The sequence below is a fragment of the Nesoenas mayeri genome (assembly GCF_963082525.1).
Source record: "Nesoenas mayeri genome assembly, chromosome: 2".
Classification (NCBI taxonomy): domain Eukaryota; kingdom Metazoa; phylum Chordata; class Aves; order Columbiformes; family Columbidae; genus Nesoenas; species Nesoenas mayeri.
In genome coordinates, this window is record NC_137543.1 from 76,771,740 (window position 1) to 76,915,918 (window position 144,179).

A 144,179-nucleotide genomic window follows, 5' to 3' on the forward strand; every position below is an offset into this window, starting at 1 on the left:
TAATTACACTTGCTGGGGATGGCAGCTTAAAGAGTAATGTAAACAAACACAGTGATGCAGTAATTCCCCTCAGGACAGGCCGTGTGCAATTCTGCAATAAACAAAGTCAGCTGAGAGCCTCTTGGCCAAAATGTCATTAGTGACATTAAGAAAATGCCACTGCTTGCTGATTTATGCAAAGTCCATGGACTAGAGCAAATGTTGCCTGTAAATTTTAAGACCACCAAAAAATACAGTTTCATACAGATTTTGCTAGTATTTTTGTCATTCTCATGCTTCAATCTAAAACAAACAAACAAAAAATTCGTAGTTTCCTACTTGATTCAACCACTGAAGTGAGAACATGATTATTTACACTGGAACAACAGACTTCACACTACAAGACTGCTAGAAGATTTTTAATTGACACCTTTTTTTTTATTTAATTCCAGGTCCCTCTACAGGGGATATCTAGTTACACAAATCTTACTGCATTCACTCACAGTTCACGTGCATACTCTTTGTCACGTTTTTCTCCCTGCCCTTAGAATCCTAAACGATTCAGACCAACAGCACTCTCCAAGTAATTTATACAAGAAATATACAATTCTTTCTTATTTGTGCCATTGAGGGCTGCAGCACTGGCAGAGCTGCAATACTCAACCTACTTTCTAAAAGGCTAGGTGAGATTTTTATTGCTTAATTTTGTGTGGCCGCAGTGCAGTAGCTATAGCTGAGTCAGGTGTAGGATCCACCTAATGCTGTTGGTGGAGAGCAGAGTCACACTTAGTCTCCACTGCTCTTGCAAGACTCTACTGACCATAGACGGAGCCCACACAACTGTCTCAGATGTAGATATAGGTGTCTTATGCCATTGCAGACACAGCAGAGCATCTCATCTCCCTCCCAGCTGCTGCACCAGGAGGGTACAAGGACACTGTGGGTCCTGTGTCATATCTGACTACATCTCATCTCATGTGAAAATCCCAAGCTTCATGCCGCACAGATGTAGGAAACTCATTGCCATTTAGGTCACTGACTTGCTCCTATCACAGTGTAAAACTTTTTAACACAGACACAGCCCATGCCGTTTGCTTCCCTAAAGTTAAACAAAAAGTATCCCAGCCACTTCTGCTCTGTTGATTTTATCAATCATGTACAGCAACAAAGCAGTCTAGAAAGATTTTTCACATCTATTGCTGGAGCAGGTTTGTGTGTGCTGTATAGCAATAGCAGAAATGCTGCAGATGCCTTCCCCTCACTAAAACAGGCAAATTTGCCATCAGAGAAAATAGAACCTCAAAGCAAATTCCCAAGTCTTTAAATTCCAGCTGTAGCCCTGAGTCCCAGCCCAGTTTAGCAGGTTTAACTAGCTCACATACAGCACCACGCTGCTTCAGTGCTGGCGTAATTCATCTCTGCATCTCCTGGTTCTGTGTGGCAAAGGCACAGGCAAGCCAAGTGAGACCGCAGGCTCCTACATTTGCAAGACTTTGCCACAGGAGGGGCAGCAACTCTTTTAGTGGTGCCAAATTGTTCAAGGTTTTCTGTATCTCTTTTCGAAATACCTTTGGCTCCCAATCTAATGTCATTTTTACTCAACATTTATTGTATTTCTTTGTGACTTCGTGTCATGGCTTATTCCTTTCTGATCAATGTCCAGATGATTCAGCTCTTCCCAGATTTCTTTACTTGCCTTTAAATTGACCACTGGTTGTCTGATCACACTCCTCACAGAGTTAACCACAGCAGAGACTTTGTGGAACCCCTCTGAAGGCCATTCAACCTTTGCACCCAAGTTTCCTTTCTAAAAAACCAAACAAACCAAAAAGGAACAGAGTAGGAGAAAAAAAACAGTGGATTCTTAACCTTATACTGGAACAGTGGGATCATGCACTCAAACCCAAAGCTTGAAAACACTTCACCAAACTGAAACTCACTGCTCCAGTTCTTGGAAGGTTTTCCCCCATCAGGCACTAGAGCTGCTTCCTCTTCTGACACAGGCATCCACTTACAATACTAACTGATACTGGAAGATTATCTTCTGGCTGGAGAAGAAAGAACCGTTCCCTGCTTGGAACTTTACAAAAGTAAATTGTTTTATTCTCACCTATAAACCAGACCTGAAATGGGGATGGTCAAACAGCTTTTGAAGACTAGCACCAGCAGCCCACATTTATATCAAGTGTTGGCTTCATCTTATCTGTTCCTGGATCATTTTGCTTTACATCACAAAATTTGGAACGACTGAACATGCTTGCAAAATCTGCGACTATGTTACTAGTTGCTACAGCTTTTCCTTATTTTCCAAAAAAAAAAAAACAACACCAAAACCTTTTTATTCACATCCTACAATTTTAAGCAGAGAAACTGCTCTTATCTTCTTTTTCAGTTTTCTTTGAATGTCATTTTCCCATGCTTCTGTTAGGAATAGAGCATAGTTAAATAAATTTGTCTGTGGTTAATATAGGCAGAAGTCATATAATTGAGATGGGAGTTTCAAATCAAATCTGCTGCTCAATTTCTTTCAATTATGTTTCATTAAAATTATCCCATGTCTTTGGCAACCATTATATCAGGTTTATATGTCAAGAGAAGAAGGCAGTTTCAAGTGACAATTTTCTACCACGGCAAAACCAAAACACTTCTGTAAATACATTACCAAGCATCTACATCTATTCATCAGATGTAATTTTCTTTATGTCACTTGTGAATAAATAAATGCATTCTTCCCTAATAATACTCTTAGATTCACCACTTAGTTTGTGCACACTTTTTTTTCCTGTAATTTTAATGGATAATCAATAGCCCTCTACATCTTTGTATTCAAAGAGAACCTAGTTTTGGGACACAGACAAGAATTACACACTGCTTAACTCTGGTCTAATAATATTTGAATCATTTAGAGGAGTAGCCATCTTGACCAAAAAAACCCCAAGCAAATCTGTTGCAGTTGTAGTGCGAGGAGTCTCTTTCCAGAGATCTCAAAGTCATCAGAACCTGTGTAATTAGCAACATTGATAATTGTTTTTTTCATGCTACTTACACTTTTATAAAAAACATCTTAAGAGCTCTCCTTAACCTGTTAAAAAATTTACAGGCAATAAGATTGCATGCATGCAAAATGAGTGTTCATTCTATTTTTTTTCCCTCTGGTTTTATTGTCTGAGTCCCATTTCTTCTAAACCTTGTGATTTTCTAATTTCATTTACTGCTATAGTAAATTTTCTCTTTTAATTACTTTCTCTCTACATGGCACAAAGACATTACTAAAAGCTCAATCCAGAGAAGCTTTTCAAGCTATTCTAAGAAAAAAAACCCTGAAGATGATCAAAAATCCAGTGAAGCTGGTGAAAAACCTCCTTCCCCATGTCCTTTGGAATATATGCCAAATGAGGCAGACATAGGTGCTGCACTTTTGGGTCAGACTTCTCCCCAAAAAGGAAAGCAACAGTCACCTGGCTCCAGCTTTTGCTCCTTGCACAAAGGACTGGAGAACAGATGGAACACCTCAGCCTCTCACTCAAGACAATGCAAACAATGAACTCAACACATTCATACATGAACGTATGCGAGTGCTTATATGCCAGCCCTGTTCTTAGAGACTCTCACTGTAGGAAAATGAGAAAATAAACTACTTAACTTGTGCAAGTAATTTCAGCTGGAGCCGATTATCCATCTGCTAATACAGTACAGCCTGGAAGCTTTGCCGATGACAGATTAAGGTCAAACAAATGATCATTCCTACGAGATACACTCCTTTTCCTAAACATGTTTTTATTTCACTATGTTGTGAAATGCTGATCAAAGAGCCTATAATAATATTATATCAGTATAAATTTCCTGTAGTGAAGTTGCAGCAATCTTCTAGAGTAACACTGGGGTCCAGACAAGCTAGACTATGTTTAAAATAGAGATTCTGGTCTAAAGAAATTACAGACCAAAAAGGAAAAATACAGGAAAAATTGCAGAAAGAAAGTGCTGTTATTTCATATTCTGGGGGCAGAACTAAAGCAGAGGGCTTATGGGAATGCAGAATATTTGGTGTGCAGACAATTAAATAACAATGGCAAATTTAAAGCCTGCATCCAGTGACAGGGTGAGGCTGAAATGCTTCCATTTTATGCTTAAAAATGTTTTCCCCAAATTTCAACTTGTGCTGACTTTTTACTGCAGAAGCGCTTTTCCTGAAAGGTTTTTAAAGATCAGCTTGAGACAGCTTTACAGATCCCAACCTGCACAGTTGTGCACACATACACGAACACATGCAACTAAAGGCAAGGTCTTAGTATGAAAAGTGTTAAGCAAACTGAGTTATAGGGGCTGCTACTTCTGCAGCTCAAATATAAGATATCAGAGACAGAGAGCTAATTAATAGTACTTAATTTTATGACTGGAAGGTTACACAAAGGTAATTCAGGCATGTATCAGATTCAGACACAGTGTAGAGTAAGTGCTAAATAGGTAAGCCTCATTCACTCAGGCACATTGCTCAAGCTTTTTAAATCTTTGCACAAGCTGTCTTGTCTTTTACCATTGCTCTGACTACCAGAAAATGCCCTTTACTCAAAGCCAGAAACAGAATGTGTAAATTTAGGATGATAACACTGACCTTTTCTTTTTTTCGTGTAGAGTACTTTAATACCTACTGATGAGAAGTGCTGCCTGGGAGCTGGGTACTGTTATGTAAACTGAGTATCCTCACGCCAGTAATCCACAGATGTCTCACAAATTCTTGTGTAACTGACTGGCAGAGGCGGCGCGTACATTGCCTCCTCTCCAAGAAGCTGCTTTGCAGGGAGGATAAGAGCTTGTTTAGCCTGACCCACAGTAGCTGAGCTCTGGTGATGCCTCATCGGTGCCACTCACAGCACAGGTAGGAAAAAGAGTAGCATGTCACTGCTTAATTAGGGACCACAGTGTAAGGCCAGGCCTGTGAGGAATCATGATTAAAAATGTCTTGAGCTACACTTTTGAAGCAGGGGTGGGAGGCTGGTAAAAACAGGAGTTTGCTGAAAGTGAAGGCAGTCTGGCAGAAATTCAGATTTTTTTTAACATAGTTCAGAAATTTTTAGTGCCCATCTCTCCTTAACTTTTATATTTCCTGGTAAAGAAGGAGGAAAAAACCTAATAATTTGAGAAGTGAAGTAAAGCCTGGCTTTTTAAAGAGATGATTCTCTGTGAAACAAGCATTGTCACATGCTAAAAAAGCTTTTTCAAAGAAGCCGAAGCACAAAAAGACAAGGGTCAGAAGTCCCCACTAATTTAGAGCACACTGCTGGAGGTGCCTAGGATCTGAATTTTGTCAGTGCATAGAAAGCAAAAAATTTAAATGTATTTAGAAACTTAACTCACATGCCTAATTACCTTTATCTTTCCCTTAAGAATTCTACAGGGTGCTCTCTCACTTGAGCATAGATATGTTTCAGCTGTAGCAGTGAACAATCGGTATTTTTGAAAACCAGATCAAGGACTCGAAAAGAAGGCACCAAGACCCTCTGAAAACCAGGAACACATAGCTAGTGATCGCTAGTCAGCTTGCTTCAAAGGACTGAAAGACACCACTGGGAAAAAGAAGTAATCAAAATATTTATGGAAAGTCAGCTTTCAAAGAGAACACCAGAGTTTTTTCAACATGTCAGAACAGCACACTTGTCCTTTCTTTTTTTCCCTTGAAAGTAGCAAACCAAGTTGAGGTAAAAACAAAACAATCAACAAACAACCAAAAAAACAACAAAAAAACCCCACCAACAACAATGAACACACATAACAGCAACATTCCTAAAACCTAAGGAATTTTGCCTGAGCATTTAAAACTTGATGAATTTTTAAGTGACAGAACATGGTTCCTTATATTGGGAAATTGTTGAGCTGCCTTAATTACATCAGGACCCAAGGAGCTGAGTCTCTGTTATGGAAGGCTTGATATTATTGATCACAGGCTGCAGAAACTTCTCTCTTAAAGTCCATCACAGATCTATAGCTAATGAAACCTGTACCCCGTAATGAAAGAAATCACTTTGTTATGTCCTTCAGCCACACATGAAAAGCTTGCAATACTGGAACTGAAACTAAGGGTAGATGCAGACAAGTAGCCAAGAACTTGTAGATGCAGACAAGTAGCCAAGAACTTGTTGGGTTATAGACACTGGACTACCTATTGTTTCTGAAAGTTTATTCTGCCTACATAGCAGAATAATGGGGCAATATAATGTGGGAGTGCCCATTGTACTATTAAACCCATAAATATATATTCCTAACTAGACCTGTCAGTGAGGTGTACTGAGAAACCACTGATTCCTAAATGCTAAATTTCAAATTATGCAGAGTTTTTATTAATTAATAAAAAGCTTGTGAAGTCATTGAGATACTATCACACTGTAACTCTCAGCAAGCACTGGGAAAGTGGGATCTGTATTCCAAACCGCAGCAGGGTTTCCTCAGACAGGCCATGAATTTGTAGACTACTCCCAATTTGTGTATCATTTTGTAGGAAATGCATCACAGTGGATTCACAGATTTCAGGGACCGGCACACTCAAGCTTTCAAAGATCCTATACTCAGCAACATAAATGACCAGATTATCTTCAAAGCATCAGGTATTTAAAATAGCAACTGAGGAAGTTGGTTTCACAGGACTTCCTGTTCTTCACAGGGAGTTTTCCCACTAATATGTAGCTTGTTCTCAGAAGTTATTCCCAGTAGACCTCAAAGCTTTCCAAAGCTCATTAACATGTCTTTCACCATTACTCGTCACTAAAACCTTTGCTGGAACTCTCCAGCTGTGTTGGCAACCTCCCTGGACACGTGGATCTGGGAGATAACCCCTATGTCAGAGTCTCCAGCCCATCGTGCACCACAGCACAATGCAAAATCCCACAGCAGTGCTGGCAGTTTTGTTATAGCTGGAATGGGTTTCCCCGTCTCAGTAACCTTATTCGAAGATATTTACATTTACAACAAAAATTAGCAACAGTCATTCTTTTTAAATTACATTGTATCCTATTATTCCCGAAACGACATTTTCAGCAGAGTTTGCAATCAAACACAGCTCAGTATACAAGCCCCTGCTGGTAAATCTCATTGCTAGGTGATAAGCAAGATGTGATTTTTATAACCCAATCAACAAAAAAACGCAATCAGCTTGCTAGCAAGTTCTCAGTTCTCTCTTACTATTTTGTAAATAAAATTCCTCCTGGAAAATTCTAGGGAATTTCTAGGTTTATTTTTCCTGTTTGCATTCTGAAATGGCATTTTTTCCAGGTCAATTAGTTCACATTGAGCCCTTCTACCAATTACGCTTCATTATGTTGTTTGCAATGCTAATACACTAATATAGTCAAATAATATGCTGTGTTCACAATTAAGGTGAAGCATGTGCCTTTCCTGGACTGCCAAAATACTGTCTCCAGGCTTCCAATGGGAGAGTTATCTGTCTCAGCAGCAGCTCCCAGCTTGTGTTCCCCCTTATCACTTGGCCATATGTGGAGCAGAACATGATCAGGATGCTCAGTGCCTCCAGGCAGGACCCGCCACCTCCAGGCAATAACCAGAAAGGAGATACCTGACTTGTTTCTTGCTCCTCTGCCAGGGAAAGAGAAATATGTAGCACAAGGAGGGGTCAGATCACATGAATGTAGAGCTAAGACAAAGGAAGGGCCTGTATTCTTCCACTGCTGATTACTAGATTAGGCAGCATAACTGTATTCTGTGTCATGTCTACTGAAAATGGAATAACCTCTTCTTTGGTCACATGCCTTAATGTGAGGGAGAGGATTAAAAGAGCCGATCAGTCCCAAACACTCAAGTTTTACAGTTGAAAGCCCCAGCATTTAAGAGCCCTACAAAACCCATGCATTCATGCGATGCATTTGGAGTCCCGTGGGGTCAGCACTTCATTAACAAATTACCCATTAGCAAAGAGAACACACCAGTCATGCTGCTCCTGGTGTGCATCACCACCTGCCACTGCACTCTGGACTCCCTGTCAAACAGGACTGCATGGATGTGGAAAAGAATCAAGTGCAAGCCCTCTTCTAGAGAGCTACATGATCTGGCCCTGTCCCTTCCCTACTACTGTCCTCTGGGAAAGCAGGATGCTCTTTCTTCCCTCTCTCTTAATCAGGAAAGTGCATGTTTTCATCTTTTCTACAACCACCCATGGAGTTATTTTTGTTTCCTTTTGTGCAAGACCCTTCATCAGTGTGACACAGACCATAGTGAAGGAAACTAAACGAATCTAAATCCAGCTTAACTTTAAGGGCAACCAAGTTATTTAAAGAAAAATTCATCGAAAGATCTTGGCACTACACAAGTGCAAATAAAGAGAAGAGGATAATTTAAATGCAAATATATACTGCTGAACATAAGACAAAATTCCAAAACCTAAAGAGATTCAAGATATCTTTGAGTATGACCTAACATTGCCCTAATCATTAAAGCAAGAACCTTTAACTTGGTTATAACACTTTTGGCATATAAATAAGTGTTCAGATTTCAAGGATTCCTGAAAATGTACAGTCATTTTGATTTTATAGGTTTCAAAAGTCTGCTATTTATGACACTAATTTAGCTGTTGAAGTCCAACCATAGATTTTAAATTGGAAGACATTGACTTTGACCTCTTTATTTCAGTTTCACCAACTGAAAAGCAGAGATAATATTTACCTATCTCGGTGGCTTCCAGTTATTAATTGCTGCTTCTGAAGCAGTTTGACTGTAGAAATTTCATCCCTCCATGCTGCCTTCTTACAGAAGAAGTTAAAGACTTTCTTGTTGCTCAATATGCAAGAAGCAATCAAAAGGAAATTACACTAGACTCATAAGATGTTTCCAAAGAAAATACCACCACACAGAAGCATTTATTTCCTTCACTGAATCAGTGACAGACTTTATTTGGAGTTGTAAAGAAAATTCAGGCAATGACAACAGTGCAGGAAGGAGATGCTGCGCTGCCCATTTGGTATTACTTGTTAAATAGCTCTGTATAGAGAGTCAGAAGAACCCTCGATATATGCTCTCTATGGCATAATGTGCTTTGAACAGTGACAGCTCTTCATTTTTATACACTAGACACATACAGAAGAGTATGGATAGTAACACAACCGAAACCAATGGAAGTGCACAGAATTTACCACAAAAGTGTAGTCAATGTTATTTACTGACTTACCCTTTTAACTGCTTCTGTAGCAAGTCAGTGGAAATATGCTTTCTTAAGTGGAAGAATTCTGATAAAAGGAGGTACAACAGAGTGACTAAGATATTTAAAATTGCTTAAATAAAGATCATATGGGAGGTATGGTTTCTAAAGAGGTATTTTTTCACAGATAATCTGCTTTCATTTGTGTATCTTCTGGGATAAGTCCCATGATGGTTGTGATTTGAGAAAACTGTGTTATGAAAACACCAAGAAACAAGGGAATCATTGGGTGAAATGAGTATCTATTTATTTTAACATAACAGTACAACCATTTAAATTATTTCAGGAAAACATTAATAATATCCTTGAAGAGCATTGCATTTCTGCAGAGAGAAAAATGAGTATGATCCTGTTAGAGACAAGAAAACCTAAGAGATAATGTGCACAATATGAAAATAATAAGAGCCCCACAGTTATTCTATGAGTTTCTAAAAGGGTTCCAAACCACACATATATCTATCAGGGTACTAATTCTCTAAACTGCTTTAATACATGCACAAAGACCTTCCAAAATATTTAAACATACTTGTTTTTCAATACAAGCCTCTAGTTAATCGTATGATTGCATATTCTGGTGAAACATCAGTTAACACCGGAAAGACCAATTGTTTCAGGAAAAGGTGGAAGAGGAAAAACCAGAATTTCTTTGATCATGATTCATTGCATATACAAGGAATCACATTTCCAGATATAGAGTGTTATTATTTTGATACTGTATGAAGAAACAAATGCAAACTTTGCAATCTCATACTTAAGCAACAAAGTAGTCTTATATCCATATGGCCTTGCTGGAGACCTCTTTGTCTCTCAGTGTCCTGGTTTATTTTTAAGAATGTAGAAGAAACAGTCAGAAGAAAATCCCTTATACTGAATACAATACAATAACTGTGTTTTTCATAAAGTGTCATTTATAATATTTGTTGGCCAGCATTCATTATGTTCTGAAAAGAGAAACAGATCCAAGATGACCACTCATAGCCCTCGATGAAGCTACACCATACGTATTCAGGTGGATTTATCTAACAGTCTCATTGAGGAGCCATAGCTTATTCCCCATCTGCCTGGCTATACAGATTTGGACTATTTAAACTATGAGTCATTTAAAGTATTTGAGTAGTGCCAAAGTAAGACATCTATGTGTTTGAATTATATTATACAATGCTCTGCTGCATTCGAATAGTGTCTAATTCAATTTCAGCACTTATAAAATGAGCACAATATTTACCTTTACAGCATGAGATGAGATGCTTTGCTGAAACATGCCACTCAATGCAAGTTATACTCTAAAGCACTCCAAATTCTGACAGGAAGGTGGACAATAAAATGGGGTGGTATTTAAGAATAAATTGTGGCAGCAAAACTTCTTCCCCTTAATTTACTTTGTGAAATTATTTCTGTTTCTGCGTTCATGTCAATGTTTCTACAGCACTGGATTGCATTAGATAGCAGTGTCCAATCCCTAGTTTGAATTAGACAAAACTGAAACAGAAAGAGGATTAAAAACATAATATTTCAGAAATAGAAACTGGGTCACATAAGGGCTTTCTCTGGGGTTTGCCAGAAAAAATAGAATTAGGATGAATTCAGCACTGACTTCTCTACATTTTACTGATGCGGGGCAACGGTAAGGATAGATAGACACGTATCTGTGGCACTTCCATGGCGTGAAGTCAAACACAGGTGTAGTTTCACCTCTATAAAACTGTGATGTTCTTAGGTCCCAAGCATTCCAGGAGAAGAAACATGTACCATTATTGTTGCTCAGGAGCAAAACCTTAGGGATGGAAAAGCTTGAAACACTCACAGTCATGCAGGAAACCTGTAGAAGGGGAGTGAACTGATCTTAAAGTTTCAGAAGTGTAACAGTAGACATGCTACACATTTTCATCCTGTGGAATAGTGTCAGCAGGCTTATTCATATCACAATCAGCCCAACCTATTTTTGGTTGCATAATTTGACAATAAAGAATGTCAAATGTGAAGCAAATGTATGGTTTATTCCTTGTATGTGGAAAGAAATTCCTTTGGGGAGGAGCAAAAGATTTTGTTGTAAAGATAAAATTACTTATTTATTTTAGATACTCAGCTAAGTGACATGCTTTCACACATGTATGTGGGAAGTCCTCTGCTACACTAGAGTTCAAAAATAAAATAACACTTCTCAAGTAAGTTCTCATGCACACTAATCCAGTTTCCAAAAAAAATAATTATAATTGTGTAATGGGATATGTATAGGATTCTTTTCCCTAATAATTTTTATACATATATTATTTTCTAGTATTGTGTTATTTTGGTAAAAGATATCAAAATGCAGGAAAACAAAATTAAACTTATCATTTGAAAAACATTTTGCTTTCCTACTCTCTGTCTTCATCAGCTTTCATCCAACGAAAAAGACAGCCATGGAAATTTCAAACAACAAAGGTTTCCACATTGTTATGTGCATGCATAGCATTTTAAGAAATACTATGCAGAATAAAAAGAAAAAAGGAGTATTTTAATCTGGAGATTTCCATAATCCACTCTTCAGACATGTCAAAGTCTCAAGGATCTTCACCATCAACACAGTCCACAGTAGCATATATTTGAAAAGAGCAGCTCTGTGGGAACTCAAGCTCTACTCATCTCTCCTTCACTTGCATTTGCTCCTCCACTGTCAGCCTTCTACCCACCACCTTCAAAAATATGAAACCAACACATAAAAGCACAACAGCAGCACATTTTATGTGCTTACCAATGCTACAACCGTTGTTCTTCACAGTCCTGAGGAAATAATTCAAAAAGATTTAATTAAGTGGCTTCCAAACTCCCTCCAATGAAGCTGAGCCCCACCAGCCAGTGCAGAGGAGGTAGGTTCTCACCTTCTAGGTTCTCCTCGCTGTCAGGGAACTGCCATGCCTGCTCAGGACTGGCACAATTTATCCTGAGAAACCTACTTGCTACTAACCACTGCTGTCCTCGGGGAGCTCAGCATTGGCAAGGCTTGCAAGGTTTGACTGCAAGCTAAGTTACGGTGCCTTGAGGAAACAATGTTTTTCTAGAATAGGCCATGCTTTTGATTTCAAGTAGAGACAAAATACAGATTAATGTTAAAAGCACAACACCAATTGTTTTCGTTCATAGCTGGTAAATGAAATTACAGGAACTAGTATCGAATTTTTACAGTTATGTTCATTCACTGTATTAACTGCACAGAGACACCAATGGGTTGGTATCATGGATATTTTAAACAACATTTAATCTGACTGAGCATCAGCCAGAAAATACCAGCAACTGAGAAATTACTAACATTTAGCAAGGTGTTTGCTAATATTTCTTATTCTCTGTCCCCACTCTCATCATTCAGCTCAAGTCTTTGGTTTCTAGGAAACATTGCTGCTTCCACCCATAGCTCCTTAGCAGATGTTACCTCCCAGATCAAGCAGGATTTCACAGCAAATCTTACCCAGATTTTAGGAAAACTGAGGCTCCAACTCTGCTGCTTCCAAAGGGCTTTGTAAGTGGGGTGGTTTTAGTAAGTTCTGCTGAACCTGTTCATTTGGAAATGCTCTCCCCACCTACCCCTGCAAATCAGGTAAACAGGAAAACAAATGCTGTCTCTCTTTGGTTCTTTCTAATTGACAGGAACCATTCCCTAAGTGATCTCTTCAACTTAATTCTTAAACTTTACCTTGAATGTCTTCTTTGCCCTTGCCTCCCCAACATTAACACTCAAGTACAGTACATTGCCTGATGTCTTTTGCCTAGCTTAATTACGCTTCTGTGCCTCACATCAGCTAGCCTGTTTATACCCTGCTACAGCCCTAGCAAAGAATTAAAAAAAAAAAGGCAAAATAAATATGGGGTTGGATTTATTAGCCTACCAGCCCTGCCAAGAACTCAGCAACTGCAGGGACCAATTTGCCTACATCCATGCCTAAATATTGTACGAGGCTAACTTCAAGCAGCCAGTTTTATCGCAGTGACCAGTCTGCTTTGAGAATAAACGTAAGGCTTGGAGGCGCTAATAATGAAAGCACAAATTGCTATCAGTCTGTCTCCAAAAATCAAAATGATGCTGTCAGGAAAAAGCAATATCCCACCTCTTTTAGTGCCTTGTTTCCCTCAGTACCCACGTTTCCTCCACAGAGAGCCCCGTGGCACCTGTTGTGACCTGCAGCATGGACTAGGTTCATGTTGCAGTGATGCTGGCTTAGGTCATGCCACCAAACCCATTCCCCATGTTTGCCTTTCAGAGTCTTCAGCTCCTCTCTCATCTGTGAAGATGAGCAGATTGCTCAAGGGAGGCTTCCTTATGCTCTGAATACTTCCTTCGGTGGCTCTGGTGGAAGCGTCAAAGAGGGATCCAGTGCCCACAAAAAACATCTTCTATGCATCTCAAAAAAAGAGCTTTTATAAGTCATTCAAGAGAGAAAGAAGTGAGACAGCTCTTTTGTTCAACAGTGTGATATTTCTGTTTGTACTGCTAGGTAACAATACACTGTCTCATCTTTTCATCTGCTCCTGGCACAAACATACAAAGCAATGGATGAGGAACCAAATGGCTGCAAAAAACCCTATCTCACATGAAACCAAGAATTTATAAAACCCTTTAAATCACTGAAACAGCTTGAGTTGCCAGTTTGTGGGAATATACCAGGAAGGTGCATAAACAGTGTCAAAACCTCACCAACAGAAGCTAACTAGGCCTCACATTCTCATCTAATAGATTTTTAGAGTCAGACAAACTGAGGATGAGAACCCCGGAATTTCAAAAGTGGGGGCATAGATATCAGATGCATAAAAATAAAACATTAACAGGCTTCTAGTTAATCAGAAATTTCAGATACCTAAACAATGTAAGTATTTTTAAATTTTATTTAATTAAAGAGATGAATGCTTTTGTTCTGACTAGTTTTCATTACAAGAACACTGGCAATAACTTTCAGTGTGTTGCGAATATTTGCCTTAGGTTAAATTATTGAATGTGGAAGAACACATAACACTCACTGAATCTTCATACTTATTTTACTACTGCATGTGAATCTCATTAAATCTCAGTCTCAAAATTGTTTATAAATGAAATGTCTTACAAACTTTGACAAGGCAAATTGGAGGTACCTGATGCTATTGTCATTCTAGAAATTGATTTCTTCAAGGGAAGCTCTGTCTGCATAGGGCCGGGTGGGACCTGCTCTGGATATTTTACTTTCCTGCCTTGCTAATTCTCAGTAATAAATTTTGATGAGATAATGATAATGACTAATAATTCTGGGCTATTTGCTTTAAGATTATAACCTTTATTTCTTTGCTTTTGTTACAAAATTTATAAATACCAGTATTTAACTTAAATGAAGTTAACTGATATCTTTTCTAGATTAAAAGTTTGAGGCCATCCTCTTAAAAATGCCATGAAAATGGCTTTTTATGATAATTAGAAGGCATCCATAGACCTATTCTATGGCATTTCTTCATGTTGATTTGATTTGCACAATGAAGCACAAATTACAAGAAACGCTATTTGCCACGTACAAGCTGTGTCACTGAAAGAACTGAGAAACCAGGTATAATCTATTTTAAATCTATAACCATGCTCAAGCAGACTAGCCCTGGTGGGAGCCTCTGTGCTGACAAGATAAATGGCTGCAGTGTCATCTTAGGGAACCATGTAACAGTTTATGTCTGATTAACTGCACCTTTCTGTGATAGCTTGTTGTCAAGCTGCATGGAGATTAAATAATTTGAACTACCACCTCAACAGCAGTAGTAGAAGTGAAAAATTCAATGTCAAAAACACAGTGTATTTTCTGTACCAGGCTGACAACTTGCTATGAAAGCTCAAGCCATATAACACTGTTCTTTGAGAGAAAGAATGAAAGTGTCAAGCTTAGCAGAGAGAAAACAGCTTTTGTCTCTGAGGTCCCTGTAGAACCACTACAGCTGTGGTAGCGAACAGATTCATTTTTTCTCCATTAATAAGCCAATAAGGTAAACTCTGAACAGAGGATAAAAATATTATTATTTTCAGTATAAAACTTGTTTTTGTTGTTGTTGTTATATAGAATAACTGCTGTTTCACTCTGGTTAGACTTAGGGTTTTTCAAGTTTGGGGTGTTTATTATTTTTTTCCTTGTTTTGTTTGGTTTTTGGTTTTGCTTTTACTATTCAGAGTTACTGTTGCCTGCATCTTTACTAACATATTTCATATAAATCAACAACAACAAAAAAAGAATCTGGCAAATAAAGTAAATCTTTATTCTTGTGGTAGAAACAAAGCAAGTGTATTTGATTAATCCGCTCTTAGAGATGAGCTGAATCTTCACCCCAAAAGATTTTTGTTCCTCTCCGATTAGAATTAGTTTTATTTTCCTGCTTTGCAAAGTTACTGGAGTCAAATGTCTTCCTGAGCTTTTATGGTGAGTTCAGGCTGACAACATGCAAATACTCCCTGCCAGCTGCAGGGTCTGAAGAAAAAAATGGAGTTCTTCCAAAACACAGGTGGTACTCCAGGAAATATTAACATTCTGTTGAGTAGATCAGTGGCCACACTAACTAAGCAGGAAACAAAAAGTTAAATTAGTGGAGCCCTTAAAATTTGTGACTGCAAATACTTAAAAAATGGATAGGCAAAAAGAGTAAAAAGTTAATCCTACAGAGCTGTCATGCTGCAGGTAAAGCCAACTTGGAACTGTTTGATTTGGGAGCATACACATACAGCAGCATCAGAGTAAGGGCTTTTCTTTACTCAAAGAAATAAGTGGAGACTGGTAACATCGGCATGAATGTGGCTGGTAATGTACTTCAGCAGTGATCTCAGAGGTGTCTGAAGGTGAGAGAAGTTTAATCTCCTTTCTTCCCAGTTTAGCTTCTTCACAGAAGCAGCCAATCAGGGAGCTATTTATTACTAATTCTGATTACAGATATCCTTCTGCTAGGCGCTGGGCTAACCCTGCTAGTTAGAGATCAGCAAGAAGCCACCGAGCTTTGTACCACCAGTGACGTCTGAAAGACTGTAAACACCTACTACTCAGACTCCTTTATTCACAGTCACATTTTACTTTCCATTCATACCTTCTTTCAGTGAAAAAGTGTGCATCATACTCTACCTCTCCTTATGCAAAAACACCAGCTTGTTTCTCTCCCATCAGGCAGACAGGTGCTCAGACCCTGGACCTGCTGAAGCATAATGTATATATGAGGTTTGCTTCAAAGTGCTGTTGAAGAAAGCAAATATCCCATTTTGTCGGACAAAAGGCTTTCCCCCACCATTTCCCTGACAGAGAACAGTGCTAATCCATAGCATCTGGAAAGGCAAAAGATTTCAGAAGGACTGTGACAAAGCAAGAACTCGATGTATACGTGCGTTATTCCTTTCAACCTAATATCCAAATGTCTTTGATAAAAACTACATGCTTGACATCTCTACTGTCAGGGCTGAGTTATGTGATTTAATGAATAATTTGCTTTAAACTAAGCTATCCTTCAAAGCATTCAAATTCTGTATAGTATTTTTCCTTAGTTTCAATATTACATAATTATACATATACACAGGCTAATTGTATTCCTGGAAAAGTTTCACATACATCGCTGTAATCACGGTTTTCAGGACCGTGCATATTGTGCTAAAGGACCCAGTGGCAGCCTCTGCCCCACCTGTCCCGGGTACCGCCGGCCCTGCTCCCGCTGCCTCTCCCACCGGCCGGTGGGCTTGCAGTGAGTGATCCCTTCACACGGAAGCGCAACCGCCGCCGAGATACCAAGGAAGCCGCTTGACTGAGGGGCACGGCGGCTTCGCAGGCCCGGTGGAGGAGTCTGGAGGTTCTCTGGAAATTCAGGTTTCCCACCTGTCAGCTGCAATTTAGCTGCGCAGCGCGCAAGGAGCAGCCGCGGCTGCTGCCCGCTCCCCCCGCAAAGCGCTTTTACACCGTGCCCCTGATGTCAGCGCGCTAAGCCGGAGCCCCAATCTTCTCAAAGAGATGCTGAGCGGATTACAGGCCAGGAGTTTGCGAACTGCCTCTTCCCCCCAGATCTGCCCTCCTTGCCTGCAGCCTGTGCCCGCTTACCTCCGCCGCTCTGCTGGGCCGGCGGCGCTAAGCAGACTCGGACCAGCCCCCGGGGAATTCCCGAGCGACAGCATGCCCCGGCCCGGGGGCGGCCGCCCGCCGGGCTGCTGCAGGGCGACCCACGGGAGGGGTCTGAAACTTGCGTGAGTGGGGCAGAGGGATCCCCTGCCCGCCTCAGGTTTGCACAGGGAAGAGCCGCAACTCCCGGCGGGGCAGCGCTCGGTGGGCGGGTAGGGGCTGCTGGGCGCGCCGGCCGCCGTGAGCGCCCCCCCGGGCAGCACCCCGCGGGCGGCGGGCGAGGGCGGCCCGGAGGAGCCGCTGGCCGCGGCGCCGGGCGCCGCTCGGTGCGGAGGGGAGCTCCCGCGTCCCGGCCCCGGGGCCACCATGGTGCTGCTCTCGGGGGACGGGGAGCAGCTGGCCGGGGAGCGGGTCTGCCCCGCGCCGGCGGCGGCGAACGAGCTGCCCAGCACCGAAGCGGAGGGCAGCCCCGAGCAGGGGGCGGCGGGAGCTACCGCCGAGGGGCTGGACGAAGAAGAGGACGAGGAGGATGAGGAGGAAGAGGACTGCGAGGAGTACGAGGATTTCTCCGAGCTGCCCGACACCTTCAGCATCGCCTCGGACGACTCCTTCTACCCGCCGCGGGCGCTGGAGGACGACGAGGAGGACCGCTGGTCCCTGGAGCAAGAGGATCGCGACAGCCCCGAGGCGCTCACCCTCTTCCGAGCCTGCTGCACCAACAACACCATCGTACTCAAGGCGCTCATCCGCCAAGGCCCCGAGGAGGAGGAGGTGCGGGAGACCGACCGCAACCGCCGGGTGAGCATCCCGTAGAGTGACCCTCCCCACCCCCGGGCCCTCCCCCGTGGAGCAGAGCCGGGCGGGAGCGTGGGGCCAGGCGTGGGTTGGGTGACACTGCTTTATTTATGGTTTTTTTTTTTAGTTCCCCCCAAAATGTAAGCTTGCTTCCAATTCCTAGAATGCCAAGCAGCTCTTGGGGTATTCCTGTGATAAAATCAGACTTTTTGGAGTTCTCCTGGTATTTGTTTTGCTGCTGGTGAACTACGTTGAGGGCTTGTGTCAGTGCAAGGTTTGTGGTTCAGTTTTTGCGTGTTACTTAGTTAATTGAAGGGACAGAAGTGGACTTGACTAAATGAGAAGGTGAAAACTTGGAAAAGATTTTCCAGGTAACATGTAACTGAGACATCTAAGCAACAATATGGAAGATTAGCAACAGCAACTCCTGTCACTAGTGTTACTACAATTTATGTTTAAGGAATTTTTACTTGTAGTTTGCATAAACAGTCTCAGAAAAATTTTCTATGACTAGTCTATGACTGGAATGTTTTGAAAGAAGGCTTAAGTCATTTTAATTGAGCAAGCAACTTCTGTATTCTGGCAAAATAAGGAGTCTTTGCATCGAAAATAACACAATGATTTTGGTTTGAGGCTGTTTAGACAGGGGCTTTTTTGTTTCTCAGATGTATGTACTTGTAGGAATTTTCCTACAAAATTTCTTTACCTCCCCACTAAAGGATTGTTTTTAATACAGATTTTCTAGTGATCTGATTTGCAGTCAGCTTCTGCAAAAAGATACATATAGAAAAAGTTGTATTAACACATCTGAGGGGACAGCAACCTATAGCATGGGGGTGCGAATGAGCAGCAGAGGGTAGAGATTTTTTTAAATCAACTTTTCTGCCCGGGCCAACATATGGTGTAGTTATAGTCTGTAACATGTGAGATCCAAATGTATATTACAGGAGCTTTTGAAGATGCTACAGATCCATCTATCCTGTATCTGAGGTCTGAACCTGAGCTGGAGCCTGAACCCAGGCCTGGCATTGTGTGAACACTCACCTCTGCTGATGCCCATTGATTCAGTGTGCCTTGGGTGTGTGATGGTGGGGGAACTTTGGCCCCACCATATGTGTGGTGTAAAAGACCAAGTGCCTCATGGCTGTCCTTTCTGAATGGGTGGCCTTCCCACTCAGCAGAGGGTATGCAGCTGGCTGTGGAGATGGAGGCATCCTCCGTCTCAGGTCATACAGAGCTGAGTCGGGGAATATGAACAAATTGAACGTAGACACCAGCCCTCAGCCTACAGCAGCTCCTTCTGCAGAGATGAACAGATCAGGGTTGTGAGAAAAGTGAATTTACCAGCCCTCCCTTCACCATCCCACTTCCCCACTTCCCCTGTTCTTTATCTTTTCAGCTTCCTACAAAAGAAACAAAATTGTAGTTTGAATCCAAACTCAAAGTTAAAAAAAACAACAACAACAACAACTTTTTCTCTACTTAAGCAGATATTCCATTTGACCTGAAATTAAACTTTGACACCAAATTCTGTTTTCTGCTTTTTTTTGATGAAAACAATGTAAAAGAAGTTCAGTAACTCAGCAGCTTCTGGAAGCCTCATTAACCATGTGGGAGACATGAGTCCAAGTTCTCTCGCCGCATGAGGGGATATAAACCTTCACAAAGTGCCCTAATTACAGCAGTATAGAGCAGGGCAGTCTAACTTTTCCAGGCAGACGGGAATGGGATGGGAGCAACCTTTCTGCTGGGGAGTCAAAATGTCAGGTGTGACTGCAGTCCTGACATCCCCACAGGAGACGTCAAGGCAAATTCACATTATTTTGCAATAGAAAACCACCTTTTTTTCAGAGACTTTTACCTGGCAAAAGGGAAGTTTTGCTTAGGTCTTTTATCACTCTTTCTGTAGATTTCTGCAGCTCTTGAATTTGAGCGTCATATAAAGTCATTGCACAATACCCATAAATAAAACTTAGTTTTACTGCCAAAAGGTAACTGAACGAATTACATACACTACTTGTGGTAATAAAATTTTTCAGTTGCTGAAATCTGTACTGTTGGCTTTCAGCATCTTCTTTGACCAGGATAATATTTGTTTACAATACTATCCAGCATGTATTTATTGGAAAGCATGTTTTATTTATTTTTAGCTGTGAACAAATGAACTGAACTTTCAATTCTTCGAAGATTTTGTTTCTTTTCTGTGAGGCAGGAGAGAGAAAGAAGAGTAACTTGCTTTTTGAGAAGTGGGATGGTGAAGGAAGGGCTGTCCAACTGTTTTCACCATCATGATCTGATAACCTGTGTTATGTATGTACAACTCAGTTTCGTTTTTGCAATTTAAAATGACTTATTTTTTCTAAGTAAACAGAGCATGTAACAGGTTATGGTAGTTAGACAATGCCATATTTTGATTCTGAAAGTAATTACACTCAAATCTTATAACGTGGAGAAGAAACTTCTAGTGTTTAAATTCTTGAAACAAATTTGGGCACAAACAGCTAGAGTTTTGCCATTGATTTGCTTGTAAATATTGACATTGGCCCTAAAGCAACTCTCATGGGGAAAATTAATATTTGAAGGAAATAATTTCTGAAAATGCTAAGATGCAGTGGTAACCTTACTTATTTTCCTCAATATTTTTTTAAATCAAAATATATCAATTCTCTCATTTGAGATAATTTTCCAAGCCTGGATAGCAGCTTTTTGTGGGATTTCTGTGGGAGTGTCTTTTTCCTATGTTCTGTTTGTGAGCTGCAGAACCCGCCAGGCACAGGTTTCCATTGTGTTCACCTTCCTGCATTAAACCAGACTCCACAGCATTCGATTTATTAGTCACCACGTGTAGCCTGAAGACCAGTACCTTCCTGGTCTTGTTTTCATTACTGTCAAGGCAACAACAGTTTATATATAATTGTCTGCACAGGATCCCCAAAGGGTTGATCCCCACATCTTCTGTTGTACTGCTGTCTGTATATGGAGTCCCAAAAGACTGACTTGGTGCTGCTCGTTTCCTTGCAAAATGTAATACCAAAATATCTGGAAAACAACTATGGCAGCATATAATATGCTAATGGTAGATCGTGCAGGACAACCTCTCATTTGTTAATACTGATGTATTTACCTGCCTTATGCTGACAATAAAGAGGGATTTGCAAACGTATGAGAAAAACGTGGCTCTGATGAAATCTCCTGACTCGGCTGAAACCAGAGTGTCATCCGATAATGATGCTACTTTTCTCCACGTGTTGTGAGGACTGGTTTTGCTTCCTTACCAGTCACACTTCCAGAATTTCAGGTATTTGCATCTCATAAATTTAACATCACTTAATATTAAATCTTGCCTGGAGACCAGGGTTATATATACTCAGAAAGACAGAGTTTCAAAATCCAGTGTTACCTAACCACAGAACGCAAGCAAATTTAGAAGTTTTCTGTGACAACAGAGAAGGCAATAAGGGATGGGGAAGAGAGAGAAGGCAAAGAACATTCTCATGACAGATCGAAAATAATCACTGCACCTCATCCTCAGAAAGATTTTGTGTTAACAATCCACGTGGTTTAGTCTGTATTAGTAGGTATTCTGTAACTCTGTGTTTTGGAGCTGATACATGTGCAAAAATATTCTATCAGAGTCTTTTTCAGCTTTTGATTTTTATGTCATTGTTCAGTGAGTCTTTTGTCTGCTTCCACAGTGGCTAGGAACCAATCTGCGGTTAAACACTTTATTGTAAGTATACCATTACGGAGTGGGGATCATACATTTGTGATCTTTGCTTTGCCCCTTTAAAAAGTGTGAAGACAAAATGATCTGTGTGATTCAGCTCGTAAACTCTTCCTTCTCCTTTCAGAAAATACTCCTAAATCTATAGATGAGTACAGTTGACTTTTCTTGTTAATATTTTATGCAAGATGATGTTGATTAGTACTGCTCTGACATAAGTTTTCTTTGAGACACGGTAGTTCTGGAGCTCCGTCACCAAGTGGAGCTGGATTTGTTTGTTTGTTCCCCTGTCCTTTTTCTGCTGAAGGAAGAAAACAGAGTTTTCAAGACTATTGTTGTTCTTCATGATCTACATTTATTTTGAATTCCCCTCTCATGATACTTAGTAGAAAAACACAAATAAAGAATTATCTGGGGAGGGACAACAACGCATCAGAAACCTGGAAGTTGCTGTTACTGAATAAACAAAAATAAGGTAGCTATATCCTGGCTAGAAACCTATCTGAAAAGTTGTGAGAACATAGGGTTGTGATAACTATGGAAGTAAGCCCGAAGAAGTGGGAGCGGGAAAGAAGTTTCCTGGGGAGGATTCATACCACAGTGTAGTGCACAAATTCGGACTATGGTCCCCCCTGCTCTCCTCAGCAGAGAGGAGTGGGTTTCTCCCGAGGCTGATTCAGGCTTCTATGTTATGCTTGTCCTCTAACTGCTGTCCCGTCACCCCCTGCCGAAGAGCCTCCCTCTGCTGCCTTTTGAGAGAGTTTGCAGAGACCAGGCACATGGAACTCATTGTTTGGGCACCGTACATACCTCCTGAAGGGGGCATGCTGCATTGGAGAACATCAGCGAGCAACCCCCTGAATCGAGTGGAGATGTTTCTCTGAATACAACTGAGGTTTGTTTGAGCATTGCTGGCTGTAAAAGGGTGTTTTGGAATGGCATCACTCACCCAGTCTCCTTATTGAACCCATAACAGAGTTTGAAGCATCAGACATGTCAAACTGGTCTCCCAGCCCTACGCTGCAGACTGCTCCTCTGGGAGGCAAAGTAGCCCACAGGCTTTGTACTGCCACAGTGAGACTGCTTCAGGCAAATTGGCTAGTTTAGGGAGCGTTACCCTTCAGAGTTTTTCGCCGAGACATGCATAGTGAGTACTCCATGGAGTTGACGCCCGATTTTGTCTTTGCCAAAGGTCTGCGCTCCTGAAATTGTGACTGTCTGAGAAGGACAGAGAGACTGTGGTTGAGTTTTGGCTTTCCAGGTAAAGGAATATTGTACTGGATGATACTTTTCTAGAAAGTCAGGTATCACAAAAAGTACGAGAGCTTGTGTAACGCTCCATTAACTTATTTTTATTGTTTTTGTTATCTTCATGATGCTAACTTGCAAAAATAAAAAAAAAATAGGAATGCAGCATTTTGTGGTGAGGGATAAAGCTCTCCTTGCCACATCTTGTTTTTCAGTTGTCATGGCACATAGCTTAAGTCATCCCATGTCAGAAAAAGGATTTGAAGAATGTCATCTGCTATAGCACTGGGAACTTTTTTCATATTTTCATAGGCAGTTTCAGTTCCCTCACACTGTCATACAAGTTATTCTCATGGGAGGGATTGTATAGAAACTTAACATCTTGACACTAAACTGTGAAAGGGAACTTTTTAGGGTGGAAAAAGTTTTTAAAAGACCCTAACGGCAAAAGTAATTTAACTTAAAACCTTCAGAAAAGTACAGAAATACGCAAGTGCCCTAGAAAAAGTCCCTGGAAATATGTATGTTTCTAAAAAGGAAGTGAGTAAGCAAGGCAAGGCAAAGAATAGTAGATGGCAAAACACAGAAGCTGCTGCGAAAAAATTTGGAACCCTTCAAATAATGTAATTACGTCTCAGGGGAATCCACCAGAAATGAGTACATAGAGCACAGAAAACATGAAGTCAGTCGGCTCAGATGGAATTCGGTAAGCTAGTCAGAGTATGGACCAGATTGATACAGAGAGCTACTGGGAGGTGTTGTCAGCAGAGAGTGGGCAAGTCAGCTGTCTGCCTGCTCGTCTGCATTTGTCTGAAGTGTTAGGTGAGTAATGCCTTTGTAAATCTGGCACAGAAACCTCTGTGTTAAAATAACTCAACTGAAGAAGAAGTATATGCATGGAACATAGTTTCTATGGAATAAAGAGAAAAATCAATAAGGACCATGAGGGTGCTTAGACATAAAGAATGGAAATGCAGGTCTTTAGCAGACCACTGGAAAAGTGTGGCCACACCTGCTGCATCGTCCATGCAGAAGGATAGACAGGTAGTAAGATATGTTTATAGACAGGTAGTAGATATAGTTTGTACCTAGTGTAAAAAGCAGCATAAGCTAACAGATAGAACTCTTATGGAAATTGATAGATACAGATTTGAAGACCTCATCAACATGAGGAAGCTGTACAAATTTAATCTAGTTGCAAGAGATGCAGCTTTTAGAAAAAGCACATGAAGAGCAGTTTCCTTGAGGAATTCTGACAAATTGCTTAATGCAAGATGTACAGAACAGAGGAGTTGATTTTAGCCTGACAGTAGCCCAGAAGTAAAGGTCATAGCAATCTTTTGTGCTAGTTTAAGCAGTGTTTCATGTTATTATCTTAAATCAAGTATGTGGACTTGCAGAGCTCCTCAGAGATGCATCAATGAGCCCAGTTACCCAGCTGAGCACAGGTTGACTCCAGATGTAATAAAATATAGCTGCATTCAAAATCTAACAAGACTGGTTGTCTGTGACATCTGTCACCGATAATTATCACAGACCTATAAGGATGTCTTTAGTAGAATGTGTCTGCAACACAGGTGAGAAATGTGACCTCAGGATGTTGTATTGCATTTTTCCAAGAGAATATTTGAGGTTTATTTCACAGTGCACAACGTGACACTGCTAATTCCTTCATCCCATTAGGAAATGAAAATTTATATTATTGTGGGGAACTACTCAAGAAGGAATATTTGCATTAATTTTCTATCTTAAACATTCCTAAGATTCTTTCCCTGAAGTTTTATTGGGGCATAAAATGCTCTCCAAAATTCAAGATTTAGATAAAATTTGGTTTATTGTATTATTTGGAAGTACTGCAGAGGTGTTGTAAACAGGCAGCTTCCAATAAAAGTTCCTTTTGATGCTGAAGCTGCAAAAAATGAGTAGGTCTAAAAGAACTTAAGAGAAAGGAGCTTCAGAAAAGTCCATAAAGAGCAATTTGCTTTAGAAAAGTCAGGTGTAAATCCTGCAATAAAGGAGGTGGGAAAAGGCAGTAACATTGCTCTCCTCCTTGCTTATGGTGGGACTTAAGACTCTCATGCAGAAGACTTAGGTTTTTGACTGCTGCCTGATACAGGGTAAGAAAACTCTGGAGCTATCCTGAGATACGAAAAGTAATATTTTAAAGAGGATATGATAAGACCGAAACCAAACCAAGCTGTAGCTCCATGTTGTTTTGTGAGGGTATTCAGGCATTCAGTTTTGAACCATTCAGTCAGTTTCAGTGTGCATCAACATATGTAAAGACTGCATGACTATATGGAGAAACCCTGCATTGTTTTGATCCCAGCACCTCTACTCATGCTTGACATACCAACATAGACACTAATGGCAGTGATTAATCTCTGGGTACTGTTGTTTTTCTACCTCCCCCTTGTCAAAAGCTAAGATTTATAGCATACAGAAAAAAAAAATCCAGTAGCACCTATGTGTGAGCTTAAGGCAGCACAAATGCTTGGCCTGAGGGGTGTTTCAAATCTCTGGGTAAGGAGTGCTCCTTGAATTAAGATACTACTTGGTGTAGAAATCACTTTTCAGGCCTTATGTCTGGCCTGAAACAAAGTGCATGCCAATATTGTTTCTCAGGAAGAAAATGGAGGTTGAAACATGTCACTGCTAAGAGGCATCTGATTGCTCTGAAAAACTGGGTCTTGTTGAATTTCAGTAGCCTGTAGGAGCTACCAGGCTTCAAGTACACTGTCCAAGGAAATGGGTCCAAAAACTCCAAAATTCTTCAGCTCTGACCTAAGTACCACTAAGGCATCATTCGTACCTCATCCCCCAAGCCACATCTTTCAGCATCATTTAGAGCTTAACTTAGTTGCCTTCACGTCCTTTGGTTCCAGCTGGTTCTGGAAGCACTGACATGGGCTGTGGCTCCTGGAGCACCAGAGTGGAAAGGCAGGGGTGAGGATGCCCAAGCAGGAGGCTTCAGTTGACTTTTGGTCAGGTAGTACACTCTTTTCACAGATGTGAGGCTTGCTTGTTTTTAATGCAGTCAGGCTTGTTGCTAGGTTTCAGAGGATGTTTCAGAAAAGGCTTTTGAGATAGGCTCACGTTTGCATGTGGCACAGGAACCACTCATCATCATATTAATTCTAGTCATACAGTTTTATGTGTGTGCTTGGGAATAATATAAACTGAAAATAAACACTAACAAATGTTGAACAAGGAGTACAAGTAATCCAAATATCTATTTGGATCTACCCAGACATTTCAGCAGGTACTATTATGTTCAAAATCCGTTCTACTACTCAAGAAGAGAGAGACTGAAAGGTAAAAAAACCAAAGCCCTGTTATACATTTTGGTTACAATTAACTGTGTAACAGAGGCCAACAAAAATCAGGTGTTTTATCATAATACTATTATGTGTTAGTAGTACTTCAGCTTCACAGAGGACAATGATAATGAGACTGAGTAGTAACTTGTATATAGGTATGTAAAGTCTTGTATGACTTTACAGGTGTTGGTTGCTTCATGCCACATGAGTCTAATGTGCATCAGGTTTCTTTTAAATTACATTTCATTAAAATACATATTTATTTCTCTGAGGAAAAGTGATACATGATTACCAACTGAAACACTTTTAATTTTTTAAGTAAATATTGATTTAGAAAGCATCATCAGCCTTTTACTTGCAGAAGATCTCACTAGATGAGCAGGGACTATGTGTGCATTGCCAGAGGAAACCATCCCTGACAAGAGCATGTATGTGGCTCAGCTCATGTCCACTCATTAGAATTATTTGGAATTAGTTCCAGTTTTCAGACTTTATTTGTACAGGTCATTCTGTTCTGGGTAGATTTTTTTTTTTAGCAATTGGCATAACCAGTATATTGCCTGCCTGCTAACAATTTTTCTGCATATTCTTCCTGTATTGCCTGTCGTTGCACTGTGCAATTAGGTTTAACTTTCATGACTGAGGTATAGTCACACAAAGCCACTTACTGAAAACTGCTGGTAGTTTTCTTAAACAGGAAATAAAATCTTTTGACACATGTGAAAGCAATGAAGAACTCTCACAGGCTTTACTGGAGACAGAAGTTCACATTTAATGTTTTCACAAATAAAGTCACTCTCCAAAGGTTACCCTTTGGAATTATTCAAAATGTTATGCCACACAGGTTTGAATTTACCCATTTCTTAGGGTTCTTTCATTAAAAACAAAAATGAAACCCATCCAGCTTGGGCTAATTATAATCCTGTAGCACACTTGGTGTGTCTCAATAAGAAATAATTAAGTACCATAGGAAGAGGACGGTTGTCACGGAGTCTGTAGTGGCACATCTGGCAGTGAATTAGCAATTCAAATTGTATCCACTGTGGGAAAAACTCACAATGTAAGAATAGTTCACATTTTTCAATTCTTTTATTTTCTATTATGCCTGTTATATTCCACAGGGAGTAATCTGAAAGCAAGCTGATGCAAAACGGGAATGACTCATGGTGGGGCTTTTGTAGCTTCACATGTTTCAACTGTATAACATTTCAAGCTCAGTTCTGTAATACTCACATGGCAGATCTGGCAACTCTCTATGTTGAAACTCTCTCACATATGTGGAGTATTTTTTTTTTTGTCTTTTGCCTTTTTGTATGTGAGGCCCCGTCTTTGGGACACCCTGCATGTAGACAGACCAACCACTGCTGGTGAGAGATGCTGCCAGTAGCCACCACAGCTCAGAATTGGACCCTGATGGAAGTTTATCTCTATTAATACTGGAGGGACGGATTTACATGTAAGCCATCTTTATTAGTTTTCTGAAGTGGAAAAGTGGCAGATACTTGAATATATTAAATATGTTCATAAAAGCAGCCTTTCAGAGGAACTTTTTCTTTTCTTTTCTTTTCTTTTTTTTTTTTCTTTTTTTTTTTAAGACCTAGGTATCTTGCTATTTGTAGTTCTTACGAAAAAAGGCTTTGCATACCTGTTTACCATTTGGTTGGGAAATATGGGAAGGGTAGTCATGTATTCATAAAACTTTTTAGGGGATGGACAAAAGGAAAGGGAAGACTGTCTTTGGAAGATGGTAAGGCACTTGTGCATATCTGGAAGTGTTGTATGGGTTTGATAAAGGTTTCAAGAGAAGGCAGAGTCAAAGCTCAGGTCCATAAAGGAGTTAGTTTAAAATAGTTTTATTTCTGTAAATAAGGATTTTCTCTAAAGAGGATGAAATAGCAATGACTCGTTAGAAAAAGGATATAGAATAACAAGTATTGATTTGGTTTGGAAAATGAAATACCACAAGTATTTATGAAACCTTAGTGTAGACTTACAAAGCCCTTCTGAGTTAATAAAGAATGCAAACACAGTAGAAGAGTTTTCTGGTTACACTGTGGCAAGTGGTACTGTATAGTAAACGCTGAGATGTACCGAGCAAACCAGAGGAAATGAAACCTTTGGCTGGGAAGAAACAGGCTCTTTTCCCTGCCATGCTTCAGGCACTTTGTCACCTCAGCGTGAGGCAAGTCCTGTCTGTGCGAGACGCTGGGCAGCGTGTCCGTGTCAGTGATGCTGCTCTGCGACGCTGCTTCGGCAGAGCTCCCGGTGCCGAATCACCAGCCTGGAGCCAAACCCACATCGTTCCTGGAGGGCAGTCCCATCGGTGGTTTGACTGGGGGGTGAAGCCACCTCCCATTTCATGGGTGACAGGGAAAGAAAGCGCTTAATGTCAAAGTCCCTGGGAACAAAGTGAAAGCGTCTTCCTCATACTTCAGGGACACAAAACCAGCACAATGCCCCAAGCAGAGACATCCTACAGCCTGCAAGCGGTGCCTGTGCAGAACGGCTCAGACAGCCCTGGGGTCCCACATTAATCTCCTGCCAGTAGGATGGAGTCCATGCCGTGCTGCATCCTGCCACCATTTACATAGAGTGGGACTGAATCTTCCTTGCCACCTATTTATCACGTACGATTTGTTTCATTTTACCGCTCAGTAGTATGGGCCACAGGCATTTCCCAGCCTGGAAAATTCTTCCTCTCATGGGGGTGCAACAGGGATGCCCATGTGTGAAGGTACTAATGAGCAGAACTGCCTGCAAAATAGGAACATGAACTGAGTAAGAGGTACATTATAATCTTGTTAGTACCTTCCTTGAATTAAAATAGCATGTATGCAGTTTCCTGAATTCAGATGTCTTGGTGCATTTACAGTTCTTATCTACATAAAAATTCCCATGAAGTGTATTGGATCCATTCAATATTTGTGGAAAAGTCCCTGAAAAAGCAAGATAATTAAATTTGACAGGCAAGAGATGCCTCACCAAATTACACTTTTTGCAATAAACATAGTTGCCTGAAGACTTTGAAAAAGTTGCTTTTGAATTTTAAAAATATAAGCAGCTGCTGCAGTCCTTTCCCACCATAGATGACATCCCAATCATCTGGTTACTGATATGATGTGAAGCAAACATGGAAATATTTAGTACTTTTGTGAGATATTTCAGAAGCAGTAAGCAATATAAGCATCCCCAGACAAAAAGGAAGAAAAAAAGAGACGTGGTGAATAAATGTCAACCTTTCTATTAAGATTTATCACGCAAAGTATTTTTCTTTAAGACATAAGGTTGTGAAATGCCTTTCACTTACTATTGTCATTTTATCTTTCTGTGGACATTTTTAGCTTGGCCTAGTTTTTGTTTATTACAGTCAGTGCAGTTGATTTATGAGCAGAGGGTCCTTTCACAGATGGGTAGAGGTCAAGCTGTGGTATTTTGGTGTGCAGCTATGTGGTTGTTACTGTGCATTTCACAGATCACAAATGTACAGTGAATGGATCATCCTCTAAGGAGCTGAGATCAAATTAAAAAAAAGTAATTACCTGGAAGTTTACGGTAAGGTATGTCCAGTGTTCTCTTTCCTCTAGCATTATAACTGTGAAATCCCCTAGCTATCAGGTGTCATCAAAAAATACTGCAACCTTTCTTTGGAGTTTTAGTGTTTGATACTAGATCAGTAGGTGCTTCTACTCTCTTGTGCTAGGTCCACGAATGAATCACCCTTTCAGACATAGACAGGAACCGTGTGGCAAAACAGATTAATATTGCCAACAAACTGGCATAAATATGTGTGATATGTATCACAGAGAGGAAAGATTTTAAAAACACAGGGTCTCTTTTGGGATTGGTGCTGCTTCTGGCTCAGGTCCTGGCTGCTCTGTCTGTGGGAACGGAGGGTAGCACACTACATCTACTCCCACATTCATGGATATTAAGTAGTTATGTGGAAAGTTCACTCTGCATAGCTCTTACGCATGTTTTACTGAAATCCATCTCCCCAGCAGAGTGACACGAGGGCTGCTGGACTGCTAACAGGGAAAAATAGCCATTGCATTTAAAGATTTCAGCATCTAGCTCTCTGCTGCTGCTGCTATTATTTGGACAAGTAGTTTGCAGAAAAGTACAGTGCACAGTTCTGTAACTAATATTCTTCGTAAGTTAGCCTTCTGCTATTCACCTGCCAATCTGCAGAGTTTGAAAATTTAGGTCAAATATAACCATGGAATAAAATTCATGTTTTGAGAATTAAAAAATAATAAGAATAAAATCGTTGTTTTTAGAATTAAAAAAAATAAGTCAGTACTAGTGTTTTTGTAATGCAAAATAGTAATTACAGTTGCAGTTGGTGAGTTTAATGTGTATATTGGCCCTTCATTTCTAGTCACTCCTTGCCATCCAAAACCCACATTCCTTTGAGGAGGAAGTTTTTAAAATAGTACTTAGGTACCCAGTTCAGACTTTGAATACCTGCCTAAAAATATCATATTTTCTGCTTCCTCATGTAATTTGTATTTCTAGTACAGTGATTGCATCAGTTCTGATTTATCAGTAAATCATTTATGTCTTGTAAGAAATAAGAATTACAGCAAAGCCTCTACAATTCAGCAGCTTATCAGTCATGGTAGAAAGGGCACGTGAGGATTGTTCATGTAATAGAAAAACTAACAAAAACATTAAAATACTGTAATTACTTCCACGAACTTGCTTCTCTTCCTTCCCACAGCTGTCTCCTGTTGTTTCCTTTCAGATTTTAAGGTCTTCGGGGAGTGTATCTGAAAAGACTTTGCCTCATTATTGACACTACTGCAATTGATAATATCATTCCAAAATAGATGATTTAAAGTCTGCCTGTATTGGCTGAGCTTTTAAGATTATTCAGTTAGTATAATCATCTCATGTCCAACAGTTCTACTGTGCAAACATCCAATATGAGTTTTGCAAATGTTAAGGAGAAGAAGGTGATTTTTGGCTATAGGATTTTGATACTAATGTTAGTTACATTGGTTAACTGCAACAAGTCTTCATTTTGGATATTTGCTGTTTTCTGTGTATTTCCAGAGGTGAATTGAAGGAGCTGGACTCGGAAGGTAACAGGAACCATCCTGCCCACAATTTTGAGGTAGAAATACAAAGACCAGGCCTTCTGCTCTCAAAGATGTTGCAGTATTACCAGGGAGCACTCTCTCATTTTGTATCAAAGAAACAGAAAAATTACTCCCAACACTTAGGAAAGCATTTGAAAATGTGTGGAGGTCTCTTTTAGGGCAAAACCTGTTACTGATTCAAGATGCCTGAAAACAAAGGAAGAAAAGTGTGAGTTTTACGATTCTTCCACTGCTACTCTGTTTCTACTGCACTGCAGCTTTTCTGCATACACCTAAGTCACGTTAATTAATAGTGAATTAAAACCAAAAGCCAGTGTAAACTGGCAGCTTCACAGCCCACCTCCAGGTGAAAGCATTTTGAAAGACTGATGAAAATTTTAGTAGGAGTGATAGAGAAACCAGAAATTACCTAGAAAAATGGTTAAATATTCTCTGAAAAGTTTTTAATTCTCTCTAAACTTACTGGAGTTTTTGTCCTTAAGCAAATATTTAGGTCAGAGATATCTGACACAGAAAGACATGTACTGATGAGGTTCCTCATGCCACAGACAATTTGATATGAAAAAGTTATATGGAAAGTAAAATGCTATTAAATCAGTAATTTAAAATCTGGGTATAAAAGCTAATTTCCTTGTACGTCAGCTTAAAAAAGAAAAGGAAATTATAAGTTGTCAGTCTTCCAATAGAGTCAAGGCCTTGATATTTCCTCCTTGTATTTTCTAATATCCAGCTGAGTAGGATGAGTTAGCAAACACTTTTTTTGGCAGGAGGGGGAGCATGGAACCTGACTTGAAAAATACTTTTATTTGAAATCATTAAGGTACACAACTCCTTCAGTTTACTGGTCCTGTACGAGTCATTGCTGTTGTGCAACTGATGTAATATCATCTGACCTATCTGACCTGCATGTTCTGAGGCACAGAAGGGGGTTTTGGCTTTTATTTGGTAGAGCTGGGCACAGTCTGGTGGACTTCTGTAGCAAGCACAAAGTTCTCTGTGGAATAAAGGGCTCAGAGGCTTTGAACTCTATGTAGTTAGCATATCACTTACCTTTTCAGATCCGAAAGTGTTGGTTGTACATTTCTTTGGCAAAAAAACCCTCCAAAACAAACAGATAGGAGAGTCAGTCTAGGAAACAAGAAATTCAGCACTGGATCATAAAATGCACATTCAAGGCATTTAAAAATGTGTAATAGAATGTATAGACATCAGTGCATTCACTTCTAGAGATAATGGCTGAAGAAACAGCACCTGTGTAGATTTGGTGGTAATAAAAACCAGTGTTTGTTGCTCTGGAGTCCTGTGTCCATCTACAGGGCAGCAGAAGAGCAAACTTTGAAAATGTCTTGTGCCACTGACGTGTGTCAGCTCAGGTCTGTGGGGAGCTCTGTTATTGATCTGGGATGTTTAATGCTGCTGAGATTTACTGTTCTCAGACCGTGCACAGATGGATTTGAGGATGCTCCTCAAGGTCTGCTGCTGAAGGAAGACAGCTAGTGCTCCACATATGCAATTATGATGAAACAAAAAGAACCCAAGTGACAAAAAGCAGTATACAAAACATTTACCATTTAGCATCTTGATTGTGGCTGCGTATATTTAGTCATAAAACAACTCAAATGCCAGTCTTCTGGTTTTGCCTCAGCTTCCTGAAAAACTGCTTGATTTGTCCACAAGTGTGGCCTGGGAATGATTGCTAAATGAACAATGACTAACTTTATAAAATCAACAGTTATTTGTTTCTGGAGTAGAATTTTGTTTGTTTGTTTGTTTTTGTTCAGTGTAATGTATCTAATAAGGCTTCACAGCTGAAAATTTACATTAAGAATTCCATACATTTCTAATAACAAAATACCAAATTTATAATGGAGTATTCAGTTACACCAACATGTATTATCTTCCTTTTAAATGCAGAAATACTCTTCATCTCAGCTTTTTATTCCCATTATTCCTTTTTTACTGCTAACCATCCTATGCTTATCCAGTGGCTGGAGAGTTTCTTTCTTTGTCATGTTCTTCATCATTATGAAATAGAAAAAATTGCACAAATATTAATGGAATCTTCTTTGCAATATTTGTTCAAGGGAAATGTGTTTCTTTGCTCCCATCTCTTAGCAAATTCCAGTGATTTGGAATTGGGAACCACAAAAATGAAGACTATTGTGTTTACAGGTCATGTCTATACAATTTTAATGGACAAGTGTCTCTAAGCAACCAAGTCCATTTCAACCCAAGGTCCTCATTTACCATACAAGAACCTTTGCAGTTGTTGATGTACTTTTGTTTATATCTTTAGCAGAAATACACTTGTAGTTTTCTGAGTTTGCCAGCCTTTTTGCTTAGATGAAGCTTTCTAATAGCAACAGATCAGTCATGACAACTTGGGTGGACTAATGCCATACTGAGTTGATGCTAAGTATCTTCCTGTAACAGAAAACCAGAAAAGCCTGGAAAGCAACACAAACACCTGATGGATATATGGGCCCATTTGCTAATTCGTAAATTTTTCAAGACTTGAATACTATAGCTGCAGATAAATGCTTAGTTATGTAAAAGTGGCGGTTCAATAATTGCTATGATTTTTCGTCAACATAGAATGCAACAGGATCTAGTCTTCTTGTGGGCAGTAATAGCTGTCACAAAATGAGATGGAATGTGTCAGGTAGCCAATATTTTTCTATATCCTTTTATTTGATATGAAGGTATTTACTTAAAAATCTTCAGCTGGAGAGACTAGAGAGCTTTTTTGATGTGTCTTGGGCATAAGAACATGTTTATTTTCTTTTATAAGCTGTATGGCTTGCAGCCAGTTAAGCAAATATAAAAACAAACCAATTTTTTTTTTAGGATGTAGTTTCTAACTGTACATTGAAAATTCCGTGTAAACTGGATATCTTTTTTTTATCTACAGGGGCCTGGAACATCATTCAAAGGTCCCTTATTATGTTCAGATGCCACTCTCATTAGTCAACGTCTATCACCAAAAATACCACCCTGCAGACAAGCAATGTCTTGAAGTACCCAAGGGCTCTGTGCCACACTCTTGTAATTCTTCAGCTGCTGTGGGACATGGATACATCAAGCTCACTGCAAACAGCTCTGAAAAACCTCTATCAGATGTGTTTGATACATACTGCTTTTTTGTAGCATGTTTCTTTTCAGCATAAGGTGTTCTTTTGTTGAGAAAACTCTTTTAAATGTCTACTATTTCTCTCATAGATCTAGGTCCTCAAATTGAAAAGTAGATTGCTTATATGAATTCCTGGAGACTTAAGACTTAATCCTGGACTTAAGCTGTTTTGCAGTTTACCCAACAAGTCTCCAGGTAGAATACCAACAGCTGCTGGATTGTTTGACTGAAACTGTTCTATAAAGGTGATATACTGTATGAATGAGTTAACAGTTTTTTACAAAGCCAAGTCATCTATAGTAATTCCAGACATTTGAATATAAATGTGATGTTACTCTTCCCCCTTTTTTTTTTTTTTTATCTCTCCAGATACTTAATTCTATCTTTTTTACTTCAAATTCAGCAATGTATTAATGTTCAATCCCTCCCTACATTTCTTTATTATTTAAATGTATGTGTATTCATTGGAATATGAGATTCTTAGATCTAAACACAGAAGCAGAAGATGCTTTTCTGGCTTTATTGTGTGGAGCTGATACTCAGCTGAGATATACAGGGTGGTCACAGGATCCATATAAGAGGAAAGACTGCACCAATGGCAGGTAGTCCCTTACTCAGCTCTTGGCACTAGGTCATGGCATTACAAGTGTGTGCTGTGTTTACTTATTAAACTCAAGCTGCAGTATTGTAGTTGACTTGAGACAGATGTGATGGCGATGCTACTATCTCTCACTTGGATATTCTAAATATCATTTTCACTTCTGCCATACTGTCTGCTAATACACTGACACCTGTAGTGGATGATAAATCTTTATCTAGCTGAGATAATAAAAGAGAGAAATTTATAATGGGAATGCACACTTTAACAAACAAACAAACTGCTTTAGAACTACCTTCTTCAGGATTTTTGAAAAGTTGAATCAACAAAAATTAGTGAGCTACCAGAGAAAAAAGATTGCCTCTGAACAGATAATTGAATGGCACAGTGTGTGTTTTCTCAAACAAAAAATCAGGCTGAGCCTTTTGCAGATAAGCACCATTGTGTATGAGCCTATTCCCTAAATACAGTGTTAAATTAATGTGAGGTTACTCACTAAGACTTGCAGTGTTCTTGATACAGCCAGACACTATTCCCTGATCTTTCACAAATATAATTCTGCCTTTTATTAAAACAGATGAACTATTCACAGGGTGATGCTAAACCTACAGGAAGGAACCATTCCTTAATGAGAAGTCTGAAGCATGCTGTATTTCCTCTCCAGTGGCTATATGCAGCCCATCAGTTGCTTTATCTCTAAAATAGACAGAACCATAGTTGTATGTTTTTTATTGCTCTCTAACTAGCCATGAACATTATGGAGCTGTCAGAAGCCATAGGTGTATGTCACAAGAGCACAACCCTCTTTGCTCTTGACCAAAACTTGTTTACATAAACACTAGAAAAGTCTATAATCCACATGTTCTGCTGTAATTTAAAATTTGATCATGGTGATAAGTGTTTCTGACAGTTGTAAAACATAAGAAACTTGGGCATAACATTTCTACTCAGTATCAGCAATGCTATTTCACTATGCATTACTTGAAAATTACGTACTTTGGTTGAAGGTAATGTTTTCATCCAGAACTGAAAATCTCCAATATTCAGAGAGTGTGAATTTACCAAGGCAATGTTTAAACAATTAGAGTTATTAGTGCCTCATGTCTCTTTGTGGAAACCCACTTTTCAGTGCAATTTCTGGAGCACTTCTGCACTTGTGCATGGGTGGGAAAGAGTGAAAGAGATCTTGTGAATTCAGGAACAATGGCACTTTCTTCCAGGTTTCACAAGCCTATATCCAAGGAGTAATATTTATAAAAATCCTGGTTTTGGCCTCCAGCATCGTCATCTGTGATATTGTACAGTAGCTGCTTTGCATGTAGCTGTGAGATTACAGGACTGCAACCCTTTAGGATCACGAGGGTTGACACTAATCCATACATACCAAAATCCACTTTAGGTCTCTGAGTAAAAAATAGACACCACCCATCAATTCACCACAGATGTGTCTATTGCTTAAAAAGTTTATTTGTTTTCTAAGGAGAAGAAATCTTTTGCCTTGCTGAAGCTTGATTAAAAAACAGCAAGGGGCATAACTGGCATGAAAGCCAGTCTGGGTAAAACCAGATGCATATGCTGGATAAAGGAAGGACTTTCATTGTGGAAAGAATAAGAAGGTCTTTCAAGAACCTGAATGCTTTAACATCCAAAGAACCTTTGCTACTTGCACTAGTTGATGATAATCTGAAGAGACAAGCTGATGAGATCCCATCAGTGGAATCTTTGATAGAAGTAAAATAATAACACCTAGTCTGTCTGGAGAACCTTCTTCATGCCTACCAAAAATATTTCAGCGTATTTTTCTTCCTGAGCATCAGCATTTAGCTCGTGTTTTCATGAAAAACAACTAATGATTATTGTTACCATGTCACCCTCTTGGTTGAAAAGAAGATGCTGACTGTTGCTATGTGACAACACATCTAGAGTGAAGTGAATCCCATAGGCTAAATACTAATATTTCTGTCATCTGAAAATCGCTTGTCCTTCTTCTGTACAAGGGCAGCTGATCTCCCCCACTTTGTTTTCACTGGTAGAGAAAGTTTACTGCAGTTTCCCAGTCCATTTAGGTCAGTCCCAAGATCAATAACTCTTATTATTACGAGATCCAAGATCAATAAGGAGAATGATTATTAAAGGTGTTACAGAAAAGGAAGCAATGAGGTTCAAAAGCCAGAGCACAGGGGAGCTTGGGAAGAAGAGACAATGAGGGTGTTACTTGCCCATTGATGCCATTATGAAACTTACTGTCAAATGGCAAACTGAGATGGAAACTTGGATTTTATTGCTCTTACAGCTTCTTTAGAACAAAGGGTGAGGAAACAGGCTGGTACTTTTGTGTGTAGCAGTGTACAGTACTGTGTGTGGCCTACAGGCATGTCCACTGCCTCTGGTGTCCCAAGAAGTGTATGCAGTTACTCTTCTTTTTGAGTACAGGTCCTCTGCCATGAAGAACTTTCAGCGTGGTGGGTTTTTTCTTCATCAAGTTGCTTTCCTTTTGAGGAAAGATACTGCTGGCAGACAGACCTCTTCCTGGGTGCTTTCTTTACAAGATTTGGGTCTGTTGTGATTCTACACTTGGGAAGCTCAGAGAAACACAAACAAAACAAATTTACAGAAGTCAGAGGAAAGGAACTGAAATTTCTTGGGAAGATCTTTCCTAATATGAGTACAATAGCTCATTGCCACAAGAGGGTGCTTGCAAGCTCATGGCTGACTGTGGCTCTTCAGAGAACTCCACAGTGAAAATGCCCTGGGATCTCTAAAATGTTGTTTACAGAAGAGACAGGTTAGATACAATGATAGACTATGATGGAGTAGAAGGTTGTTCATTTGTGTTTTAACCAGTGTCAAATTGAAAACTATTGCTTACAAAGATTTTGTGATTCATTACTTTAGGAGAGGTCTCCTGCAAAAACCTATGAATTCAAACACTGTTTAGCTGCTTACAACAGATCTTCTAAGCCACAGTTGGCCTACGTCTGACAGAACATAACAGAAAGGAAAATGTATCTATTAAACACATAGAGGGGAGTTGAATCATATACCTTAAAGCCAAAGAAAGCACTTTTTGACAATTACGTCAGTGCATAAAATGCACTTCATGTGGTTTCTGAATGCACTCCAAAATATGTTTTTAAAATGCTGCAAACTCACCTTTTTGTCTTAAACGTGTGAATATAGGTATATCTTTAGAGACCAGGAGAGAAGTTAACAGTAGTGTCCATCAGGCCCCCAGGACTTGGAGTTCAGATCTAAACTGCTTTCTGAATGTTCCTAATGGTCTTGCATGATGAGAGAATGCACTGGAATACAAGTCACATCAGGTCTGGGTTATGCTGTTAGATGATCCAACTTTGGCTTTGTTTTGTTTAGCTCTTAGGGGTTTTGCCTTTCTGAAGAAAAAAAAAAACCAAAACAAAACAAACAAAAAACCACAACCAAACTTCAGTGATATAACTGATAGTGAGACTATTATTATTGTAGCATTGGATTTTGAAGTAATCTGATAATTGAGATTCTCGAAAATGTTTTACATATAATTATTTCCTCAAAAGTTAGATTTTGAGCCTTATTACAATCCTGTTTTCAGTGGTTCCCAACCTCACTGTGGCTTTGTGCAGCAATTGGCTGGAGCTGCAGGTTTTCCCAGCCTTGTATGTTCCAAGGAATAAGTGGCCAGCACTTTGTTGTTTAAATCTATTATTATCTGGAAACACCTGTTCCAAGCAAAGTTTAGTAATGTACTGTTCATTTAAGGATCCGGAAATACATGATCCTTGTTCACAGGGTGGTTTACAGCCCTTGGAAGCCTTGCTGAACGTTGCATAGCAAGCTAGTGAAAGATAAAGAAATGAAATTAAAATCCGTTCACCGTTTCCTGGGACAGGATGGGGATGTCAGTGGGAGTCTGTGATGTTGCCTCCCCCAGCCGTCAGCAGCTAATGGTTTGGGTTGCTAATGTTTAGAGCATCTTAAGGTGCAGACATGGGATTTGTGGTAGAAATGCTTTCTGGGTTTACATCAAAATTCCCCCCATTAAAGTTCAGCACATATTTACATTGTCTTCTGAAGTCAGACTTCTCACTTCTTTCTCATAAATATCTCTTCCATTACTTTTAAGCCAGAGAAAAATGAACTGCTTCTAGCAAAAATATCAAAAAACAGGCATAGCAAAGAGGGATATATAAATTTGGCTGCCATGTATCATGTGTTATTAGCGTCAACACTATCAATACTTAGCACTTACATTTGACAGTATTAACACTGATTAGTGTATGCCATACAAACAGGAAAGCTAGGATTAGTAAGGCTGCATTATTTGTCAGGGATCATCACTACTTAGTACTTTTTACCTAACATGACAGTCTAAATAACTGAAAATGTGAAATTTAACCTGATAAAATTTGTGTTATTTCCCCTACCACCTTCCCACAGTATTTTCTGTCCTTTACTGACAGGCACCCCACAAACAGAACACAGAACTCTTCCCTGAAAACGAAATCTGGGACTGATTTGCCATGTGATTAGATCCTGAAATCTTTCTTTTAACATACAGATAATGGCAATAAGCTCGACTAAGTGACCCTTCAGTTCATTCTAAGCGTGCATTACTTTATGAAACATTATTTCCTTAAAGTTTCCTTATTCGTTTTCTGAAAATATACCTCGTTTACTTCTGTGACCAGAGATCTCATATGCATTGCAAAGATTAATTTTGGACAGATTTGACTACATCAAATGTCACTTCTGTTCTCAGTTGTGGGAAAACTATCTCAGTTTACTCTCCATATAAACTCCCTCATTTGTTTATTGCTTTGTTGCACAACAGTCTGTTGTCACTAGCAAAGGCACTTCTTGATGAAACTTCAGACTGATGAGTACACTCCTAATATAGTCTCACCAGCTGTCACTGCAAAATAATACTTTATTTTAACAAAATTGATCTTGGGCATGAATGTTGTATACCTGCTAATATCCTGAGCATATACATATACATACATATATATATATATATATTTTTTTTTTCAAGTGGAATAGTATTAAATTCCCTAACTCAAGTACCTCAGTGTTAAAACATGCCTGTGTTAGTTGTAGCTGCTACTCTTGTTCATGTGTTCAGGTCTCCAGTTCTTTGTGTCAAGTTGAGGTTCAGAGAATAATAAAAGATTTTTCATGTGATGACATATGTCCGGTTGCTTCTGTTTTTAGAAGTATCGCCAAGTGTCCTCTTGACTCATAGTAAAACAGCTGGAAAAGCAGCCCAGGCCTCCTGCAACTCAGTCAACACAATGCCCCTCAGCTCATGTGTTTTTTTTCAGGGCTGTTTCCACTGTTTCATGGAATCTTGAGTGTCCTTCTCTTCCTGGCTTCCTTCTGTAGCAAAAACGGTGGCCAAGAGGATGTGATACAGCAAGGAACAAAGTAGCCCCTTTCTCTGGTGGTTGGGAGAGGACATGCCAGCCAGCGTTGGCTCTTGGTCAGGCTATACAGTTAAAAAATGTCCTCCATACGCTAGCAGCCCTCCAGCCCTTTGGACACAGCGTGATTTGGGGGAGACATCTGAAGGGTGAGAGGTAGCAGCAGATGCTGTGGGTGAAGGACTGTGAGGACTCCTGTGGTTCCTGGAGCAACCCTGGTGGGATGGGGTGTGGTGAAGGGCTGCTGAGCAACCAGGTGTTTTCTCATCTGGGGTTTCCCTCATGGAAAGATGAGAACTCCCCGTGGGAGTGAGGAGAAAAAAAAATGTTGCTACTGTTGGTAGTTTTTCCTCTGGTTTTCCTCCCATTGGGATTCCCATGGGTTGAAGACATAATCATCTTAACTCTTCAGTTGTCTTCTCCCACAAGCTTCCGTCAAGGGAGCCATGTAGAGGCAGCCAGGTGGCGGGCGCTGGGGGAAGACACTGGACAGTGCAAGAGATGGCAACATGTTGCAACCTCCTGTGGAAGCGTATACAACCTCCAAGTCCCCATCAGCTCAAGGGTTTTTGGTTTCCCATTGAATTATTCGCCTTCCTTATGTGGCTTGATATTAAAAAATGTTTCCTATATATCCCACCGATTGGAATATATCTAGTCACAGGACATGTGTGTATTTATCTTCCGTGTCCCTTATGGCCCCTGGCAGCAGCTTCCTGAGGTTTCTGCTAGCTGCTTATATCACTAGTGATGCTGAAACCAATTCAGACAACGTACATGTTAGTAAATAAGTCACACAGATTTTCTTACCTTTTCTTGTTTGATTTATTACACAAGTGGCACTGGTTTTCATTGTTGTGTAATGCAGGCTTTTGGGCACAGTAAAATTAACTTTCCTGGGACTATTTTTAGAGGTGATTGTGGAGATTTGGATTAGAATAGATTAAGGACTTCAGCAGCAATGATACATATCCTAAACTATACCTTTACTTAAAGACATGTGGCCTGACTGATACAAGAGGCATTATGAAATAAGTGAAGCCAAACATATTACACAAAACGGAGGGGTAAAAATGGTGGGTTATCATCAGCTTGTCCATGGAGTGGTCTGTGTTTTTAGCTAGCAGAGTGCAATTCGTGCCGTGAAATGAATCTGTGAGCACTCATAATGCTGTAAAGCAAAGGTGGCAATTTTGTGCTTTCAGTAGCCAGGCACTGGAAGGGGCAGTGTCATTTAAGCTTGCTTTTGAATACAAGAGTGTGCTTCAGCTACTGTGTTGCTCTGCAGAGGAGGCAGAGAGTTTTGTGTGCTGCTGCTCTGTCTCTGCTCAAATACTCTTTTGCACTTGTCTGATTGCTTCCTCCAGCAAAATCAGCATCTTACCCCTTGCTCCCCACCAGACACATGGGGTTTTGTGCAAGTAACACTCAGACAAAATTAAATTCCCCATTCTTTTTTTTGTCTCTTTCCCAATATGAATTTGTATGTGATTAAGCTCTTGCAGCCCTTTCTCTAAAAGGTCAGACTAAATTATTTTGTGCAGATAATATTAAAGCTTATGTGCTTGATGGATTTCTGTAGCACATAGACACCACTTTTCATAGGACTGATGACCTGAATAATTGCCTCATCTCAGTCACCATTGATCTAATCAGCTAAAGCAATTATAATACAAGCTCAAGCCATTTATGAAAGTTTCTCAGATTGCTTTGTGCAGACTGGAAGGGTTTGTGCATTATAGACAAATTATAATGGATAGTGATGCTCAGTGCAAAATTTTGTTCTTTTTTAATAAAAAGTAAATCCAGATTCTCCACTAACCCAGGTTTCACAGCACTGCAGAGTTTTCAGTGGAGATCAGAATTTCCCTCAAATAATTTTGGGAGATTTGTTTTTAAATACTTGACCTGATTTTTTTTTTTCTTTGTATGTGAATTATGTTATAGTGAGTAATAGTTATATATAGTTCTGTTATAATTGTGTGTCATGTGTAATGAAATATTAAATATATGAATAATTACAGAATCACAGAATGTTAGGGATTACAAAGGACCTCGAAAGATCATCTAGTCCAATCCCCCTGCTGGAACAGGAACACCTAGATGAGGTTACACAGGAAGGCGTCCAGGCAGGTTTTGAATGTCTCCAGAATAGGAGACTCCACAACCTCCCTGGGCAGCCTGTTATTTTAGTAAATCAACAAGAAAAAGTTTAAAGGCAACTTTATATTCCTTCATGCTTTATTATTCTTCCATCTCTATTACTCATGATATTGTTTGTGTAATATACTTTTAACTTAAACATAATTTTCATAGTTGTCCCTTCATATGATTGTGGATTACAATGAGTCATTAGCTCATTTAATTCAGTTACATGCAGTTTTAGTCATTGCTGTTAAACCAGCCTTGCAGAATTGTCATTAATATTTACAGATATATATAAAGCAACTGGACAGTTGTTTATCATGATGCTCAGGTAAAGCAATGGGTAATGACAATTTAGTCTTTTGCCAGGCCCATTTTTGTCTGGGATAACAGGCAAAATGCTATAATAATCTGTTTTCATTCTCAGCACCTTGGTAGGAAACAAGTTGTCTGAAGAGATTTTTTGAAAAGCTAAAATAATTGCATGCTGTATGTGACTTGCTCTGCTGTTCAGCTTGAGTTCATTATTGATCCTCTAGTATTTCTTGTGATCTCTATTACTTGTAATGAACTAGTGTACAAATAGCCTTACATCTGTAATTTTGTCATATCATCTGATTTACAAAATTATCTCCTGAGATATGTGTGACCTCACTTAATCAAACACATTGTTCTGTCATTAGCCAACACAGCTGAGCAGAGTGGAGTTTATTTTCATAGTGGCAGCACTGTTCCAGTCTTACATGAAATCAAAGGCACATGAAGAAATACCACATTAAAATGAATCAAAGTTTTCCCAAGACTATTCTATTCTATTTCAAACAGACAAATTTCAAGTTGTTGCTTTTGTAGGAAAGTTTAATATGATACTTTCAGTCTGATTACAGAAGAGTGCTATGAAACTCTTACAATTCCTAAACTCCGCCTGAGGAAAGTGTTGCAACATCTGATTAACTTCAGGTAGTCCCATGCCTGCAAGGCCTATTTATGAACTCTGGGATGAAATTAGCAAGATTAGTTACACTTTATTTAGAATATAGGGGAAATAAGTAATTTATCCCAGACTGACTGTTTTGTCATGTATTGTAAAATATTGTTCATTTAACTCTGTCACTTCAAAACAAAGGAGGATCTTTCAAAACTGTGCTAGTTACATAGAATATGTCATATGCTATATAAAAACTGTGGGGAAGCTCTGTAAAATGCCAAATGTTCCACAGAGGAAAGACAGAGCCCTCAACACCTGGCAGTATTATGGCTTCTACTTGGAAAAAACCTGTTACTGAGCTGTATTTCAACACCCCCTTATGTGGAAAATTGACAGTAAATGTTAATGTAGTTGATATGATGGATGACTCATGCTTTCACGTTTGTCACGCAGAGCCTGTATGCAATATTTGAAAAATGAAATAGTATCTGTTGTGAACCTCGGAGAAGTCAGCAGCCCCAGCCTCCTGTAATGAAGAAATCCTTTTTCCTGTAGTCCAAAGCCAGGAATGTGATTTCATGTTTAAGGTCTCTTATGCACAGAAGATCAAACCAGATTTCTTTGCCTGTTCTGTTTCACTGGTCTGGGAGAATGATGGGCAGCAACCCCAGACACTGACCTGGAGAGAGCAAGTCTCAGCTAACACAGCAGTCCTGGAAGAGCAGAGACACTGGGCTTGCATGCTGTGACATATATACAGACATTCCTTCTAAGAACTGATTATTGTATCTTAATGGAAATAGTTTGAGGTTTTATTGTGATTTAAAATAAGAGGTGATTGAGGACATATGAAAGGGAAAAGGATGTGTTGAAGGAGAGAGGTTGAAGTTTGAGGGAGAGAATATGCATTGAAGAATTATCAGTCTTCCTTTTCCTAAGCTTTCACATGTAGTGAATATGTCTGAGAACTGGTCTTAATAACAAAATAATAGTAAATATCAGTTTAAGAAATATATTTTTTTCCGTGTACACTGACCGCTTCAGAGTTGCATTGTGACTCTTCATAAGAGGAGGAAGACAACTGATGCTTTGGTAGGACACTAATGAGATAAAATGTCATGCCTTTTCTGAGGATAACCAGATTACTCATGTTCGGAATTTTCTAGCTAAAAATCTTTTATACTGCTTTACTTTTATGTTTAAAAAAAGAACAAAAACCAAAACCAAAACCAAAACATTAAGCACACAGCTGTATTTTTCTGCAGACTGCTGTGATACAGGTTGCTGCTTTACCAGTTACTCCAAAAGGCAACTGGCCATAAGTCATTTTGTAACAGTTATATGCATTAATTGAGACAGTTGAAAGAGTTTGTAGTATATTTTGTTTGTGGATAATATAATTTATTGGTATTTCAAGTTAAATATTCTAATCTAATAACTCATGGTGTGATTGATTGATTGTGTGTCCAAGCTGATCTGCTTGTACTGACTTTCAGCAAGCAGCATACAGACAGGGCCAGAAATAGATGCAAGGAAGGAAAAAAAAAAAAAACGAAAAACCAACAAAAACCAACCAAACAAAAAGCCCCACACAAAACAAAAAAGAAACAAACAAACAAAAACCCAAAACACCCAAAAAAGCAACCTGAAACCACAAATTATCATGGTATCCTTGAACCAGGTTCCAGGAAATAACCATCAAATCCAGAGGTTTGTTTGTTACAATTTTCATTCCAAAGCTGTAGCCTCCTGCACCTCATTTCAATATCTGACACATTTCGAAGAGTTATGGAAAGGAAAGCCATCCCCCTGCAGCCCTGGACAGTGCAGGGAACCATATGGCAATGAAGCAACTTGTTTTTATGTCCTTGCATGATTGCTCATTTTGCCTCTCAACCAGGGAGCCCTGGGTATGCTCTGTTGAACACCAGGTCCTCACACTCTTATCTGACCTGCTTCAGATTCATATAACCATCTTTCAAAAATAATTTTCCATTCTACCGCATCAGGTAATCCCTCAGAAAGTTCCCATTGTCCATTGCCTTCCTGTATCCTTAAGCAAACAGTCTTTGATAGCATCTTTGGAAAATACACTTCAGAAAATCCTGATATCTAAGTAATCCTTCTGTTTTATAAACTCAGAATGGTGAATGAGGTTGAACAATTTTGAGATCATTTGTGTCTCATTTCTGCTGAAATCAGAATGCCAGTGTGTGTTAGATCCTATCTGATGGAGGTATCTGCTAAAAGTAGGATGAAAGTCCCTAAATACCGTAAAGCAAAAGCCTCTCACAAAAAAGAGCTAGCGTTTGTTGTTGGTTCTTGTTTGTTTTACTGTTTTACAGTTCGTTTTGCTTTTAAATAGAGCAAAAAAAGATTTTTTTCTTAAGCATCTGGTAAATATTTTTAGAAAACAAAAATGTCGTGAGAAAATATACTGTGAAAATATCCTTGAGATACTGAGTGAAACAGTTTGTTTTTGTTTTTGTTTTTGTTTTTGTTTTTGTTTTTCCCATTAGAGATTATAACTACTTTAAGTTATTCTTACAGCTTTTTGAAAATATTGCTCTCTTCAAAAATGCCATTTTTTTCAGTGAACAATTCTTATTGTCAATAATTTAGGTCTCCAAACTATTGTATACTTAGTTTTCTAAGGAGGAGTGGTTGATAGAGCAGGAGGTTTTGCTGCCGTTCAGTGAGGTCTGGACAAGCTGGAGGACTGGGCAGAGAAGAACCTGATGAAATTCAATAAGGGCAGGTGTAGAGTCCTGCACCTGGGGAGGAATAACCCCAGGCATCAGTACAGGTTGGAGGCTGACCTGCTAGAAAGCAGTATTGTAGAGAAGGATTTGAGAGTCCTGGTGGACAAAAGGTTGACCACAACTCAACAATGTGCCCTTGTGTCCAAGAAGACCAATGGGGTGCATTAAGAAGAGTGTGACAAGCAGGTCGAGGGAGGTTATCCTGCCCCTCTGCTCTGCCCTGGTGAGGCCACATCTGGAGTACTGTGTCCAGTTTTGGGCTCCCCAGTTTAAGAAGGACGAGGAATTACTGGACAGAGTCCAGTGGTGGGCTACAAACATGATTAGAGGTCTGGGGGGCATCGTTCTTATGAGGAAGGACTGAGAGAATTGGATCTGTTCAGCCTGGAGAAGAGAAGGCTGAGAGGGGATCTCATCAATGTTTATAAATATCTCAAGGGTGGGTGTCAAGAGGATGGGACCAGGCTCCTTTTAGTGGTGCCCAAGAATAGGATGGGGGTCAATGGGCACAGACTGAAGCACAGGAGGTTCCATCTGAATATAAGGAGAAACTTCTTTACTTTGAGGTGCCAGAGCACTGGAATAGGGTGCACAGGGAGATTGTGGAGTCTCCTTCTCCGGAGACATTCCAAACCCAGTAGGATGCCTTCCTGTGTGATCTGCTCTGGGTGAACCTGCTTTAGTAGGTGGGTTGGACTAGATGATCTCCAGACGTCCCTTTCAACCCCAACCATTCTGTGATTCTGAGATTTTCCACTGTCATTAGTAACTGATATTTTACTGAATGACTGGGGAATGTTTTCAATCTGCGAGTTTTTTTGAGTTGGAAAGACCTATATCCTGTCATCAAGTGAAAAAATGAAATTATTAAAGAACTAAAATAATGCTCAAGTCCTTATCAAGTGGACACTGACACATTTATTTCTTAAGCTAAGAATTATTACATTGTAGTAAAACTTCGATTAATCTGAACAATCCCACCAGAAGAGTACATATGTTTTAGTGAATAATATTTCAGGTCATCTCTATATATCTGATATTAAGCAGAATCCTCTATACAATTTCATTAGAATGATTTGAAGTATCACAGATTCTTCACAAGGAAATGGAGATGCTCTTTATAAAGCAGCGGTGGGTGTTGCTTCATACTGAGGATAAGAGTGAATTGAGAATAAAAGCAATCAGAGTAATAATTTTATTGAAAGTTGTAATTGAGAAATACCCTACATAGCCTGTGAGCAGCCCAAGGAGTTGGCATTGCCTCTGTATCTTAATGGTGTTGTTTGCCACCTTATCCAAAAGGACTATTCAGAGTAACAATGAAACGGGACACTGAAATATTAACTAACTTGTTACAATAACAAAAAATCAGAAGCCACAGTTGCTGTGTCATTTGCTGGATGTCTCTGTCTCAGTAGTGTCCATGGGGAAAAAAAATAGAACGTTTAGGCAAGAACCACTTAGAGAAATGTTGGGAGTCGTCAGGATAGGCCATTCAGTTTTCATAACCAAGTTCTCTTACTTGCTAGTCCTTTATGGTTATGAACTTGCAGAGTGGCTGTGTGAATGTGTTTTAAGCAGGCAGGATTACCAGAGAGGTTGAAATTTGTGTCTCTGCCCTTATCTTTTTCAACAGTCAGATACTGATGCTGAGCTCAATAAAACTGAGTCATGTATTGGCAGTGAGGAGGGTGAGCAGGGAGCACTGAATTATCTGCACCCGCCCTCCTCTACACCTATCAGCCCCATGCAGATGAACACGGGGCTGTTTGAATAATCCTGAAGACTGGTGATAATGATTTTAATCCTAGTGGTAAAATGAGAAGCCAGGATTAAGTACTGTAGTGCCATTTAGGTAACAAGAAGTGTATTTTGCTGTATTTTAGGGAAGGTGTCAATTTGCTGTTGTGGAGTGAAACGCTGTCTGGGTAGCAAGCGGGGTTATAAGGTTATGCTGGCTTGGCTTCCTCCTGCAAGTTTTACAGCTTCCAGCTGTCATAAAGCACATTAAACAGGAACTATAAAAGCAATTTTATTTTATTTATGGCTATAAAAAAGTCTAGTTCTAATAGGAAACCTGAAGTATTTAAAGATAGCAACAGGCACTATGAACACAACTCCTGCCTACCACTTCCTCTTCAGAGAACAAGCAGTTGTTTTCCAGATAATTAATATTCAGAACAGGTCCAGTTCATCTTACCTTCTGGGTTCATTTTATTATGTAATAAAATCTGATTTATTCTCATTTGAATATAGAGTATATAGCCATATAAGCTTAAGCCATTTATAAACAGTTACTTTCCAAGTAGCATAATATAATACCTACTCTCTTAGGTATTTCTGAGGAGTACCAAACATTACTCACCAAAGGGCAGAGATAAAAAGCAGTGTTTTGGATCTGAACATTGTGTCTTTAGCTCATCACTAGTTATGCTGATACCTTTTCAGTTCTTTGGTGTGAAAAAGAAAAAAAAAATCAGACTACTGTTCTTCCTCAGTGAACTTTTCCAAGTCTGACAAACCTAACTCTCTCTTTATATATTACTTCCAGAATGGTCTTATCGTTGCCTGTTACCAAGGTTATGTGGATATTGTGATAGCCTTAGCGCAATGCCCTCACCTTGATGTGAACTGGCAGGACAACGAAGGGAACACGGCTCTAATTACAGCTGCACAGGCAGGTAAGGCTCTTCTGTTCACTCCTGACATACTGGGTCTTAGGAGGACTGTGTGTTGTGTCTATTATTTTTAAGATTTTTTCAAAGCCCTAAAAGAAATTAGTCTGCATAAAATAATCCTGGCCAAGCCCACTCCCAGGTAAGTTTGTAATTATTTTCTTTGAACTAAAACAGAAAAAGCCATACATTTCTAGTAGATGCCATTGACTATTTTAACTTAAAAATAAATGAAATCTTGACCCAAGTGTACAATACTATACTGCTTTTTTCCTTAAAACTTATTTTCCTGTGTTTGCTTTGGCAAGCAACCAGTTGATATTATGGTCATGTAATGTGCAGTATTCGAGTTTATAGCATCTCTTTTCTCCTGCTTATTGCACCTACCTCAGTCAGTCTGTAGTAATTGCTGACTGCAGGCAAATGTATAATCTCTAAGAAATATCTTAGCTGCTAAGACATTCTTCAACCACCCTGTAGTTAAAATTAAAAAAAAAAAAAAACAAAAAACCAAACTATTTACATAGTCTCAGTAGGATTCAGTGTTTGCCAATGCTGCTTTTATAACAGACTGATTTATATTGACATCCACCGTGTTAATCCTGATGCAGACTGCAGTGAGAGCAGAGTTTACTCCCAGGTTTTCTTCTATCCCACCCAGCATGGCAATATTCAGTGAACAAGTGTAAGAGATCACATAAATCTAAGAGGTGCTCTGAAGAGAGTTACTAGTTTCAAGTGTACAGTTGGAAAGCAAGCAGTCCATAATTTCTGTTAGAACTGAAACACTGTGCTTTAACTTGTAATGGAAGTTGTAGTTTTCTCCTACAAGTGTTAAAAAAGTGCTAAAGTATGTACATCAGGAAAAATTTGACCAAGGAGGCCATCACTTTGTAGTCTAAAAGCTGTTGCAAGGGTTACCTGTCTCCGCAGCCATGGTTTCCTTTGCAGCCCTCAAGCATGCCACTCAAAGGTGATCACTTTGCAAATAAATGTGTACCTGGTCTTTGTCATGACTTCTCACTGATGAAGAGTATGGGATATTTGTGGGAGTTCATGGGACATAGCATTTCCTCCCAGACCCTGCAGGAAACAAATTTCCATCAGGCAACATTAATGGACATTACAAGCCATGTCTAAAGATTGGAGCAGTTCAGTGTGATGTTCATTTTGTAATATCGACACTAGACATTTCCAGGTAGTACCAAACTTTGCTTCTTGTCGTACCAAAAAGTGAACTCTGCTAAAGAAGTCACTGTGAGGTAGGTTTTGAATACTGGAAGAGAGAATTGTGACCATAATGGTCACGTTCATAGTGAAGTCATGAGTATAATAGCTTTCCAAAGAAAGTGGTGAAGTCTCCAAAACTCTATCCTACTTTTATTTATCTGCCCTAATATGAATTTGAACTATAAAAGGTTTAACACTGACTCTTTCCTGACCTTTATAACTCATGATAATGAGCTCAGAATTAATCCAGAGGGCTGACATTGACTTGACACTCTCTGCCAGCACTTGCTATTGATCCCCAAAGCAACTGGAAATGACTCAGTCAGCAGAAGCTTACACAAACTCTTAACAACTTGGATGTTTTCCCCTGCCTATGATAATCCTGAGCTACAGTGTTGACACCGCTTATTTAATTCATTATCACAAGATATTGCTGTAGCGTTAATATAGATTACTTTGAGGTTAACATTGCAACCAGAGGACCTACAGAGCAATAGATGCTGCTTAATTATTGCTGAGTGTTAAGTAGTAACACTGAGCAGTGTATTATAAAGCACTGAAAGTCAAGCTTACTCAGGCTTTCCTTTAATGGAGGATTTTGTTTTGGTTTGGTTTGCTTTGTTTTGTTTATTTGGGTTTTTGTTTTGTTGTTTGTTTGTTTTACTTTAGACCATGAAAATAATTATATATTTGCAAAATAAATTATTCTGAGATATCACTTATTTATACCAAAATGACAGGTTTTTCTGCGTAAAGTTTAGTATCAAATCCACATTATTCCAGTTAGTTGTGATACTGGAAGGTTTCAGAAAGTGATGCCATTTTTGTTCCAACCCACAGACCAGGTGGACCATCACATATGGCCAGACCCCTAGGAGGACCTGGATGTGAAAGAGGCTGCAGTCCTGCAGGATCATTCATAGTGTTTCAGAGTCTGCGTCTGCAACATAAGATACAGATACTAAGGCAGATGACAGGGAGGCCTCTTTGGTTTTGCTAGAGGAGTTTAAAATCCATGCTTGCCTATGCCATTTCATGACTGCCCAGACAGGATGCTTGAATCAGAGCATCAGTTTGAATTAAATAGAATTATCTTAAAGACCAGCTAGAGTTTCAGAAGATAAGTGAATTCAGTTTCTCATATTGCTTTTGATGATTTAAGAGTCTCATCCTTCAAATAAGGTATCTGAAGATTTTTGCAAGCACTGACATGAGAAAGATAGGCTGGAGGGATCAGTGAAAACCAGTACTTTCTTAACAAGCTTATTAGTAGTAAAAAAACCCCAAGAAATAGAGTCCTCTGCTTAGACTGTAAATTTCAGTTTGAAAATTGGTCTGTTCACTTGGTCTCTCAATATTTCTTACAGACATGGGATCTCTTCTTAAAGGGATCTTGCCTTCCGAAACAGTACATTTGTTTCAGCCTGCAGCAGGTGGTGCCCAAAAATGGATGGTGATGCTGTAAAAGCAGAAGTAAAATCATTAAATGTCAGTACAAGGACAATGCAGAAAAAATGAGAAATTAATGCAAACAAGAGATTGAAATAAGCAGAAAGAAAGAAAGGAATGAGAGTGCTTCCCAAAAAAAAAGGGACAGGTGAGGAAAATGACATTACAATTTTTTTCTAAGTTCTGCTGCTGCTGAGGGCACAGCTACATCAGTGGCAGTGTAGGGTAGGTGTTTAGAGAGAGTTGTATTTGCTCACAAATTACAGATATGTTACAGGGACCAGTTTGGGGCAAGGCTGTAGAGCTGGGAACACAAAATTAGAAGTTATCCCAGTTTCTGTTTATTAAGGGAGACATGAGAATACAAACACCTAAAGCATCCACAGGATAAAATCACAGAATGTCCTGAGTTGGAAGGGACCTACAAGCATCATCGAGTCCTTTGGCTCAATGCATCCATCAATCCATCAGAAAGCATTCAGCAGCCAGAGACCAAACACAGGCTTTTTTCAGGTACAAGTCGAAATTGTGATGTTATATGACAGAGCATCTTCCTTACTATGCAGATTATCTTTCTGCTTGCATTACATAGATTATTAGGTAAAATTCTCATGATTATATGCATTTCTTCTGTGGCAGAAATTAAGTGATTTAAGCTACTACTGCTGGTCTTTAAATATGGCTCACAAGGTGAAGAAGTGTAGCCTTAGCATGCCAGTTCTGGCAAAAGATAGATCTGGCAAAAGGTAGATCAGGCTTACAAATATTATTTTAGAGCTGCATAGAGCTTTTATAGCAGACTCTAAATCACAGAAGACTCACCTGGTTTATGATTTACATATATAGTTTTAGTTCAACCAGACGAAAGAGAACTGAAGGAAACTTTATGGCCTTAAATCAAAAGCATATGACAGAGTTCAAACAAAAACTTGGCAGCTCTGAGTTTTCCTTTGAATTTGATATCTGTTTGAACTGGAAATTTGATGCAAACCTCGGGAGGACAGAAGCTACTGCAGATTAAAACTGAAGAGGTTTTCAGGAATCCCTGAGACACAAAACTTCTGAGAATCACAAACCTCTTCAATTTCTTTGTTATCTTATTGCACTTTACTTTTTTTTTTCTCTGTCTCTTTTAAGACCATCTATAGTCCCCTGAAGAATTTTGGCTGAGCAAGGTCTTTCAGGATTGATTCTTAGGATCATCCAGATTTGCAAAATGTCTCATGTTTTTGGGAAAGGGAAGAACATCTTTAGTAATGTAAAAAATGCTGAAAAATCTTCTATATTATTATTTCTCCTTCTTTCAGTTTCCATCTCTGGTTTCTGTGGTCAAAAATCAGTATTTCATCTGCTCCAAAACTTTCATGAAGACACACACTGTATATCAGTGGAACAGAGCATGTCCTGTAAAACAATTCTGGGACAAAGATTCTCCCAGTAGTACCGATACCCTGTTAGGATTTGATCTTTTGCCATAAAGTCAGTGAAGGCAAAGCCTCTGTATTGAGTAAGCGGGACTGGATTACTTGATCCTGTCCTGAACCCAGTTCACTTTTGCTTTGTTCAGTTTGTTGTAACTTGCTTTGTCTTTATATTTCATTGGCATCAGACTGCGCAAGGTTCAGGGAGCTCCTTATTTAGTTTCCTCTGGTATTGCTAAGCTGATCTGTGCTATCTCTACATCTCCTCAAGTTTCAGGAGAGTTTCCAGTTATGCAGAAGGGTAGCAGGGTCCAGCAAATTCTAGGAGATTAAGAGTAACACCTAGGCAACATCTTAAATTAATTGGTAAAGATTTTCTTAACTTGTTTTCCAAAGTGAATGCAGAACTGCATTGGTACAAAGCAACTGCTGATGAAATCTGTACCAGATGTGGCACTATAGACTTTAAAAGTTTTTCTGTATAAATTAAATTCTGCTTCAGTAAGATTTCTAGATGGATTTGAATGACATGCATCACAGAATATTCAGCTGGACTGCAGAGTAGAGATGAGAGAGTATTTTTACAGCTCCTAGTAATTAAATTGTGATTGTTGCAGCTGCCTGACAGACTGCATTATTTTATCAAGCATCAAAGCATCATAAAATGAATGACAAGTGAATGGAAAACTGTTTTGAATGAGTCATAATGACACTAGATACTTGTCTTATTCTGATAGTCCAATTATAAAGACTTGATGGTTTAATTGGTCCTCTAGCTGTTTAAACGGAGATGTCTTCAACTACTTGTATGCCCTTGCTGACACCAGTTATCCTGGTGTACAAGGCACATGAATGGCAACAACAGTTGCTTTTAGAAACAGAATTGAAGTAATTTATCTTAGAACTGAACTCAAATCTGAATATCAGTCCCATTTTACTGTTGCTGGAGCGCAGACAAGTGGTTTTACACTGTCAGATGGAAAACGAAAAATGTGGGATTCTACGCAAAATATTTCTTTGTTTTTTGTCAGACCTGGCACAGTTTGTTAGTATTATTGGTTGGAACTACTGCATGTAATCACTTTTTAATAAAGTATCATTATAGTACGGCTCAAACTTTCCAGTGAAAAAGCTGACCCTTTGCAGTAATTTCCAGGAGGTGATGAGTCGTCCTGCCATAAACTATAGGAATTCCCTTTGCAGTGCTACAGACTGAGTCAAGAAACTGAGGTTCCTTGCAATCTTAAGGCTAATGACTCTGATGAGTGGAGTAGGATACAAAGAAAATAGATTTTATTAGTTATCTGGACTTCTCCAGGTATCAGTCTTGCAGGAGTAATTTTTGGTTTAACCTTGAGACAGTGCCTTAATTCTTTGACATATTTTCTCTGTTTTTTCATTTCTTTAAAGGGCACATAACCATTACAAACTATTTGTTGAACTATTTTCCTGGGCTTGATATTGAGAAGAGGAATGTGTTTGGATTCACAGCACTGATGAAATCTGCGATGCAGGGTCGAACTGAATGTGTGAAAGCCCTGATGTTGGCAGGTATGCAAAGTGCTTTGCTGCTTCTTTGTCATCTTCTACCTGTATATACTAGACAGTCACACAAAAACACCAAGAAGAAAATTGGCTTTTGGGGTGTTCACTCTGAGAGGTGTTGTGCAGCCTTCCCTAGAAATGGGTGCAGCTTTTAGATAAGTCGTAGACAAGGTGGTGAAGCCACATGCGAGAGGTGCAGAAGCACCCAGTTTGCCTATGGAAACTCAACTCGGATCTCTCCGAGAGCTCTCAGGGTAAGAGTCATTGTCTTGAGGAGAGTTCGGGGAGTGTGATCATCAAGATTTGTAGACAAGCAGTTAATGATGTTCATGACACAGATGGGAAAGACACACAGGTCTCTTTCTGCCAGTTCTGTGGGTGTGATGGTGCAAGGGTGTGTGATGGTGGTAGGACCATAGCCAGACCTTCACCTCTACCTCCAGCCGTAGCAGATCCTGGGGCAAGGCATGGAGAGCTTTGGAGGCTCTGCCTCCAGTCGGGAGAGTTTGGTGTAGGGTTCATATCCCACAGGGGACAGTGGTGGGAGATTTGGCAGCATAGGGAATAACGTCTTTCTAACACCTCTACAGATCTGAGTCGGGTCTCCGGGCTTATGGGCAACAGGACACCAGTGGGTCTGTATCTCCTGCAAGGAGGGAGTCATGGCACAGGGAGTGGGCAGGTTTATCTCTGCCTCACTACCTCTTTTCATACTTGAGAAGAGGAAATATATTTCTTGCTGTTGGCTCTTGACTGTGGTTGAATTTCCAGCCATATGGATTGTGAGGTGAAGGGATTCTGGAGAGGAAACTCAAAAAGCAAAAGTCATTCAGGCAACAGCCTCTACAGAAGCAGTCCCAGCATACAGCACCTTTTAGGCACAAAGTTGTTTGTTTTTATTGTGTTAAGTAATTCGTATATAAGGGAATCCCTTGACACAAATTAAATATTATAAAAATGATAACAGATTGCATGTGAATATTGCTACTGTCTAGACCAAAAATCTTACAGGTCCACTTCACTGCGAGAGATCTTGAATAAGTAGTTAATTTCAGTAATTTCGCTGTCACAGAAGTTTAACCCCTCGTTATATGAATATTTTAATTTGCAGGTATTTATCAAGCATAGTGCTATTACACTACACTATTACACTATTACATAGTGCTATTCATGTTCATAATATCAGGTTTCTAGATGTTGATAGGACACAGAAAATGTCCGAATGGTGAGGTAACTGGCTTGTTATTTTCTGCAATGTTCTGTAGCTTCTTATACTGGAATCAAATCTTTGGAATCAATTCACACATTTTGGAGTTAATTTTTTTTGAAACAGAATTATAAAATGACTGTCAGACCTACAGAACTAGAGAACTTCCAGACACAGATGCACTTTCTGGATACACATACTTAGTGCAGATCCTAGTTCAGAATTTCCCAGTGCTTGTTAAAAATTATCACTTAAAATGAAACTGCAAACCTAGGACCTTACAACTTGTCAAACTAACCTTACAATATCATGACTTTCTATTATTATAATGGAGATTGTTCTTCTTTCTGTTTTGGTCACCAGATGGTATTTCACAACCTTTCTGTCTTTATAGATAACTCAGTCTTTGTTATTCTACTTCTTGTACAAAATGTATCAAAATCAAAGTTCACTATGTAGTTGCTGCCTCTGGTATCTGAATAGCCACCTTCCCATTTACGTGATCCATAAGAAAACAGAATACTGGGGAGAACACATCTTCAGTCAGCCAGAAAATGGTTTTGTTAGCTTCCAAATTTAGTTTACCTACAGAAAGTTGTATTGACCTGTTTGTGCATCAGAGATCATGAGAATACTGAAGATCATTCATTGGCTAAAGAGGTGCAGAGTTAATATACTTTGAGTTTCTAAATTGCAGTTTATATACAATTTTTGGTGAGTATTTTGCAGGTCCTCACATTTTCAGTTCAAAATAGGGGCTGTAAAGGAAGTGTGTTAAATTGCCTGCACTCATTTTAATATCTGTTGATTTTTTAGCACTGTACAGTCTGGCAAAATGTAGGGAGGGAGCTGCTCATTCAGAATGGACTGAGAAGTAGTTTGGGGCTTAAGAGATGCTGAGTGGCTGCTGAGAATAAAGTGCTAGTTTGCTGAAGAAGGTGAAAGAATTTGTTATTAAAAGATTCACTGGAAAAAATCAATTTCATAGATTAACCAGCAAAATTTTATGTTAAAACATAAGAATGCATGGAAATATAGGGGGGGAACACCCAAAATCAGCTGTGGGTCTACTTGCATAGTGACAAAGGAGGTATGTGTCTTTAGAAAAAGAGGAGAAGGTTTTTAAACCCAATATCTGTTTAGTGGCTTGGGTAAGATCTCTATTGACAGGCATCTACTTAAAGCAATGCAGCAGGTGAGTAAATGAAAATAACTCACCTCCCTGGCCACCTAAGCATGGATTTAACACAGTCAGATGGGGAAGAGGTAACAGCAACATGTGACAGATGGTTAGAGATGGATTGTCAAAATGACTGCTCTTTCAGAAACTTCAGTTCCTGGAGGGTGGCCAAGGTCAATCACTACAAGATTAAGGCGCTCTGAGACACTTGGCCATAATGTTGCTCTTTCAAACTGAGTCTTTGGAACATGTGAATTTGCTATTCGTGAGTGCACAGCGAGTAAGGGGGGGATCCCAGTCGCTCATCAGCAGTTTGTCACAGGCGGCTGCGCTGCCAGGACCAGGCTGCTGCCAGCATTCAGCAAGCGAGCCAGCCCAAGCCAGAGCACAGAAATGCCGGTTGTAATTCATGCGTCAAGCCCTGCTGTAATCTCCAGTTTAAACTCATTGCTGCTTTAGTAAAGTCATGGGAGTGGCTACAGATCTGGAGATTGGGCTTTAAATACTGTGTGAAAACTAGGTTGGTAACAGATGCCTGAGCTCTTTCACTCCCTGTTCTTAAACCCAGGATGTAAATTTTGCATCTAAAGGGACATCAAACCTTCTTAATCAAATAGAATATTGATATCTCAAAGGGCCATGTGTATTCAAACTAGTTGTGCTGAAAGTTATCTTCAGGGTAGTTTCCCTAGGAAAATCAGGCAAGTGTCAAATGCAGTTTTCCTAAAAGAACACTTGTAGCCTATACTTGCACTGAAATGACAATTAGTTTGATAAGACTGCTGTCACATTTAAAAAGGGACATGACTATTCATGTCTCTTCCAGATGAGGCATTCTGCTGAATGACGTTTGTTCAGAAACATCTCCTGATTCATGCAGAAAATCAATACCACTGTAGTAAATCACATCTTAGAAGAGATTTTGTGATAAAGGTACAAAGTCAGCATCGATTTCTGTTGAAAGATCAGGATTTCAACACTCTGTAGTACTGTTTTCTGAGATAAAGTTTCCGAAACACGTGGGGACGCATCTGTCAGCAGCAAGAGCAGGCTTCTCCTCAAAGGGAGGTGAGCTGAGGGTGACAGCGAGGCACACAGAGGCACTAGCCTCATCAACAAAGGTACTCCTTGAAGAAATGGAGCAGAGATGGTGACAGTAATCAAGATCAGACAGTACTGCAGTGATTACCAGGCAAGTCTTTAGAGACAAGGTAGGTCTGAGGTCAAAACTAGAAATTAAGTCTGTGGGTCAGGGTCCAAATCAGCAAGGCACATGGCTAGGCACAGGCATAGCTCAGGCTAGGATCAGAGCTGAGCATCTGAGCTTATATGCAGCCCCCAAGCAAAGGTGGGGTGTCCCCATTGAGCACTTTCTCACACAGATCTTTTTACACAACTCTGATGCAAGATCTCACAGCTGCACTGTATCAGAGCTGGGATGTCTTTTTCTTGAAGATAGTGCTAAACATCTGTCTGTACCTCTTCCTTGTTTACAAGCAGAGCATACTGTTTGTTCAAATTTATATTTGGAGAAAATTCCTTTAGCTACTGTTCTTCCTCTGGTAAATCCTTGCCTGTTATATGTACAACAAGGAAACGACTCCCATGTAATATGCCCTGTTCGCAGTCAGCTCTAGTGGGAGGGCGTGCAGACCCAAGCAAGTGTTAAGAAGGGGACAGGACAAGAGACTCACCTGAGATAGGAGAGGTTCAGGGACGTGAACTCTGGGTAGGATGGTTTAAAAATGGGCTAGTGTAGCAGGAGGACATTTCTTTGTATGTCTTTGTTCCTTGCCTCACTGATTTGTCTGTAGCTTTTGCAGTCATGAACTTCTTCAAACCCTGCTGCCTTTGAGAACTTGCAATCCTTTCTTCATTCCACAGCTAATGAACTCTTTGATTAAATCTTCCTCCTTTTTGCTTCCTCTCTGCTTTCCAGTCTCAGCCCCATGCTTGACTCCCTGCAGTGCCCCTGTGCTTTCTCTCTGAGTAGTCCTTTCTGCAAATATCACTTAAACTGCATTTAAACTGAGATCAGCTCTTTTGATTAGGGTGTCTCCATCTACATTCACTCTTGGTCTGTGACTCTATCATCTGCTTTTTAGGGATTTTCTCAGAGATTTAGGAATCAACTGGTACTTAATAGAGTTGAAAATTAGCTTCTGATCACTTTCCCCATGCTCTCCTTTTTCCTCTTTTTTCTTGTAATGATGAAACACCCTTTGTGGGAAGGTTATACTGGACCCATTGCAAACTGGTTCCTGGTTACCATTCCTTACATCTAGTCTGTCTTATACTAGTCTGAAATGCTGTCACCAAGATAATACACCCTGAAAAATATAATTTCTCATTATGTTTGTGTTGGCTGTTTGAAAATGGTGCTTCAGCAGATAGAGAAGCCCTTCAATAAGTCAGATGTTGTAGTCCATTCATATCCCAGCTTGGAACTCTTTCAAGGAACCCAGAAATTATCTACGGGACCAGTGATACATGTAAAACACAATCAAATGTTAAAGAGCTCAATTATTTTGAAAGCACCTGGGCAAAGTGCCCATGCCTGTCCGAGGGAATGTGCTGCAGAGCTGCTGAACCAAGTCTACATTCTCGAGTGTGCAAAGCTCCCTCTGAGATCAGTCAAAGTTTAAAGGCAAAATATATAACAGAGTATTTACAGCTTAAGAACATGAATGCCTGAAAATGGGGAATATTCACTCATTCTCCTTTCTGTTTCATTAATTCACTAACACACCCATATACTCTAAAACAATATGTTTGTGTGCCGAGCTGTATGTGTGTGCCTAGCTGGTATGTCCAGGATTACTTGGGTGCAATGCAGGGATATGGTGCTGGCTGTTAAGTCCTCAACATGTCTCTGAGATTCTTTTTGATGGGCAACACCAAGCTAGTTTTTGGACAGATCTTTTTTCACCCTTTAGCATGCACCAGATATAATGTGTTGGGCATTTGCAACAGTGTCTTGCTGACTTCAGCTTCCAAAACCACTTGTTGCTGCTCATTGTTCTCCAGTAATTCTTCCAAAAGTGCACTGTGTATTGAGCTTCCTCTGTCCTTTACATAGGTCTTCTGTGTGAGCAGAACTAGGCACATGCCACCCTCAATGACAAATGCCCATGCTCCCACTCCAGTACCAGAACTGAGAGGACTTCCCTGCAATTTTCTGGTTACCATGGAATGTGGCAGCATTGGATGAAGTATGACAGAAGTTGTAAAGGATACAGCAGACTTGGTTAGGATGCTTGCTCCTTCTTTTACTCTTGTATCCTCTCCTCAGGCAGCCAGGTGCCCTGCAGAAGAGTGTAACCCCACCTGAAAGCAGAGTGAAGAGAAAGGGTAGAAGCCCATGAAAAGGGGCTTATAGGAACATGGAGAGATCGAAAGAAAGGCAAGGATGGAAAAGGATGCAGAAATAAATGAGGAGAAAGAATGGTGATGGGGACAAATGTCAGAATTGGATGGACAGAGATCATAATTAGGGAATGGGGGAGGAGAGGCTGAAAGATAATAACCACTAGAAATCAATTCCTTCCAGGAACTAACACTGTACTTCAAATGTCTAATCCCCTGCTGTCTAGTATGTGTCCCAGTCATCTGTTTTGGCTGGTTCAACTGCTACATTTCCTCAAAGATGGTAATCTAAGGTAGATGGCACCAGCTGTTCTGGGCTGAGACTGAAACTCCATCTTCCCTATTACCACTCTCTGACATGTATGGAAGCTTTCCTAATATTTGATCACCCTTGTCACCATTGTGTCAGCTTTCTCAAATTCTACAGTGTCCTTTCAGAGATAAGAGAACCTGAACTGCACGTCGCATTTTCTCTATTTTTTCCTATTTTTTTAATCTATTTTTCCCTATTTTGGGGGGTAGAAATTAATTGTATTTTATTTGCTATTTTGGCCCCTAGTGAGCACTGAGCTGATATTTTGATGGAACTTGTGATCATTAGCCCAAGGTCTCTCTTCTAAGTCGCAGCAATGACTGCAAAGGGAAGACAACATATAATGCAGTTGAAATTCATTATGCCATTCTTTGCATTGCTTTAAGTGAATTTCGTATATACAGCTTTAATTTCTTTTACTATTTTTTAAAATAAATCAGGAGTTCAGAAAGTCGGGAACCCTGATCTCTCCTTATTGAGTGTTCATTTTTACACAAATATTGTAGTACTTCATATGTGATGTTTTCTTGCAGGGATCTGCCTGATTCAACTCTGATCATAGCAACAGAAGCATGGGCAGTTTCATTAACTGATTGTTTTTCTTTTCTTTGAGGGGCAAATGTTCATGCGACTGACCCAAGCCGTGGACTGACTTCATGGGAATGGGCTTGTTACACAGGAAGATCAGAATCTGCCTTCATAATGCAAAAGCTGATGGACAGGCCATGCCCAGAACAGTTTTGTGATCAATACAAACCAGAATGGCCAAAGATGAAGGAACTTCTTGCCAAGGCTGCGGAGCCAAAAAGCTGTTTGCAGAGGATTTCTGAGTGCATGAGAGCAGCTATCTCATTCCGAACTTTCTACGGCCCAGAAGAAGACGGAGTCCTCGATCACATGGTGAAGGTGACAACAAGCTTAAGCAGTCCCTTCATTGCTCTGTCATGCCGGACGGTGTGCCCAGGCAGCCCGCCTTCCGTGGGGAAGCGCAGACTGGCTGTGCAGGAAATCCTTAGGAAGCAGAGAGCCGAGGAGATCCGATCTCAGGACAAAGACCACTTTAGCAGCTATGAGAAGCTATTTCAGAACTCCAAGGTCACGCTGATCCCCAAGAAGAAGGACCGTAGAGCCAGCCTGCAGCCCATCAGCCTTGCAGTCTCTCAAGTGAGCACCGTGGCCACAAGGAAAGCGAGCCTCTTGCCACTCCACCTGCTTAGACGGAGCAGCGTCCGGCCGGGATTTGTCATCCCCAAAGTCCGTATCAGCAAGGCTCCTCCACCCACCTTCCAGCCAGAAAAGGCGAGAAGGAGGAGCAGCGCAAAGGATGACCCCTATTTGCAGATTCCCAAATGGAGATACAAGGAGCTCAAAGAGGAGCGGAAGAAGGCAGAGGAACAGGAGAAGAAAAAAGCAGCAGATGCTCAAAAGCAGAGGCAGGTGTCTCCTGCCAGATGCAGGACCTGATTTAAAGGCAGCTGCTTGGAAGGTTTTAGAGCCATTAGTCTTGCTGTCTGAGCAAGATGACAGACTGCATGCCTTTGTGCATGCCCAATGCTTATGGAGCTGGAATTCTGAATAATGGCCTTTCAAGTGGGGGAACAGGGCAAGGGCTAGGCCACAGTGTGTCTGATGGTGGAGCAGGAAGGCGTTTTGAGGTGGAAGACTTACTAAGTTTACCTGTCTGCTGTTGATAGGAAGTTTTAAGTGGTACAGTCCTCTGTGGTTTCATTTTTTTCCAGTTCCAGGTGAATGACTGAGAAACAGCTTGAGAAATGACATGTGTGCAAAAGGATTGTATTTTGTGTTTGTTCATTTTGTAATGGACAAAATTAAGGAGCTGTGCTTTTGACACTAGACATTCCTCCCTCTCCTTGCTTAGGTAGACACATTGCAAGGTTTTATAGTCATAAAGAAAAGTTTTAAATATACCACAGTTTTGGTGGGCAGTGAAAATCCAGGTCTGCAATTGTCTGCACTTTATTATAAAGTGCAGGTCTGCACTTTATTTTAATTCCAGTAATCAAAATTTAAGACAGGATAGGTATTTAACTGTACAGCTCTATACAGTCTGTATGGTTTCAGTTCTTTATGCTATTGTTTGTTGTGTTGAATATAAAAAGGGCTGCATATGAAATATTTCTGTAGTTAATATATTCACATCCTCTGCAGGTATAAATCAGGGGCAGGGACCAATTTCTCTGGAGCAACAGAGAAGCTGAGCTAATTGTTTAATGCCACCTTCACCTAAGATTTGTTTCCCCCATTAAGTTTCCCTGCATCGGCTATCTGTTGTCTCCTCTTTAGTCTCAGGGAATTTTTTGTCACTATGTCTAACTGTGAAATAAGGGAGATGGTGGGCTTTTTTAGGGGGATTGGTATTTAGGTTCCTGTTAAAAGACCCCACCAGATTTATTGTGAACCTTTCCATCTTATAGCCAGGACAGGAAAATGATGCAGCTTCCAGAAGTTCAAGCAATTTTCCCAGGTATCAAGTCCAGCCATATGTTATGAACATCAAGTCAAGAGATGCAGGAACAGGCAGCTCACCCAGTAACTTTTGGACACTGTGACCAGATATCACTGTGAGCTTTGGTAGTACACCTCCGAGTGCCCAGAGAGGGCAGTACCTCATCCCTCTGTCTCAACACTGGGAGAAAACCTTCCCTAGTACATGAGGGCATCTCGAAGTGGCAATTCCCACAGGATGCTGGAGGTTCTTGGGGTCCACCTTAAGGCTTCATTTGGTTTTACCAGCAGTCAGTCTGAATGGCATGCCAAACCCTGGCAAACTCCCATAAGGAAGGGCTGTAAACCTGCTGCTTGCTAAAGAAAGACCATGTTCATGAAAGTAGAGGTCAAACGCGAACAGCAAGCCGCACAGCACACACTCAGGCTATGGTGTTACTCAGGCTTTGCTCTCATTGGAAATGAAATGTGCTGTGGTGTGTTCTCCTAATGGTGTTGCTCTCCTGGAGCCCAGGCAGACCCCAGCTGCTGCTATCACCACCTTCTCACTTCAGTTAAACAGAGGGAAAACTTTACCATCCTTTACTTCCACAGCACAAAGACTATCTAGGGCCTCACTGAGCTTGTAATAAAACCGTGTGTGTCATGGGAGAAATAAGTTCAGTTGATTGAAAGCTAATGCTTAGATTGGTATTGTTAACTAACGTCTGTGGGGCTGGGGCTCAGCAGAGGTTATCGCAGATGTGAAATAAGGATTTTCCATACAGCCACTTCTTTGTCCCTCTCACTGGGGTAGCTGTGCTGGCTAGACTGCATTGCCAAGTAGCCTCCCAGGTCAGAGTTGAGGGAATATGCACCCTGCTAATAAACCTCCCCAGCCCTGTGCATATAAGGAGGATTTTAGTTTGCAGGTGCATCAGCGCTGTGCAATGCATTGGCACCAGTTTTGTAATGGATTTGGTGTGACCAGAATATAAGCTGAACTCATTTCTTTGGAGAGTAGGAAGACAATCTTTTAGTTGGCTGTGGCAAAGATATTAGGATGGATTTTTAATTGGTACATTGGATTGAATGGTCTAACTGTTAATTTTTGTTTACTGCCAGCGCAGCATACTGAAGACTTAGCACTCAGATTCAGTATCTGAAAAGCAACCTGCACTGCAGGTGAACACTTTAATTTGCACTCTTGGTATCACTTGCAGGAGACATACAATTGACAGGTGCTCTCAGGGATTAACATACAGTATGTTAGAATTAGAGGCTGACAATGAAGCCTGTTTTCTAACCCTTTGTACTTTACTGTGTATATGTGTATAAATATGTGATTTCCATTAAAAAAAGGCACAAGCTCTTTAACTTGTTTGGTGACCTTATTCTTCAGAGCAGTTTGGGGATGCTGCTTTTTACTTTTCAGTAGACAAAAAAGCCCATCCACTTCCACCAGTGGACTAATCAGCACCATCTGAAAACAGTCTGGTTTCCCTGGAAGGAGCTATTGTGGGTTTACTTCCACTACATGTGAATTTTTCCCTACGAGTAGAAGAAAACCACTACCTGTGTCCTGACACTGGGCTTTGGCTGGCTGTCTTGGTGTGAAGAGGAGGAGTTGCTGTGATCCCTCACTGCCACAAGGCTCTGCTGCAAGCAGCCAGGATCCCCCAGCATCGTTACAGGCAGCGTGGCTGCATTTTGTGCATCTGTGTAAAGCCTGGCACTTGTGAGGCTGGGAAACGCAGGCACAGGTCTCTATGTCTTCATTGTCTTCCTCTTCTGCTGCCTCACTGCCCGCCCCCCACCCCCGCCCCACCCGCTGTCTTGCCCCCTCTTCATCACTGTCCTGCTCCGGTTGGGGGATTGGACTAGATGATCTTTCGAGGTCCCTTCCAATCTCTGACATTCTGTGATTCTGTGGAAGTGCTGGGCTTCTTACCTGCTTTTTTACTGTCGATCTGAAGGCTGCAGTGAACAAAGCTCATGCAAAATGTGCTTCTGGAAACCTGTGGCAAATGGAGCGTGGCAGGGGAGGCAGCACTTCTGGGTCTCCTCCATTCATCTGTCCCCCTTGAGCTGCTGCTGCCCAGAAGGATTTGATTTCTGTTGGATATCAGCACAAATAGAGTGGCTTGCTTTGTGGTTTTTGGGTTTGTTTACTTTTTTCTTCTTTTTTTTTGTTTTGTTTTGTTTTGATTTTGTTGTTGTTGTTGTTGTTGTTCTCCCAAGAGACCTGTTACTCTGAAACACCAAGCAAAACTGGCTGTAACTCATTTCACTCCTGGCTGCTCAAGCAGGACAGATTACCTCCTAAGAAACATGTGCTAACCCTTGGTAGCACCTCCCTGGCAGCTAGAGCCCCTGAGGGAAGGTAGAGGTGCTGCTCAGGAGGATGCTCACACAGAGGTGAAGGGGACACAAATTCCTAGGGCAGAGGAAGGTTTTCTATACACTTTTGATGCCAGGCTGCAGTCCAGCATATTAGTGGGAACGATGCTGCTGAGTATTGTGAGTGAGACTGGAGCATGGGCTATCTGCCTTCATGGCCATTGCTTGTCTTGGTACACTGGGAGTTTTGGCATGGTGGCCAGCCTCTCACCATCTGATGCTCCCTTGCAAAGAAGCACCCCAGCCCCATGGGCTGACTTACTTCTGGAGTAAGTAACAGGGTTTAAATATAGTGATATTGGAAATTAAAATCCCAAGTGCTTCCCAATGTACTCTGGAAACATACCATGCTCTTGTCTCTGGAAACCAATGGTGTCACAAGGAGAAGACTACCAACCCTATGGAAGGTTTTCAGGCAGGAACAAAGAATTACATGTAATTGGCTCGCTCCTTGTGTTACTATGGTGAATTTGTTGTTGTTGGTGGTGGTGCCTTTTTTAAATGCCATTGAAAACTGTTCCTTAAGCCTTGACAAAAATCCTCACTAGGCCTCCTCATTGAATGCCTTTTTCTGGTAATGTTCTTAGCAGTCCTGAGTGCCCATGCTGTCCTGTTAAAGGACACGTATTAGAGCAGCTGGTAAAAAAAAAAACAGCTTGAGTAGAAAAATAGCATACAGATATGCAGCATTCTTTGAGGGCGTTTCTTTTTAAACACCTACATTTCAGCAGGACCCTTCCAAAAACTGCAACTGAAATTAGGACCAAATAAGCAGGATATGCCAATTTGCAGATGGTCTGAACTGAAGCCTTTTCTTTTTTTCTGTAATGCATGTGATGCAGCTTGGTTTTGCTCATTGTGCCTCATGACTTAACACTACACAGTTTGGTTAGATACACAGAGGCCACAGGTGGGCAACAAGCAGGAAAGGGCAGTCTTATCCTTCTCTCCTGCCCATACCTTCCTGCTAGCCCCCAGCAAACCTGCCATTTTGCTGGATTAGTATTTTACTAATTTAATGAGCTAGACAAAATAGCTGGAGCCAGTGCAGGGGAACAGGAAAGGGAAGGGGCAAGAGGGTTTTGTTCAGAGCCAGCGAGCTGCCAGGTGGCTCAGCCAGGGCTCCAGGCTGTGCCCAAAGTGGTGAGGAGGAGCTCCCTCGTACAGGTTAGGCAGCTCCAGAAATTATCTAACTGGGTGAAACACAGAGGTGACAGCCTCTTAGAGGTATCTGTATCTCTTCTGAATCCCAAGGAAACAGACTTGGACTGGTTTGCAGATATTCAGGAAAATCACACAGCCCTCCCCCCTGTCTCCTTTGAGCCCTCTTTGGAAAGATTAAATAAGCCTCAGCAACAGAGCTGCTCAGCAACTTCATCCATAAAGTAGGGCAGAAAGATTTGTAAGAAATGGGAATTATCCTCACATTTTTCTTCCTTTTAAATTATCACAGGTAGAATTACAAACCCATGCAGTCGCTTGGGTCATTTAAAGAGCTTCTTCATTACTGAGATAATTACTCACCCGGAGTGTGTATTCAGCAGAGAGCAGCCAGCCAGCCATCTTCTCGAGGCAAGCAAAAACTGGAATGACAGTTCTGCAGACTCTCCCTATAGTAAATTTTGCAACTCAGTCTTTGAATTCCAAGTCACTGAAAACTGCTGAACTAATGCTATCAGAGACAACAGCGGGCAGAGATAATCCCTGGAGGAGTGGACAAGAGATAATGGAGGCGGTGAAGGGGAAAGAAAATACATTGATGTCTATGGTGTGTCTCTGATTGAAAACAAGGTTGGTCTTTTGACCCAAATTTTTCTGACTATTATGTAGACAAGAATTAAAAGCAGCCTTAAAGGTTTTCTCTGGTCTGCTAAGGAAAATATTATTTTAAAAGCAAGTGATTCAATATAAGCCCCCTTCAGTATTGCTTCCATTTTTGGAGAATGGCTTTCCTAGTCATTTTGAGCAAATATTTTCAATACCTTTGCACACCTTCCTGAACACAAGGTAACCTTGCAAATTTCTTACAAATAGTTGGTGAAAACAAATAGCAAAGCCAGTTTCTGAGCATTTTCTTTCTAAGCTTTTTACTCAAGAATGACTTTGAACAGAGCTGTAAAATACTCAATTTGAGGTTGCAGAAAATGCCCCCAATAGCACCTTGAAAATAAGTAACTCAAATAAACCTGTAATCCAGCAGATTGGCCACCAGGGACCCTCCCTAGACCGAAAGCATCCCATCTACCACAATGTTATGAGTTGAGATGAGCACAAAATCAAAATAACAGACAATAACAAGGAACATTACTTGGTCCTTCCCTGTGTACCTGTGCTAATAATGTTCAAGGTACTCAGGCCTGCCCTTTGGCAAAGTAATGCTGGCCAGAGGAGCTGGAGAACCAGAGGCAGCCTGCAGAGGGGTGGCAGGCTGTCTGGAGGATACACACAGATCAAACAGCGAAAATCTGAAATCAGCTCATTCAGAATGGGAGACATCAAGCTATTATTTCAGTGCAGATGTGTTCCTGAAGTGAGTCTAAAATTGCTCCTCTCTATTAATAAGAAAGCCAAGATGTCATTTCTAGGGTGGCAAACACAAACCAAGGCTGCAGATATGCTGTGAGGAAAAGGCTTATTCAGAAATAAACCTCTTCAGCTGCATAACTAACTCCCACAAGGACAGCCCTGTATCAGGTCAGTTCCACTGGAGCCCCCCCCAGGAGCTGTAAAAGTTGTCTATCTGGTGATCCTGGGGACACTCTTTCTCTAGGATCTCCCCAACCCAAACAAAAAAAGCCCCCCCAAAATAAAAATAGTGCTCATCATCCCCAGGTACTATTTCTTTCACAATACCTTTTCTGCTTGCAGAAGGCCAAGAGGGGATTATTTCCAGGGAAAGTCAGTTTGTGAAGTTCACCAAAGAACAGGAGAGGGAAATTGTATTGAGATACATGATGTTCAAAGTGTTTCTGACCACAGCTCTTGAGTCATCCAGGCAAGTAAAATATACATATATATATATATATATATATATATATATACATATATATATATATATATATATATATATATATATATATTCTTATATACCTTCCAAGGTATTACAGGCTGTCACAGTATTACAAAGGCAGCCTGTAGAATGCCACATGGCAAATGAGAAGTGCCAACTCATCTTGCTTTGGAGAACAGGAATTTTCTTCTGCCTGGAGAATTCCTATGTACAGCTAAATATAGCATTTAAGGAAAAACCTCATAAACTCTGAACCATTTTTGCTTTGTCTGTGGAGCTGCTGACCACTGAGAAGCATAATGTTGTCAGCCAGAGCCATGCTTAGACCAAGATGTGTTTTATAATGCTAAATACACTGAATAAGGACATCCCAAACTTGGCAAACTGGCTGCCCCAAATCACTTCTCAACCTGTAAAATACCTATATAACAAAGTTATATTAATTATTCACGATATTAAATTAAAACATATCTATAAAGCTACCAATTGATAACATAGTTATACATATGTCATTCATATATCAAATAATGTTATATATATAACATCTATACAATCATATATATTTAGAAGTTTATAAAATATACACATATAAAAAGCCTCTCACCTCCCAGTGCTAATGTGAAGCACTGAGATATTTTAATGATGACTGTCTCTAAGAAAGCTAGTGTTAAATAATTGTTCTGTAAGAGGAACAAATCATTCAGGGTATAATATGGAAGCTACAAAGGAAAACAGGCCAGCTGCCTTTTCACTAAACACTATGGAACACTTGTATGGGAAGAGGCAGAGGATTCTGTGAAAAATAGTACTTTATAGGCTAATTAAGGTTATTATGCATATTAATTTTGCCTAGTCAGATTTAAATTTGGCACTTCTCTAAGCACATTTGAATTTACAATGTTTGTAGCATTCTTTTATGGCTATAAAACCATGCAGAGCTTTGTGGATAATTAGTGGGCCAAATGCTGCAGTTTCAGTCCACTCTCAGGAAAACAGCAGAAAAATGGATTTAGATGGTTCCTTCTCCCCTTCCCATCATATTATAGCAGTTTCCCACATCAATGATGGTTTACCGCTTTGCCCAAGCCCTTCCGCCCAAACAAATACAAAATAGGCACAAACCCTCAAGAGGCAGATGTGCAAAGTCTCTGCTTGCAGGCGCCATCCTGGATGCATTCAGTGATTTCTCACATAGCACTGCTTGAACAGTGAGCTCTTGCCAATGAGGATCAAGGAAGGGGCACAGGAACTGCTCAAACATCTCTGGTGTGTGTGTTCACATGTATGTATATGGTATTTTTACTTTTGGTGCCGGAAACCTGCTCAGGGTAATGCTAACCACCAAAGGCACTTTCTGAGTATCTATACACAGCCTTCTGCTGACAAAGATAATAAAATCTTTACATCCGGCAATGGGGCCTCAGGTTTCCTTGTGCTTGCTGCCATCATACTGAAGCCAGCTTCTTGTAGAAGCCCATAGCATGGAGATATTCTGTATTATTGAGTGACAGTGTTAAAATGACCCAAATCAATACGTTAAGTAACGGCCCACTGAAAGTTCTGTTCCAAATCAAGGTGAAACAGCATTTCAAAAGAATAAACAAACACAGTTGTATTGAAAGTAGACATGTTGTGTTATCAGCTTGGCTGCTTTCCTAGGGAAGCGCAGTGGAACAGTCGTCACTTGCGATTTGCCCAGTTCCTGTGCATGGGATATGTGGTTTTGTAAGTAAGCACTTTGACCACCTGGTATCCTTTTCCAAAAGCTGCAGTATCAGCCTCCTGAAGTATGTTGTTAGGAACAAAATAAAACTACACTAGTTTGGTGAACAGTAGAACTGAACAGACTAATCAAATTTATTTTCGTTTTGCTCTTGAAAATGTGTTTTGCAAACTTAAATTTGACTAATGTGCTCATTTAAAAAAACACTGTGTGAATGTTTTACATGATCACTTTCTCACTTGTGGTTTGTGAAAACTGTTTTTTATTCTTCATATGATTGATTGTATTAACCTTTTTTTTTTTAATGTTCCTGAGCCCAATGAGCAGTGTTTGCCTGTGGTTTCCCAGCCACTATGAGGCAGTCTGCTGCCAGAGCCATTTGGGCTAACACAGCATTTCCCACATCAGCACTCCTGAGAGTCTGCACCTGTTCTTTGCTGGAAGAAATTCGGTCAAGCTACCACTGAACTACAAGAACCGGGCTTCACTGTCAGACACTGGTCATCTCGGTCATGGTGACTTACAGGAACTAGTTTTGGTTGTGCATTCAGACTGGGTTATCCACATTCTTGGGTAATCACTTGCATGTGTCTGAATCTCAAATACACTGAACTGTCTGAGGGTTTCCGTGACTAGGCCACTGTGTTCCGAGAATGCCACGGATAAAGTGCTGGACTTAAACTGCATGTCAGCTGTCCAAAGAAAGAATAGCCAGGTATCATGCCAAGGCATTGTCTGTATTTAAACAAACAAAACAACCAGCCTCCAGAAAACCACCGAACTGCTTTAAATGAAGAGTTTAGCTGAACAAATATTCACAGATTCTCTTGGCTTGGTTTTAATCAGGCTAATATTCACTTAATCAATCAGAAACACCTTGAGACTAAAGTGATATAAATCATTCATCCTGAAATCAGTTTCTGCCCTGAGAGCTGTGGCAACTTAACTAAATTGTTTCACTGGGGGGCACTGCCCTGCCACTGGGCAGAGGGCTGTACCCCTCACCTGGGGCAAGGCTCTGCCCTCAGCTCTGACCTGTTCTGGTTTCCTTGCAGCTTTCATTTCTCCAACAGGCTGGTAAGATGCTTCTTTCTCTTCTGCAACTTCTCATTATGAGCTAACTCATACACAGCAAAGTCAATGGCACCTCCTGGAGCAGTTCAGTGACACTTGCTCACTTTTGGCTAATTACCAGTCACACTTCCATTAACATGGCTCGCACCTGCCAGAGGCTCTTCCCCTCGCACCATTCCCAGCACCACAGTTCAGCTTTGCTTTGTCATTTGGATTTGGGAAACTTTAAACCCTTTGCACGTAGCACTGGGTAAGAACCACATCGTCACCATCCTCCGCAGAGAACTGCTCTCTTTCCATCAAGTAAAACACTGGCCTAATCTTTAATTCAAGGCTGTCTTTTGAGGATCACAGCCCCAGCTCAGGAACAAAGTGAGCCTGACAACAGTTGGAGACAGAAGATGAAATATTAATCCATGCTTTTGTGCCATCCAGGCTGGATTATAGTCATCCCCTGTCTGCAGGCCTTCCCAAGGCCGCCTCCTACAAAACACAGCTTGTATGGAAGCCAGCCATGGGACTTAACTGTGTACAGCAGACAGACAGCCCACTGCCCAGACACTCAGCTTGGGGCTTGCTTGGAGACCTGGATTCCTTCTCTGTCCCCAGGTCTGCTCTTCAATTGCCAGGTGTAGAGCACATCTTTACCTGTAGCTATAATTAATCACTAAAGATTCTCAGCTTCAGGATGTGTCTACCTGTACAAGAATGAATAAAAAGCAGAAAAATCTATAAACATTGTAGGCAAAAATCTACAGACATGGTAGGCAAGCTCTGGCTCTTTCCCTTTTAAGCCCATCATCACAGGACACAGGAAGTGTACTATATCGGTCTCCCTTCTTATTTTAGGGGCATTTCCTCAGGGCAGGAATTAGTTAAATTGAAAAAGCAACAAAATGAGGTTGTTGTGAAGAGCTGACCGTTGTATACCAGTCAGCTCAAATATGACCAAAGTAAAGAGAATTTGAGGGTGGATGAGAGAAAGGAAACCACCACCACAGGCAGATGTGGCTGAAGAACATACCGAGGGAAGAAAACAGATTAAGGCAAACATCACCATCTGAGTATTTTCAGAAGCATCAAAGCTGCAGTTGTTGTTGTGTTGGCACACACTGGATCGAGTGCAGGGCTTTTTCCAGACAGACTGGCTTGTCTCCTCTGTGCCTCTGTTTCCCCATTGATTCAACAGAAATATTTTCCTAAATCCCAAGTTGACTCTTAAGGGAAGCTCTTGATTATCAGGTAATGGGGGAAAAGGATGGGTGAGAAAACCCACAGAAACAAAACCACATAATGAAAACTATGCCAATCAAGCAAACAGAGCACATGCTATCTATTGGCTTTGGGAAACTATGTAAAGTTCTTTACAGATGGTGGAAGCAGCTTGGATGGCAGGGGCCAGAGTGGAGCCTGGGGCGATCCAATTGTAATCTGCAGGTCTCAAATGATGGTGAGGCTGGACACATCCAGAACACAGATCATCTGCTGCTCACGGCTCAAGGGTAGCTGAACCTGTGCAGCTTCTGAAGAGAAAGTGTGAGAGTGCTCATCCATTCCCTACAGTATAGATATATACCATTAAAGGTATCATCCTTCAAAATCTGTGAAAAAAAAAAAAAAGTATTTTGCTTGGAGTAACAAGGAGCTGATAATATCTTTGTCCTGTTTTTCCCACCAAGGGCTTTCCTTAGGTAAGTATTTGCTGTATAGCAAAAATGATGCAGAAAGCTTTGCCTAGAAATGCAACACTAAAAACGTTTTGCATTTCACATCACTATCACACCTTACTTTCCTGAAGAGCTCCATCTTTTGGAGATTCCAGTGGGCTATTTAACAGATTTATGAAGTTATAAAAGTGAAAGCCAGGTTCATGCAGTCTAAATGCCATTAAATTCCTGGTTTGCCATTTCCTATTAGCTGGGCTCTTCTGAAAGCCTTGTGCCAGCTGAGAAGACACATCAGGGAATAACACTTACAAGGAATTGAAATGAACCTGGGGCAGGAGAAGAGAGGAAGGAGGGGCAGTGGCAGCAACCCAGCAGCAGCAGCAAGTCAAACAAAGCCAGGTTCTAATTTAACAGTGATAATCTTCTACCAGAGTTATTTAATAATCCCATTAATGTATGAATATGAATCTTCTATGCACTTGTGGGTTTGCACCCACCCAAAAATAGTCTTCAGATTTCTAGGCCTGGGGAACAGCAAGAAGAAAGCAGCATTTCCTTTGCTAGTGGCCCGAAGGTCTCTCCCCTTGCCAGAGCTGGCATGCCTGTCATATCACAGTTATGAAAACCAACCTGGCTGATAATAAAGCTTATGAAATGAGTACAAGATGCTTTGAGCATGCATTGATAAATGCTTTAGGAGAAGAGCAGATATTTCACTGCTTCTAGTCTGGGAAAGATTGCTTTTTTCAATTAGGCTGTGCAGTGTTCAAGCATCAGCATGTTTTGGTTGTTTTGAATTTGTCCAGGAACATAGCTGAGGCACATGATGTTTGGGTAGGATGGTAAAAGTTTCCTAGGCACCAAGAGTGTCATGAGTGAAGATGAAGCAGAACGTGGTAAACTAGGTCCTGGGGACCTCACAGGCAGCTCAGCCCCAACCCTGTCACAGGCTGGAGGAAACACAGCAATTTCTCATCTGATTTATACAGTTATTGAACTAAATATAGTAATAAATACTACAGTCAGCACGGTTGTCAGACATCTTATTTTGATATGAACTTGAGCATGTTTTACCCCACCTTCAGCTTCAGTTCTAAAGATGCTGCCAATCGTCAACTTTGGTTTCCAGAACAATTCCATTAAGAGACATGAAGAGTACGTTTTTTCGTCAGATCATTTCAGGCAGCTTGCAAACCCTTAAATCAATGCACCAGTTACGCTGGTCACATTTTCAAGATAGCACTAAGAAAACCATAGTGGTGGGAAGGAGGAGAAGCAGGAATTCTTGACTACCAAGGTGCACCCAGACTTCTGCAGCAAGGAGCCACTTTGGGAGCCACTCATAGCTCTTCTAGGATTCATTGCAAAGTGTTTCTGTTAATTTCAATTATGTCAGCGTCTTTCCTTTGAGAAAATATCTGGCAGGGTATGTAGCTATTTAAAGGCTTTTTCACATCTGTTTTCACAGGCGAACCCTATTAGCTTGTGACAATAACCGCATGCATTTTACTGGAAAGCAATCAGTTTCCATGAAAGATAACAAAAGCTTTCTCTAAAATGGGCTAGAAATCCAGATCCCTTAAAATCTGTGTCCATATTCTAAACACCATGCTCTAGGCATTGCTGCAAACACTGCTCATTGAGGTCCAAAATGTGTGCTTTATGAGGTTACTAGTGATCATCAACAGCAGATGCAGTCACACGTGGTGTGTAACCCCACACTTTTTATGTCTCGTGCAAACTCAAAACATATCCCGTGATCCAGAACAAAACACTCTTGTTCCCTTCTCTCCCATCAGCTGCTTACCAGCAACAAGCCTTCACAGACTCTCCTAAAGACTGGTGTCTGATGGCTGGATGCTGCTGGTCACCAGAAATGCCCCAGGTGCTTGAGCTCTCTCAGCTGCCTGAGCCCTGAAGACCATGCAAGGCAGTGTCATGAGAAGTGTCCCTGGCAGTGGCCCTCCAAGCTCCTACATCAATAACATCTGGGTGTAAACTTCAGAGACCCTCACCAAGGAAAGGTACAAAGACTGTATTCTGGTCTCTGGCTAAGACCAAAAGCTGTCCACTGCATCATCCATAGAAGTTACAGGGACAGAACAACACAGGAAAACTCACCACTAATACAAAAGGCTGTCAAGAACACTCAAAAGCACTTCCTGATATTTCATAACTTCTTTTAGGCTTTGTTGGTGCTCAAAGGCAGCCTTGAAGGCCTTTTCTTTGAGTAACTATTTGTCTTCTTCCTCAATGTACAAATCTCTGTCATGCTCAGACTCTGCCAACTCAGCTGACTCCAAGGGAAATTTCTGAGTAGGTCAAAGGCACCTTTTTGGCATTACCATTTCTCCCCTTGCTGACAGGCTCCCATCTGGGATGTCAGCAAGGATGGCGCACAGCCAGGACAGTGCCCAGCTCCCTCCAGGAGCACAGCTCCAGCGGTGATAAGTTTCAGGACAGTGGGACAGGGGAGTTTGAGACAAGAGTCACCAGAAGACCATGCAAGACAGTGTGGCTACCTCTACCATAAGAGCTAAAGGTAAGGGTGAAGAAGATGGGATCTGTGCTTACAGAAATGATGGAGCCAAGAAAGTGATAGCTGCAGTGCATGCATGTGTGTATTTCTCCCTGTCACTGTTTTCGCATCCACAGAATATACGCTCATGATTTGCTTATTCTAGGTGCCATAGACAAAGTGGTACTGCATGATTATGTGAGCTGCATACACCTCTTCTGTGAAATGCACCTTGTCTCATTTCTGCTCCTTCCAGCCCTAACTTCAACATTTCCAGGGTGCATTTCCAAGAAGGTGTTAGGTGGCATTTCCCTCTCAAAATATCAAGGTTAGATCAGCCCAGCTGCTACCACGTTTTTTTCATTAATATCTTCCCCAAATTCTGTTTGTGTGCCAACAAACCATCCCTCAGTGAATCTACAGAAAATGCCTACTTGACTCTCAGCATTCAGTGGCAGTTCTAGGGAGTGAAAAGATGCACATTCAGCTTGAGGTCTCTCCCCTGGATGCTCTCCCATCCACTGCTTTTAAATACCTCCCCACACGTAAACAAGCTCTCACCTCTGAAAAGCCTAGCCCACCACAGAACAACACCAAATTTAATCTGTGAGTTTGCAAGGCACGTGCAGGAGCCAGGCCATGGTGTGGCATGACAGCCCATCCTTGAGAGTGGCAGCACCGGGAAGTGAGAGCCCAGCAGACAGGACAGGCCTACAGGTTATAGACTGCTGTCTCTGGGTGACTGCAGGTCCAACAGCTTTTGCTTAAAAGTTAAGTCCTTCCTCCTACCCCATAGCTGATATTTTTTTCAGAATCTTTCTCTGTCTCTCTTTCTTTTCTCCCGTGTAGTTGCTGACAGGAAAGGCTGTGAACCCAGAAAAAGTCTCACCCAAGTTGGCACCGGGCACGTGGAAGCGATGACCCAGCCACCTCCAGCAGATGCTGTCAGTAAGCTGCACTGGGATCAAAGATTTGTTCTTAAGAAGCATTTCTGTTAAGTTTGCAGAATAAAAACAAGTTCACTTTTCCTTTTACACTTGAAGAGCTTTTGCTGCACAGCTGATGGAAAGCAAAAACTCTTCAGCTGTATTGTCATTAATACCAGCAAATATGGCTGAAAATAACACAGTGTGGAAAATACACAGGGCTCATATTCATTGGTTGTAGCTTATATTACCCATTAGAACTATAAGGCTATCGAAGTAATTTTCTCCATTTACATCAGCTCTAGCATTTTACCTTGAGTACATATTACAAGCTATCAAAATGCAGTGGCCCATAATGAGCACAAAGGTGCCATCTTTATTTAGACACCTTTCAGAGCGGTAATGCTAGGTCACTAATGATATTTAGAATTGCTTCTCAGAGTAATTGGTACATCTTTTCCTCCTGAAGTGTCATGCTTTAATCTTTTCACTCTATAATCTCAACTTCTTACAAACAGCCATAGAAATAGTTGTATTTTCAGAACATAAAGGACAGTAAATCAAGAGTGAAGTTCCTGCTTGACTCTGACTATTAAAAGCATTTCAATAGTATCTTCAGGCTGAGAAGATGTCTTGCCAATTGCTTTGCAGCCTTGTTTGATTACAGGCAACAGAACATATAAGTAAAGGAGAAAAGGCAAAACAGTAACCCTGGGACAGCTTTTGTAAATTGACATGGAATTCATATAATTTTTTAAAGAATAGCTGTGGTAGGGCTTGTGTTTGTTTCTGCTGAAACTTACTGTGCACTTGTTTATTAGGAACTGCAAAATTAGGACATTTTCCTCTGGTTATTAAGATCAGGTAATACTGAATTTTACAGCATGTATATGTAAAGATGCACATGTACACCTGTGTGTTATAATAGTGATTATTTTTTTCCCCCTTCCTATCTAGTAAGCTAATGTATTCTGAAGGATTTTGTTCAATTGTTTTCAAAATAACTCAGGTTGTCACTCTTACCATCTTTTCTTCAAATTTGCTCTTCCAGCAAGGAGCACTGCATAGTCAGGTACTCCTTCCAGGGAGCTCTGTTGAATTCCAGTCCCCTATTTTTGAGATCATGAGACTTATACAATGACAGACTGGGGTAATATTTTGCATGACAAATTTAATTTCACTCCCTGAAGTGACATCTTTACAACATGTTTAGGAAAAGCCCAGAAATCAACGTTTACAAAGTGGCTTAGTAGCCAGCAAACTGCAACTGAAGATGGGAGATAAAGTCATCTAACACTGACATTCCTCTGCAGATCTTCACAAGCACAATCCACATAAAGCAAAGCATCTGCCCGCAAGTCTTCTCCGCCATTTTTCAGGTTGACATGTCCTTAACAATGTCTGAGAAAACAGATATTTGGAAGTCCCTACCTCATGTAAAATAACTAGTTTGACACTCACTCCAGTCCTGCAAAATAAATCTGAAGTTACCTTATTTTCTTTGGAGAGTATCACTGAAGTTAACAGGACTCCATAAACACAAAGTAGAAATCCTCTCTGAAAGACTGGTGGCCTTCATGAGATGGGAAAATAACCTGCCTTAAAGAAAAATAATCCTAAATCTCCTAGGGGAGGAAACTGGTGAGATGCCATTGGTAACATTTTCTATACCTTCTTAGGTATAGACTCTGCCTTTTAAGATTCTGCCTTTTAATATTCTGCCTTTTAACCTGTTCCCACTGAATGAAGTTGTATCTGTTGCAAAGGAGCGAGCATAAGAGGGTGACATGCTGTGCACAATGACAGCCAGGAAAAAACCTGTGTCTGTAAACAAACTAAACATACAAACTTAGAAGAGAGGAATATTGTGAGTCATGACAAATAATCAGATCACGCTCTACTATTTCCATAAATATTTGTCATAGCAACAATTGGCTAACGGTGAACCAGCTATTAGCGTGCAAAGTAGAGCTCTCGTTCCAGCGTGTACGTTGTAGGAGCTGTTTGGTGCGGTGAAAAGCGAGGCTGTGTGTTTAACAATTGTCCTCACAATAAGCTCAGTTGAATGGCTTATTTAAGGCTTCAGCCTTTCATTCCAGACCCTTCCAGCTGTCACAACTGTCACATCAGCAGTGGGGTAATGTTTATTCTGTTCTGGATGATAAAGCAGGCCCTAAAAGAGAATTCCAGCATTTGCTATTCATTATCTTTCATCCAGAGAGTAGGAATTAGATAAGGTTTCTAATGTAGGTTTTTTTATTAGCAACTCAGATTTAATACAGCGAAAAGATACCTGCAAAAAGGATGTAGAAGGTTTTCACCCAAACTGTGTGTTCTAGGGAATCTGATCCCACATTGCTTAATTCCTCTGAGATGAATAAAATATTTGATTTCAGTTCCTAAAACTGACTGTTCTTTCTCTTTGTAGGTACACACACACTAGAATATTAATTAGGTCTCAGTTCAACTAGAATATGTCTCAATTCCACATCCTACATGCATACACACCCAGCACTTGCTTTTGCAGCAGAGAAATATTATATATTTATTTATACTAAATCTTGTAGGTTGAAAGAACCATAAGTTTGTTAAAATATGTTTGCATTTCCAGATTTTCCTCATACAAAGGTCTCTCCCATGCAAAATATTCAAGGACATGTAGATTTACAACTCAATGAATTGTATTTTCAGTATCTAATTAGGCAGTGGAAACTGAGGTTACTGAGCAGCACAAGAAATGGTCAGTATCCAGCTCTGAAACAAGGTGATAGCTCAGCTTCTCTTCTCTTATCATCTTCTAACAACAGTTTTGCAGAGCACAACTGAATCCACTTCTGTGCTAATCCATTTACTATTCTGGTTTTAATACTTGAGGGTTTACTGATTTAGTCACAACTACTGTTCACTGCAGATTTAAATATATTAAAAAGAATATTAAAAAAAAAAAATGAGGTGCAGAACATTCCACCAGCACGTGCCCCAGTTACTGGTCTTCAACAGGGAAAGCTACAAGACCTTTAGCTTCCTCAGAGTTCCCCACGATCGCATTACACACCCAGCTGACCAGCCCTGCCGCTGGGGACAGGCCTGCTTGGAGATGACCAACTGAGGTCCACTCAGCCCATCTAACACTCTTATATCAGATACCAGAAAAAAAACAGAGGGAGGTGAAAAAGATCAAGCCCATATGTCTGCTCTGTCCTGCTGATTCAAGACTGTTGTTCCCACCCCTGTCCCTGACATCCTGGGCCTTCCCTGGCAGCTGAAAGTTGCCCGCTGCTTTGTATCACCTACCCTCCTTGTGAACCACTTCTGCGGGCTCTCCTTTTACTCCTTGACATCAACCAACATAAGGAGTCTCTTAGCAGGAATCTGCTGTACATGGCTCCTGTTTGTGAAAATCTGCTCTGAATTCACAGAAGTAATAATGGATTAGAAAAGCTTTTTAAAGAAATGAACCACGAGGTCAGAAGAACTCAAACAGGTTGAAGTTTAACCCTCACTGCAGATTGACACGTCGCTTGAAAAATGAAGTGAAACCTAAGATTAGGTGTACATGATTTTAGAAATAATGCTTAAATTAAAAAAAAAAAAAAAAAAGCAGCAAAGTTTTCAGATAAATAGAGTAGATTCACAAGTCAGTGTAAAACAAGGAGAAAAATGATGCTTCTCTTCCTTCAGACCCAAACACAGCACGCTGGTGCAATTTTACTCAAAATAGCATTGAGCATATCTGTGGTTTCAATCACATCTGAAACACAATGAGATACTAGTCACCCTGGAGGTGTTTAAAAGGTGTATAGATGAGGCTCTTAGGGACATGGTTTAGTGCTAGATTTAGGTTATGGTTGGACTTGATGATCTTAAGGGTCTCTTCCACATGAAACGATTCTATGAAATCAATTGCTGGCAGCATGCAGAGATTAGTAGCTCACTTTTGCTTTTCATTTAAACTAAATTCACCATTCTGTATTTCAAAAGACATTTCTGCTTTAAGAGGGAAGCCAGGTGAGTTGCTGTGCTGTCCACTGCACTTCCTCCTGTCTATGTAACAGTGATGTCATTATCCTTCTTAACCATCCACACCTGAGACAGCCTGCCCAAACAGCTTGTGAGAAGCTATTTGACATACCTGCATAACCTGCCACTTGTTTTTCAGCCAGAAAGAGGCACAAAGAACATTTTGCTGAACCAGCTTTAGTCACAACAGTGTGAGAATACACCAAAGGTAACACACGTGTCCTTACCGCTGGCTGTAGGGAGCTCACAGCTCGGTAACAGCTAAACAACTTTTATAATCCTTAAAATCACCATGGATTACAAATGCTTTTCTTTTTCTAAAGCCATGAGTGACCTACAGAATGCCAGCCACTCGAGTTTTCTAAAAATATCTCCAATGCAAGCTGGGCAGCAGAGATTGTATTACAAGGCTTCTTTCAAGGTCACTTGCAAGATCTATGCTTGCAATGGCTTTAGTACCTGTGCTTCAGTTGTGCTTCGGTTGTGTCCCTGGCAGCGTTGGGAGTGTGTTTTACAAAAAAACATCAGCATTCATATGTGCTCATCAGCTCCAAGCAGTAATAAATTACATTCTCAGAAAATGGTATTGTATTATTGGTCTCAGTTCTGAACAGCATCCTGAAGGGAAGGGAAGCAGTCTCTGCAACAGAGCTGACTTCTTCACTCATGGAGTGCTTTGTCAAATGTCCCATCCCACCTCTCCTCTCAGGCCTCCCATCTAAACACTAGCGCTACTATTTTATGAAAAGACTCAAAAAATAGTATGCACTAGATGCAGTCTCTTCTTTGACGAGAGATTCTTAAAGCAGACCCAAGAACACAGCAACAAGCAAAATACAAACCTCCACCTTCCTAAGAAACACATGTGCATGCCAGAGGTGCAAGAGAAATTTTGAGGAAAAAAGAATTCTTCAGTAAAGCAGATCAGGTACTCAGTAATTACCTTTACTAATTCTACATAATACAGTCATGCACAGCACTTACCAAAGGCTATAGCTACAATACAAATTTATTTCACCCACCTGTTGAAGAAGTCTGAGGAAGATTTACTGCTGTAGACTTGACTCAGTTTCTTCTCACCCAGACTCTTCCAGTCACTATGATCTGGATTCCTCTTTTACTGATAGAGCACATGATGTTAGCTCTAACCAGTCATATTTAAGCATCTTTATCTTCTAAGCGAGAAGGTTTGTGAGCAAAGAAATTCAACTAAAACAGATTTATCTTCTAAAATCTTTACATCGTTGCAGCATTGAATGAGCAACACCTCTTCCTGCTCTAAAAGTAACTGCTCCCTTACTGACATCCCCACATTTTCTAAAATGCAATTAACATTTCTTAATCCTATAGCTAAAGGCATTGGCCTAGACTTAAATGTCATTTTAAACTTGATATACCCAAATCTGAAGGAGACATAGGAAGTGATTTATAAACCCCACCTCCCTCTTCTGTGAAGGTGATGAGTATTCAGAATAAAGTTGTTCCAAAGGGACAAAAATGTATCTCCAATCCATCCCCTTTACCTTTGTATGAAACAGATTGCTGTGAATATTTTCATTAAACAGCCACCAGCATGTCATGATCATACTACCATAGATAAAAGTCTTAATTTTTTAAGACATCCGATGACAAAAGGGGAAACCATACTGTTGAAACTTGAAGTAAATAATTTCTAATTACTAATAACATGTGCAATACTGCTGACAGCAGGGCTATAGAACTTGCAATAATTATGGACAACTCAACCAGCAGCACACCAGATGTCATGCACATGTATTTTCTCTAAATTTTAATGAAAGAAGACAGTTTTTGAATAACGTAGCATGTCATTATGTGAGTGTTGAGTCTAAGGATGCAACACTGGAATAGTCCCGGGGCAGTAAATCTATCATGTCTGCACTACATCACGTATTTTTTATATTATATATACACTACACATATACTAAATATAGGATGCTTTAAAGTATTAGAAAGCTTCCAGAAACACTGTGGCCATTTCCCCAAACTCTTTTGTGAATCACTTGTGTTATGGCATGCATTATGTAATTTTAATTGCAGTTTTATGAGAAGCTTACCACTTCTGATTACAATACTTTCTTTTCTGAAAGAAGATTAGAACTTGAAAAGCAACGAAAAATGTTAAATTTAATTTCCTTTACCATACTGATTTATTACCAATCTTAGATTCCATAGCTTTGCAAAGATCCAGTCAGGATCTCCAATTTTGTAGTCGAAAACAGCAACTCCCATTCTAGCTAGCAGCATCTAGTTCTTATTTTGAATGAGACTGGACTATCCAAACCAGCTCATCCACTGTGTCATAAAATTTCCTAATAAATTTCACTATCGATAAAATGTTGATTAGTTGTGCCACAATCTGTAATAAAATCCCATAAACCCCACAAAACTGCACCCTGCTGATTTACATTGTACTTACAGAAAAAAAAACCACAGCCCAATATATATCTGCATGCTTTATTGTTACATTATCGCCACATTGACGATTACAGAAAATTTATTTTGCAATCATTTCAAGATAACATCTGAACATCTCCTGTGTTTGTATGTTATTGTAACATACTTTAAAATATCAATAATCATCAGTAGGCAATCCAGATCACAATTCTTTGTTTTGGGCATGGTAATGCTTTGGTAAGGACACCAATGTATAAACATGGATACCTGCAAACAATATATAATATGCTTTCATACAGTGACATTTTCTAACCATATAGGAATTTCTGCACTCTAAAAGCCACTAAAGCTATCTTGAGAGTCATACTCCATTGTACAAACTTACATAGTCATCTAAGTAATCAAAGACAAAATTCAGGTATTGTCTATATATGTTGTGTATATTGCATTAACAACCAGAAGCAGTAGTTTGTCATTTAAAAGCATCCATATTCCTAAGTTTCAGTACTAGAATGGAAATGTGGTGTTGCTTTCAGAAGACAGAAATATGCATTTCTACGAGCACATTCTGTGTGATTTCTAAATACAGAGTAGAGGTACCCAGCCCCATCTAACCGTGTGCTCCTACACTAGGTTATGCTTTGTTTTCCACTGCAGTCGACGGAGTCAAGAGTGACCCAGCTCATCTTGAAAGACACTTCCATTTGGTTGAAGACGCCATACCTAAACTCTACCAACTGTCTTAACTACATCACCACTGACTACAGCTGCAGCACAGACGCTACTCCAGATGTGGGCACAAAACCATCCAGCTCAGTCTCAATCCAGCAGCTACCAGTACCAAACAACTGTGACAATCTGCTTCATCACTGACGCATCACTGACAGCTGCTGGCTGCACCATCAACGAGATGCCACCACTTTCTGTCCTGAATCTGCAAATGTTCCTGCCAGAAAATTACCTCATGCAGATATTCCATGAGACTCAACAATGCTCCCCTTGTGAATGAGTCACTCGTGTGAATCACTTCTACACTCATGAGTGGCTACGAACAAGGCCTCAGACGTACCGACATCAAAAGCAGAAAGCATATTTTACAAATTATGCATATTCTAATACAGAATAATTCTTATAAACAATACTTGTTCCTTAAGGCAAGTATGGTTATTTAATTAAATTGAAAATAAGGACTGCATATACAGATTGTACATCCTTCCTTGGGTGTAGAATAAATATATCCATGCCTATCCTTTGCAAAACATCATTTCCGTTTCAAGCCTATGAAGAGATGGAAATGCCAAGTCCCTCTCACCCAGATGAAGTGAGTTATCCCACTTGTGAAATGGGCCATATTTCACATGTTTTTTTTGTTGTTGTTATTTTAAATCAGCTACTCGGGGAATTATTATTTAATCTGCAGAAATTTTTAAACATATAGTATTTTTAAAACTCTCCTCACTGGTTTACTGTAGTATTTGATTTGAAACATAAATGAACTAGTAAAACCCCAGGTGAACCCAAACTTCCACTGATTCGCCAGGTGTATGTTTGCAGTACTAGCTCCGGTACCCACTTTTTTGACATTATTAGAAGTTTTGTAAACCTAGAAAGTACTAAAGGCTTTACTGTACCTATAGTCAGTTACAAACAGCAGTACACTTTAAAAATGTGGGTAGAATGTTTAAAAAATTTTTTTTCTGGGTTTTACAGAGATGAGTTGCAGAAGGAAAATAATACAGCTAAATGATTTTGAACTGTGCAGCTGAAAGATTTAAACTAACCAGATTGCTCTATTTGAAAAGTAAATTTTCTATTCCCTCATGTTACCACTGTCCTTATTCACAATAAGAAGACTAGGAAAAAACACAACAGAGGCTGAGTCATAAAGTTAAACATATTTACTAATGGTATCTCTTAATTTCAAACGGTGACCTCAAACTGTAAGTTAAAAAAATAAAACGTATTTTTCATCAGTTTATTTTCTTTACGTTCAATTCTGGAGGGTCCTGAGGTCCTTCAGTTTGCTATTGGAATTGAGAAGTCAGCACCTCATAAAAATACAGCTCCCAGTGAGACCCATGAGACCACAAATCAGTTGCTTACAGCAGCAGCGGTCTTGTAACCTTGATTTCTCTCCCCTCTCCACACCCACAGACCTTCAAAGACTGTGCAAGTGCAAAGGGGTATAAAGAAGATTCAGCTGGATTTCTGCCCATTTGAAAATGGTTTTGGGCTCTTTTTTCATCTCACTAGTTGAAATCAGAGGGCACAGCTACGGGGGTGTAACACCGTAGGCTACTGAAGACTCCAAGGGTTCTACATAATCAAGACAAACACCAATTTGTCTCAACAAACTCCCTCCAGATAGTCAAGGTACCAGTACAAAAGGGCTATTCTTCCTTACTAGCTTAGCATAAAAACTACATTAACTATCTGCTATTGTGACTAAAGTCACAAGTACAAGTACAAGTTTTAAGCTCATTAATCGTACTAAATCGTACTAAATCGTACTAAAGTTTTATCTTGGCAATGAGAAAATCTTATCAAAACCCACCCTTGATCAGCAAATACTTAAAAGAGAATTTTCCATGTGGGATAACAACTAAACAATGTCTTCATTTTTATTAACCCTTGAGAATTAAAGTAAAAGAAACAGCATATTATTTTAGTGATTCGACAATGTGAATCCTAAAAGGTTTTGGTCTTATTTTGAAAACTTATTTGCTGACGGCAGTTTGGTTGAGATCTTGTCGGAGAGCTCACTTGCGAGGCTGGTGGATGTGCTGTTTGACATGTTGCGGGTGAGGAAGCTTTTCCACAGAAGGATGTGGTTTCTGATGAGCCACCTGAGCCGCAGCTGGAGGAAAGTCCTTATCACCCTGTTCAAAGAACACACCAGGAGAAATTTAAGAAATCTCGAAAGTGTACTTTCCAGTTCAAATGTATTTAAGTTTTAAAAGTGTGAAGAGCAGATGGAAAACACTGTTGCATGTTTCTCTGAAGTCCCCTTGTACACATCCTATCATGACATCCTTTTAGCCAGCTTCAAAATTTCACTTCTACAAGTTTCACTTCTTCCAATTACACACGCCATACAAGAATGCAGTATCTTAAAATGATCCAAGGGAAAAAAAAAACCCTCTCCTATCTTCAAGTGCTTAAAGGCTCCTCACGCTCTGCCACTTTCACTGGCTCTGTATAGTCAGATCTCCTTGACTTACTTGGTTTTCACATAGCCACTGGTAAGAGGAGATTACTTCACCAGCAAGGTAAGGTAGCATGAAAAACTGCCTGCAGAAGGAAAACTGATGCAGGAATGCCAGTTCCGTGGGAAGAAAGGTGGGATCTAAAACTACTTTTGGCCCCAATCTTAGGGGTGGCTGGCTTTTAAGATTAACGTGTGCTTTTAGCCAGGTCTGCCAGCGTTAGTTCTCAAGTGCCACTGCTAGGCAGGGTCAGTGCAGGTGTAACCCTTATGCCACCTGTTAACAACTGTCATTTCTACAGTCAGTCCCATGAGGTTTTCAAAAAATAGCGGGAAACAACTGCTGCTGGTGCTCAGTGACGGGGGAGCAAAATAGCACCACAACTTCCCTCTGGGACAAACAGAAGTCAGAAGCTCCCTGTATGCCATCAGCTCATTGGGTTACAATCTTACACAGGCATATTTTTTATAATATTTTTTATGAAGCTTATGTTTCAGATGGCCTGTTTCACACCTGACCCCATTTCAATCTACTCCAAGTTCTTCCTTTCTGTTCTGACACGACTTTTTAAAAAATTTTAATCACTAGGTTAACTTCTTACATTTTTTCACTACTCCAGTTTTCAAACTTCTCCTCTGCTCAGAACTGACATTTTATACCTTCTTTCCCCCTGATGCTGCTGTTTGCTTTCTCCATGCCTCTCTGAACCCTCACACCTTGTTGTCTCAAACAGGTGATGTGAATGCAGCTCTTCTAAGACTCGTGGGTACTGTAACAGTTGAGCAGGTGACAGTCAGTCTAGCAAGTATGATAAGTACCGTGAGTGCTAGCAAAAAAATGCCTATCTTCAAATCATAATATTGTAAAATAATTCAGGTTGGAAAGCATCCCAGGATGTCTCTCGTCCAAGCTCCTGCTCAAAGCAGAGCTAGCTATCAGATCAGACCAGCTTACTCAAGTTGATTTTCAAGACCACTAAGGACAGAGACTCAGTAGCCCCTGTGGGCATTTTCAAGCTTTTGCATGCCCACGAAACTGGAGGCCTGTGTTTTTTAGTCTGAGATTTCCTCTGTCACTCATAAAAAAATACCACTACCCTACAATTGTTAAAGTGCTATGAAAATTACTAAACATTAATGCAATAATTAGTTAGAGGTTAATTAGGCATCTAAATGCCTGAAAAGGTATCCACTTCGGTGCAGATGGAGCTCCAAGAAATACAGCAGTCCCTATCTACTTACCCCTATGGGCTGGGGAAAATGGCATCAGCTTACTCTTTCCACCTACGTGATCTGACACAACGATAGCATCTTACAGGTAAACCAACCTATTACACACCCCAGTGGTGTTAAGGCAATCATGATAAAGGTACTCATCAGGTAAAGCCATGATAAAAACCCTGTCATAGCACACAAGACATGAATTACTGACCATATGATTAATGGCTAGTAAATACTAATGATTTAGCTTATGGATTTCCAGGTCCTGCCTGCTGTTAAAATTCAGGGAATAATGCCTGGAAATCCAAGTACCTCAAAGCACATATGGCAGCTGAAGCATGTATCTTCAAACACGTATCCTTGCAGGCAGGAGTGTTGCTCCTCATCACAGATCAAGCTATAGCAGCAGATTACATGCAACCACTTTCAAAGAAAATGAATGCAGTAATATCTAGCTTAGATATGAAAAGAAGATCCAATAAACTGAAAGTGCTAAAATTCAAAGTAAAACGGTGGAAGTAATTTCAATAAATAATTTCAATTTCACATAAAAAGAATGCTCAAAGGGAATTACACAAATACACAAAACATTAAGCCTCTTCTCATGAAAAAGGAAAGGGAATGAAAAAGCTTAATTTTGCTGTGATCAGTGATAATTCTGGAAAGCCTACAATCACTTTTCTATGATTGAAAGAAATTTAATGGTAATCTTACCCTAGCAATGACACCGGAGATGAACACCGTTGGTTTAGGTGGGCTGAAAAAAATAATAGAGATTATTTGTACAAATTATTTAGCAGGTAAAAATGAAAATTATATCACATATAGAAGGCAAAAAACAAGTTGCATTTTTGGCATTTAATGAATGTTTCAAACAGACAACACAAATTTCCTCTTCAAATGACTATTGCCTTGGTATTTACAGCCAAGAACAGATCTATAGGTTTTGGCTGCTATTCCTTCACATTAATTGTGACAGCAGTAAAAGGCTAGTCCAACAACACTCTGCTCCTTGCTTAAAGCTGAGAGTCTTTGTTTGTTTGCACCGGTTTCTTAATCCTCAAATTTCATATATAAGCTGCCAGCAGTACTTTAGGCTTAGTATATTTGTATTGCAACAATGAAAACTATAGTTGGACTAAACTTACTGCTATGATAGAGAATAAAATTAAATTCAAATTTATATCTGTCAATCAAATGGATTAAGATTCTGAGTCTCAGGAAAACAACACCCAGTACTTTAAACCAAGATTCTCAAGCAGATATTTATCTATTCTGTTACATAGGAGAACCATGTCTGCGGTAAAATAAATGTTAAAAAATGTAAAGCAAAGTCTGCCCTGCTTTTTCATTGCAGACCTTCATCCATGCCAAATGAAAAAGACTCTCCACAGCTGAAATTCGACCCTGAATTCACTAACAAGGAGTGTCTGGTTGAAGTCGTAAAGGTTGAGGGCTGCCTTGGCTGCAGAGACCATGAAATGATGGTGGAGTTCAGGATCTCATGTAGCAGGAACAGAATACCAAGCAGAATCGTGACCCTGGACTTCAGTAGGGCCCACTTTGGCCTTTTCAAGCAATTGCTAGGGGAAATCCCATGGGTAAGGCTGCTTGAAGGTAAAGGGGCCCAAGATAGTTGGTTAGTGCTCAGGGACTGCTTCTTCCAAGCTCAAGATCAGAGCATCCAGACACGTAGGAAGTCAAGGAAGGGAGCCAGGAACCTGCGTGGTTAAACAGGGAACTGCTGGGTAAGCTCAAGTGGAAGGGGAGAGTTTACAGATCACAGAAGGAGGGGCTGGCCACTTGGGGAGAATATGAGGCTGTTGTCAGAGCGTGTAGGGAAGCAACTAGGAAAGCTATGGCCTCCTTAGAACTTAACCTGGTGAGGGGGGTCAAGGACAACAGAAAGAGCTTTTTCAAATACATGGCAGATAAAACTAACACTAGAGGCAATGTAGGCCCACTGACGAACAAGGTGGGTGCCCTGATGACAGAAGATAGAGAAGGCAGAGTTACTGAATGCCTTCTTTGTCTCTGGCTAGTCTGCCGGAGGCTGTCCTGACAAGCCCTGTACCCCTGAGGCCCCAGAGGAAGGCTTTAGTTGATGAGGACTGGGTTAGGGACCAATTAAGCAACCTGGACATCCACAAATCCATGGGTCCAGATGGGATGCACCCACGGATGCTGAGGGAGCTGGCTGAGGTCATTGCTAGACGACTCTCCATCATCTTTGCCAATTCTTGGGAAACGGGAGAGGTGCCTGAGGACTGGAGGAAAGGAAATGTTACTCCAGTCTTCAAAAAAAGGGCAAGAAGGAGGACCCGGGTAACTATAGACTGGTCAGCCTCACCTCCATCCCTGGAAAGGTGATGGAACAACTTACCCTTGGCGCCATCTCAAGGCATATCAAGGTTAAGAGGGTCATTAGGGGCAGTCAGCATGGCTTCACCAAGGGGAAGTTATGCCTAACCTATCTCATAGCCTTTTATGAGGACATAACCAGGTGGACAGATGATGGTAAAGCAGTGGATGTGGTCTATCTTGATTTCATTAAAGCATATGACAGTCTCTCACAGCATCTTCATAGCTAAACTGAGGGAGTGTGGACTGGATGATCAGGTAGTGAGGTAGACTGTGAACTGGCTGAGGGAAAGAAGCCAGAGAGTTCTGGTCAAGGGGGCAGAGTCCAGTTGGAAGCCTGTATCTAGTGGAGTGCCTCAGGGGTCAGTACTGGGAGCAGTTATTATTCAATATATTCATCAACAACTTGGATGAGGGAATAGAGTGCACTATCAGCAAGTTTGCTGATGACACCAAGCTGGGAGGAGTGGCTGACATGCCAGACAACTGTGCTGCCATCCAGCGAGACCTGGACAGGCTGGAGAGCTGGGTGGGGAAAAATTTAATGAAATATAATAAGTGCAAGTGTAGAGTCTTGCATCTGGGCAGGAAAAACCCCAAGTTCCAGTATAAGCTAGAGAATGACCTGTTAGAGAGCAGTGTAGGGGAAAGGAACCTGTGGGTACCGGTGAACTGCCCTTGTGGCCAGGAAGGCCAATGGCATCCTGGGGTGTATTAGAAGGGGGGTGGTTAGTAGGTTGAGAGAGGTTCTCCTTCCCCTCTACTCTGCCCTGTTGAGACCCCATCTGGAATATTGTGTCCAGTTCTGGGCCCCTCAGTTCAAGAAGGACAGGGAACTGCTGGAGAGAGTCCAGTGCAGAACTATGAAGATGATTAAGGGAGTGGAGCATCTCCCTTATGAGGAAAGGCTGAGGGAGCTGGGTCTCTTTAGCTTGGAGAACAGGATTCTGAGGGGTGACCTCATTAATGTTTATAAATATATAAAGGGTGAATGTCACGAAGATGGAGCCAGGCTCTTCTTGGTGACAAACAATGATAAGACAAGGGGTAAGGGGTTCAAACTGGAACATAAGAGGTTCCACTTAAATTTGAGAAGAAACTTCTTCTCAGTGAGTGTAACAGAGCACTGGAACAGGCTGCCCAAGGCGGCTGTGGAGTCTCCTTCTCTGGAGACATTCAAACCCCACCTGGACACATTCCTGTGTAACCTCATCCAGATGTTCCTGCTCCAGCGGGGGGATTAGATTAGATGATCTTTCAAGGTCCCTTACAATCCCTAACATTCTGTGATTCTGTGCTTCTATGTGATTCTGAAGCCTGGTCAGCATGAGGGATCAGTTTCCCTGGGCTACTGATCTATTGAACTGATCACCTCTACATGGAGGCCAAAGTACAGCCATGTCTAACAGCTCACCCATGGTGGTGGGCATTGCCACAGTGCCTAAATTATAAATACTTAGCAACTTCAGTGGTCTACTGGGCAAGTAAACCCATACATCTGCATGGGGTCTGCAGAAGGATGGAGACCAGGAGCTCCAGAAAATCTCCACAATAAAGATAATACTTCTGTCAGAAAACCATGTAACCTGAGGCATTGAGAAGGGAAAGAGGGTGCGGAGATGAAGTTGTGCCTCCCTCTGAGCACATCCATAACCGAGGACTCAGAGCAGGTGGTTCATTAACTGGAGCACAAGAAGGGTCCCTACTCTGTGATGTTATTGCTGACAAGGTTGGAACAACACAAAGCAAATACAAATCAAATGATTTATTAGAGGAATGATAAAGATTATTATGATGCACTTTACAACTACACAGCTTGTAAAGATTTATTAATATGATGCTATGTAAAGTTAAAGTAACAAGCAGTACAGTATTAGACCTTGATATAATGGTCTAATAAATATTGTCTGAGCCCTGTTTAAGTTATGGTTTTGCTACACAGTCTCTTAATACGCTAGTTATTCAATAAGACTCATCACCCTTCAAGAAATCTTTAGAAAGTCAGAAGGAGAAAGACAGGAGTAGAAAAAGGGAGAAAAGAAGGAAGTTCTGCTCTAAAATACCTTCATTTAAGAGTAGCAGTGATATTTCCTGCACTGAGAAAGAATATTTTGATAGCCATATTAGACTTCTTCAATCTAATCTTCTGCCAATATAAACTAATAGGAAACAAAGATCAATAGCAAAACACTCTCATTTTATCCTAATCGTACTGAGCCAAGGAGTGTGTTAACATCTTGCATGGGATTTCCTGGATGCTGAGTAAAAAACTCAAAGAAATAACTCTGACTAAGAAAACACAGATGTACTGCAGTGGCTCAAGGTACCATTCATAAACTAACACCATGACACTATAAAGGAAATCAACAGCAAACAGGAAAAAAAAAATGCATGGCAAGTTATTATTCAACCATACATGGAATCTGGCTTTAGTCACACTCAGAGAAACAGTTGATTGCTTGATGTCACATTATTATTAATATTGTATAGTGAGAAATTCAAATCAGATTATTTTTTTCCTTATGTTCTTTCTATGACCTTTCAGTGTTCACTATGTTTGGATGACACATGAAATTCAAATAAATGTTTCCCAAAAAGAGCCTGTATTTGCTGAATGTGCTACGGCTTGTCTGCCTAGCACCAGGCTGTATTATCGGCTGTCTGTTCCATACTTCCCGCTTTAAAAACAAGATAAATGATCCCTGGTTTTGGCTAAAAATGACAACCAGAAGGAACCTCAAGCACAATGGCTGTTTCAAGCACAGCTTTTCCCACTGGAAATCATAAAAGTCTTCTCAGAAACCCTACTATCAACATTTAAAGGACCTGAGTTTGAAAGTGCCATGTTCCCTGGGTACACAATAAATATGGATAATGTTAAAATATTTGATACATTTTTGTACTTATTTTTACTTAGTTGTACGTTGCTTTGTCTAAGGAACTAAGCTGATGATCCTACAAGGAACATTTTCAGAATTAGTTAAAACCAAAAATCCAGTATGAGATTTATGCTTCAGGTAGCACTGCGGAATTAGCTAGCATATCATTACAAAGAAGACAAGAATCATCAGTACCATTTTCCTGGTAAAAATTATATCTTTCAGATATAAAGCACTTGAACACTACCATAAATAAAATATTTAGCCCTGGTTCTTGAGACTGTCTTAGAAACAGAATGCTAACAAGGATGATCCCACAGGTGCATGTAAAACACCTCACATTAACTCACCTAAGGTTAATGTGGAACATTTTAGGATAGCACAGGGCAAACCACTGGCACATCAGGAACAACCAAACAGTAATCCAGAATTGTAAAAATGTATCTACACCTATATGCAGCTGAACAGATATATCCTTGACTTTCATCCTCTCCATGGCTTTTTGATTGGACTCTTCTTGCATTATGCTAGATTTCCAACTTCTAAATGGAAGAACGAATGGGAACGCTGATGTGGCTTACAGCTCAAACACCTCTAACCTTCATCCACAAAGATCTTCTACAGAAACCCCAGGACTCATTTCTGGCTGACCTGAGTTCCCACACTCAGTTGCGGCACATGCTGTAACGAGGCTGCACCTCTCTACTTCACTAATTACAACAGCAAAATGCTTTGTGCCTATGGAAGATACACCAGCCTCTTATGGAGTGCATTATCATGCATTACTCTCTAGCAGGACAAAAGACAAAAAGCTGGCCAGAAACTTGAATGATTGACTGTGTCTATGTTCTGTTAAAGCCACTGGTTTCCCCCTCAATTTTACTATATTGTCCCAGAAAAGATCTTTAAAAACTTAATATTATCAATTATCTTTGATAATTTATAGAACCAGAATCAGGCCAGAGCATATATAATCACACATCTATACTAATGAAGAATTAAACAGAAGAGAGAAGGTCTAGATATTCAGTCACTGATTCACACTTCAATTCCATTCTTAATGAAAAAAGTATTTCTCCAGATTAACTTCTTCGCAATAAATTCCATCTCTGCTGTCAGACTCTCAAACCATTGGCATTTTCAGACCCAGATTAGCTGCCAGGACTATAAATCTGTAATTGCATTCTGGGACATCTACTGGGATTGCAGTGTTGCAACATCACTCATTATCTCTCCCAAGTACCCACCGAAAATAGAAACAAAAAGGGGGAATATGCACAGGCTATCATCGCTACATTTGAAAGCACTTTCAAGTGCTTTAAATTCTATTGGTGTTTTATGTGAAGCACAACCTACATTCCCAGTATTTTGTAAGCTGTGATGGTTGCTTTGAGGATATACTTAATCTGATGAAAATCAGTTTGACAGATGTTGTTTTGAAAATGCACCATTCCTTTGTCTAGGCATCAGTAAACAAGACAATGAAAAAATATTACTTTCTGACAAAAACCGATTCAGTTTATACATATATGTGCTTTAAAGCTATTTATTATTTAACGTTAAATAAATATGTGTATTGGCCACAGCCAATATTGTGCAAGGAAGACAATGGCGTGCTTGCCAAGACTGTTTAGAGTGTGTGTCAATACTTTCAGAGCAAATCTTTATTTTGTTATAACATATGGAGAAAAAAACCTGCACATCTGTTAAGATCTGAGTGTTCGAAGAACTCACTCTGATTTTATATGTGCCATGCTGCTAAGAATTGCACCTGTTTAACATCAGACTCTCTACTGGATTAATTTGTCCTGATTGTGTTCAAATAAAATAAAGATTTCTATTATTTCATAACACATAGCTGGAATAAGATCTTTATCTGACATTGCAAGTATATCACAAAGAAAATGGAATACTTGAAAAGATCATTAACTAGCTGAAATGAGGCATGAATAACATTAAAATCTCATGCTTTCACCTTAGAGGGATTGGTTGAACTGAATTCTGACAGACATACTGTAAAGACAAATAGTGACATTATTGTGAATGTCAGATTATTGTGAAATCTCCCACAGGTCACAGAACACACATAGGGCAGATGAGTATTTATCCAACTCCATTTAAAAAAGAAAAACAGAATAAATCACTTTTCTACATTAACAGGCCATTTTATAGTTACTCACTGTATCCATCTATATATCCAGTGTATGCGTGCACACACATGCAGAGGCTATGCATGTATACACATACAGATCACACAGATTCACAGCTGTCTAAGGGTGGTCCCAGAGGCAGGGAAGAGCGCAGCACATTCCCACAGCCATGTGGGGGATGAACACCCGTGGCCACTCTCTTATTTGCAGCATCTGAACCACCAACGGCACCGTCACCTGATGGGATGGGTCCGGATCTGATGCTGGTTTCCAGTGGCGAGTTGAATGGCAGATTCCATGTGGAGAAAGAACTACAAGCATTGCTCACAATGTGATCCAGAACAAAAGCCTACATTTAGAGTCGACTAACCAGGAAACAGAACCATGCACATGCATCATCCCTTTCCACATGAACTATAAAAACTCCTCAAATGGGATACGGGTCTTAATACAGCCAGCCGGTGCAGGAGGCTAGTGCTCCATGCTCACTGGTGATCAGAAAAAAAAATGAAACCAACATGCTAAGACAAATAAAGAATGAGAAAAAGCAATGGTAAAAATGGATCCTCACAGTATACCTCATTTAAAATACTGTATTCAGTCCAGGAACACCATAAGTAAAGAATCAGACCAGAAATAAAGGTGGAAAAAATAGCTGAGAGAGCATGGAGAACCTTCTCTCCGAGCAGATAGCTAAGAATTATTTGCATATGGTGTACAAAAGGGTGAAGAATATTGTTCCCATTTACCTTCATTATAGTAAAAGTAGAAAATGACACTTGAAGAAAGTAAAAGACATTTAAAACTAATAATAGCAGATGGCTTTATAATACCATAGGATTAAATGCAGAACCTCCTGAAAATAAGGCAGCATCAAGATCAAGAGTCTAGTGAGATTCAAAACCAGAATTAGACATTTATATGATGCAAACCCATTCACATCAGTTATATTAGAAATGCGTAACAGTTGTATGAATGCTTATGTTCCAGGGCTCAAGTTATCTTTAAACCGATCAGGACTACAAAGAAAGCTCTTCTGTGCAGAGGTTACACTTAGATATTACCCTTTCTGTCTTCAACTAAATATCACAAGAGATTATCTTCCAGATACATCTGATCCATCCAAAATTCATATACGTACTGTAAATCAGGGTACAAGCACAGTCTCAAGATTCCCAATATGCCAATATTTAAAACAGGTTAGCCTACTTTAAAAAAGACAGAACTACACAGATGTAAGGCTTCTGTTAGGCTAGAAGATATTTTGTTAAAATAGATCAAAACATGTTAGATACTTTAAAACATATTAAGTTAATCTTCTAAATGGGAATGATTCATATTTGTCTTTTCATACTCATGGGAATTAATGACATGTCTTATCGTTGGTGATCGCATTTTGCTGTTTAAGTGGGCCTAGCAAACAAACATATGAAATATAATAATAATAGCATCACATGTTTATCAAAGACTTAAGAACCACAGATCACATCTTAATTTAAGTACCAGAGAATAACGGTTGTGTTTGTAATTTGGTGTTTCCTCCCTTTAATCAAATCACACGGTGGGATGTACTGCGGCTCAATGTTGGCCTCCAGCTGTGGAAAGCAAAGGAGAAATTCCCAGGACAGGCTGGGAACTGAAGAGGCACCTACACAGAACCCAGAGCTGCACTCAGCTCCCGGTACGGAGGGGCATGGGCAGCATGTGGGCAGCGCACCGAAACTGCACCCTGAAACTGCAGGCACCTGAAAAATGAGTAGAACCTTCTACTTGCCCATTATTTCCTTGCCCATTTCCAAATAATATATGTCATTCACTCTCATTAACAAGTTGCTTAGGCAAGCAAAATGGAAAACCTATATGAAACTGTATGATTTGCAGTTACCCATTGATCCTCCAACTGTTACCTAATTAGAGCAAGTTCTGTTATTTTCTACCTTGTCCTGGCATGATATTCACTCTGTGAACAGAAGTTCTCCAAATATTCTGAGCAGAATTTGATCTACCGTCGACAAAACTTCAGATTTTAATCCTGCTCTGATCTTTCTGGAATAAAAAGCAATTTGGCCAGTTGTTGAAACCATCCAGCTAATCTTCAAGGTTGCTTGGGAATTCGTATTTTCTGGTTGTGAAACATGAAAGCAAACTAGTCGTAATTTCAACCTAATGCCTCTTTAAAGACGTCCAGATACTTCTTTATAGGGTTGCTTATTTGAATTTACATAGTTGCCTTTGATTTTGGCATTGTCTGCAAAAATAAATTCCAAGATGATTAAAAACACATTGAGATGATTAAAACCACATTTCTCAGCAATCGAGTAAAACTAACAAGCACACTGCTCATCAGCTTGCCTGAAATACTTTCCCATTGGTTATTTAGGTTATTAACTTTCTGGACAGAAAAGGAATAATTAGTCTGACTGACTACCAGAGGGAAATACTCTCGCTGATTGCATGGGGACACACAGTATCTGATATTCTATAATAACTTATCCTGCTGAGGTCATTTATTTATCTGCCATAGCTTTCAGACCTTTAAGATCACCCACAGGATGGCACTGTTGAACCTCTGAGTATTGTGTACAGTAAGTAGGGAACAACCTCGAAGAAATCCAGGTGCTGTGGCAAATACTACAACAAGTAAAAAGCAATACTTCCCCTTGATGCCAAATCTTGATGACATGCAGTACATATATATACACAACACAAATACATTCACATACCTACAGACACTACTTTTGGAAAACAATTTTCTTGTCTTTGTGTATAAGTCTGTGCCCTGATATACCCCATGAGAGAGCTTCTACTCTGTTAAATTGCTCCTCCTCATATGCAGGCAAAATTAATGTGTTTGATGGAAGAACTCAATGCCCTATCAGGAAATTTTAATGACTATTTGTTTTGCTATTCACATACAAGAAAACGGGGTGTCCTGATCTTTTAATGAGGTGGTAAATTACTGGCCATTCTATTTAATAGCAACTGACTGACATTCATTGTTCTTACATTCACTGTTAATGTATTGCAGCATATGGCTTGATTAATCTCACCAGCTTCTCATTCATCTTTGTTTTTAGTGATGTGTTAACCATAAAAGAAAATAATTTAAGAAACATATCCACCATCTCTTATCTCTATTGCTGTACATGACATTGCTATCAGAGAGCAAATTTCTCTTTCATGCCTTCTTCTGATCACAAAATGAAGATTTAAGTATTTCACCTTTTCTACAGACTTAGAGGATTTAGAACTAGTCTGTAATTCTCCAACTGCTGGTTCATTTATTAGGGTTCAACCCTGTTATCACAGTATCTACATTAGCTCCTAGTGAACACCAGCAACAAACTTCCCACAGGCAGTGACGGCAGCACTAGCCCACTTAGTATTTGTAGCCCTGTAGCCACTTAACTGTGCAAAAATGAGCGCTATGAAAACTGACATAGCAAGCAGTACTTAAATGGTGACACAGCTCAAGGGAAACTAAAATACGCAATAAAGTAGGGTAGACCATAAGTATTTGCAAAATGGCCAGCAAAAGCCATGGTGCAAAGGGGAAAGAGGACCAAATCTTCCATATACGAGTCAAATGCTGTAGCGTATGTACCTCCATACTGAGAATATAGCGGCTGTGGGCCTGCACTGCAGTGTCTGAGCTTGAGACACATAAGCCAGCTGTGGCACAGCTGTAGCTCCTCCATCTCCCAGAAAAGGAAAGATGGAGTGGAACCAAAAAAAGATGTGACACTGTACTGGGAATACACAATGTGAATGCAATGAAGGAGACACAGAAGGCAGGAGCTAATGAGAACGCAAAAATCTTCTCACTCCTGCCCAGGTGAACTTGTGCTTGTCTCAGAGAGACACAGCAATGGCCCAGAATTGACCAACTTTTCCTGTTAGAATTTGTATCTGAATCTTGCTTTCCAATGCCTCAAGCCACTAACTATTCAGTAGATGTGCACCTCTCACTCTTCTACTGCTTTGAACAATTGCAATACCACTTCTTATTACCACAAGCTACGTTGCAGACACTCAATGTACATGTGTCTGCACATGCATAAATGCTACATCATCTTCCACAGCCACAGCACCATTGCGAGGAGTCCTCTCAAACAATTTTACACCATGCATTCCGCATGGTTTCCGTTCTGCAGTTGCACCCTACTGTTACGTGAAGCTCTCCAAAGCAAATGCTTAATAAAATCAGCATTTTTTCCACTTCTGTGGCTGTTCATGGCTCCACCCTTAGCAGAACAAACCCTGACAAAGTTCTTGCCCATTTCAAGGCTCTGAGCACAATCAGAGGCATTATGGAAGGTCATGAAGACACTCTGGTAGTACCAGATCCCATGCTGAAGACACTGTGAGTTTGCTGTACTGGCCAGGAACTTGCTTTAGTTCAAACCCTGTCAAAATCGACAAAATTCTCCCTATTCTCCAGTGGCAAGTGGCATTTCTAGAGGCATACATCTTGTCATAGGAATGAGAGACCAGTAAATCCTGGAACCTGGAATTCCTCTTAATTCAGACAAAGAAAACATTCTTTAAGTATGCAATCTTATAAGAGCTCATAAAGGAACAACAGAAGACAGAATTAAATAATGTTTTCAACTTAACAGTTTTCTTTTAATAGTAAGAAACCACCTAACCCCTAATAATGTAGTTCTGTAGTCCAGCTAGGTTTTTAGTGTGACAAAAGACAAGGAACAACATACTCTAAAAGGGATTAAGACAAGGGTGTATCTTTGTTTAAATGAACTTGGAGAAATGTAATTTCTCCACAGAGAAACCAACCTCCATTGACCTGAAAGGATGCAACTATTTCATTCCTCTACTCCCATTACTACACCTGCTGCTGAGCTGTGGCAGTCGGAAAGGCAGCATCTTCATTTTCCATTTAGAAACATCCAGTCACCTGAATATAATCAGAACAGGCTGTTTCTTCCTTCCATATTTATCTTAAGGATTTAATCCAGAAGGTCAGCATCAGCTATTACTACAATAATCTGCAAAACTTCCAATAATGTCAATGGGACTTGAACTTGGTACCAAAAAAATATACAGAAAATAACCTTGAAGAAATCAATAGCAATGTGGTTCAAAGCATTACAATCTGAAGGGTTTCAAGAGGCATTCTTAGATGGTAAAGCTTTTACTCATGCCTAGCTTTTAAAAGTGATAATAAAAACTATGACAATGCAAATGGGTAATAGATCAATGTGCTGTTAAATCTGAATATAATTCTACAGTAGTGACCATTGATTTCAATGGTATGTAGAAATTTTAAAGCAACTACATACTCCCAAATGTCAATACCACTAGTGATTTTTCTATTAATCTAACAAAAATGACTGTTAATTTTCTAGTTCAGTCGTTAGATCTGTCACATCCTCGTTCTCCATTTGTTTGAATGGCTTTTAATTGCTTTAATAGCTAAAGCAGTTCATTTCCTTAAAGAAGTAATATAGCACCTGCAAGATGGCAACTAATCACTTGCCAACATTACCTTCTACCATACAGAACTGGCTTAGATTACATTTTTTTCTGTTGGTGATGCACAGGTAGCTTTGCTTCTTTGTTTTGCTTTTACAGGACAAATAGATCACCCTCTCTGAGGAATGAAAAAAAGAACAAGCGCACCCAGTCTCAGCTGAGTTTACATCTATTTAATAGCAACAACATTGTTCGTACTCTGTACTGGTAGTTTGTAGTAGTATTTTATTCTGGTCATTTCCATACAGAGCACAGAAGAAAAGAAAAAAAAAGCAACTAAAAATGACTCATTTTACTTTATCCACTACCTGGTGGCACAGTTCTGGCTACAGTGCTGTCTAAAGTTTTGTTTCTGTAGTTCTAGCTGAAGGGCGTCTTCAGTAAGAACACAGTCTTTCTGAAACATCTGCCTAGTGGTAGTACCTCTGGCCACCGTCTGGATGTTATAACAAGTGACAATACAATAATAGGAGTTGACTTAAGAATCATTAGCTTACTCACCTTTGAAATCAAGGACAATGGGCATAAGTAAAATGCATTTCTTATTTAAAAAATAAAGTGTACTTATCTAAGTACCAGTTTAGGTTGGATTAGCAAAAAAACTTATTCTAAACGTTCCTCCTTTCATCTGTATGCGTCAAAAAGCTATTTCTGTCATCCTTTGTGTACTTGGACACAAACATTTTAATTAATAGATTTGTATTTGCTAATGGACTAGAATATACCTTTTGTGGAAGTCTATTAACATGCAAATGCAGAGATCTCTCCTGATTCAGTAGGTCATTTTCACTCTATGTGTTTCCAACAGTGTCATGGAGTCCCGGTACAGCAGTTCGAAAATTAATGAAAACATATGACATCATAACAACAAGATTTTCAAACAATTAAGAAGTGGACATAGTAATTGTCACAAGTGCACCTTCTGTCATACACACAACAAGGAGTGCACATTTGTAAATGCTATACTGCAGTACTTTTTGTAATGTGGTATGACTTATTGACAGCTTATTCTTTTCAAATTTTCACATTGTGAAGAAACATTTTGTAAATATGAGACAATTCCACCACAAAAATGTATTTATCTCTTGATTCCATTAGATTTTCTTATTTCCATTCCAATTCCTAAATCTGCTGGGATATACAGCTAAACATCTGTGTAATGCTGACTCTTTAGTTTAAGAACTCAGTGTAAAACACATCCCCATTTAGTTTTTGTTACAAAAGCAAGAGGTTAGAGGGAGCTCAAGATCTGCAGGAGCAGGAACCAGAGGAAATTTTTTAATGGTATTTTTTTCACAGAGGGTACAGAAGTAATGATACTCTCCTTCTCTCCATCCCCTGCATGTCCACCTACCTCTAACAGCCTCTTAGCCCCCAAGGGCTGGCTCCCAAACCAATAGGATTTTTTATTGTTTTTAATAATAACACTTTAACCGTGCACAACTGCAAGTCAATCACCAAATTGTTTATTTTCTAAGGTGTGATGACAAAGTCGGTGCTTTCCTGACAAAACATCTCTGTAGCTTACAGCATAATCACTTCACATGGAAACAGAGAAGATCAGGAATTTGGAGCTGATGGCAACCAAATTTTGCAGCGGGCTGGAGTGTAGGATGATACACTGTCTTATTCAGCTGAACTCTTCAAAATTCACATGATCTTAGAAGCAGCTGAAAACCTCTGCAAGGAGAAGTCTTAAAAATACTTTAGAGGAAACACACCATTTTGGATCTTAACTTCTTTCTTTTTTTAATCATAGACTTAGGGAGAAAACTAAAGATACACTGGCCTGGGATTGCTACATCAAAGAACACCAAGAAAGGGTTCAACTGGTTAACCTGCTTGCATCAGGAAAACATACCATGAAAGAGTGTGAACAGTGAGAGACAGAGACAGTAGAAATCATACTGATAGAAATGCATGTATCTAAGAAAGGTCTCAGACTCCATTAAGGTTCTAAATTCTGGTTTGATAACTTACAATATAGATAAACCTTTAAAATTGGGCACTCAAAAGAAAAAAATCTCTACGTTTTAATTTAACTGAAAATTAGAGACATTATTTGAACTTGTTATCTGGATGAGACAAAAATTCCAAAATAGTGAGGATGCATGGAAAGCAACAAAGTTAGATGTAACGATAATGTATTTGGGGAAATTGTTTATATCTGTGGTCACTTCTCCCCAGTGGCATAGTGACTTTCAGAGCACGTACTGCACGGTAGGTGCAAATCATGTGGTGAAGCTGGACTACAATTCAGGCTGCTCCCAGACATATAATGCTGGGATCCAATTAATATCTAGTCCCTGATGGGGGCTGGAAAAAAAAAAAAACAACAAAACACCCCAACAACCAAAACAATGAAACACCACAAACAACAAAATAACCCCCACAAACATAAAACAACACAATCAGGTGGATTACAACAGGTTTTTGGTCACAACCCGATAGTTATGTTTAAGAATCCAACATAAGAAGATGAGAAGTAAAATTTACACCTGATACATTTACTACTTTTACCTGTATTTACTTATAATTTTAACCCTCCTTTCATACTATTTCCTGAGATGACATTTTGACAAAGTGATTTGTGCAAACTTTTCTAGCAGCAACCAATTTTGCCTACCTCTTTCATGTCAAATACCTACTCATTCATTTTGAGTTTATCACCACGGAAAAAGCAAAGCAGCTAGATGTAAAGAGAAAATCCTTAATTTATAAAAAGGCCAACCTATTTTCTAATTTTCATCCTCTGTTTTTATGGCAAAATTTTATATTAACCAATGTGGCATTCCTATTATTAACCTGCACTTTCAAGAGAGAAGACAGGACTCTTGTGTATACCTGCTTGAAACACTTGCCACTATGACATTAAAATTGACAGAAGGGTATTGGGCTCCTGTCATATTTATTTAAAATCTTTATACAGGAGAAGCCCATGGAGACATATTCGAGGCACCCAGATGACAGCAATGCTATTGCAGCAACATAACGGCCAGCTGCGAACTGAAGTTTAATTTCATTTTTGTCTATCAGAGGGATCTCTTCTAGATACTTCCAGTTGCAAAGAAAGAGACATTTCCACAGATTTTACAGCAGCGATCCTAATTCATTACTGCTACACATCAAGGGAAGTAGAAAGTAAAAAACTGTACAGGAGGTTTAAGGAAGAAAAAAGCAAGCTTTGTTATGAAGCTCTGCTGTGAAGAATGGTAATGTTTCCTGATGCAACACAGAGAGGACAGTAGCACAATCCACAGTTCAGAAAATACACGGTGCAATCACGCTCCTTGATCTGTGAGTGGAAGGAAAAGACCAAGGACAGATAGCTCGAGAATTTTGTGAGTACTGGGCAGAAGTACAGCAGCAGAAGAAACTGTAGAGGCAAGGGAAAGGAAAAGATGGAGAAAGGGGGTGAAAAAAAATGAAGAAAAAAAGGGGATCCTCTCCTTTGGCAGTACTACTGAATAAGTATCAGGAGAAGATTTCCTAAAACACAGTGGAAGTGTAAGGTCCTCTGACAGGCCTAGATGACAGAGCAGAAGAGACATCCAGGGACACTCTTCATATTACAAGAACTTGGTATCTTTTTTTATAGACAATATTAATACTAGAGAAAGCATATGAAAAAACATTGCAAAAATGCCACTGATTTGCCCATGAAGTGCTTTGATGTAGATACCACAGAGTATCTATCCGTAATGGGGATGTTGCCGTGGGCTTACGGTCTGATCCAGACACAAACCTCATCTATGACTTTGTTAAGCATACAAAGGTAGACAACACTGGTGCACAAGCATCCTCTCTCCTCCCTCTTTTCTGTGTGCTTGGGCTAACTACAGTTGCTTGTATGTCACATGGAGAAATAATCCAAGCACTCTCATTCCCTTGAAGGAGAGCACCAAAAGACAGATTTGCAACTCCTATAAAAAGCACTGATCAGCCATCAGCAGTAATGAACCACAAGGTATCTACATATGAGTTCTGGTACCTCTGCTATTTCCAGAACCCTAGCTTCCATATAGACCACTGGAGATTCCCAATCTTTTAAGAATCAAAAGGTTATGACTTGAGGATTTGAAATAGGAAGCCCATAGCTGTCCACAGCAGAAGGAAATGGCCCAGTCTCTGTACCTGCTCTGTGCTGGCACAGTACAACCAGGATGTGTGATAGAAATGACATACCTAGCATTGTGTCAAAGGGGGAGCTATGATCATCCATGGAAGTAACAGAAGTCAGGCTGATTTTAGTATGGATTTGCTTTGCAGAGCTTCATGTAACAGGGGGGTGTTAATGCAGAACTGAAACACTACAGAAAACATGAGCCAGTTCACTGTTAAGGAAGTTCACCCTGAAGTAATTCCTGCCTGTATTTCTCCAGGCCTCACAGACCAGCAAGCAGCCTCTCCTAACTTTCTCATCAACCAGTCGATGTTCAGAAAGTCTCATTTTGATTTCACTTAGTGTTAACTCACTGTCATTCTTGGCATACGAAGTAATTTGATCAGCTGTTACCATTTCTTTTAGGTATGGTAATCTTGAGGAACAAATTAATTAAAAACTTAAACCAGGCTGACAAGTGTGACTATTCAATGCTGTTCTTTTAATGGAAATGCTTATTTAGAACTTCAGAAAGGCTTGTAATTATTTCAGGTAGGTCAGATTTTGCATCAGATCTAAATATTAACATAGCAATGTGAAGGTGTAATTTGGTAGTGTTTATGTCCTTGGAAAATCTAAGGAAAACCTATTCAGTATCTCAGCTATTGTGCACATAATATAACAGTTTCAAAAGCAAATTTAAACTTGAAGTCTAGGTAATTTCATTAATAGACCCTTCCGCAATTTCCAAAGGGGTTAGGCATTCACCATTTCACTTGATGTAAACAGGAACACTGCATCTCTGAAAATTAAGTGAAGTAGGGTCCTTGCACTTGAGAAACCATTTATGAATTTTCAATAGAATGTGTAACAGCCTGCATAACCACTGTTAAAGCAGCATGACAAAAGGGAAACATATGATACACTCCTTGGGGAAAATCTTAAAATAATTTGAGCATGAATGCACAAATAAAGCAGGACAGAGCAAAAGAACTGGTTGTCTCCCAGCTCACACTCAATCTTGGGCTTTAGACTATGTAGTCTCATTTTTAACAGCTAACCAATATTCTTCTATAAACAATTTGGTTGTAATGATAAGGAAATACAATATTGTGCAAAATGTGGACTCGACAGCTCGAAAGATTATAGCCCTTTAAAGTACAAAGCAGGCATTGCAAGCAGAGGCCAACTCAAACACCACTGCTAAAGCGTTTTTGTACTTGGACCTGCATTTCAGTACCTTCCCAAGTGGTTTATCTGCCTGACTGCAGCTCAGGCTCTGTTAGCAGTGCCCATAAGCACACACCAGGCCACAGACAACACTCTCATCACCACAGTGATGCACTGGTTCAGTGCTCAGGGCAGGCTGTCTCTGGAGGTTCAAGTGCCCATGGCAGTTTGCAGCATGTTTCACTCTCAAAATCACTGCCTTTTCTTCCTTTGTGGAGCACGTCACTGCATTAATGTTTTTTTTTTTTTTGGACACAAAATGCACTCATCTGAACTCGCATCAGACAGTTTGGATCTGTAAAGTTGTAGAAATAACCAAGAGGTGGTTCCATGTTATCTCAGCAATTTGTAACACCTGGGGATGCCTACATAAGCCATCACTCTGAAAAGGCTAGGTGGCTCTCCTGGATCATCCAGTCTATGTGCTGCTTGTGTGGCTCCCCCTGGACAGTGGTACAGAAGACAAGTGCCTCCTCGAAGACCACTCTTATAAAAGGTCTGTCACTACACTCTGGATTGATTTAAAATTGCTGTCTTGGATTATATCACTCCTTTAATCTAAGTCTCTGAAGTCTGCTCAGAGTATTGGAAACACTCATTCCTAACCTATTCCCTGGATATATTATTTACAGAGTTCATAAATCAAAACTGTCTTCAAAGATTCCACTTATTTTTGAGAACTGGACAAGCCAAGACTAAAAGACAACAATGAAAGAACTAATAAAACAAATTACAGAACAGTAAGTACAGAGCAGTCCACAACGGAACCACAGAACGGTTGAGGCTGGCAGGGACCTCTGGAGGTCATCTGGTCCAAACCCCTGCTCAAGCAGGGTCACCTAGAGCTGGCTGCCTAGGACTGTGTGCAGATGGCTTTTGAATTTCTTCAAGGAGACTCCACAACTTCCCTGGACCTCCCGTGCCAATGCTCCATCACCCTCACAATAAAAGCCAAGCAAACAAACCAACCCCAAACCAACAAACAAACAAACAGCCCATAAAGCCAAAAAAGGCATTTCCTGATGTTCAGAGAGAACCTCTTCTGTTTCAGTTTCTGCCCACTGCCTCTGGTTCTGCCACTGGGTACCAAGGAAAGGAGTATCCTTCCCTCTTCTTTGCACCCTCCTTCTTCTCCAGGCTAAAAAGTCCCAGCTCTCTCTAACCTCTCTTCATAGGAGAGATGCTCCAGTCTCTTCATCATCAGAGAATCACAGAATCACAGAATGTTAGGGATTGGAAGGGACCTCCATCTTTGTGGCTCTTCACTGACTGGACTCTCTTCAGTAGTTTCAGCTCTCTTGTACAGGGGAGCCCAGAACTGGACACAATGCTCTGGCATACCAGCCACTCCTCCCAGTTTGGCATAATCTACAAACTTGTTGTAGCTACACTCTGCCCCATTATCCAGCTCATTAATGAAGATGTTGAACAGGATTAGACTGGACTCAGTACTGACTGCAGGGGGTACACTGCGAATTACTGGCCTCCAATGAGACTTTGTGCCACTGATCACCACCCTCTGGGCCTGGCCATTCAGCCGGTTTTCAATCAGCTTGGCTGTCTGATAATCCAGCCCATGCTTCAAGTCCTTGCTATGAAGATCTTACAGCAGACAGCATTGAAAGCCTTACTGAAGTCTAAGCAGACAATATATAAGGCTCTCCTTTGTCTAACCAGGCAATATTTTAATCACATAAATTTAACGAGTTTGTCAAGCACAACTTCCCTTTGGTGAATCCATGCTGACTACTCCTATCACATTCTTGTCCTTCTACTGCCCAGAAATTGTTTTCAGGATTAGCTGCTCTATCACCTTCCCAGGGACTGAAGTGAGGCTGACCAGACTGCACTTTCCTGGCTCCTCCTGACTGCCTTTTTTCAACTGCTTATGAATATTGGGAAAATTCTTCTTTCCTTTGTTGAAAGAAATACAATTGTTACACTAAGAGTTTCTCTTAGGTGTTCTCTTGTTCTCCATATAGAGTATACATACATCAGATTATGCAGTGATTATTCTACAATAAACACCAAAGATAATTACAGAACTATGAACTCATGAAGTGATCATGATACTCACATTTTTTATGGTTTAGAATTAACTATGTGCATGTACATTCCTCTATGAAAAGCAGCAGAATAGGAAATTTCAGCAGTATTACACTTGCCCCGTGAAATAAACTTTTTATATAGATAAGGTCTTAAAAGTTATTATCTACAAAAATAGTTTTTACATAGATCTATTTGCACAATGGAATTCAGTTTCCTCCTTCCTTGTATTTATGAACTCAATTCCTGTGTAAAACAGTTCAACCATTCTCATATCCTCATCTAACAGATGAGAGACTTCTGGGGTATGGAACCTTCAGGAATTATTATATGGAAACATATTTGAAGGGGTAGGTATAACACTAAAAAGGTACTGTATCACTGACATAAGGTCTAGATAAACCTTGACCTCCTGAAACTGCCTGGGCAAGATTCATGTAAAATTCCTGCAAGGTAAACAACTGGTGAAGCATGGACATCCACAGTTAAACTGCTCATCTTCACAGAAACTGCAATGATTAAGAGATGTTAGAAACTTAAAAGAAAACTGGTGAACTTGTGACTTAGCAGCATCTAAGTCCTGTGAAAATTAACTTGCAAACTATTCTTTTTTTCATTTGTGTTTTCATGCTAAAATAAATGGTACAAAGCTGTCCAAAGGTTGGGTGGTTGCTGTTTAACCCCACTCTGTGGTAGACCAGAGTCATGACAGAGAAAGTGACATCTCTGTCAGAGTTAGACCAATAAATTCAGATATAAAGACTTTAAAAATCCAGTTCTGAGAGCAGAGAATAGGGAACCACTGATAAAAGTGACACACAGAAATAATTCTAAAACTGCAACAAATACATATAGGCAAACAAACAAAATCAGTGCCTAGGAACTGCCTTTTACTTTAGTTGGCCTGAGGTGCTTCATTCTGTTTATAGCTCAGACACAGGAACCTGCAACATCCTCTTAAAAAGGAATACATAATACCCTTCACATCAAAGCTTGCCCCAGCTGAGATGATTTCCATAGCCAGGAAAAAACGCACATTCCCTAAATTAGACCAATATCAACACTTTAAATAACAAGTTTCTCTTACTAGAAGACAGAGGGCAAACTTTTTCCTGTTGAAAACACAAAGCTGTGAATTAAAATTTCTGTCCATGAGAAGTTATCCTTATGTTTACACAATAGTCCGGATTTTTAGAGCTTATTAGCTGAAGAAAAAACACACCAAGGTAACCTCAGGCGTTCTACTTTTCTGTGTACTGAGGTCAATTAATCCAATGCAAAAAAAATTCCAGTGCATAGCTGGACAGCCATTCCTGTGCCGTACTTCGGCAGCATAAGTTCAGGCACTGCAGATGACTTTATTTAACTATGAGAGCTTCATCAAAGATAATGTATGTCTCAGTGAGAATTAATCCCTTATCCATGGCAAGAAGTGCTCTCTGAGGTGCTGAACTGTTTGATTGCAAAAGATGGATGACAATCTCACATTTTCTGTATTACTATCCTCTGAATTTCAAAAAAAAAAAAAAAAGAGAAAAATTACATCTCTTTCTCCTAGACACTTTAAGATCAGTGGACTGATTAGCTAAGGGTTGTTTTCTGGGATCAGCTGGTTCTTGGAGTTCATCAGCTAAGGGAAGATAAATGCAAAAAGATACAGACCTTTAAGAGATGTACAACAGAAGTCATGGGGTGGGACTTACATGACATTATTCACTTGGACATCTCTAGCTATACAGAAGTCAGAGTATGTTACCTCTTCACTTTTTAAAAATTCATCCTGATACTTCTTGAAATATTCATGCGTGACTGACAGCAGAACTGAGACAGTTCTCACCAGAATTTGACTTTCTCCACATCAATGAGATTGCCTACCCTCTGCAGGTAGAAGAAATCTCTACCACAGAGACTGCTGATCCCCTGGGAAACAGGGACGTAGCCCAGCTGTTTGGATAACTAACTTCAAGGGAAGGTAAGTTGTTCTGCCATACTGAGGGCAGAAGCAACTTTAAGAAGCAGTAGCATTGCCACAGCTTATAGGAGACTCTCAACTGCCACTTCTTTGTCACGAATCTTCCTCTGGCATTTATGAGTGTAGCAAAAAACCCATGAGATCTTGAGGTGACAGCATTGTTCCCATGATGGCCTAAAGGCACAGGCAAGGCAAGATGTGTAGGCACCTTGAGGTGTGAAATGTAAGTCTGAATATTTCAAATATATGAAGATCCACAAATGCAAAAGCTCATCTACATTCCTAGCTATGATAGGAGGTCTAATGAGATACACCATCTGTGCTTGTAGGTAAGGCATTTGTGCTTGAATGTATCTGGTACACACATGCTAAGGCAGAGCAAATACAGTTCACCCCGTGAAAAATTCCTCAGTTTCATGGGCCAAATGGGACTGTCTTGCAATTTCAGCAGACAGCAATATCCCCCAAAACAACATATAAAACACCAGCTATTCCTTATCATAATTTCTTCTGTGTGCTGTCCCTACTATACACTGTTACAGAGGAAAATCCCAGGAGATCCGAGTGCAGAAAATATGAGCTTCACAGGCCAGACAGGAATGGACTAAGACAAAAGACTGAGATTTGTGAAAAAGAGATAAAGCCACCTGAAGCTAAAGTGGAGAGAAACATAACACAGAGTGCTAAGTGGTGAAATACAGGCTGCAGGATGATGAGGCTGAAGAAGACATTAGACTAAGTTTTACAACTAATAAACTACATTTCTCTCATGAAGTCCTGGTGAACAGCAAGCCAAACTCAAACCAGCAGTCTTCCCTGTCGGCATGTAAAGCCGGGAGTATTTTGTGCTAGATATTATCCCCGTCTGCTGAGCACTCACTAGACCATATCTGGAATACTTCATCCAGTTCTGGGCCCCCAACATAAGACATCAATGAAGTGGAGTGAGCTCAGCGAGGGCCATCAGGACCCTGAGGGTGTTGGACCACTCACCCTGTGAGGAAAGGCCCAGGGAACTGAGTTTGTTCAGCCTGCAGGAATGAAGGCTTTGGGGGAATCTCACAGCAGCTGGCCAAGGCCTACAAGGAGGTTACCAAGAAGACAGAGCCAGGCTCTGAACAGTGGTGCATGGTTGCAGGACAAGAGACAATGGGGATACGGTGAAACATGGGAGGTTCAGATTGGCTGTGAGGAGAAATTTACCATGAGGACAGTCGAGCAGTAGAACAAGTTGCTCATAGGGACTGCGTAGCCTCCATCTCTGGAGGCTTCCAGCACCTGTCTGAATAAAACCTTGGGTATTCATTCTGGTCTGACTTCATAGTTAACCCTGCTTTGAGCCTAGACTGCAGATCTCTTGAGGTCCTCTCCAATCTGAATTATCCTATGATCCAGAGCTTGGACTGCATTCATAATATGCTATGGTTTACAAGAAGCTTAGAAGCATACTACTTTAAACCAGGTAATCTGCACCAGGTCATTTGTTTCTAATAGTGACCCAATAGCAGACCTCTAGCAAAAATGTTCTTATTAAGGAAGTATACAGTGATCACTTCCCTGCTATTAATCTCATCAACAGCTCTTTGTCTTCATCTAGTCCCATCATGCTTGGTAATCAGTTGATAGATAAGTCTCATCATTGCCTTTGCTGCCAGCATACATCTGAAATCATATCCAAATTAACTTACTCTCCCATCCAGGATGTATCCAGGTAGAACACAAGATTCTGCTAATGGTATGTACATTGTTTAAAATTAAACAGACTGTTGAAACTGATAGAAGAGTGGCATGAAGATATGTATGAACTGGATGTTATTGCATGGAATTTAGATGACTCTGTCAACTAATAAATATAAAATAAACAGAATTAACAAATTGCATTGAATGCTCAACTCATCTTTTATACTTTACCCTTATATAACTCTGTCTTCAGCAAGCAGAACAGACCTTTGGTGATGAATTATGCAGCCCTGTGCAGAAGGAGTTCCTCTTGCTGTAACAGTTGGAAAGGGTTTAGCAAATAAGCTAGGGAATGCTCAAGAGAGAAAACATCTAGGACTAAGGGCATTCAGTGATTTCCCAGAGAACGTGCCAAAGCTATACTCAGCAAATCACACAACCAAACTTTTCACAGATTATACGTTTTCTTCTTTTTTAAATGGTGTCCAACTTTAGATCCTCAATTCAAAGAAAGAATGGCCAACACAAATAAAGGTAATAGGAGCTATGGTTGGAAGATACAAAAAGCCACATGCAAGCTAAGTATTCTAATATGACTGCATCTTAGGGTCAAGCTGGCCAGCCAATTAATTGTACTCTCTGCACTTTTAACATTAAACTCAGCCTCTTCATACCTTAAGAACTGATGCTGGAAGCACCACTTATAAGCACCATGAAAAAGCTCATGAGGAAATAATCTAGAGACCGCTGTGAAAAAAGATTTTAAAAATGTAATAAATAGAAACTAGAGCCACAGGAAATTCATTGGGGATTAAAAAAGGTTGAGTGAGCAGCTGCTTAATGGCATTAATTCTGTGAAATAAAGCAAGTTCTGAAGAAAACTTGGAGAGCTGATCATGCAACTAAGTCTTTCAGTGAATATATAGATGGGAACAGATTTAACCCTAATTCTTAGGTTTTGTTTGTTTGAAGTCTTACTGTTATTTTAAGACAGCTTTTGCACATATAAAGGCATATAAAGCTTCTGTCTAATAATCAAGAAAAGTTAACTCTGAAACAGTTGTTATTCACAAACATCTGGAAGAACAGACAGGTTTTCCACAGCTCCTGCTGCTTTTAGAAGAAACCACCAAACCAAAACTCAATAAAAATTAAGTAGATTTTTTTTTTTAAAACTTAGTTTGACCTAGTAACATAATATTTCTTGCAGCAAGGTAAGAAAAAGGAAGCTGGCTTTTTTTATTCTTCTGAAGATCACTTTCACAAGGGATGCAGGGCTGCACACAGCTCATTAGATGGTAAGCCTGCAGGGGGTGAAATCTTCTGCAAGTTTGTTTTTAAAAAGCAAAGTGGGAAAACAAATTTAATCAGATAGCATCATACTGACAATCACACTGATGAAGATTTGTAGATTGTTATATTCACTGAGAATATCAGTTGCCTAAACCAGAAGAGTAAGTGATAATAGTAATGAGCTGTCATTCTCTGCACTGGCATGAGGTAAGGACACTCTGCTAACATCTTGTGCTTAGTTCTTGGCCACAAAGGAGCAGTAGAATTAGAAGCAAATAAGCTTTTCTGCACTCCCTTCTGTTTCCCGAGTTTAATCCCTTCTGCCATTCCACTTTGAATCTTGATTTTGATCTCCTCCTTCCTCTACCCCTTTCTAGCCAGCTCCTTATTAATTTCACCAGGCTTCTCAGCTTTCTGCCCTATCTGGTGCAGTCCAGGTCTTCATGTCACCCTTAGACAATTCCACCTTCCCATTATCTTTTCAGACAATTACAATATTTTCTTCTGAGACCCTCCTTCTACTCCCTGAACCTCCCTTCTTTGTCCTAGAAGGGTCTATAATTCTTCCCCTTATTATCTAGCTCTGATAAATTACTGATTGGAGACGTTAGTCCCTGGATATTTCTACAGTCAGGATTCTCTGCTGATTTACTTCTTGTTGCAGGATCAAAAAGAAACTTCAGGAAGCAGAATATTTCCCTGCTGCTGCTATCCAGTACCACTCCAGAGCTGACAGCGGATTGGAGAGAGAGAGAAAAAAAGCAATAATTCAGGAAAATGCCTACATATGTTTAGGAGTTGACTTAACTTCAAAGTTCTGCTAAAAATCTTTCTGGTACGGTTGTGCAGTTTTGGCTGCTGTCACAAGGCAAGAGCTGATAAACATTATGCCATTTCTTCCGAAAATCTAAACAACTGGTAGAACAAAGCAAAAATACGAAACTGGTGGCAGCTGCCTACAAAGAAAGCACTTAATCCAGATTGGTGCCTGAAGTCTTATCTTCCTGAGAAAATCGTCTTTTCTATTTCAAAGCCAGTCTCACCGCACTGTTTGCCCAAGTTCTGTTAATTTTGGAGAGAACCAACCGCACTCTGTGGCTGCCTAAACAGTAATGCCTAATTACACTAGTTTGAAGCGATAATAATAAAACTCCGATGATTCATACGGTTGGTTCCATGTTTATCTATGCCAGTTGCCAAGCAGCTCTTTTCAGTCTTTGCTTTGATCAGAGACTGTGACCTTGCTCTCCTTTTAATACCAACTGTAAAATAAGCTTGCAATTAGTTCTTTAAAGTTCAAGTGATTCTAATGAAATCTCTTATGACCAAAAATGCAAATTAATACTTTAGCTCTACATCTTGATAGTTTAGGGAATTCAGATTGTTCTCTGTCCCAGATATACTGGAGTAGGGAAGATAATATTAACAGGACCAAAACCACCAGAATAAACATACTAACATGTTGCCAGAACTAGCAATATTTTTATGCCTATGTTAATTAGCAAAGATTATGAAAAAAGAATACAATAGTTTTTTAAAGCATTTGATGAAAAGAGCACAAAAACTTGCATTGTTTCTACATAAGCAAAGTTTATAGGCAGCTGTGCCTAAAAACATGCATGTTTCAGCTATTCCTTTCTCATTGAATCAAACAACAGTTAAATAACAGAGCTGAAAGCGATTTTGGTACCAATGTATTTATCATGTTTCCCAGCACATCAAGCTGTCAGACTAACAATTAGTTTCATTTCAAATTAAACCTGACAGGCAGTCCCTTGGTGAAAGAACATGTGTTAATTTAACTAAAACACATCTCTTCGCTTGCAAAGTATCTCCTTCATCAAGCATAGGGCTTCTGTGATATTATCTTCCTGCTACTGTTCTTCCTGTCATCCCACAAATTCTTGCTGAGGACACAGAAAACCTCTAACTTACCCTCAAGTGGTACACGAAACAAAGTTTTCCTCCCCTCCCTAAAGAAGCAGATGTGAAATCTGGACTTACGTGTTCCCATCATTCACTAGCGCAGATGCTAATAATGTATAAAAACAGAATGGAAAACTCCTACATTTGCCTGTTAAATAAGGATGACAACACCCTCTGAGGCACTGACATTTAACAAGCACAGTACCCTCGATACTTCATTGCTTATCCTTAGACAGATTCTTCATCTGTCCAAGCCTTTATCTTTTTGCAACTGAGGCCTACAAAGTAGCTCCAGGATGGGGTAACAATAACCAAAATAATGCAGTGAGGACACTTGATGTTTAGCTACCAGAAACCAAACACTGAAGGACAGCTGTCTTGCCATATCTAAGTGAAAAGAAACACTCAAAAGAAACACCAGAAAAATCAGCCTTGAAGACTTGGTATTTTTAATTCAGTATCAGCCAGTGTTCCCCCTTGTTCACAGGCTCACTGTGTCTCAGGAAGAGGTGTCAGATATACAATAGTAAACAAACTATACAAGAATCTGATTATAAGGAAATTTCTTCCTACTATATCACAAGGAAGCGGGCATTTTTTGAGGAAGGTAGTTTATATATAAATGAGACTATAAACATTGCTATTGTGAGTATTTTTAAACCCTCCAACAGTCTTGTTTGCAATGACATCAAGCTTCTAGGTCAAATGTGCATCAGCCAAGCACTTTTTTTGCTTGGATTTTTAGAAATACCATCAAAAGCTATCCAGTGCTCTGAAATTTCACCCCACAAAACAAAACCCAACATAATTAAAATACAACCTGTAGAAATATAATCACAGAATGATTTGGGTTGAAAAGGACCTTTAAAGATCATCTAGTCCAACTCACCCTGCCATGGGCAGGGATATCTTTAAGGGTACTTTGATCAGGTTGCTCAAAGCCCAGTCCAATCTGATTTTGAATGCTTCCAACTATGCAGGATCCACAACTTCCCTGAGTAACCTGCTCCAATGTGTCACCACCCTCACTGTAAAAAAAGAAAAGAAAAAAAATAAATTCTTGTATCTTATCTAAAGCTGCCCTCTTTCATTTTAAAGCCATTAACCCCTGTCCTGTCACTATAGGCCCTATTAAAAAGTCTGTCCCTATCTTTCTTATAAGCCCCTTTTATATACTAAAAGGCTACTCTAAGGTCTCTCCAGAGCCTTCTCTTCTCCAGGCTGAACACCCCCAACTCTCTCAGCCTGTCCTCACAGCTGTTCCATCCCTCTGATCATTTTCATGACCCTCCTCTGGCCCCTCTCCAACAGGTCCATGTCTCTCCTGTACTGAGGCCTCCAGAGCTGGACACAGGACTCCAGGTGGGGTCTCATCTGAGCAGAGTAGAACAGAGTGGCAGAATCACCTCCCTTGACCTGCTGGTCATGCTCCTTTTGATGCAGCCCAAGATAAAATTGGCCTCTGGGCTGCAAGCACACATTGCTGGCTCATGTCCAGTCATTCATCCACCAATACCCCCATGTCCTTCTCTGCAGGGCTGCTATCAGTCCCTTCATGACTCAGTCTGTACCAATACTGACAAATGCCCTCACCCAGCTGCAGGACCTTGCACTTGGCCATGTTAAACTTCTTGAGTTAATACCAGCACATTCCTCCAGCCTGTGTGGATCTGTGCACTGGATACAGTTTCACAGTGGGCCCTGATGGAGCACACAGCAGGAGAGGGAAGGTCATTTGTACCTCAGTGGTGATAACCCTGCACTAGGGAGCAAAGGTCCTAAGTTTAAAGACAGATAAAGGAGGCAAAAGAAGTGTTTCGAGTTAGCACCTCCACACCTCTGCTTACCCTAAGAGCCTAATAGCAATCTGATTGCCTTGCAGGGCTCCTCCATAATATCTCATCTCACCTGGGCTGAGTTGAAGCTAGCTTGCTGTCCTTAAAATGTGCCTGAGTCCCTGAAGAGTTTGTTCATATATTTCCCAGAGCGACAGACACTGCAAATACCCATGGATAAAATCTAAAGTGGACCCTAGGGCAAAAGAACAATTGCTTGCAACTCCTCCTCTGTGGTGATCAGACGGGTAGGAACACAATCCAACAGTATTTCACAACCGATTTTTTTTGTAGGCTGCTTATAGGAGTAAACATTTATGCTGCTTTTGTTAACTACAATGAGATAATAAATTAACACAGTCGTAGTTTCTAACTCACAATTGGGCTCCTATAAACAGAATTACTCACCTCTACAGAAACATGAGGGGAGAAAAACAAGGCAGCTTTGTCCCCCCGCAAGGCTCTTAATTCTTTTCTCCTCAAGAACATATCTCAAATTGGAGTTAAGGGTTAGCAGTATAGCACTACAAGCTGGTTCCCAGCTGGCCTGGAGAGTAAACATGGAACTCAAAACTCTGGCTGTCAGTAACCTCAGGCAACAAATTCCTCCTTGCTGGTAGAAGCAGGGGAAGGAGGTTAACTCACACTCTGGCTGTGTCTAGACTTCAGACATTTTATCTCTTAACCGGCACAAAACTGCATTAGCCCGTGGCCAGGGCTCCAAGGTGAAGCTTGTAACTGAGGCAGAGCTACCGCTAACCAGTTGCGTGACTCCGCTGACAGCACACTCACTGTCTCTACCTCCACCCTTCTCTCTCCACTGCCATGCTGGAGACAGGAATCCAGTCAGGATGGCAAGGTACCACATGAATATTTCAAACAGAAACCAGACTGCTATCCATTTGGGAGTTATTTCAGTGTGTGAGGCAAGGCAGAGACCACAGTGCAATTGAAAGAATCTCAGTTTCTCACATTGCTGTGGTATTTGATGATAAAAAACTCTCTATACACATACAAACCAGACAGTTTGCTAGGAGACCTACCAAAAATGCTTCAGTGATTTCTTGTAGCTCATCAGAGAAAGGCCACGTGATAAATATTTCCTTTTATTACTTTGTGTTTTCACTAGATGTTCCAGTCTTATGTTATGGAAGATGGTAAATAGAAGCATCCTACATCACCTCTCTACATGATTTACTGATGCTTCTATTTGATCCTTTTTATTTCATAGTACTACAGAATAATTTAAATTGGAAGGACCTTGGCAGTGACCAGTCCAACCTTCTGCTCAAATTGGGGCAACCTTGCTGTGGCTTGGCAGTCAACTTTTGCCTATCTCCAAGGATAAGGATTCCAAAACTCTCCAGGCACCTTTTTCAGTGGTAGACAGCCATCATCACTAGAGTAGGCTTTTAACTCCTTATGTCTACTCCGAACTTCTCTTGTTGCCATTGGCAGCTGTTGCCTCTTACCCTTTCATTGTGGACTTCTCAGAAAAGTTCACTGCCATCTTCTCTGTAAGTGCTCATTAAGTAGTTTATCTACTAGATAATGCGGTGATCAGGTTCCCTAAAAGGGATTATTTCTCCTTGCCTGTTTCAAATGCATTTTGAAAACACTGGTACAAGACACCAGTTGTTTTGACCAATCTCCATTTCACTAACATGCTAATGTACCCTAGTAGGTGAGAAAAGCTTGACTTTTTATTTCTTTCATGTATTCTGTCACGCACTATCCCAGCCCAGCCTTTCACCTGAACAGAGTATGGCTTTGATTTAGGAGAATAATCAGAGAGTAATTTCCTCCTCTCAAAACCTATGAAATGTTATATATATATATATATATATATATATATATATATATAAAAGAGTGAATTCCCACATGGATTTAAAGAAATAAGGCTCACTACTGTATGAGGCTTACCTTTATACTGTAATAGTAACCAACAGTTTTGCTATTCCTCCTCCATCTCCCAGATTGGTTATGACTAGGGGAGATTAATAAAACCAAAATAATGGAGATTTTTGCTTATCACGCACCCGTAAGGGTGAACTAGGGTGATGCAAGGACGCAAGTGAGCAGCCAGGTCCCTCCTGTGGTGAGACCCACTGTCCAGCTTCAGGTCAGGTTTGCACTTTGAGCTGGGTGGTTGTGATCTTGTTCCCAGAACACAGTACCACCCACAGCCCAAGCATCGACCCTCAGTGCTCACCAGCCTTGCTGACACCCTGAGACTAGAGGCTGTGTGTCTTCAGAAGACTCTTCTTGCCTCAGGAAACACTGCTGTTGAAAGACCTTAAAGAGATTTACCTTTTAATACCCTTGAGAAAGTGTCTCTGGTCCCAGCTACTGTGTGGACACATGACAGCCATCAGTTCTGATCCTTTCAGGATTGTTTGTAATTACCAGCTGACAAGCACTACTGTGGAAGTCAATATTTATGCTGCCAATACTGCTTCTACCAAATGTGAACTCTTTCAGGACACCATCTCCAGAACAAGATCATTTCCAAATTATTTCAGGATGCCTAGCAGCAGATGGACCACAGACTTGCATCCTAAATGAAAATTATCACACCAGGAGTGCAGGAGGCAGGGGGGTGAAGAGAAGCTCATTACTGAGTATAAAAAGTCACAAACATCAAGTACTACACACTGAATTAAAGCAACTCTACTCTGCATAAAGATTTTTCAGGCTTCTTCCCATACAGCGATATTTCATCTCTTCCGACAGTTTACTTAAGGGAAGTAAAAGTAAGTGACAGATGTACAGAACCAAATTAAACTTTTAGATCAAAACCATCCATGTCTTGACATCTATCCAAAGACTGACTAGTCTCACTAGAATTTATTTGCAGAGACTATGCTAGTTAGACTAACACGTGGCACTTAAATTTTTCATCTATATTTACCAGGTTGTTTTCTCAGTTTTTAACTGGAAAAACACAGACATTTCTCTACAAAATCTCTGCCAGGTTTGTGGTAAAATTTGGTTTTTTCTCAGACAACTCTTACATTTCCTTCCTTTTCCATATTTTGAAAGCTAAAACATGTTTTTAGGTGGGTGTTCTTTCCCTCCCTTTTAGTCAAATTGATCTTGGCAGATCATGAATCATCAACTAACACTACAACTTTTATCTCTTTTCATCTCAAGAAAGAGGAAATCAAACTGAAAAATGTATAAATCAAGGCTCTTCTCTTTGCTTTTCATTCTTTTCTTGTATCCGCCAGAAAAGCTCAGTCTATATTTATGCCAATGACTGGTCTAAAGAACCAGGAAATAATTAATCATATTCAATTTATGCCACATATTAAAGATAATGGCTATAAATCTAAACAAAGCCTAGCAGAGTTAAGGTGCTAACTCACACACTGCTATGCCAAAACTGTGCTCCTGGAAGCATTCCTTGGCAATCAAATCTTAAAAAAAAAAACAAACTAACCCAAAAAAAAAAAAAGAGACAACAAAAAACCCCCTTATATGTATGTCTTGAATTCCTCTCCTCCTCCTGCCCCAGCTAATTCTCAGAATCTAGCCAGGAGATATTTTCTAAGGTGCTGTAAACAGTATCAGTGTTATGTCTGAGCAATTAGATTTACATTTCCTCTAGCCTTTTTTGCCTAGGGACTCTTGCAAGATTAAAGGTATTAATAATATCATGTGCAACCGCAGTGAAACTAGAGAACAACACTGCTTTTGAGTTGTCCCCTGAATTTGCTATAGAGCCTACAGATATGCTACAGAACAAATAGGCATGGGATGCAGAGACAAGATCCTCCTCCAAGACTAGGGAGACAGGCCTGTTGACACCAGCTCAGAGTCTAACCTACTTATGCTACTTACAATAGGGTTGAGAAAGGCAGCAATTTGCTAGAATAATTTAGAATCCAGTTTTAAAGTGCCTTCCTAGAAGGCACTCTGACACAAGCTTCCAGTTTTTCAAGTCCCTAAAAATCAGCCACAAATGTTCTGCAGACTCCTGCAGCAGTACTACTGGATTGCCTCCGTAATCAACTAATGCCACCATGGCCACTAAGAAACCAAATTTTCAGGTTCTTCTCTTAATTCAGTTTCAATATTTAAATCTTTCATGAGATCACCATTTCCCCTCACCACACGTAACTCTACTGAAATGGCAACTGAACTCAGCGTTAAGTTAGTCTGCAATTAGCTGTACAGTGTTAGACCACATATTCACCTTGCTGACTCTTGGCAGGCAGCAGAGGACACGTGGGGGAAGGAGATGAGGATGGACCATGCAGAAGGGAGCTCCTGAGAGCACCCTCCAGGAATCTGCTGCTCAGGAACTTCCCAAGCCAGAGGCTATGTCCTTGTATTTCGTAGCTCTCAACAAACTATTGTCCATTAATTTTCCAGTGGCTTTTGTAATTCAAAATTTCTTGCAGAGTTTAGTGATGGCTTTCTGGAGTTCCTCAGCATTGGCAAGGCATTTAACTAAGCCAAACAGCTCAGTATCACCTGCAGACTTAAGGGTTTCGCTGTTTACTTTCTTGCTGAGGTCACTGACAACAATCAATGCTCTCACTGTTTGCATATACAAAGTCATATGTCTACTATTTCCATAAATACAGCTTTTGTTTATTCGTTTAAATCCTAATGCATGAATATTTGACCAGACGCTGGGCCCATCACTGCCTCCTGTACTGAAAGGTGAGATGGGTTATGGAATATCATGGCAGCAAACACTTGCTGAAATTACGGCAGGCTAAAGATAAACACCAAAGATCCAATAATTCCAACGCTGGAAAACATTATTATGAACACACTGAAAATCCAGAATGACTTCTGATAGAAATTCTGCTGTTAGGTTCCTTGTACAAGCACTCTGTCCCATTTGATAATAGTCTTTTTCACCACATTTTGTAGTCACATAATTAAGTTCAAATAAAAAGAAATGAATTCCACTTGTCTCACAGAAGCTATTTACTTGCTGAGGTTTCTCCCTTAAATAGGTACAAAGAAATAACTTAGAAAATGAAATGTTAAAAATAAGCAAATAAAGAGTTAATTTGTTTCAGCAATGCGAATGCTGAATTAAATCAGCATATAAATCTATTATGTAATTCCTTTGCATACCACCCAGTGAGTATAACAGTATTAGAAAACTTTAGCACAGGATTTTCTAGAGAGAAAGAGTGTTTTTACAGTCAAGTTACTGTACAGTTAAGTCAAGGTAGAGGTTACATACATTAGCTAAATATTTGATATGATTGGTGTTAAATCGGAATGAATGAATGATCAAGTGAAGAAAAAAACCTGCCAGTCTATTTGGCATGCACAGAATTCCAAATAAATGTAAACAAGGCTCCTCATTAAATAAAATGAGTTACCATGGGATATGGCAGAAAACACTCTCGAGGATCAGAAACTGGAAATAAAGCATAGGAATAAATCAAATATAATGATGGAGGTTAACAGTAGGATCCCACACAAATCTTGAAAAGGAGTCTAAATAGCAAGATGACAATATTCAGGATAAAAAAAACCCTGAATGTATACAGTTACAAGGAATCTCAAAGGAATGATGGAACAATAAAGAGAAAGAGAAAGATGAGACCTTGATAAATGCAGAGTATGCACACTGGGAAAAACAATCCTAACTGTACATACATAATGATGGGCACTAGAACCGTTATTAAACTTAAAAAAAAAAAAATTGGAATCACTGTGAAAAGATTTTTGAAATCAGCAGCTTAATACTCTAAGGGCAGTTAAAAACACAACTGTAATCCAAGAATAATTAAAAGAGGAAAAAAAAAAGCAGAAAAATATAACTATGCCCATGTGTAAGTTTGCAGCACGCTTTTACCCTCCACACTGCAATTCTAGTTGTACCCCCACAAAACCAAACAAAAACATAAAAAAGAACTCAAGGGAAAACACATAGTAGAGAGGAGAAGGTAAAACAAATACTGTTATTCACTGTTTCTTAATACGTAAGACTGGGAGGGCACAGGAAAAAGTTACTGGGCAAGCAAAAAGAAAACACTTTCTGCAGCATACACAACTTTGACTGTGGTGCTGCCTCCACAGGAAGACCATTATCGAGGTAAGAAATGTATATGTTCCCAAAAGAGGGCTAGAGAAATGGGAATGAGGTCCAACGTGGCAGGAATTTAATATGATCAACAAGCTTCTATCAGTACTTTGGGTTGCCAGGTGCTGGGAGGGTTCCTCGCGCTCATTCTACACTGTCCCTTCTTGCCCCCTGCCGCAAATATCACCTGTTGGGCAGCACTGCACAGGCTGGCAAGGACAGACACGAGCTCTGCGCTGGCCCTGCACAGTCACTCATTCTTTAAAACAGAAGAGGAAGGAAGAGATTACAATCAGGTTATAACTCCCCCTTTCCTTCATTGTATTAATGGTTCTTTATTATTGTAGAAGACGTGGCAAGAGGCCACGAACTATACAGTGAACTATACAGTGTATTAAAAAGCCATTAGCTAATAAACCTATATAAATTAAAAAAAAAATGCTGGAGAGGAAGATAAAATCTGGTGAATAACTGCAAGCAGTTATCTTCCCTTTCCTCCTCCTGTTGGTGGTGGAAAACAGTGTGTGTCAACTTGGTGAATTGACTCTTCCCAGTAAAAGGTATTAAAATGTGAAAGATTTACCAAAGCAACTAAAAAAACAAAAACAAAACAAAACAAACCAACAACAACAAACAAACCATCAAGACTATTTGGTATGCACAGATTTCCAAAAAATGCGAAAAGACGCCTCAGTAAACTGAGTTACCATGGGATATGGCAGGAGACGCTCTTGAGGATCAGAAGCTGGAATAGCCAAACACAAAAATGACACATCACTGCTACAAAACATACGTGACTATTACTTATCTATTTCTATTAGAACTATGCAGTTCCTAAAAATCAGTTTTATTTAATTCTCTGTGACACTGAAAATATAAAAGAGCCAACAGGCTGCCCAGGGAGGTTGTGGAGTCTCCTTCTCTGGAGACATTCAAAACCCGCCTGGACACATTACTGTGTAACCTCATCTAGGTGTTCCTGCTCCGGCAGGGGGAATGGAATAGATGGTCTTTCTAGGTCCTTTCTAATCCCTAACATTCTGTGATTCTGTGATCATCAGATCAGCTAAGTTGTTAGTAAGCTCTGCATTGAAGGAGGAACACATACATAGAGGTGTCTCAACATCAGAACTCTTTTCACAAAAAAAAAAAAAGTCATTTTAGGAAAATACAATAGGAAGAGGACAACTGGCAATCACTAACATGGACACAATTTCAAGGGTAAGACACAACACAAAGTAAGAACACAAACACTGGTAAACGGAGTATCATAAAGGAAGAGCCTCCAAAGGGCAGCAGCAGGAATAAATAATACATTACCAGCAGGACCACAAATTTTCTGTAGTTGTGCTTGCTTACAAGATATGAAGAAAAAATGTTGTATTAGCTTCAAAGCCATCTACGGGTCATCCAAACCACCCCAGTACAGGGAAGGAACCAGAACAGCCAGTGTTATGAGCCAGGAGGCTTATTGTTTGGAGAAAACAGCACAACATGAAGCTCTACTCATAGAAGCTTCTGAGGTTCTGGCATTTTTTCCCCACTGTAAACTGGAACAAAAATAAAATATTTCAAACACACCAGCAGAATCAAAACTGTGTAATGTTTCAAAACAGGAAATTAATTCTACAGCAGTTTTCAAAACAATAAAAACGATCATAGAATGCTAAATTCCATTTAGCCAAAAGCCTTCTAATTGGCCTTATGTGGAAGAATTCGTGGTAATGTTACTAGTGTCTCTGTTGATATAAAACAGCTTACAAATGGCTACATACACTTTTCCTCTATAATTACAAGTTAGCATGATCCCATAAATAAAAGAAGAATCACAGAAGTGTAAACATACCCAGTTCTGTTTACTGAAATTTCATTCCATCACATCCAATAGAAAAGCAACATTTTAACAAACAAGCCAAACAGGGCTGTGCATTAACTGGTCAGTTAACTCATTAGTGCTCCACAAAGCCAAAAGTCTAATACACTGTATGCAAATGAGTTGCTTATTAGAAACAATATCCTTTTGCATATTAGCACATATGCTAATATGTTGCATGCAAAAATAGAGTAAAAAAAAACTTAAAAATTTAATGGCAGCTTTCAGACTCAAAGTAATGCAAAATACTCTTGATCATCCAAACAACCACCAAGCAGTAAACACAGTTTATCAATGTACGTTCTAAATGCTAATGGGAGTTTACAGTCTCAGGAGAGTGACCATCCGGACTGGAGGACAATCAAACTCATTATCAGTATTTAAGGTGTACAAGGACGCACACACTCAGTAAAGACATTGTGGTCACTGAATATTTTGAAGACTTTCAGTAGTTCCAAATGCTCCCAAATGAGACACTAGAACTTGAGCTGTTCTAGCAAAAAAATACAGCCTAGCTCTCCTACTGTAGTACCTGGAGATCTGCCTGCCTTTTTTTGTTTTAATCAAAAAGAAGGCTTTAGAGTAGGCTTTGGGATGCAATGGCAAACAGCCAGCACTGCAAAGTAACCAAAAAAAAAAGTGCACTTGTCTTATATACAGGCGCCTGTATCTGTCATTTTCCCAAACTAAAATTTATAATTTGAGAAGACACCTAACTCAGTCATACCCTTGCCCATGGTCATTTGCAAGCTTAATGCTACCTGCCCCCCTCCTAGAGAGACTCCCAAGGGAAGCACAAGGACCTCAGCTGGAATTAATGATCCAAGACTCATGAGAGCCAGAGTCCACCTGCTGCAAAAGACACTGGTGAAACCAAACACACTGGGGGACCCCCTGATGTAGGACTGAAGGATGGGGTGCTAGGTGAAGCATGCCATGGGTCTCTCCATAGATTCAAGCTTGCCTAGTATTTAATTATTGCTCTAACAACCTTAGGGAAGATATCAAACCACTTTGGTTGTACCCCACAGCAACAAAAAGAGCTCTTCTTCAAACACGTTAACCGCCCCAGGCTCACCATGTTATATATATATGTTCTAAGGAATGAGTCCCAGAGAAACTGAAACTCATCAGAGCTAAGATTTGTATAAATGTTGCTAAAGTATTTTTCACTAATTGCCGTTTATTTAACAGGATGCCTGTGATGCCTTTGTTCAGCCTGGAGAAGAGAAGGCTGAGAGGAGATCTCATCAATGTTTATAAATATTTCAAGGGTGGGTGTCAGGAGAACGGGACCAGTCTCCTTTTAGTGGTGCCCAACGATAGGATAAGGGGCAATGGGCACAGACTGAAGCACAGGAGGTTCCATCTGAATATGAGGAGAAACTTCTTTGCTTTGAGGGTGCCAGAGCACTGAACAGGCTGCCCAGAGAGGTTGTGGAGTCTCCTTCTCTGGAGACATTCAAAACCCACCTGGACACATTCCTGTGTGATCTGCTCTGGGTGAACCTGCTTTAGCAGGTGGGTTGGACTAGATGATCTCCAGAGGTCCCTTCCAACCCCAACCGTTCTGTGATTCTGTGACCAAGAAATGTCACAGTAAAATCAGAAGGCATCAAGCCTACTGCAGTGAATGCTTTCCCCATCAAGTGATGTGCTGCAATGAACATCTCTATCAAATGCTACAGCAGACTAAACAGAACTATGATAATAATATAAGAAATGTTTTCAGCACTGTCTTTATCTCCCACATATCTCCTGCTGCTAGTACCAGTGTCCTTGGAGCAGCTAAGTGAAATTCCCTCCTCTTTGGCTCAGTGACAGTTAACAAATGATAATTCTAAGTTTATTTTAATATTAAACTGTTTCAAAGTTCAGTGTCTGATGCCGCTGAGGCAGAAGAAACTTAAGCGAGAGGAAGGTTCTACTTGAAAAATCAGATCCCCCTCCTTGGCACATGTGGTGTCAATCTCACACACCTCCGACTCATTTTCAGCTCATGGTGGCTTCACTTCAAACACAGGTTTTTGAGTCTAAATAAGTAAGTAGCATCTGGTCCTCTGGCAGTTTTTTCTAGTAGAAATTTGTACCTTTAGCTTTAAAAATGTTCTTAGAATTGCTGGACACTTAAATAATGAAAAGCATCTGATTATACTTTTGGGGTTGGAAATTTTTGCGCTTTATAATGCCTATGTAATATCTGCTTCAACACTGTCTTTGCTTTCAAACTGGCACAGTGACCTCCATCCCGTGCATTCCACTACTTCAGAAAAGTATCGAGAAAAAAGTGCAAGGCAAAATGCAACTACTCCAGCTATTAGCTTAAGATACTTTACTTTTCCGTACAGACGTGGAACGCCGTGACAGCGAAGCTGTATCACTCACAAGATACTACTTCCTTCCCATACATTTTCCTCTCGCCTATGAGTAAGCTTTTCTCACTTTCCTCATCACAAGGAATACAAATTACAGACTTTCATCCTTTTAAAAATCTTTTTTTTTTTTTTACACCAGCTTGGCTGGCAATTCAACTCAAATTTCCAGCTAATTTCTTAAGACAGCATATGTTTCTTTGGGACCAAACCCGGCCATCGCTGAGCTGGATGGTGTGTCTTCTGTTCCCTCTGAGGGGGGAAATATCAGATCTTTTTTAGTTCTTTAACACATGCACACAGTACTTGAGGAATATGAAAAGAGCTATCCATATAATGTCATAACTAGCATCTACACTGATGGATTTATCAACTTACTGCTTCAGTCATCAAGAAATACTGGAAGCACGAAACAGTCTTTCAGAAGACTCACATCTCCCTGTATGAGAATGCTTCATTCATAATCTTGTCTAGCTTTTTCTCTATTCCCTGCATTCACAGATATTTTCACTTCTTAAATGGAGATATTCACAGACTCTTTTATTGCCTTACAGTAGTTCTGCATTTAAAAATCAGTACTTCATATTCTATTCTCTGTAGATAAATCTATAGCCATATATGCATTTGAGTGATCCAACACTGGTCACAGCAATTACTTTGCTACTTCTCCAAGTAACTGGTCATGTGCAGAAGGTATTACCCTGAAAACTACATGAAAATTCTAATATTGCTTTTTGGTTTTATAGTTAAACAAATTATGCATACATAAACTTTATTAGATTTGAGCATCTGCTAATCATAAAAACTCTATGCAAAAGATTTAGACATGAGGATGAGTAATGAGGTGGGAAAATGCATTGAAGGCAATATCACTTATATAAAGGAGAAGAGCGTGACACTATTAAGAAGCTATTCCCTTAAAACTGGGAAGTAATTTTTAAGTCCAAAATAATAAAGACAAGAGGGAGGAGGGGAAGACAAACAAACCAACCAACACAACAGCACAAAGGACCTTTTAATCCAACACTTAAGTGGCCTTGCTGCCAGCACAAGAGACTCAGTCAATCTTCTACCCAAACTTGCACATTTTCTCTCCAAAAACTTAAGCAGAAGATGTAGCAGCCTGTCTGTTCCCACTTGTCTCTTTCTTTTAACCTTAAATATTCACCATGGCGAGTCAATGCCCACTTGCTTTTCCAATATTTTGGCTTTATAGATACACGAACACAGGTAGAGAAGTCTTTTTTCAGCTTTGTGTTGGTGAACTATATGGGAGAAATGCTAATGATCTATTCACTGGGAGTACTTAAGGAAGCACAATGCTACCTGTTCACAGAGGTTTGGTTTCAATATTTAACGAGATGTAAAGTATCACACTTTTTTCCTTACAATTCCCAAGATTTCCCTCTGTGAAACACCTGTTGTCTCTACAACAGAAAACATTAGAAGTAACTGGACTTAAACACCTCCATCCATGGTGGAAACTACCTCCTACCAGACAGGTGTGCAAGCCAGTTGAACACCAGATGCCATTTCCCAGGTGCTGGCTGTGCTGAAGGGCAGCTATTCCCAAAATAAAGAGTCAAGACTTGGACTTTACAGTTCCTGGCCCTGGTAAATAACCAGAATAGAGTGAAATACAATGGAGAGAAACAGTTTCAAGCATTTCCATATTTAGAGTGTAAACAAAAATACAAACCTGCTCTAATGGCTTAGTTCTATATTTACATTTTTAAAATTGTGACAGAATTTTGGACAACAAAGGTCATTCATTACAAGGCAAAAAATAAATATTTCAATGACAGCAGAATCTTCAGTAGCAAATGAGAAATGGAAATCATGCCTGTGGCTTATTTCTTGTCAGTCACAACAGAGCAAAGTGAGGGAAAGGAAAAACAAGTTTAATCTTGAATGAAAGTATATACCCACAGCCTGAATTTTTGAGATTTCCACCACATGTCTAAAAGAAAAAAAGCAGGCGCAGCTTAACTAGAATAGTCAGACTTTAGAAGTAACACAGAGATACCTGAAGTTGCCTTTCGACAACTCCTCTCACACCATGGAACCACGTAAGTACCAAGAGCAGCTTTTTAACATACGGCCACCCATATGCTTCATTAGCATGATTTTGCTTTTGAATCACCACATTCTAAATTATCCTCTTATTATTTTTTTTTTTATTTTTCTTTAGCCGAATGAATACAGTTAAGGCAAATATCCACATAATAAACTGAATTAAAATCCGGGCTGTATAATTTATTCTTTCTGGAGCTAATGGGAAAGTCAGACATAGTGCCAGATTCACAATGTTCAAGTAAGCTTAAGATACAAAGCACATATAATTTACATATGTATACTGAGAAACCACTCTACTGCATCAATATTCAGTAATTAAATCACTGTAATTACCCACTTTGTTTCAGAATATAACAAAGGAAAAGGAAAGAGTCTTTAAACATTAAAGCCTTTGCAGTTTACCCTGTCTGTTAAAAGACAAAATGAGCCAGATATTTGCTTTAAATTTGTTTTTAAATCCAGAGGCTGATATTTAACCATAGTTAACTATATAGTCCTCTTGAGGTCCAAGACTGACAGTTAATGAAGCTCTTGTGCAAAAGTGAACAAGCAGCACTCACTTCAATTTATTTGTTTTTCAGGAGTGTTTATTATGGCTTGAGTCAGATGCTGGCATAGGAGTGAGTGTGTTATTGCAAACCTCAGTTAAACATGAATTCTAATAAAGCACAGGACTGTGAGTAGCCTAGTTATTCCAAATATTTTCTATGACAACATACAGTCCTCACAAATAATGGTTTCTATTCATAACCTTACTTCTAATTATATGTTTCACCTTCATCTAGCATTACAAAAAAATCCTTCTGGCAGCAATCAGTATGACTGGCAATCCATCAAAACTGCAACCATAGCCAAAAAACAAATAAATGCAAGTCTTAAGTGAACACAAAACATAAGAGAATCAATAACAGATCAGACAACAAGTTCATGTAGCCAATACCTTGTCTCCAACCAGACTGATCAAAATCACTGTTGTCCTGAAGAACTCATCCTGAAGACCCCGCCTCACAATCAGGCTCACCACTGACATCTTGACCACAGTGGTGCCACCAGCTTTGGATGCCATCCACATTTTCTTAGTTCACCTAAACCAAATGATGCAATCTCTCTCTTCTTTCATTGAATCTTCGCCATATAACCACATTCAGCCATTCTTCTTTAAGTAAAATTATATTTATACGAGACAAAAAATTATTTCCATTACTAGTCAAGGCTGAAAACTGCCCCGTAGGAAAAGTTTAAATTCATATAAAATCATCTTACCACATATTGTTTTAAGGGATCACAAATCACCATTATGACAAGTTAGCCTACCATTTCAGGAAATGGTAGGTTGTCACAACAATTTTATTTTAAGAACCAGAATGACTAAAATACTTTGCAGAGTAAATTACAGTAACTGAATTGCAAGTTGCTAAACTGAGAAAAAGAAATGTCAATGATGATATACCTGGTGAATGTTACTTTAAAGTCACCTTTACCACAGCACAGTTAGCTACTTCAGGGGCGTTTACCTGTATGAGCTTTGTTTACTTTAAGACTAGAAACACTGACTCAATGTCTTTTTCTGCAAGCACACTGCGAAAACAACACCAGCTGTCCCCAAAGCCACAAGTACTTTTATGAACTCTAGCCAAAAGCTTTCTTGCTGAGCAACTGCTCAGATTCGTGCCACCGTGGCTAGGACATGTACTCCCAGATCTCCCAGGGAACTCTGAGACAGGTCGAAATCTTCTGCCATGATTTACTGCCAGTTCCATTAATCTGTCCTCAACTAAACCAGCAATGAGATTAAAATAATCACTCAATCATCCTAGCCTTCATACACATGCACAAATTACTCTTCTGTTATTTTCTCTGGCACCATTGTCAGCCACCCATATCACCTCATAATAATTCCCTGAGGTCTCTTTGCTTCTTTTGACTTTGAATGCAAGAGGGAGGAGTAGAGATTGCATCATGTTGATGCATTGTTGCATTGACAATACTACCTTAAAATGGTTGTCTTAAAATGGCGAAGACTGAAACTCTGAGAGCAGAAAGTTAAAAAACACAGATGTCCCCTTGATTAGTAACGGGACATAAAATATCAGCTAGCAATGACCAAGAAACACATATATCAGTGCCAGAGAAACCAGAACAGAATGCTAGTAGCGTCTTCTCCCCATCCTGACAAACCCTTTCCCATCTCCAAATAAACCTTCCACAGGCATTGGAAATTCAAGTGTTTTAGAAGGGCACTGTGAATCACCAGCAACACAGACACAGAAACTCCAGGGCACTGCACCTTCCAGCACAAAAGCAGACAACATTCTGCCAATGTAATTTAATTTTCAGAAACAACAACTTTATGTACTATGGCCTGTGGAGTTTGCTTCTCCTGTCTATGGATAAATAATTTCTTGCTCACATTTATATCTTGTATAGCCACCAGCTGCAGTAGTACTCCCACAGGAGGCTACAACAGGCACATTAAACCCTTTCCCTCACAGATGCAAAGGTCTCTCAGTTCTACCAGGAAAACAACTTCTCTCAGGCTTGTAAACCAACTTACAGTTTTGTTTTATAATTCATGCTGGTTCCCATCTAACTACGCTCCTTATGTTCTTCCTGCACTTTCTTTCTCAAGGGGATTACATCAAAGAAATAAAAAGTTCACACCAATGTTTTTGTATAAATATACAGGCTCAAGAATAACTGTATGCACAAGTGCCTAATAGGAACCAATAATGTACGTTCTACAAAACAACAACAAAAAACACCAAAAAAACCCAAACAAACAGCCACAAAGTGAGGAGCACACTCTGACACTTGGAGTACATATATTGTCAACAAACTGATCAGGTGGCTGAGTGAACAGATGCAGCAGTTTGCTACTCCCTAGTAAATAAAGTAGCTCCAGAGTTCATTAAACTTTCTCCTCTGCCTTTAAAGCATGACAATTGTTCCTAGACTTGCTTTACAATATTAATGTGTAATGTGTATTTTTTAGCATCTCAGATCAGGAATGCACTTCTCCTCCTGATTGTTCTGTTGGTCACAGGTTGTTTTGCACTGTGGACTGGTCTCAGAACACCTGACCTGGACTTCTTGCAGATGAAGCTAAACTGGAACATAAAGACCAAGGAGACACCTAACACAGTCCAGCTAGGATTGGCCCTTCAGTCCAGAAGGCCAGACTAAATAATTTCCAAAATACACACAGTGGGAACATGAAGTCCTCAGCTCTGTTTCCCCCTACATATCTGCTCCTGTTGTGTCACAGCACCTGCTAAACCAGACACAGCCACAAACACCAAGGTTAAATTTTAACTTTTCCCTACACTATTTGAGGGAGAGGGCAACATTATAATCTTGTTTGAAGAAAGGAATAAAGCAGATAGCTATATTGTAACAGAGGTTTATATCTGTGAACAGGCATAAGAAGTCTTCTCATTTGGATGCTAAAGAGATTCTCTAACCATGATGCTGGCATGCCAAGGAAATGCAAGAATAAGCAGGCATATAACACATCTTAAATAAAAGGATGTGTCCCCAAACACAGTTTAATTAACCACAAGATATAATTTCTTCCTTTGGACAAAACCTGACTGTAATACAAACTTTGCTCCAACTTAAATTCCACTGAACAGAAATAAAAAATGACAATAGAAATACAAGATGACCAATTTGCTTAATGAATAGTATAAAGTTTCATTTTCCTGCCTTTCATTTGAATATATTAATTAAAATTACTTTTCCCTTCTAACACTCATGTTTCCTAGTCAAGTTTTGACTTAGTAAATAAATATGTTTGTTCCTATTTACACAGATATTTTCACAATGCTTATTACCATTGTAATAAAATAAACACCATATAAATCGGTCTACTTACCAAAGCACAAGAATGGCTCTGGGTTTTCTGCCTTGAGCAAATAGTAAGGACAAACCCATGCGATAAGCTATTAATAGTTCATAAAATATAGCCTTGGCTACAAAGAAAAACAGCTAGCCAAGGAAAGCAGCACAAAACCAGGTGGCTTTTGTATGAACAGAAACACAGCAACAGTCCACTGAAGCTCCCTGCTTTCATTTCTACACAGCAGTTACTAGCAGTTTTAAGTAGATTTATTAACCTACAGTAACAACTGCTTGTTTTGGTATCTTCCACCACTAAAACTGCTAAATTCTCACTTAAAAATAAATTAATAAATTATAATAAGAAGTTAATTATTAATTAAAATAAAAGTAGATAACATTAATAGCATTTCGTTTTACTTGTCTTTTAAAAAGCACCATGTTGTGAAATACCTCACAGAGACAGGATCATGGGCCAGAGGGTAGAAGGAATCACCTAGCACACAGCAAGACGACCTCATATGCAGACTGACAGCCTAATGCTTGTGATCAAATATGTCTAGACTCTATAGCTCTGCACAGTGTGAAAAGACATTCAGAGATTTTAGGAAAGCTGATGTCTTACATTCACTGTACTTGTTTCTCTAACCTTCTTACCTGGCAAAATCATTTAAAGGATGCTCACCGAGGTAAGAATTCCCCAATTGCCCAGTTCTCTTGAAGGAGCATATAACTTGCTACTGCTTTAAATCAATTTTATGATACAAAACCAACTGTATCACTGGTTTGCTACCCGTGAGGAAAACAAAACTTGTGATAGGTTCAAGGTCATGGAAATTTGCTGTAGTATATGCACCAAATCAAAATGCTCACTTGCTGGTTTCCCAGTCTTGATCATCCTTATCTTTTTCTTCTTTGGCATCAGAATTGTGTGGGTGTTTCTGCACAATCCGCATCCCACCAGCTTTCACTAGAACGAAAATTAAAGAGACACAAAAAACCTCAGTCAAATCAGTATAAGTGAAGAATGCTTTAAAGATGACTCTCCCTTCCCTCCCCACTCAGTATTTTACAGAATAGTTTCATAATAATCACAGTTTGAAAAGGGGGGGCAAAGTGTTTAAAAGTGGCAAGTGTGAGGAACAGCTACTTCAGGACTGCATCTGCCACTCTCTTTCATATTGTGCCATCTTTGCTCATTCTGAGAAGTTGCAGGTCATTTTATTACCTTCTTCCAATACCATTTAAGAAAACTCAACTCTTTTTTAACCTTCCCTCACCCCTTCAAACTTGCAGCAGTCAGAAGAAATGGAGGAGATAGTTTGCATAACAGCACACAGAAGGCCACAAATAAGAATGCTAAATGCTCCCATAAAACAAGAAGGGAAGAAGAACCTCACCTGTCATTTCAAGTTAAAAACTACAACTATAACACTAGCATTTATACAAGGAAGTATTTCATCAACAGTATAAAAAAGGAAAGTTTAAGAAGACTCTTAACTTTCATTTAGAACAGAGTTTTTGTTTTGCAAAACATGAGTTTTACTACATTCTAAATCCTTGCCATAATTTAGTTTTAGAAATTATGCAAAGGTGAAAGCATCCCTTTGAAACACAAAACAAGAAGTGAAAGCAAATCTACTCATGTCCATCATTTATCTCCTCCGAAGTGAAAGATAAAATAGGAACTAAGCCAGGCCTAACACTGTAGCTACTAAGCAGAGCAACAGGCAGTCTGCTGTTGATCTGCTTTCTGTTTTAAGATTGTACTTTTTTTTTTCTTTTGCTTCAACCATTGCTATACATGCTTACAGGACAGCGTAAGATAAGACGATGCATCTCATTAGCTAACTGGATGGGTTACATCGCTATCAGCAACCACATCAGAGAACCACTGTAGTGCTCAGGAGTCAACAAAACTACCTACGGATGCGTTGGTTTGTGTTTCACATTGCCAGGACATGGCAAGTGTGCAGGCAGGCTGGGCAGAGGCATCCCACCCCAGCAAGCAGGACAGCAGAGCAGCACTCGGAAGGATCCGAAGCTGCTTGTCGGCACAGCTGAGCCCTCCTGCACCCCAGCAACGAGGGGCGGAGGCACCTCACAGCAGTTCAGCGCTCATCCCTGAAAACGGGTTCAGTTCTCAGTTCTTTAACCAGGGCAGTGGTGGAAAGGACACACCTGTGCATAAATTTTACAGCCTGCAGTAAAGAGCAAATGACCTGTCCCAGGAAAAAGCATCAGCTCTTTGGCCCTGTTTTTTTGGTTTTTTTGGGTTTTTTTTAATAGATTTTAATCTTTGTGTGATACTTGAAAGAGTAACTTCTGATTCAGTAAAGGACATTAAATAAGGACAGGTGATGAACAGCCAAAACCAACGAAATACCTTTTAAAATTTATCAAAACTGTATCCCCTTACCATGCATTAAAAAACAAACAACCAAACAAAAAGCACAACCAAAAAAACCCCACATTTTCTGTTCTCTCTCCAGGATAAAACCTATAGTACTTAAACAGGTGAGCAATGGTGAGCAATGTTTCACAGGGACAAGGAAATTCAGAATGGCTTGGCAACAAAGAAATTGAGTTTTAAGAATGAAACAAAAAATAAATTTCCTATTAATTTTTCTTGACACAAATTCCTTAGAAATTTAAGTTTGTTTGCAAAAGCGAAAACTCTGAGTTCTGTCAAGTGCTGCTGCGTTATAACATCTCAGTTAATCAAAGTAATTGGTATGTTTTATTTACATTAATTTATAAATTCAACATAATTGCACAATCAGTTCTTATTAGGTCCTTTTCAAATTATTTTTGTGGAAGATGCTGTCTCCACAGCAACATCTGCCAGGTTACAAACAGCATTGCTGGACAATGCACACACACTTCCACATACTTCAGCATCTAAGAGAGAACAATACGTGATGATTTAGTGCCAATTTAGGTGATCTAAAATCCCTCTCCTCTCATATTGTATAGCATCAGGCCACTAGCCACTTGTTTTCTCTTTATCTGTCAATGGCAAAGATATGTAGCTAAACTGTTCAGATTTTTCTGTATGTAGAATTAACAAGGTTTAAAAAGCAAATAACCAGACAATTAAAAAGCACAACAGTGAATGACCAATGCAGTAACCTAATAACCTTGGAAGTCTGATTTTCTGCACCAATAGCTACAGGCATAGTATAATCAGCTAAAAGTATTAATACATTGGTGCATAATTGAACAATCTTTAGTATTCCACAGTTACTGTGCAGATCTGGGAAACCAAAGGAAGAATCAAGCAAACATTGTATTTCTGAGAACAAAAGTAAATAGACCAGCATCCTGTACGCACAGCTGAGGTACATCTCTGCCACAAGATACTTAGCTTAAGAAGAGGAATACCCTTGCAACATAATGCACCTTCCTTTTCAAAAGATTTCTACCAAGCTACACTATCTCAGGGTTGGGCGAAGGGAAAAAAATTATCATTATATCTACCAAACCAAAGGAAAACCCACTCCATTTGTGAGATTTTCTTGGAATTCAGAGGATTCGTGTACTTCCCACCGTTCTAGCACCTACTACATAATTTGACAGATGCTTACCATGGTGATTTCGTCATTTAAAAGTCATTCTTAAGAATAAGAATATGAGCTCAGATTTCCTTATAGTAAACCCTGCACAGAGCAGGGAGAGGATTTAAATGATCCAGAAACCACCTTCCAGTATGCTGCCAAAAGTCCGTGCCCAGAAGAGGAGGATGTCAACAACACTGCACTGGGATTAGGAAGAAAGCTGTTCCCTCGCTGAAGAGGGACCTCAGGCTGCAGTTGCTCAGAAGAGCTCAGATGGGACCTGTGCTGGGCAGGAGAGGACCAGGAACAGACAACAGAGGCCCTCAGCCTCTACAGCATGAAATAAAGAGGGTTCACCTGCCAACATATTCCAAGAAGAATAACGGCACAAGTCTCTTTGCCCCTCTGGATGAGAGCTGAGTTTTGGACTTTAACTATTACTTGTCATGTTTCTCCCCAAAAAAAGGCAGACAGGACTGTCTTGTTTGTCCTGTGAATGCCACCCTGCATTCCTCTTAAGGGTATGACTGGTCCTTTTGGAAAAGTGTTAAATAACCATGTTAATCAATTACCACTCAAGATGATCTGCAGTCAGTAAACACTCTCAGTTTATCTACCTTTTTTTTTTTCCTCCCTCTGCTGTGCTTCTACAGGACGGCTCCCAGTTTCTCAGACTGAACTCTGAAATAAACCCTGCTGAGTCATAACCAGCACCAAGAACCCAGAGAAGCTCCACAGCTCTGCAATGGCCTCGGCCCCAGCTTGCTCAGCCTGCAGAACCGGGGCAGCCCTACCTGGGGAAACCTTCCAGCTCAACCCAAATCACCTAGTGGTCACAGCAACTGGAGAGGAACTTTTAGAAATCCAGTATATAACCAAGAGCTTTAACAGCTTCTCATTTTCCTTGAGCATCATATTAAATGTTAACACAAAAATTATTTTAGGGACCATCTAATAACAGATTCTATTACACTGAAAAGATATATAAAAAGCTGTGACTGAAGGGGAATGCAAAATATGCCATTCTGCAAGCTTAAGGGAGCATAAATTAATGTCTGACAAAACAAGAACAAAAGAGTTATTACATATTACTTACGTTCATTTCACAAAAAACTTGGCTCACAGCCATGGTTTTTTTAATGTAGGAAAAAGCACACAACCATTTTCATGAATCTACCATAAAGCTTCATAAATTAACTATTAACACAATCACCTTGCTTTATACCTCCCCAGTATCTACTAGAAGAAATGAACAGCTAAAAGCATAATTACACAGACCTCTTTAGAGGGACTGCAAGCTGTACAAACCTACTCAGCAATATATTGTAGATGCATTGATCTCACTGACAGATGCACATTTAATAAAGCTTAAGTTGGGGCCCTCTTAAGTTTCAGAAAGGAGCTCAAAGTTGCTTTGTGCCTCCTGTTACCAGCCTGAGGTCTTGAGGTTTCTTTCTATTTCATTATCCTTTCTCTTTTCAAGTACTCTTGTCTTTTTTTTTTTTTCCCCTATGTGAAAAATCAATGCAGAGAGGAAGCTAACAGACTGCATGCAGTCCCTAAGTCAGGGCTAATAGTGCATATAAAAAAACGGATTTGTCAATTTTGCTTTAATTTGGTGATCTAAGTCCTTCCTACCTTTTACGTGTGTAATTCATACTCAGTGGGATAAGACACATCTGTAATTACAGGTAGGGCTCGTTATACAACTGTATACATCAAAACCAGAGCTTTCAGGTCATTAGTCAAAAAAGATCCCCTATTCACATCTTTGCCTTGCTAGGAGCTAGCCTTGTTATTTATGAACACAGTTCCACCTGTATGTAGTCTTCCTTTATTTTTTCAAGAATTCTTGACTTTCATTTTATTGGAACTTGTTTGCAAACTGACCTATTACATTATATTATTATTCAAGGATCTAAACTGGCTTGAAATAGATGATTAAAACCTAGTCTCAGCTCCTAGAGTAAAAATAAACTGTCACTAGTCACCACATTATTGTGGATCTTCAAAGTGTTAAAAGACCACAGGGCTACTTTCCCCTTCCAACCAGCTCAGAACCATCTTCTTCCAGAAACAACCTGAATGAAGATACCACAAAGCATTAGGGTTTTTTTGGGCCTCAAGGAAAGACTTGGTGACCACCTTCCCCCCAAAGCTGAATTGGTACATGCTTACAAAAAAATCCTGAAGGACACTGAAGCTCTGAAAAGGCACACTGTAGAAAAAGCCCTTCAGTTCATAAGTGAATGTCTGTTTTACAAAAAACAAAACAAACCAACCAAACAAAAACCACTAAACCCTGAAATACTCTGACAGCAAGAGAAAACTGTATTTTACTTCGATAATGCTTTTGCACCATTTGTTTGTTTCTCACGTGGCCTACAGTGGTTCATTTGACGTCTTTAAGAAAAGTGCACCTGTGTCAAAACACAGGTTTTGAAGCAAAACTCTCAAACATGTAACATCAGAAAATAAAGTTACAAAGCAACTAATTGAAAATATCTGCCATTTAGGTTTTGTTCCCTTGCCATTGATAGTGCAGCAGGAAGACACAGCTAAACCAATATAAGGTCTCAACCATCCCTTCATGTTGATGCCAATGCCTATCTGACTCTCAAGGCGAGCCAGCTCGAGAAGCAACAGCAGCAAGAGGTGTTGTTCTTGGGAAAGGTACTTTGATTTAGCCCCCTGACCCAGCTTGCCAGATCAGGCAAGAGCTAATGCCAAGACAAGGGAAGCTGCACAAGTGGGACAACTCTGCTCAGCCAAGAGGTCAGCTTACCTGCACTGCTGAACTCTGTCTGCTAATGCAAAGCAGAGTCATTATTTCTCACTTCTAGTTATCTACTTAAAGGAATTTCAGGTCCTTATTATAAAAGTAGCAGAATTCAATTAAAGTTCAAAAATAGTTTTCAAATTTAGCTATTAAATCTCATCAACTGATTTCAAAATAAAACTAATCACCGTGTGAATTAAGAATTTCAGCATTTTTGACTGAAACACTTAAAAACTCAGCAACTGTTCCACCAGGAAACACTAGAAGACACATGACAAGTTGCTGGTGCAGGAAACAAAGTTCCCTTTTTTAAGAAAACCATAATAAAGAAGAAGAAAAATTAATGCTATGCAAAAGAACAAGACAACTTGGATACTGCAAGCAACCAAATGCCACCTGTGTACCATGATGAGCTGCTGTCTATGGACGGAAGCAGATCAGTGCCACATCGAAGGCAAAACCCAGCTCCTACCCAAATCACCTGCTGCTCTGTGGGCCCGTGAACACACAGCAGTGGGTGGAAGCTGCCAGAGCTCCTTTGCTGGGCAACTCGCAAGCAGCTTTGCTTGTTTCCTACCCTGCCAGCATCCAGAATGAAAGCTCAGAGTGTGCCAGCCTGCTCTAGCACTCGCCCCACAACGTCCACAGGCAAAATGGATGCCCAGAGTACTATTAATTTGCCTTTAGTGTGTTTACACTCAGCTTGCACTGTGCTGCAAACAGCCACGTAAGCTGTGATGAGGCTGAGATTGACCCTTGTCCCTTCCCACCTTTATCAGCCCCAGGCACTGGGTTTGTAGGCCTCCACCGTCTTTCGAGGACGGGATGCTCTCATGAACGAGGAGCACCTAAGACGACGCTATCTGTCTCCTGGGTCAGAAGCTGAAGATGCCAAACAGCACAAACCCGGCGAGGATTTGTCTGTAACCAGACAGCTCCCCTGGGAAAAGCAGGGCAGGGAGCGCCACCCCCGAGACTGGCGAAGGCTGCAGAGGGCAGGAAAGCGGAGGGAGAGGGGGCGAGGGGCGGGCAGGGACGGGGCCGGGGTCCCACGTCCCCGTCCCGCCGCCAGGGAGCCGGATCAGACGTTGCTTCGGGCGGCGGGGCCCCAGCGGAGGCGCCCGGGGACACCGCCCGGGGCTCACGCCCCCCGGCAGCGCCGGCGGGACCCGCCCGGGACCGCCCTCGTCCTCCTCAGCCCCGGCGCCACAAGCCGGGCGCTCCGCGGGGAAGCGGCGCCCGGCTGGGCTCTCCCGGAGGCCCGCGGCTGCCCAGGCCGCCCCGGCCCCCCCGTCCCATCCCGTCCCCAGAACTGGGAAGAGAAAGAGCGGAGAGACGGGAACCGGCGGCCGTACCAGCAGGAGGGTGTCCGGCCCGCGTCTCTGCTTTCTCTTTGGGAGGCGAAGACATTGTTACTGTGGCTCCCGCACCAGGTACCCGCACCCCGAACAACTGCCGGCGCCCAGCCTGCCCCGCGCTGCGCGGCGACACCCGGCGCGCCCCTGCTCCCGCCCTGTCAACGTGGCCGCCGCCGGGACGCGCCCACCGAGGGCGGGGCCGCGCTGCGCTGCCGCCGCGGGGGAGGGACGTGGGACAGCGGGGCCGCGCCCGGGGCGGGGCTGCGGGGCGGGGCCCGACCACACCCCGCCCTCGCGCCTCCGCCAGCCCGCGCCGGGGAGTGGCGGGAGCCGCACCGGGGGACATGGCGGTGCGGGAGCGGTGCCGCCCGTTCCCCGCACAGCGCCTGCTCGCTTTCCATGCCGGTCTGTTCCTGTATGTATTTATCTTCCTCTCTTTGTCCGCCCGGCGATTTGGGGCTTTTAAATTTCTCTTCTCGTGACCCTGTGGACAAGGGGGCATGGGCTTAAACTCTGCCAGGGGAAATTTAGGCTGGATATTAGGAAGAAATTCTTTACAGAGAGAGTGGTCAGGCATTGGAATGGCCTGCCCAGGGAGGTGGTGCACTCGCCGTCCCTGGAGGTTTTTAAAGTGAGGTTGGACATGGCACTTAGTGCCATGATCTAGTAAACAGACTAGAGTTGGACCAAGGGTTGGACTCAATGATCTCTGAGGTCTTTTCCAACCCAGTTGATTCTGTGATTTTGTGATTCTGTGACCCTTATTGCCGCTGCTAAGTGTGAAATCAGTGTTGCGAAACTACCGTTCTTCCCTTTTTTTTTTCTTTCCTTGAGTAATAAGAATTCATGTTACATTTTGTAACTGGTTCCTGCAAGGCTGGTTTTAAAATGCTTTTTGAATAGCATATGCAGTTTTAGAGGGTAATATACCCGTTTATTTAATTGCTACGGGAAAACGACACCGGCAATTACCATGCCTCCGAATTATGTGCTTATACACTTCAAACAATACTTTTCATTAGTGACTAAATGGCAATTCACACCTTCCACATTATTTTGTTAGGTGAAACCACATATATGTGCGGTGGCACGTATAGCGCTCATCTTGCGTGGACTTCAGATTTCAATGATCTTTTCCTTTGAAATTGCAGTGCTGGTTCACACTAGTTTAAGGAATTTTTCAAATACTTCCGCTACATTTTCCAAGTGATGTGGAAGTACATGGAGTACAATATCCAAATCAAATATATTTGCAGCAAAGTGTAAATTATACCAGTGGTTCTGGTTTTCTTTTATAAATTATCAGGCTGCCCTGGGAGGTTGTGGAGTCTCCTACTCTGGAAGCATTCAAGACCTGCCTGGACGCCTTCCTGTGTAACCTCATCTAAGTGTTCCTGCTCCGACAGGGGGATTGAACTAGATGATCTTTCGAGGTCCCTTCCAGTCCCTAACATTCTGTAATTCTGTGATTCTGTGATTCTGTGATGGGGGAAGTAAGTGTCCCCAAAATATGTGTGCAAGATGGCTGGAAACTGAACCCTCTAAAAGTGTTCAAATAGTACTGTCTCTCAGGTACATTATAGGGAAATTAATGTAACATGTTATTTATTATTATGTATTATTAATAATGTAATAATGTTATTTACTATCTACTATTTACCTATGTTATTGTAACTCTTTGTTACAATTATATTACCATTGTCAAAATATAAATAATAGGTAAATATACAGGGGTTTTTTTGGCAACAGTCCAAAATATAATCACATCGTACTATCCTTAACAGCCTGCATGAACAAATATTATAAAAATGCTGTAACTAAGTTCTTGCATTTTGCTGCTGGATAATTTCAATTTCTTCCACATATGGCACTTTAGAGTCTCAGATTATATTTTCAGCTCTGTCATCTTCTGCGTAGCCTAACAAAAATTACTCCAATTCCCTTTCTGGTCTCTGTCAAAGTGTATTTAGATTATATAATTTTTTTAGGGCAGAGTTATCTCCTCAATGGAGATTTTAATGCTTCTTTGTCAGCTGTCCTCTGGATTTGAATTAAAAGATTATATTTTCAGTTATTCTTGTTTTTCTCAGGTATGTTTGGTTTGGATTTCCCTGTGCTGGTTACTAGAATCAGTGTGAATCTTTGCAGTTGCAGGTCAATGAGCTGCTATAGAGTTGAAATTAAAGAAAGCATGCTTTATTACATTAAGCCCCCACAATTTAATGGATTTTCTCTAAGAATCAGTAATAATTTCATATTTCAGTGCAAGGATTTGATATGTGGAGGTCCACTGGGAAGAAGAATTGCATTGAAAAGGTACTTTGGCTGTTCTTGTGGAAGCTAGCAACATTTCATAACATTACAAGACTTTACATGTCACCATTAACACCATTACTTGCATGAAGGCTTGCTGTGGCTTCGCTGCCAAAACACGACATCCATCCTGGGTGTCTCAGAAACACAGGACTGAAACAGGACATTTCCTGCAAATGCAGCTGTGCATCAGTTTTGGAACCTGGGATCCCAAGACAAGCCATTCTGGTGCAGAAGGAGCAAGGACTGGAAGAGGTTAAAGGAGATGGAAACGGGAAAAACCAAGGCACAGGAGGGCTTGGGCTGAGTGGGCAAGGAAAAGATGACAAAAAGCTGATTAAGGGTGGTGGAGAGGTGACACGAGAGTTGCAGAAGCAGAGTGAGTGCCACAATGGGAGATAAGAATCGACTTTCCTCAAGCAATGAAGTGGAAGCCAGGACTGTTTGGGTGAGACGAAGATGAGAAGCCCAGAGGGAGGGAGGACAAACCAAAGGCAGGTCAGGCAGGAGCAAGCGTGCAGAGTCAGGCTTGCTGGAGGGAGAGGGAAGGATCTTCATTGCTCACCAGAGCCTGGGGGTTCTCAGATCTTACTATACTTGTCAGTACATATAGTTACTCATTTCCTCAAGTGACAGGAGCCCATGCAATTGCTGAGTTTCTGTGCTTGCAGAATTATATAGGTGTCACTATGATACCACAATATAGAAGTTAATATTTGCTTATTTATTCCACGATTGTTTTTAAAATGTTGCAGGAAAAGAAAAATTGAGACAAAAATCCTTTTTTTTTTTTTTTTTTTTTTTAATAAATAAATTGCAAAATCAAGCACCTAAATGAGGACATGCCATAAAGGTTGTAAGTCAAATTTCACTTTTGTGAAACAGATTGTTTCTTCGGCAGATCTAACGCAACATGCATTTCTCTAGCTAGCAGCAGTGCCATAACATTAGCAGCAATGTCCTTCTCCATTATGCCAACGTACAAGAAATACAGAGGTAGGTGACAGGCATTAAAATGCCAAAAAGTTTTCAGTCACTTTGTCATTTCCAGCCGTCCCCTTGTTTGTACCAGCATGCACAAATGAGAGAAACTGCGGGGAAACTTTGGAGGAAGACAGGCAGAGTTTTCACAAAGAGTTGGCTGTGGAGTAATTTCCTTTGCCAAGTCAGCCACGCCTGGTGCTGACACCCTTTTGCCAGAGAGTGTAGCAAAGACAAGTTTCTACTGGAAAACTAGCGAATGGCAGCATCACAAAACAGGGCACTGAATTGCAGCAGCATCATGAAGGAAGAGTAAATAAATCAGGCTGCTTGGAATATTTTTATTTAATGTTTTAACATGTTTTAAAGACCAGTGGATGTTTTAGAATAAGAGCATTTTTGTGAAGGATTCCATAGCGTACTTCTTCAACTAATAGGTAAGTGCTCATAATGGACATTTCAAGTATCTGTGACATTATCCACCACAACTGAAAAGAGTACTCTTCAGCTACTACTGTTTTAAACTAGAATAGCAAGCAGAAAGAAGCTCCATCTTTTGTGGTGACAGTGCAGACAAAAACACAGCTCCTA

General features: G+C 40.2%; 2 protein-coding genes across 2 annotated transcripts; one reads left to right on the forward strand and one right to left on the reverse strand.

Moving 5' to 3' along the window:
- Nucleotides 1–17,604: 17,604 nt before the first annotated feature.
- ANKRD33B (ankyrin repeat domain 33B) lies at nt 17,605–62,257 on the forward strand (the record flags this gene model as incomplete). The annotated part of the gene is made up of 4 exons (XM_080340100.1): nt 17,605–18,036; nt 48,959–49,088; nt 54,593–54,733; nt 61,407–62,257. The coding sequence occupies 4 exons, from the start codon at nt 17,605–17,607 to the stop codon at nt 62,255–62,257; spliced, it is 1,554 nt and encodes a 517-aa protein (XP_080196226.1).
- A 23,493-nt stretch (nt 62,258–85,750) lies between these two features.
- On the reverse strand, nt 85,751–140,470 carry DAP (death associated protein; the record flags this gene model as incomplete). The annotated part of the gene is made up of 4 exons (XM_080340531.1): nt 140,292–140,470; nt 133,474–133,570; nt 88,132–88,174; nt 85,751–85,870 (listed from the first exon to the last, which is right to left on the reverse strand). The coding sequence occupies exons 1-4, from the start codon at nt 140,344–140,346 to the stop codon at nt 85,751–85,753; spliced, it is 315 nt and encodes a 104-aa protein (XP_080196657.1). The 5' UTR covers nt 140,347–140,470.
- Nucleotides 140,471–144,179: the final 3,709 nt, after the last annotated feature.